The sequence below is a fragment of the Oreochromis aureus genome, linkage group 20, assembly GCF_013358895.1.
Source record: "Oreochromis aureus strain Israel breed Guangdong linkage group 20, ZZ_aureus, whole genome shotgun sequence".
Lineage (NCBI taxonomy): Eukaryota > Metazoa > Chordata > Actinopteri > Cichliformes > Cichlidae > Oreochromis > Oreochromis aureus.
In genome coordinates this window covers 25,320,242-25,424,061 of record NC_052961.1, presented here as the reverse complement: position 1 = coordinate 25,424,061, position 103,820 = coordinate 25,320,242, and the positions used below count along the sequence as shown (strand labels likewise).

Below are 103,820 nucleotides of genomic sequence, written 5' to 3'. Positions count from 1 at the left end.
GGGCAATGGTAAATGGCCTGTATTTGTATAGCGCTTTTCTAGTCCCTAAGGACCCCAAAGCGCTTTACACAACCAGTCATCCACCCATTCACACACACATTCACACACTGGTGATGGCAAGCTACATTGTAGCCACAGCTGCCCTGGGGCGCACTGACAGAGGCAAGGCTGCCGGACACTGGTGCCACCGGGCCCTCTGACCACCACTAGTAGGCAACGGGTGAAGTGTCTTGCCCAATCTCAACCGGAGCGTCATAATGAATACAAGGGAAAATTTAAAAACAAATACATAAATTAAAATAAAACAAACACTGCATTTTTTTTTTATATTTTGATACACAATGGCTAATTGTATTGACACCAGTTACTAAAACATTGTTTTAACGAGTTGTTAAAACATTACACATTAATGTAATTGATTAATCTGTATTACTATAGATATGATTACTGCTGCTGCCATTGGTGCTTGAGCTTGTACTGCACAGGTTCAGGGAGATTTTGGTGGACCTCCTCCACCTGTATGAGCATTATGCACATGTGATGGGATTGGTCATATTTTTACATTTTTCCTTTTACATTTTTTTCTTTATTTAATTATGATTCCTGCCTCCCACGTATTTCTCGGTATCATGTTTTACTGTGAGTTCCTTGTCTCTCTGTTTAGAAGTTATCTTCTGGGTTATTTAAGGTTTTACTTTGATAGTTCGCTGTCTCTTGTGTCTTGTTCTGCGTTGCACTTCCTCCCCTGTGATTGTCTTGATTCAGTTTAGCTGTCTCATTTCCCTCCTGTTCCAAATTCCCGATTACGTGTGTGTATAGGTGGTGCTGTCCTTCCCCTTAGTCTCGTTCTTGGTATCTATGTATTTAGCTCTGTGCCTGCAACATTTTTGCCTGTTGCCTGTAAGAATTCGGATTTCTGATTAATCACATTTAATCCTTTGTTATAAACTTGACTTTTAGACTTCACATTTGGATCTAAATGTAAAGTTTTCTTTGTGTTGTTCAGCCTACCTTAAGTGCTGACTTTGTTTCCTTCTCTCTGTAAAGTGTAACTTGTCTTTTTCCCTCTAAAGGTTTAAAATATTTCTTTCTAGCAGGTCACTGTGAACTGTTTTGTGTGCTAATGGTTAAAAAAAAAATTAAATCTGAAAACTACACATTCAGTCCTTTGATCATTGACATTAATGTTGCAGTAAATCCTCTTCTAGTCTTCTATTTTAAGAAAACACACAATTTAGTACTTCATCTTCCCAAATACAACATCGTGTGTGGTCTGAATATCTACACCTGCACAGGTCATTTCATTCTCTTTGCGATGGGCAGTTAACGCTGAATGAACATTACTGAGCACGCATGCATTGTGGACACCTGCTTGTACATATGTCTCTGTTAGCGCTCTCACTGCATCAGTGTCTCTATTCAAGGTCAATTATGTGAAACGTTTCGTAGCAACAGGCAGACGGAGGTTGTCGTCACTACACCGTTACAAAAAACTTAAAGCAAACCAGCGCCTTCTTTTTGTTTCTGATTTCCAGTCAGAGTTTACTCGAGGCTTCCTCTTCTGCTAGTCATTGCTAATCATGTAGTTGCAAAGTGAGCGCCAGTCCAACTTTAAAGCCTCACGGAAAAGAGAGCCTTAAAAAAGATGAATTTATCAAATGAGACGTGGGCAGTCAAACATGTATCCACCATTCCCGTGTATTAATGTGATTTAATCATTAATTTATGTCTGCTCTACATGCAGCACAAATATAGCCTTGGCCTTGAATGTGGAAGTGGTAGAGATACAGGAGTATACATCATTGAAAGGGTAGCAGGTTACAGGCTGAATGATTGAATGGAAAGTAGAAGTAAAAAGAAGTTTTCAAACCTGTACAGCTGAAAGAGTCAAATGGGGCTTGAGGAAGTAAGAGTGGGCTTAGAGGTGAACAAGTGATTTTAGAGCTGAAAACGGGGAAAATGTGAAACTTTGCTGAGGGCAATACAGCAAGGAAGGCACCCTTATCGAAGGGAAAGAAAACAGGATTAAAATTGCTACAGAGCCAACACACACACACACACACACACACACACACTCTCTCTCTCTGAAGTCGAGATGGAATTATTTATTTGTAAGATTGTTTGTTGAATGTCAGGGGTCGTTGTTCAGTTGTAAATGCACACGTGGATTTTTGCAGGAAAGAATTCCCTCAGCATAAAATATTCAGTTATCACATACATGAGTGTGTCTGCATGTGTGTGCGCACTCAGGTCCGTTTGCAAGCTTTCAAATCAGGCAGCAGGCATGTGTTTTTTAAAGCCTCATGCTTGTTATTACATCCACACTGTAGCACGCTTTTTAACAAGAGGTGTGGCGTTCAGTCAAACCTCTAAGTTTGTTAACCCCGAGATGAGAAAAACTCTATTAGAGAGTTTACTCAAACCCTCCCTGCTGAGCCTGAAGCAGGTGTTGGACACTGGCCGTCGTTGTCTTCCTCATTATCTGTTCATTGTTGAAACTGAACACAAATTAATTCAGTTCAACCTCTTAAGCCCCAACGCCCACAGATACGGGGGCAAAACGCAGGAAATCGGTTAGGAATTGGGGCTTAAGAGGTTAACTCGAAGGCATAAAAGTTAACAGGACTTACTGCCCCACCACGCCTCCAAATGCAGACTTTTTCATGCCGTTTGATAAAACATGTAGGAGCGGCCTGCTGAAAAATTGCATTTGGGAAATTTGAAGAACACAAAAAAACCCAGAGAAAATGTTGTCCAGTAATGCAAATCAACAGGTCACAACTGCATCACAAACTGCTGTGATTTAGTCAAAACCAACCGCGTCACAAGTGAATAGCATCTAATATTGGGGTTTTTCACGAGTCTTGGCTATCTGTTTGTTTTTCCTTTTTAAATCTCATAGTTTCAGTTACATTTTATGTCTCTTAGTCCATCCATTCTTCCATCCATCCAAGGGCCTGATTTCAGCACTGAATTTTTCATACTCAAGAGAGCCCCAAAGTTTAAACTGACTTTATCCCTGTAACTTTAGGACTCATAATTCACCCATTTAAAAACTAGTTTTTTACTATGGAACCAAATGGACATGACTCACTCCTGTAATAGTCAACACATGGTCACTGGTCAAACTCAAATAGATGTATCTGGGGTGAACAAAGGAAAATATGACAGAAATGGAAGAAAAATAATTTGGGGAAATTCACAGAAAGGGGAAATATTACCATTATTGTTAATGGATGGAACAGGCACGCTTTAGTCATGGGGGGTGGTGGATGTGCTATGCCAGTAAATGAAGGTTTAACAGAGACGTATTTGAAAATTAGAATTTGGAAACAATGTTTATAAGGTGAGAGCAAATTTAAAAAGCACCATCAAACAACTGGCAATACTGAAACCGACAACCTATAAGAACCAAAGATGCCATATGTGTTAATTTTAGGTGATAAGGTGGAAAAAAAGTGTTATCATAAAGGTAAGTCAGATTAATGGGAACCAGGATGTAGGAAAAAGGAACAAACAGAGAAGAGAGAAGAGAAAGAAGACTGAGGTCATGTCTGTATTTGTCTATCGCTGTTTTAACAGGTTAAGAATGATAACAGTGATGCATCGAGTTAAAGTGAGAAAAATAAACAGAAAAACATGAACTCTGGAAGGTTGACCAAAGAAGAAGGAGAGAGCAAAGGAAACCAGGCAGATGAAAAAAATAAAGGACAGGAAAGGCTGATTCATACTTCGGGAGAAATTGTGAACCTTTCATGGTATTCACTGGAAACTGTCATTACAGATTCTTCACCACAGCACTTTGTTCGTGTTATGCTGTGCTACAAAAGAAAAATCAGGATTTGATGCCAGAATCACAGGCGGTCAGACACAAGCAAAAGCATGCGGGTATTATAAATCACTCATGATCTGTCATGTTTAAAACAACATGAGGACGTAATTTTTAAACCAATCACTTTGATTTGTGAGCCTAAACAGCAGTAACCATGAAAGCCAGCAGTAAATAGTATCTGTATCCCCACATTTGAGGCCAAGTGTGGCAAGTGGCACCCGAAGGTCTCACTATGTTCAGTGTAGCTTTAGCCTGATGGAAGAAAAGAGGAAAAAGAAATGGAAAAAATGACAGAAGAAAAAAAAAACAAGGAATGAGCTTAACAGGTTGAAAATAAAGATCCAAGAAAAGCATAATGATGGAATACCTGGCTTCAGCCAAAACATCTGCAAAGTTAAATATGCAGAACAGAGAAACACTTTGCACAGGAAAGAGTGAGGGGTGGGGGGTGGAGTCCCTGGTAGGGCTGGGCTGGGGTGGGCTCAGCTCACTGGAGAAGAGAAATCTGTAAGTGATGGAGGAGACACAGGACAGACTTCTGTGTATACGAGCACGAATGTACGTATGATTACACACACTTTCAGGCGGAAGTAGAGAAACATTCCTATATTTTAAAAAAAAAGGTTTTGTTGAAGCTGCTGACTGGACAAGTTCTGGATCTCCAGTTACTGGAGTGTGAAATACCACTGTACTACAACAGATTAGGGTGAGGGTTAAGGTCATCTTACAATGTCATGTACATTTACTGCGCATTTGTCAGTAGGAGACAGGTAGTTACAGTTGGATGATTTCCTTATAAGTGGAGATTTATAGGATGCTACACCCAGAAATCCATGAATGACTCATCTAAAGTTCCAGAAGAGAACTACTTCGTTATAGGTTTTCACACATTAAACTGTCTCTTGTATTCCTCATTAGCTCTGAGCTGTAACATCTGCAAGTTTGTAGTTTACAGTAATTTACACTGCTGTCACGCTACATTTGAGATATTCCACACGCAGTTAAAATTGACCAAAAAGTCCAAAATGCCAAAAATATCCCCGACTACAGTTGCTTTAATTATTTCGTTTCCACCGCTCGGTGAGACGGGGTGAAAGAAGGGTGAGGCAGAGGATGCTGAGTGAGTAGTTTCCAGAGGAGAGCAGCACTGCTCACATCACGGAAAATACTGGCAAAGACAAAGTGGCTTCCCTGATGGGAAGATACCAGGAAAAGAGCCGGTCGGATGAAACAGGGAGGAGAAAGGTTAGTGAAAGGTTGCTGACTGTGAAATTTCTCCAGAACAGGATCAGCTAAACATAGCAGCTAACAGTATGGAACAAGCTGGCAAAGCACGCATAGATAAGGACCTTCAAACTTAAATTGATATTTATTTTGGTTTGCATTGTAGCACTTTTTAATGTTGGGTTTTTCAGGTAACACAGTGCAGGTGGCCATAACTGATTGAGGGCTCAGTAAGAGTAGAAAGGTGCTCTATAAGAACCAGTCCATTTACCATTTACCAAAAAAGAAGATCCAAATGATTTGTCCTTGGCAAGGAGCTGTAAGCATTTGGTAATTTATAGGCTGTCTATACTGAGGAAACAATCAAAGATCATAAAGAGCTACCTTTGTTTTACCACAGAATATTTTCAGTAAAGAGCGCTAACAAAACTGAAGAGAACTAAAGCGAACACAAGCACCCAAAGAACAGCCGTACTGGGAGAAACCAGACTGTAAAAGAACAGCCAAGTTTTGAAGTTAACAGCTGAGATCAAGAAGAAAAGCTGGAGCAAGGCAGCAGATCAGATACCGAACCTAAAACACTGGAGGCACAAGCATGCTGCACCGAATCAGTAAAATGCTCAGATGGAGATTTGGCTTAAAACAGATCATTTGACCTCTGACCTTTGACATTTATATGTTTGAGTTATATAAATTAGGAAAATCATCACTTGTATAGCTTTGATGCTGTAATTATTTGCTCTTATGTGTTAACGTGAAGTACAAAATAGTAAATCACTTAGCAAGTTATTGTATCTTTCTCTAAGAACTTCACATTACAGCGTGATTTCTCCAGCTGGACTTTAAACCACCATAGGCAATAATTACTCAGACATAACCAATTCCATCTGCTTTTATTACAGCTTTTGGATGAATGCTCAGCCCGTGTTTCAAATTTCAGCCACACGGCATGAAGAGCAGGCGCTGGCCAATGTTGATGCTCTCTCTACCTGCTGAATCACACTAGGCTAGGAGAATTTAATCCAAAATCCAGATCTCAAACTGTGAAAAAACAGCCAGCATATCTCCTCTGGAAGAGATTAGTAGGTAAAGATCAAAGAAAATAAAAGAAAGAAAAAAAAAACTTGCCATGCAGGGTAATCAAAGAAAGAATGAAACCAGCAGGGAAGGAAAGGCACGCTTGCATGTTTAAAAAAAAAGGTGCAAGCGAGAAAGAAAGGCGAGAAGTTAAAGAGAACAAAAGAAAGTTGCAACAATTTGAAATGACAGGGGGAGATGAGGACAGAGAGGCTATTGTTAGGACACATGGTGGGAGAATAAGAGAAAATGGGGATTTAAAAAAAATCTCAGCTTAATTGTAACTCTAGCTAAAATGTTTGATGTGAGAAAACTAACGTGCACGTAAGACACATAACTTGTTATCTCTCATTCATTCCTTAAACCTACTTAAATGTTACATTTTGATCATCAAGTCTGAAGAAGTGCGATTCAAAAGTTTCACCAATTAAAAAGAAAAACGATCTTTCTGCACCTTTTGACCACTTCCAGGACTGTGGTGCTGTATTCAGATTGCTCTGTGGAAGTCCCATTATGACCACGCACCGTTGGTATACTCTCGATATTATATCACAATATTTTAAGACATTTTGCTGTAATGACAATAACTGCATTTATGAGGGTAAATAAATGAGGGTTTTTTTTCATCCTTCTTTACAAAGTGTGAATCTACGGAAACAAGGTGCCAGCAATAGCATTAGAGTGCTGTAATTTCCATCCACTGATTGCTCTTTCTGTCTTACGACACATATTGGCAGCTGCTAGCAACTCGTTCTTCGTAGCTTGATTGCACTCATCTGTTTTTTGGGGGGTTTTTTTACCCTAAGTGGTGAAATATGCTTGTTTCTATTTTTAGTGATAACACCTTTCTTCAGATTTATTTTAGATTTTGTAAAGTACGGTGCTTTATTGCAGGTTGTTTAACTAGCTTACTTTTCACTATAGATGCTAAATCCTCATCGGTGGCTGAACGTTGCTCCTGCTCTCGCATGTGTCTGGGCTAATCTGGTTGTTCAGTGAACTAGGGAATGTAAATGCATGGTGTTTCTATCTGCTTCTTAATTTTGACATCATTAGCCATTTCCGGGTCCAGACTCTCTTTCACGTTCCAAAATAAACAAACACTGTGGCATCACTGAGAGTCAAAAACGGTCTTTTTAGTCTCCAATTACAGGATCAGTGTGGCTGTGCTCACAGGTGTTTCAATAAAGTTTAACGTCCAAGAATCTTTGAAAAAGAGGATTTACGAGGTTTAACGGACTTAGAGGTTAGCTCGCTAGTTTTCATCTAAAGATGATGTGCCGGATTCTGACTAAAGTATTTCTAAAAAGCTAAATGGTGTAAAACAAACAGCAACAGTATCTGTAGAATTACTGAAGTTGGGCCGGCTGACATATCAAAATATATGTTTAATGGTGCGTTACCTGGTGGCTACCTACTGAGCTATAGCTGTGGTAATATACAGTAAAGCATTAGCACAGTGAAGATGGAGGATGAGTGTTATTTTTTCCCCTCAATAAAAGTTAATTTAAAGGTTCCCCAATCGGCAGAGAAAATTCAATCACATGGCAGGAAGAGGACGGTGAAAACAGATCAAACTATTCATCCACAACATGAGGTTAGTTGTTAATATGCTGCTGCGTATGAAAAATCTGTAATCCTGAGCTTCATCTCTCAGTTGAAATCCTAATGAGCCTCAGAGTGATTCTTTTCTGCAGTGTTCAGATATTTGATGTTTGGCAAACTGTGAACTGATGTGCTGTAGTTACACCTTAAGGTTTTGAAAAATGGGGTTTGAAGTAGTGTTGCATGGGAATAGTGCTAGTAAAAAGCCAGAGAGCCAATAAAACACAATACAAAGAATTACAACGCATTAAAAAGACAACTGCCTCAATGAACCCAGTAGTACCTTGGACCCAGAAGCAGGGTTGGGATATCATCACTTAACAATCAAAGCAATGAAACTGCGATATGCCTTTTTTATATCACATGAAAATTTATGCTGGTATGATAGCAGACAGGGATACACAAGCTGGCCTTGAGATAATCTCTCCAGCCTGTCCTCAGTCTGCCCTGGGGCCTCCTACTGGAAGGACATCGTCAAAACACCTCATTTAGGAGGCACACAGGAACTATCCCGGTCAGATGCCTGAACTGGCTGTTGAACTACGTCAGTAGCCAGTTGAGGTGGTTCAGGCATCTGACCAGGATGCCTCCTGGCTCCTTTTCATGTGGAGGAGTAGGAGCTCCAGTATCAGCCCCTCCCAAGTGACTGAGCTCTCCACTCTGTCTCTAAGGGAGAATATAAACAGCCTTTGGAGGAAGCTCATTTCCACAGCTTTACAACCTCTCAGAGCTTGTGACCATAGATGAGGGTTGGAGCATAGATCAGCTGGTAAATCAACAGCTTTGCATCTTTCTCGTATGCCATAACAGATCACTACAGCTTTTGCATAGCAGCTAGCAGTGCATCAATCCCTCTGTCAGTCTCCTGCTCCACTCTCTCTTCACTTGTGAACACAGGACTCTGACATATTTAAACGTCTCCACTTGGAAGACCAACTTATCCTATATCCAGAATGGGACTTTTCCAGCTGAGAACCGGAATCAGAACTGGAGGTGCTAACTCTCCTTCCTGCCACTTTACATTCAGTTGCGACCTACCTCAGTGCAAGCTGCAGGTCACCACAGCAGAAACCCTCTGCTGCTCGACTGTGTCTGGCGGAGTCCAACACCCAAAAGTGTCCCAGACGTGCTCTAGAAGACAGGATTGAAGGGGAAATTATCTAAACTTAAATAAGCTGTAGTATTTTTATGACTAGAGTCACATAAGTTTTAGATCACGCCTTATACAGTGGAGTCCTCACACAATTTTTCGTGAGAGAATAGTTATAACGGCATTTGTGGTTTATTCATGCTTTTCTCTGCTAATTAAGCAGTTTCGATGACATAATTGTGGAAGTTAAGCTTTAAAGGAACTCTCACTTTTTAGATACCTCCCACTGTTTGTTATCTCTGAGACTTTGTGTCAGAGTTTAATATCATGCAGTGCCAATTAGTCACAACCCAATTCTTTGTTGCACTTTATTCTCCTTATTTCTTACTTTCTTTCTTTCTGCCATTGCTGCTAAAAGACACTGCAGTCGGGTTATCGAGCTAACGTGATGATCTTGCCATGCTGAGGTAATAAAAAAGTATTATTATGACACTAATTGGAAATTATTCCTTTGGTTAGGGCTCATTAAAAGCGGTAGGCTGCCACACAGGTTCATATAGGAGGTGTTGGTGTTTGGTTGGGTCTGGATCAAATTTTCTGGGCCGTCAAACTCCAAAAGGAAATGGCTGTTATGGGGTCTTGTTAAGCTGTTACAAATCTCTCATCTGGAGTTTAATTTTAGAATTGAAAGCTGCTTTCACCTTTATGTGGTGAGCGTAATATGACACATATGCGCAAGGACACACACACTTCTCTCTCCGTGGCAGGATGCAACCAGCAAAAGGGCGACTTTAAGAGAATTATAGAAGAAGACAGAAAGACCCTTTGGATGTCTTGAAATGAATCATTCTTTTCTCCATTTGCTGAGGTCACATGGCAGAAATGATGGTCTCATGGGTCACAAATGAAGTGGGTGGCTCTGGTTAATAAGCGGCCCAGATCGCTCTGAAATGCGGGATAATGTGGGAGATGGGAATTTATATGAGAAATTTGTAGGACCCTTATCTCCGGCTTCCCTCGTAATTAAACTGAAATTGTTTGGTAGCTTTAGTAAGTCATCATGTTTACAAGAGCAAGAGACTGTATTGTCCAAAATGACCAGTTCAGAATAATTACTTCCTTCCTCAGAGGCTGACACGTTTGATTCATCTTGGGTGTTACTTTGTCATTCGCGGTGAGACATGTGGTTATTTTGTCATCAGCTGACAGTTGTGTTTCACTGGTGACTTCACTGTTGACAAAAGTAAATGGGTGAGCTCACTGCTATTCGTCACAACAACCTCTTTCTGTTATAATTTCATGCATTTGCTCTTTGCTATCTTTCCATCTACCGGCCTTTGGATAAGATAAATATAGTCTGTGAGTGCGTGACAGAGAAAAAGAATATATATATATGAAGAAGGTGAGTGAATGGGTGTGATGGCCATTTCTGATAATCATCATCTAGCTTCTCTTTCATGTTATTCACAATGCTCCACATGGGCTCAGTAACTAATGAATAGCGTTCCCTGATATACGAGGAGTGACATCATTCACTCCTGTTGTGGCTAATTTTAGACTGTGTGAGGGTCTGCTGTTCAGACGGCAGCGTGTTTGTGTTTGAAATTTGATGTTTAAAAGATGTCGGTGTTTGTTTGTCTCCGATGGAAATGTTCTGTTGGAACGTCGCAGTCCTCGCTGGTTTGTATATTTTGTTGTATAGCTGCCTTTTAACTAAATAAACAGTTTCAGTCAAATTCAGTTAAATCAAATATCTGTTCCTTAAAAACTGTCAAACTAAATTTGTGCTTTTGAACCGTCGCCGAAACTTTATGCATGCAGTTAAACTGCAGGCATGACTAAATCTATGGCGCAGGTGAGGACTGTGCTAGAGGTTTAGTTGCTGCAATCTGGTGAATTTTTGTGGGATTTTGCAGGATTCAAAGCCCATCATTAAGACCTGGTCTTAACAGCTACACCTGCATTTTTTTCTCTTTTTCCCTTTCTCTGGCTCTTTTCTTTCTCACTAAGGCTTCTGCAGGTGTGCCAGTTTACGACGGGATTAACGATTTAACAACAGCTCTGTTTTACCCGTCAAATCCTCTGTGCCTGTGAGGAAATCAGGTAGGACCATTAGTATGAATTTAAACAAGGAAGTCATTTTTTTAAACTTCAAATCCTAGTCAAAAATAAATAACTAGTATATAACTAATATGCAGGGCATATAATACCAATATGCTCTGGCTTTTGGCTGATCCCTTTGTGGAGTGATATCAGTGGTGCTGCAGAAATTCTTTAAAAAGACTTTATGTTCCCTCCTAACAAAAGTGGTACTCCTTCTTCTTCTACACGCATGAGCTGTTAACCTTCACATGTGTTATTCAACATTTTCTGGCCTTTGAATATCTTCATCTTCAGCCAGTTATCTGACAGAGCACCAAATTCCTGACCAAAGGCTGCATTTTAATGTTAATCTCTATGGACTTCTTGTTCCCTTGTTATTATCGCATTATCCCTCTTATTATCTTGCTGTGGATTTATATTCTAGTTCTTGTCTGTCTCTCTGTATCAGCATTTCTGTTCACAAAGACTGTGTTCCTCAGACCCTGGCCTTTGTCTGAATGTGTCATTGTGTTCCTATACTTAGGAGAAATGTCTGGGACCTTGGCCGACGTGTCAGTGGGCCTGCATGTGTGTATGTGTGTGCATTTAAACAGAAGTAAATAGTGATGACTCTCGTATGTCTGTGCAGCGGCCTTACATAAGCCTATTTTGCCCCCCGAGAGGATCCTCACCTTCCTCCTCGTCTTCCACACCCGTCTCTTCTCTCTTTTTACTCTTTATCCTACTAACCCACCCACTCATCCCTTTAGCGCACAGACTTCAGCAAAGAGTTTTACCCATGCTTAAGGGTTTTTGGCCGAGACTTTAATCATGTCTGGCACAAGTTCACAGTCTTCACCAGTGGCGATACCCGTCCCCGGTACCTTTGCATCTATTTGTCTCTCCTCTATCGTCTCCCTATTCTCTATCGCTTTCTGTCCCAATCGCTCAGCTGATCCATCTGGCATCCATTCTTCCCCTTTGGGTCACTTTCTTATCCCCTTTGCACACATTCATATTCTCCCATCCTCCCTAAAACCCCATTCAGCCTACCCTTGCCTCTATCTCCTTACACTCCCACCCAGCATTTACTGTACCTTCTTCCTTTCCCTCCAGCGCTCCCATTCAATCCCATCATCCAGCTGCCTTTCTGTTGTTGTTTTTAGTTCATTTGTTTTAAGGATTGTGTGAATCCGAACTCGTGTCTATTCGTTATTTATTTATAGCCTGGCATGTATGTAGCCTTTGTATGTATCCTATTAAAGGATATTCCCTTGATTTTCCATATTTTGTTTCCCCGTCTTTCACTGTCTTCCATGTCTCTTTTGTCTAAATTGTCCAACAAATCACTTTAACTTGTCTGTCCCTAAATTTCAAAGCCAAGCATTAAATATTGTTTTCATTATTGAGGAAAATGCAAAATAAATATTCAATGAAAGGAAAAAAAGGACCAAAAAAAAGTAAAAAGTTAGTTTGTTGCTAAAATGAAGAAAAGCAAAAAAACCTTCACAGCTGAGAGGGTGGAACTAGGTAACACTTTTGTTCAAAATTGATCAGCAATTTCTTTAATAAACCTGACGTGCTAAATCCAAATTGTTGATTTATTTACTTAACATGGTTTTAAAAAATTGTGGCTATGTCCAGTGTAAAGAAATCTGCCAAGTAAAACATGCTACCTGTGTGGTGAAGTCTGTGAATACGGGAGAAGCTGAAAAAATGTTAGTTTAAAAAAACAAAACAAAAAAACAGTCAGATTAGAAAATTTAGATAGAAATCCTGCATGTGAAGAATAGACACCTAATGTACATCTACCTGACTGTTCGAGCTTAAACAATTTAATTTATTTCAATTTCAATTAAATGTAATTTGAATTTTTTTTTAATTTTGTGAACAATGTAATTCAATTTTTAAAGCTTTAACAGATATGCAGAACAATTTAACAAGTCAAGCTTACAGTGAGCCCCAGTCTTGTTAATTTAGTTAAGTTTAGTTAAGCTCGTGTCACTAACTCGTCAGGTTGGGCGTGGCAGTTAGAGAAAATGAAGAGAAAAAATTATACATCCAGTTGTGAATATTAATACACTGAACATAAAAAACAAAAACATTTTAGATGTTTTGGGTGTGTACTCTATTTATTTATTTTATTAAATGAATGAAACCCAAACATTTTTCCACAGACACACATACATCTACACAAACCTTTGTTCCTGTAATAAATCAGCACACAGTGCGGTGAAGCCTCTTAGAGGATGGCAGTTGTATCTGGAGATAAAGCAGGAAAGGCACACAGATACAAAAAAAGAAAAAAAAAGCTATGGATGATAATAGGAGCAGACAGAACAGGGATCAAGGGATGAGAGCCAAGGACAGGAGAGTGAGAGAGAAAGTGAAGGAGAAAGTGGTATGAGAGACGACAGAACAGAGGGAAACATGAAAGACAAGGACAGGACAGAGACAGAGAGGAGACTGAATTAAAAGAGAGGGAAGGGAAAAGGAGAATGTCGCCTAATGTGTGTGTTTGTGTGTGTTTGTGGTGTGTATTTAGACAGTAACCACTTTCTTCTGTTTATTGCTGTTGCACCTCACCTTCCACATCGTGTTCATTTGTCTTCAGGTTCCAGTAGCGGCCTATTTTATAACAATAATAGGAGTCAGTTTCTGTGTGTGTGTGTGTGTGTGTGTGAGTGCAAGTGTATGTGTATATATAGGTATGTTTATCTGTTAGCGTGTGAGACATCTTGGCTGACTGCTCCCAAGGTTTCTACATGTGCGTCTGTTGTGCCATGCAACTTATCAGCATTTAAGCGTCCTTGAGTTAAAAGAAAGAACACACACATATGAACACACATCCAGACAATCGCTCACATTTTTCACTCTTAAAGAACGTGACACACAAAAAAGTAGAGACGACAAGTATGTGTGTGAGGACATTCAGTGACCAAACCCATAAAAACACTGTGTTTTCCAGTGGGGAAACAAACAAAACAAACAGTGGCATAAAATTGCACACACACACACACACACACACACACACACACACACACACACACACACACACACTTGTTTCCCATGGAGTGGATGAGTGTATTTAGTCTGTGAGCGCCAGACTTATCTCTTTGTCCTGTCCTAACAGAGGTATGCTGTGACACTGTGGGCATGGCACACACACACACACACACACACACACACACACACACACACACACACACACACACATACATTAACATACAGAAAAACTTGGGGACTTGGCCTCTGAAAAGGTCAAAGAGGCCTCACACAGGAAGCAGTGATACTGAAGCTAAGAGCAGCACTCCTCAACAAGATCTGGAAACATACACACACATACAGTTTTACCGTATGTGCGTTTCAGAGATCAAGAAAATTTTGTGTCAGAAGTGATGAAGAATTATATGCCTTATAGGTCTTGCACATGTGCTGATTTACCAGTACTGGCTACAACTGTATGATTTCCAAACTTCAAACTTTCACCCTCAGTTTTATTGAAATCTGTTGCTGTATAAAAACTGTCTTTTAACATAAAACAGGGAGGTGTTATAACTTAAATGCATAGAGTCCAATGTGCTTTTGATTTCTCATGCATCTGCACATCTGCACACATAGCAACATCACATACTGACCATTTAACATATTGTAGATGCAAGTAGTGGTATGTAACTCATTAGTCCACCTTCCCATAAGAGTTCAGGTCTTATAATTGCTGCTCCACAGAAGTGTGGTGTGCAGTGGCATGCTCCACCTTACAAAGACCCATTCATCGCCGCTTGCAGCTTTAGTGGTGATTGTGACCAATTTTCACAGAAATTTATGTGCAGGGATTTCATGAATGAGGTTTTTTTTTGGCACCATTAACCCTCTACACATTTGGAAATTGGTGCCACATGGTATAAATTTTCATTGAAAGAAGTGCTGAAACATTTTTATAGATGCAGATGTGTCTTTGCTTAAATTTGCAACCAATCCGGGAAGCCAAGCGGTATGCAACCTTGGGTTCAGTTTATAGAAAAGGTGCGACTGTTGCATACAAAACAGACTTTTCACACCCAAATAGCTAAATTGTCTTGTTTTATCTTGTTTTTTTTATACATGTAGGTGTAGAAATGTTGTACATGGCTGTGGGCCTCACCTTGATTTGTCATTACAATGGAAGAAGAAGGTTACTTACAGTTTGAATACTGGTAACTGTGTTACTGAAACGGTCACTCTGGTGAACTAGAGCTGCAGATTAATGTTATACAACTTGCTACAGGTGCCTATATGCCTATACCATTTTAATAGCTGCATACAGAGCTGTAAACCCAGAGCATCAAAAGAAAGTTTGGATGATATGCTCATATGCTCTTCCTCCCTCTGACTCTCACTTAATATTGAGTTTTGTTGATTTCTATCTCACTCACGATGTCTGAGCAAATCAAGGAGATCAGGAGAGGAAAGCACCTCAAGGATATACGAGGAGAGGGAAGATGTAGCAGGTGAAAAAAGGCCTTAGGAAAGACTGCCTTAAGATCATGTTGCACTGCCAGTCAGGTCAGTGTCCTACTTGGAGGTAGAAGAAAAGAAGAAAGTTAAATTTCAAATAATCACAAATACAGCACAAAATTAAGGTGTGCAAAAGAGGTCTGCAAATACTGCCATGTAGTATTTGTCTCTACAAGACAAATACAATTGTCCATGTGCAAAGAAGTGACAAAATGAAGAATTTTACTCACAGATGTCTCCCTTGATTAAAAAAAGGGTCAGAATAGCATGAACCATGTAAATTAAAAAAAAAAAAAAGCTCCTTCCCGAATATGGACATCATGTGTCTGTAAAACACATTCTGCATCTTTTACTTATTTATCGTTAAGAATAAAAACAGCGTTCAAATGACAAGAACTTTGGGGCCTGTAAAATACATGTATAATTAATGAAAGACTTAAGACAATGGGTCTGGGAAAACAAAAGTTCAAAGAACCAACTTTTCTTCTGAAATTATTAGAACATTATTCGATTTGAAGTCAAAATGCACTAATAAGGATATTGGAAAAGAGATGGTCTAAGGAAGGCAAGTAGTCAGTAGTGGAAGGAAAAAGATGGCGCCAGTGATGGATGGATAGTGAAGGAGTGGTGGAGATAAAGAGGTGTACCGTGATGGAAAGAGCCAACCAGTTAAACAGAGCTGGAAACGCCAGATAACCAAAGCAGAACTCGCTAAGAGAGGACTGATTATATATGTGGGTCAGTTATAGTTGCTACATTTAAAAAAACAAAACAAGTAAAGCTGTTGACTTTACTTGTTGTGGATGTAATTGTAACATAGTGTTACAATTGGACAACAATTGGACAACGATTGTGGAGTAAAGTATATCAAATGAACAGTGATGTCCTGTGTTGGTCTTTATTCTTATGTTCAACCATCCATCAACCCCGACCTCCTCCCTATGTAGGGCTACGTATAATACCATTACCTGTCTTTTTTCCTTTGCCACTGTAATAATTGCATGAATTAAGCTAAACTTAAACTCTGTTGATCCCTGAGAGATTTTCCTGAAGAGGGTAACATGTAAGAAATGAGGTGTTAGACTACACACTGCAGAGAAAACTTGACAGAGTACCAATAAAGAAAAATGAGAAAGCAAGAGGAGAGGAGCTGGTGACTGGGGGGGGGAGGGGTGACGTTTAGATACAGTAGCTACCAATTTCACTGCTTGGACAGGCAGTTTATCTAATTAAAGGGGCCCTGTGCAGTGAACTATGGCGGGAGTGAAGGATGATCAGTCAAGTGTGTTTACCTTTGGACAATTCTGAATTCCTGTCATTACTTAAAGGTCTGGACAAAGGCACAATGAGAGGGTTAGAAAAAAACGAGGCTGGCACATTTGATGTGAATTTTTTTTCTCTTTTTGTGCAGCAGTAATGCATTTTTCTGAAATTGATGAATCTCTCAAGCATTTGTTTTTTTTCCCTTCTCCTTTTTCCATATATCTTTCACCTGTCTGCTCCTCCTGTTTATGGGAGCTCCTCCGTTCATGGGACTGTGCCACCGCATTCCAAAGCCATTCACCTCTAAATATTGTCTCAGCTCTGGCGCTTTGGACCTAATGTGCTCTGGCAGTGTGTATTTTCCCCTAAGCTTCATTGTCATTCAGTCCTGTCCTGGCTCTCGGTTCTGGTACTTGGTTGACCCCCAATCCTGGGAGAATCGCCCAGAACTCTGGAATTCATAAGGGAGCACAGGGAACACTTTGTCCTCTCTTTCAATTCTTATCATCCTTCCATTTTAATTTTTCCCAGCTTCTTCTTCTCTCTCTCTGTTCTGTACACTTCATTTTCATGGCTCACTCTTTCAGAGCTCAGAGAGAGAGAGAGAGAGAGAAATCTGTGGGCTCAAATGTCAAGAAGTCAAGGGTTTCCCAGCCAAGCAATTACACAGACTGCAGGACAACAGTACCACACACAGCAACACACACACATACACATACACAAAGGTTTACATCAACATCAAACAAGCATGCAGTCTAACCAAAAAAAAATACAATTTCCATATGTCTAACCATGCGCATACTTTCCTGTTGGCCACCTGTCACTCATACGGAGGCCTGCAATACTCACACACACACATACAGTGCAGCGGTCAGGTGGTTTTCCCATCAAAGCAGCTGTGTGCTCTCCAGAGCAGTAAAATGATTTTTAGGTCCACTGTTAGCAGGCTTTGATGGGTCTAACACACCAGTGAGTTCTGGTTCATTCTATCTGCCTACAAAGGCTCTGACAGACGGCTGGTCGACTGTTGTTAAGCACTGCAGATGCACCTGCTCGATATGTGTGAGAACACACACACAGACACACACACTCGTCAAGAGCTATTTTATAATGTGCATTTACAGATTACAGGAGAATACCTCAGTGTTCCCAGTGTTTTTTCCTTGCGTTCTTTAAAAATACCCCGGCCTCTTCAGAGAAGACATAAAAAAGGCCATAAAGACTCTGAAAATAAACGGATAGATAGGTTTAAAAGCCACCATATGAAAACAATTGCAGCTGTTGCTGAAATGACTGATTGTTCAAGTCTTCAATGGCAAGAAGACAACTCTTCCGTAAGAAACTGAAGGCCAGTTTACTGTCAGATAAAATTAACATGACACTACCTCTGAATATTTTCCTTTTACTCTGCTGATATGATCGATCCATACTTCTATTGTCATCATCTAGATACATTACTAACTCTTTAATTGACTGTAACTCATGAACCCGGTGATACTATAGTTGCTCATGTAGATCCTCATCAAGTTATTAATTTATTTATTTCAGTTTGTTCAGTGCTTTGCTTCAACGTTCTGCTAAAAGCTGAAATACTAAGATCAGATGGGGAACAGCAGTAATGTTACAGTATTGATAATTGCATTTTAAGCATGTTAGCATGCTAATATTAGCATTTAGCTGTTGTTTGGCTCACATCAATAGCTAAGTGTGTGTGTGTGTGTATATATATATATATGTCTATATATATATATATATATATATATATATATATATATATATATATATATATATATATATATATATATATATATATATAAATTTTTAAAGTATTATAAAGTTTTATATGTGGACAATGAGAAATTACCTTTTTTATGATCAAACGTTGGGGCTTATTCACATGGTGAATGTACCATGGTGATTTATCTAAGTAAAAAAAGAGCTCTAGAAAATATTTTTTAAGTGTGATACAGCCCGCTGACCCATTAATCTAACTTGGTAGTACACCCCTGAGGCACCTGATGCCCATTTTATGATTCACAGTGGAGCACTCTGTATTATCTTTAGCATTTAGCTTATAGCATGATTGAAACTAACTACAGCTTTACAGAGCTGCTAGCATGGCTGTGGTCTCCAATGGCTTTTTAAAACACATTGGTTTTCATAAAGGGACTGCTTAAACTGTCATTAAGTGTCACTATTTTACTGACCTTGTATAGCAAAAACAAAGGTCTGAGGAAACTCCCCCCACACCCCCACTACCGCACAACACCTCAGATATACATAAATATATATATGAGACCCTCTGAGATATCTTTTGGTGAAGTATGGAGCTACAGGAGTGTTTTGGAGAGCAGAATCTATCAGCTCTTCTCATCCTCATGACATGAATCATTAATGAGGTGTGTGTATCTGCCTTCACCTCTGCCTGGTCAGTATTTAGTGTATGTGTGTGTGTGTGTAGGAGGGATACATACATTGGGGTCTTTGAAGTGTAAAGTAACAAGCCTTTTTAACTTTTGGATGTGAAATATTTATTTGGGCAAGAGTGCTGCTTTGGGAGAACAGGGCAGAAAAAGAAGAGAAAAGAGAGACAAACTTAAACAAATAAGCAAAGATCCATTAATGAATTGCATTAAAATAGTTTGTTTATGTTATGTTACGTATGTGGTATATTCTTTCTCATTGCCAGAATTATTTTAAACATTGTGACGGGTTTTAAGAATTTAGACATAAGTCTGTAATTTGTAATTTAGTTTGATCTCCATTCAGATCTACACTGGAATCCACTCATTTGTTCTGTATTTCCCTAAAAATGAATTCTAATTATTCACATTGGGAGATTTTTTTCACTCTTAAGTAGTCTCAGCCTTAAACCTTCAACTTAAATTGAAGGTTTTAGGACTATTTAAAAAAAAAAAATCTTTTTCCTTTCTTCAGTTGTTCTCATGTTCTCAAGTCACTGAATTTGTGTCCTTCATTTAACTTTAATTTGAAGAATTAAAAAGCACTTTTTGTGCTTTTGTCAATTTTTATTTTTTATTTGTTTGAATAAATTGTCACAAGGTGACAGATTCACAATATCATCCATCCAAAGATACACACCTACGTTGTCTTAACTGCTTCTACAATTCAGGGTCACGGGAGCCTGTAGTCTATCTGATCTATGATTGGGCTACAGACACGTTACAGCCTGTACAGGCTGACAGTGCATCACACAACTAATATCAGTACCTTTCAATAAAATCGATTATAAACTTCAGATTCAAGACATGGTTATACAGGCTGGATTAAATAAAAATGAAGAGTATGTATTTATATTTAATTGCAGTTAATCTTGAGATGCTTCTCTAAATGTACATTTCTTTGGGGAATTTCCATTGTCAATGCTGCCCCCACCCCCCCACGTCTTATTGAAAGAGAGTATTAAAAACTAAACCCAGTGATTAGAGGACATGACAAAAGACAGGAGGCTGAGACCTTTATAGAGAGCCATGTGTACTTTCCGGCGCATGTTTATAAATGCATGCGTCTGTGTGTTTGAGCTCACATGAGTCTCAGTGTGCATGTTTGTCTCTGTTCTGCAGGCCAGACGTCAGTATTGACAAAGGGCTGACCTGGGAGGAGACTGACTTCGTTAAAACAGGCCTTGAACAGACAGAGAATAGAGACTGAGGGATAGAGGAAGGGTGGGAGGGAATGGTGCAAGGGCAACCTTTGGTGGGGGGTAAGAGAAAGGGAGGGTAGAAAAGGGAGGGAACGGTGCAAATGAGGGAAACGTGGATTTTCAGCATTTTTGAAAATTTTGTAAAGAGTAAATATTGGCTTGGAGGTGTGTAGCAGTGAAAAATGGGACTGAGGATAGGTTGATAGAGGAGTAAATGAAACAAACAAGTGGAGGCAGAGGGGGGGATTAGGGAGGTAGTAGGAAGAAGTGGGAGAAGGGGAGCTAGAGAGGGGGCAGGTGAAGTCAGCATATGAATGTAAATGGTTAAATAAGGAGGAAGAAGGAGGGCAAAAACAGGGTGGGGTGAATGAGAGCCAAAGGTGAGAAGATTGGGATGGAGAAAGCAATTTTAGATAAAGGCGGGAGAAACCTAAAGAAAACCACAATCTTCTCTGAGTAAAGGTTAGCGGTGACCGAGGAAAGGGTCAAGCACGAGTCTGTGAGTGAGTCTGAGAAGGAGAGAATGAAAGAGTAAGAGACAGAAACACGAAGACACAGGAGAATCTGCTTTACTTTGCACATCTGTTTCTGTATGAAAGAAAAGGCTTGGCGGGGGAGAGAGGGGCTGAAGCTGATATGTGCGCGAGAGTGGGCTGCTGTAGAAGGAATCAATAACTGATAAATAAATTATAAGCCACAAATTTCAAAAGGCACCGGCAAAAACAAATGATCCAAGCAAACAAATGATTTGAGCTAGAAGAGGGAAAAGATGAGCGGGAGGGCAGATCTTCAGTGTGTGTGTGTCTGTTTGTGTGTCTTTTGTTCCAGTGGAAAAAAAATATGGGGGGCTCTGTTGTGGCGGTATTGATGATGTCTGACATCCTATATCAATTAATGTGGAACTCAAAAACATGCAGCTGTTGGTATGATCAAAAGAAAGGAAAGGAAGCAGGGAATTAAACAAGTCCAAAAAGAGGTTAAAAATGCCAGTGAAGGAGAATTTTAGCAGAGAAACCAGACAGCAAGAAAATGCTGCTAATTAATTGTTATTGAGAACAGTAAGTTGCTGTAAAAGCTGATGTCTTTGGTGCAATACTGTATCTTCTCTCTGGCAAATGTACATTTTATGGGTATGTAAATGTTAAACTGCTTGATGTGCTTAAACCTTGGTTGTTCTGTCAGTGTGATGTGATTTCCAGTAAGCCCCAAACAGTGCTAGGCTTTAGCTAGGAACAGTCCAACATGACTGAGACTCCTGTAGTGATTAGTTACGTCTGGCCAGTGTTCATCTTCAGGGTCAGACACTGAATTCATGCTCCATAGGTGAGGACATGCAGATTATTGTAGTAACAATCAAATAACAGCATGACTATTATCCCACTAAACAGCTGGCAGTATTATTATGTACAGCTTTTATTCATAAACAGCATAATGTATAGTACTGTGGTGTTTACATGTGAAGATAATGCTACTGTAGTTTACAGTAGGCACACTGTAAAATCACAGTTAAACGCTGAGAAGTGCAGCTACCAGATCTTTACTGTAACTTAGCAGGGAGAATTGTTACTGTGTATTTGCACTATATTTTCAGTCTTCTGTCTTATGGGTACATTTATTTGTTAAAAATCATTAATTGTGAGCTATTTTTACAGTTTTGATATAGAAAGGAACAATTACCAGGGCAGTTTTCATCCTTTGTTGACAGTACAGGCCATTTGCTGTCTTACTGAACGACACAAACAAGATTTTTTTATTGCAGAACCAAGTGGACTTAAACCTCTGGTGCATGAGGAGAAACACTTACAGTTAGTTAAATCACACAGTCACACAGTTCCTTAAATAAAATTTTCACTTGACTTTTCTATGATCCGTTTTCAAGGGAAACTGCAAACTAACAAGGATGAAAAGACAACAACAAACAAACAAACAAAAACTTGAAATGAAACATGATTAACAAAAATTCCTGCCCAAATGTTTACATCCATATCTTTCTGGCCTCATAAAGCATATGTTGTAAAGATTTTAAAGGAGTGTAATAAGGTGTACTTCCAAAGAAATGAGGTCAGCATCTGCCCCACAGTGACACCGACCTTCAACCCTCATGATGCAAAATATCTTCGCTTATCTAAATTTTCTTCATTTGATCTAATTCAGTATTTTTGAAATGTTGTAATTAGAATATGACTGATTGAATTATGAGGTAAAAGTAATCTTTGACTAGCAGGTTTTAACCCTATTATGCCAAATGTATCATATTTGATACAGGAGTTTGAGTTTTTGAGACTTCTGCATCATCACTGTGACTTGCTTTTCTCTGAAAACCCCAAATAAATTGTACAATCCATTTCTAAGCAATAAACTAAAAAAAGAAACAAAATGCAGGATGTAGCAACGACAAAATTATTATAAACAAAAAAGAAATTCGATCAATTATTTCATGGGTCAGTCTTTACAAGGTTAATTAGTTCGCCCTTCAGTCCAAGTAAATGTTTTTATTAAATGTGATGAACTGAATGTGTTAATGGTGTTGGAGCGATGTGCTTGCCTGAAAACAAACAAGTCTTTGCTGCCAATTAATCTTATAAAGGTAATGATGAAATGCTGTCTTTGGTGGTGGCTGGTGTTTAAGATTTAATGTATAAAATGAACTGTTGTCCAGGCTGCTGCTGTTACACAAACTGGTTTCTGTCTAAGAAGTAGAAACACTTAGTTATACTCAGCGCAGCTGCATTAAAACTGATTACAGCAGAAAGACAAAATCAGCATTAGCTAAACGGGGGCACATCTGTTGATACCACATCATTATAATCTTTAGCATTTGTCAGTTTTCTGTGATTGCATTGCCTCATTATCACATCACACTCTGTTGTGTTTTGTTGTCTAATTTGTTTCATTTTATTCGACAAACCGATTTGCAGATTTGCATTTGAGTACCCACAAAAACACGTGTATACACACTTGTTCCCCCAGTGTGGACTCTCTAAGGACCTGCCATGTGTGTATTACATGTGTGTGATAATGAAAGCTGCTGACTGGCAGTTGTGATTGGCTATGTAAGCAGCCTCTAGAGATGGCTGTCCGAATGGTGCCAGCTAGACGCCAGACAGACTGCACAGCGTGCTCGTGTGTGTGTGTTGTGTGAGGGTGTTTGCATGCAGTTGTGCGTAGATGAATGTACCATCAGCAGGTGTTTATGTGTCTGTGTTAATGAGAGTGTGTATTTGTGTGCATACTTTATGTGTGGGCTTGTGTCTCCAGGTGTAAGTGCGAATGCCCATATTGCCGGTGTCTACATAACTAATACACACGCAGACACACACACACACACACACACACACTGATACCATGCTGCATCCAACTGTCTGGGGCCTGATTATAAATACAGTGAATTAGTCCATGTTTTTTTTGTTAGTGTGTCCCATGAGATGTAGGTTTCCACCCAGGATGTTTTCCCTGTCTTTCTCTTTCCTCTCTGGTTTTTACCTTGATATAAATATTAATATTTAGTCAGGAGTGTGGTTGTTGTATAAGTAAATCATTAACTTTAAGTGTAGACTCAATGGTTAACAAAAAAGAGTATTATTTAGTTTCTCTTCCTCTTCTATATTTATCATTGCGCCCCTGAGATTCTTTCCACTAACAATTTAGCGATTAGACAACACTGACGTGTGCATCTTCCATAAGTGTTAGACAGCGAGGACGGGAGATAACGAAAAATTCCCAAGGGTTTAAGTGATGGTGGTGGCTGATTTGCACAATCATGTTGAGATTTAAAATGAGCCTGGGCTCGTTATTACCAGAATTTCACCAAATATTTTTAAAAGCCTTCTCAGAGAGCGTATTTGGGCTTATTTTAACTTCATCTCATCATCTGAAATCATGACATGAGCCACAACATAACAAGGATCCAGGATTTGATTATTAAGGTGTCACTGTTGAATTGAAAAGCTTTGACCAGTTCTTAATTTTCCGGCCACAAAAGAGCAACAAATTCACAAAAGAGCAGTGCGCTCATGGGTGAGATGTTTAAGATTGTGTGACCCCCGCGAGGGAACTTCAAACTGAAATGAAATCCAAGTTTTAAGTGCACCCGTATCTCCTCTCGCCCTCATCCTTATCACTACTACATCAGGTAAAAACTTTGCAGGATCACTTAGACACACAAACACAAAGATCCGGCTCAACCTTTGAGGATAAGGTGTGCAGAATAACGACGGTGAGAAAAAGACACTGTGGCTCGTTGACAGAGCAAGGGCGACTTTACCTCTGGACTGTGGCAGAGGGAGTGGCATTAAAAGAAAGAGGAGGGTGTGAGTGTGACAGGGAGAGCTTTGCTTTCACGCCTTGCTGAGCAATGAAAGAGTATCTGTCACAGAGAACAAGCCAAAAGACAGAGTGCAAAAGTTAGGCAAAATAAAAGAGACACACAACAGAGGAAGGGAAAGCAGGGGATAGGGGAACAGACAGAGAAAGAGTTGGCTGAAAGCAGCTTCTGTCTTCTGTCCCACCCCCTGACTGTCTTCCCCTCCTCTCTGCCCGGACGGGGAAAAGGAAAAAAGAAAAAGAGTGCAGGGAGAGAAAGACGGAGAGGGAGCTCAGCCACGCTCGCTCTATAGCGCAGGACTCAGGAATTCCAGGACCTTTGGAGTTGTGAGCTCACACACACACACACACTATCACACACATGTGCTGCTTTTCTCGTGGTGATACAAATCGAAACAAGACTGAGAAAAACAGGAAAGGCTGACAGCAACAAAAATTAAAAATTAGCTATTTCCTGTGGACTATCTGACCATGATGGCACCTGCCAAGAGGAACGTGGCTCGGAGGGACTGAGGACTGAAACGGGACACAGCCAGAGGAAGCTGCTGATGAAGGTGAGGTTTTCATTAAATGGCACAATCCCTGAAACTGAAGCATCTCCCTTTGTCCGTTAGACAGAGTCACTGTTTATATGACTACAAGTAAAGCTTTTTACTCTAGAGACTCTGATTTAATGATAATCTGATATAGGTGGGATTGTTGTTTTTATTGTACTGCTATTTTTTATTCATTTTTAAAAATTAATTAATAAGTAATAGCTAAAAGATACTTTAAACTACTGTTAAGTACTGAAGCTGGGGAATGCCCTGTGTAGGTGTTTGTACTGGAACAGATCTGAATGCGTGTCCACTCTGCTGTATTTGTGATTTCATATCTGTGTTAATCATTAGGGTGAGTTCCATGAGTAACACAACAATGCTGCTTGATGGTGCGTGTGTGTGCGTGTGTGTGCGTGTGTGTGTTTGGACATATTGTTTTCAGAGGAAGTGAGAAGGTTTTTTTTGGGCATGTCTTTAATTGAATTTGATCAGTGGGCGATTCATCTGAGCATGAATCAGGAGAGGAAAAGAGTTTTCACGCATGTGGGAGTGTGTGTGTTTTGGATGTTTTATTTCCTGACGGTCCATCAGTGGAAGTGGAGGATTTCGGCTGAATTATTATTGCTTTTGCAGGAAATCTGTCAGCACTGATCAGTAACATTGAAGTTTCTGTTTCAAATTGAGAACATGATAAGGTCTGATAAGGCCTTTGTGCAAAGTTTAAAGCTTTGCGGTGGAATAATAGTGACTGGAAATCACTGCTGCTGCTGGTGCTTTTACACCTGCTGTCCCCTCTGACCTTCATCACACCGTACTCTTCTACTTTTGTCGTCTAATCTCATTGACTTCTACCTTTTTTTTTTTTTTTTTTGCAGTTTTCTACTCAAATCCCACAAATGACAGGCCAATTCCCTGCCACTCTAACTCTCATCCTTTCTTCCACCTCTCTCTTCTTTCTTTATCTTTGTCTTTTTAACTATTCATCTGCCTTCATAACGCTTGTTTTATGTAACTGCAGAGGCCTAATTTTTAGTATTCTTTCTCACTCAGTATCCTTGGTATTTTGCGTGTGAGCGGGTGTATATGTGTTTTCAAGCTCACAGGTGTGCATTTTGTCTGTCATTTTACCTATTCAGTCCTATAATCCGTGGTGTCACGGGTCTTTATAAGCCCTCCACCCCTCATCTTTTACCTGCATGCTAACCCTTCCATTACCATACCATTAAGTCTACACATTACACCTTAATTGACTTTTTCAGTCTTTGTCCAACTAAGAGCTAAGTGATCATTTTTGAACTTGTACACACACTGTTCTTGTGTTTTTGTGATGTCTAAGTCGATAAGCAGTAGTTTAGTTATAGCTTAGCCAACAAGCGCGTCTTGTTTAAACAGAGGCCTCGAGTTGACGCAGGTTGAGTTAAAAAGATGTTTTATGACAGAGAACCTGTTTAGCCGTCTTTGCTTCCGTGAAGGAAAAGAGTTGTATAAAGCCCCCTTCTCTCTCTTATGGGAAGTGGACATTGAACTCAAAGATAGCACCCACTCGCTTACGTAAAAGCGCTTGCCTAATGCGTGAGCCAAAAAAAAGTTTTATCACTTCCATGTTTGCTTGTGCATTATGCAGTTTGGTGCGCGTTAATGTTGGTGTGCTGAGCCGCCAGTGTTGTTCACATGATCGACTCTGGGAAGGTGTGAAAATATGAAACCTCTATGGAGTTAAATAAGTGATGTTGTTTGCAGCTGAGGTAAAGTTTTGCAGATGTCTTCTGCATACTGGTAGTCTAAAGGAAAAATGCTTTACAGAAACTTTGTGTTGCAATACCACAAATGCCCACTGGGGACTGCAAATCGAGGTCACAACTAAGTGTTCGTTGTGGTTGAGGATGATAGTGAATTGTTTTGGGATGTGTTGTGTGGGGGAAGCGAGGGTGCCAGACATTTCAAGCCTCCTTCTCGTCTCTGCCTGAGGTTAGCTATCCCTTTCTTAATATACTAGACTCTGTAAATAAACTGATCAGGTTGCATTGTTGGTAATTCAGGCATGGGAGAAGAATTTGCCGAAGTACTGAAATATTTATGTTTATGATGGACAAAAACTGTTCATTTGGGCAGTGGTTGAAAAGCAGTCACTCAATGCATTAGTCAGAAATCTCTGATTTGCACTCAGTTATTTGTTTATCAGTGTGATAACATATACTATGGTGAAAGCAGATATGGAGTGATACTTTTGTGACTAAGGTCTTTCACTTTAAGGAACATACAGCAGTCTAGTGTTTGTGGTTTACCAGTGTGTAATATAGGTCCAGTGTTGTGGTGAATTAAGTGTTTGAGAAGTACACTGTGCATGCCTACAGGGGTGTTTAAGTGATCATCCAGTGTCAGATATGCTTAAATATTGTGTGTTCTCCTCTTAGAAAAGAAATGTTTTAAACAGTAAAGATCCAACCAGACTGAATAAAAAAGCTAAATGCTCTTTGAAACTAAGTACATGCATGCTGCCTGTCTTCTTATTCAAACATCAAGTCAACCAAAAGAAAAAAAGAAGAAAAGGAGTGTTTGAGTCATCACAATGAACGGCCAAGTCCAATTCAGCTTAGAAAATTATGGATGCGAGGGCTTCCACAGTATCCATTGTGTGTTCAAAGACATTATTGGAGTGCAAAAATAGCTTGTTGAAGTCCAAAGGCAGTTACGCTTTGCTTTGGTGGCTTGTCTTGATATTGAGCAGAAACATTTCCATAGTTGACAAAATCTTAATAAAGTGTTGGACAAAAGAGCTTTCCATTCAAAACAAGGCAAACTGGTTCTGTATTGAATTAGCTAAAGACTGTGATTGGTTATTAAGTTGTTAGCTGAATCTGATGAAACGTTTGTCTGACCAAGACTCAGTGAAGAACCTCTGAAACGCCGTCTCTGCTCACAAACTCAATGTCCTGCTGGAAAATGTAGTTCTCAAACGTCCTCTCTGTCTGCACAGAAAACTGTATATAGAAAACTTACAGACTAAAAACAGATATACTAATAGAGATAAAAGCTTGTAAAATCTTATGGAAAAAAAAAACTTAATAATAATAATCATAATAATAAACTAATAATCGTTTAACATCAGAGTGCACAAAATGTATTTAACCTAGAGTTCAAGGTGGGTTTGCTGATTGTCTGCTGATGAATCGACCACCAAGGTAACTGATGGTTAAGGTGGTTATACACTGATCAATTGCCACACCTTAAAACCCATTAACCCCTATCTCAACCCTTGCTGAACAGAAAAACACATTAACCTTGCTCTTAACCTTGTGCTAAGCTGGAAATATCTACCAGGTCAGCGGAAAGTAGGTAATAAATGTATAAAGCAAAAATATAAGGATTAAGATAAGTTACAATACCTATAGGATATGTCTGTGTAGGCCATTGCTTTCATAGATCCACGGACAGTCAGTGCAGGCCTGTTATTCTATCACGTGTTCTCTTAATGTGTGTGAAGTAAGAAGAAAACTGGACAGAACTGATGAGTCTAGGTGTGTGTGAGAAAGACAGAGAGGCCAGGCAGCAATGTCAGTTCTCCTTTGTTTGAAATATTCAATGAGTGCCTCTGCTCTCTTGAAATATTGACTTTTTTCCCACATAGCCAGAGGGGACAGGCAGGAGAAGAGGTTGGTGTCCCATTCAAATAAAAAGCAAAAGGCTGTTAGCATCAAACTTTTATCAGCTTTTCCTTTTATTATTTATTTTATGTTTTCTTTTTCAAACCTTCTAATTAAACATGTTACCAGCCCTTAATCTGAATGCAGCAGCTAATGAAGGGTGTAATCTGTGCATGTGTGTGAGAAAGTGAGAAAGAGAAAGTCTGTGTTTAGCTCTTAATTCAATTTGCTGTTAGCAAACATGGACATGTATAACATGTGGAACTTTGTGCGTCCTTTTTTGTGTGCATATCAATGTGTGCGGTGTTTCTGTGATGCATTTGTGAAAATTAGCATATTAAAAAATAGATTCTAAGTGTTTCCTCATCTTTCCACATCTGAAAATGGCTCTTTTCTTCTACATCAGCAAACATTTTGTCTGCGACTTACAACACTGCTGAGGAAAGAGCTCAGAATCTCCTTTAACAGAAGGAGCCATTGTAGTATGCTGCAAGTTAGAGTCCTTCAAGTATTTGGTAAACCATATAATATTACATAGTGTGCTTTAGAAATGAATTAGTGTTACAATTATGAGAGTATGAATGCCTATGTACACGACTTATTGTCGGCTGCAAATGTCGTTAAAGTTTAATATCACGGTTTACCCAGTCATATGTGCGTCAAATGAAATATGTGCGTTATAACACATAGACAAGAGATTTGCAAAAAATATGGAAATTGTGCAAAATGATCAAACTCGTGTTTTAAGGGTGTCATTTGATATGTGTGGATAGCCTAGACCTTAACGGATGGCTGGGTAACAAATGGGTTGAGCTTGAGGTCAGCGAGGATAGTTTCCCTAATTCATCACTTTGTTAAAAAGGTAGATAAAGGATGTAGGTACCTGATGTTTTTGAATGAAGCTCAGCCTTTCAAGGTGGAGTGATCCTAAAAGATAAGACATTGTGCACAAACACTCAGCATTTGTTTAACAACTATAAGCTAAAGGAAAAACAGTAGCGCCAATATGAAAGGATCAACTTAGAAAAGTAAAGTAAGTCTAAATAAGGTTAATTAAGATCAGAGTGGAGTTAATTAGGTTTGCCTGCATGCACAGATGTTGCAGATACAGGGTGGTTAATGGGGCCGTGGCTCCATGTCATCAGATAAAAGGAGCTCACTTATACACCCCGATGGCCTAAAGTAAAGGTTAGACTGGGGACAGCACGGTCAACTCACAATCAGTAGACTGCTCAAGACAAAATGATGTATGATCCAGCCATATGTTTTTCTATTGACAGTTATAAGGACTAAGAAGTTAAAAAACAAAGAATTAAAGCTCTTCGGTGCAATAGATTTGTTAAAAATGTGTCCGTAGGTTGATTGAGTCACATATTTTTCACTTAGATTCCACTGGGCTAATGCTAATATGCTGTACTGCTTTCCTCTGTAGGATTGTTATACGTAGTTCTGCAGAGTAATGGACTCTACAGAATTACATTTTATACTAGTCAAATAGTTGAGCATCAGTCATTGCACCATTTTCTCAATGAGCGCTGGAGAAAACCTGCATTAGTCGAACACCATCTGATCCAGTCTGCCTCAAACATTGAATATACAACATTTTAACTGGACAATATAAGCTCGTAATTTATTCTAAACCCCAACATCATTCCCTCTAAACCTTCTTCCAGAGTTACCTTTCCTTCTTACATGGCCTTATCCTCTGATTCCCCTTCTTGTACACACACACACACACAAACACACACACACACACAAACACACACACACACACACACACACACGCTTGCTGTCCCTCCTAATTTCTTCTTTTTCACCACATGCTCCAGCCCATCTATCGGTGTTGCAGAAGAGCCTCTTGTTTGCCAGACTAACCTGTAATTGCTCTCTTGATTTGTGTAGCTGTGTGTACGCATGCATGTGAGAGAGCGTGTGGGTCTGGACTCCAGTCCTGTCCTGTCCTGTCACCTTGAGCAGTCATGCAATTTGGAAGGTGAGGTGGAATTAGTCAGCTTTACACAGGAAGACAGGAAAATAACGAGTTTCTCACCGTCCCTGTCACACATGCATTATCTCTCTCTCACACACACACACACACACACACACATATATACACAAGCACCCTTACAGTTTCAGGAACTCTTTCTCTCTCCATACATACATATACACACACACACACGTTGGAGTGTCCCAGCGGAGTGCTCGAGGGGCTTATGCAGAGGATTTTGCTGTTCTGCAGTGTGCCTGTCAGATAAGGAAAGGAGATGCAGGCGTGCCTTGTGACACAAGACTGAGCGTGAGCAGTACAGCCTCTTCTCTCCTTCCCCTTTCCTCTTTAACCTGTCACTCAACTACCTGCCACACTCTGCTGCCACTGGTGATGATACCACACACAGGAACTGTCTGGCATCTCATTTAGTAAACTCATGAAAAACACACATGCACACACACACACACACACACACACACACACACACACACACACACACACACACACACACACACACACACACACACACACACACACACACGCAGGAGGGGATTCTCCTGAGTTCCCTATTTTATCTGTGTCTGATTGGCTGATTTGGTTGTGGGGAACGACTGCACAGCAATCACTAGACTTCCATATAACCACACCTACATTTTAACATTGTAAACAATCCTAATGACCATATTTGATGGTAAAAGAGAGACATTTAATTTTCAAATGACTATTTTTGGCTTTTTTTAATCTCTTTGTCTTTCCAATGATTATTTCATCATCAGCCTCTTGCTCCTTTGTACTTGCTCTTCTCTTCCATGCATTCTCTCATACACCCATACTGTTTCAGGCTTCTTGTACCCTCTCTCCTATATCTACCCTTCCTTCTTTACCCCTTCTCTCAGTCCCCCTTCTTCTCACCACCTGTAATCCTGCTTACCGCTGTTCTGCAGCTGCTTGGGATTGCAAATACAGTGTCATAAAGACATACCAAGTTTGCATATCTGTTGCAAGGATCTGTTTATGGCAGTGTTTTGGGAGAGGCTAGTTGCCAGTGGTGATGTTGGTACATTAATCCAGTCCATGGATGGCAAGAAATTTTTATTGCAGTGGAACATCTATCACTCATAAACCCTGTAGTGCATGCACTGTCACTATTACATCCCTATATTTCTTTTTATTCTTCATCACTCCTTTCTTGGATTTCCCCAAAATCCTCAGTTCTCGTTCTCCGGCCCAACAATGAGAGGAAGGTTGTTATGCTTTATGAGGATTATAACTGCAGGATTAATCAAGAAATAGTTATTTTTGTTATCTTGAATACAACTTGAAAAGATTAAGGATATTGGTTTTACTACAGATCAGTCTGTCTTGGATCAGTCTATTCTTGGCTTGTTGTTTTTGCATTTTTTAACCAAAAACTATGAAGATATGAAACAGCTGGGAGGCTTGCAGTGAAGGGTAGATGGAGTGCATCTATTCTGTTACTCGGCTCATTCATCTACTTACACACTGGGGACAGTGAGTGACTCTGAAAGATACTGGGCTGACCATTGGGAGCAATTTAGGATTCAGTATGTTCCCCATGGACACTTAGGCATGTATACAGCAGGGACTCTAATTGAACTGCTGGTACTGAGATTAGTGGACAATCTGCTCTACCTGAACTAGAGACGGAATATATTTGCTCTGTAATTAACATTTTTTTTGGATAATATTCAAAAGCAGGATATATTTCTGTGTTTGGTAGACCTGTGCAACCCCCCCACTCCCACCCCACCCTTGTCTCTGTTGGGATTTAGTGCCCAGTCTTTCATTGAACAACTGCAATTACATATACTGTAGGCTCGGTGGGAAGGTCTTGCACGTCTTCTACAGATATCAAAATATATCACAGTTCACCTTTCATAGTCTCAGCTTTCTCAGGTTCTCACAGTTTTCTCCGTGCACAGCAAGACGCACGCTGATCTATTCTGTTTATTCTAGCTTCGTATCTTCTTCATATTCCATGGAAACCCTCCTTTCTACCGATGCCTTGTCCTGTCTCAACTCGTCAACCCACCAACGCCCCCATGTCTACCATCACCACCCTCTTTACCAGCACCATCCCCCCAGCCCAAGCCTCTTGGCAGCTCCTCCAGGCAGGCTAATTGACTCACTCCCAGGAGGGGGGGGGGATCATGCCACATTTCTAATTTGGCTTCCCCTCCTCCAGATAAAAGCTGCATACATCCATTCTTCTAAACCCCCCTCGCTTAAAGCCCTCAGTCTCTATCAATGTACCTTATCTCTTCTCTTCAATTCCCTTTATCTCTAAATTTTTGTATGTATTTGTCCATTTTGCAGTTATGATAGTTTAACTGAAAGACAAAAAATTAAACAAAATAAAAATATATATACTATATATTCTTTTTTTGTTTCATTCTTTTTTCTTTTAGTTAGCTGTCTGATCACTGGCAGCCTAAAATACAGACATTATAGACAACTGAATACATAAAAGGGCACACACACACACACACACACACACACACACACTCATAGAACACAGCACCCCGCCTTTGCTCACCATGGGGTTCACCTTCAGAGAGCCTCCATCTTCACAAACCGCACCTGGGGACTTTGATGGGCGTGTTTCAGTGTGTGAGTGTGTGCATGCACATGTGTGCCTACAAACCAGGCTTTACCCGACTAACAAGCAGACTGATGGAAAACAAAGATGCTTTCTGATTTCCAAAATCTGTAGAAATAATAAAAAAATCTTCAATTTCAACATCAGAGAACATAGCAACATATTAAATGTAGTGCTGTTTATCATACAGTGCATTGGCTGTTCATCCAAAGCTCGTGCTTTCGTTGTGTGTGCATACTCATTGCACAGAGGAGAAGTGCTATGTGACCTGTTTGGTTTAGAGTAAGAGCTGTAGCCGTCAGTGAAATGGTGTTTTCAGATGTACATAAATTTTCTTTCAGGTATTTTAGCTGGATGGTTGGAGTCAGCTTGTGCTGTGGAAAAGCCATTTGACAAGAAGAGAATTGTTACCTACAGTGTAATATGTGGAAAGAGTTTTTTGCCTGCTCTACATATTTTCAGAAGAGTGGAAAATGCATTCCTGGTCCCAAATAACAAGGGAGATTTGGAATGGACTAATACTTTTGTACTTTTTCTCCTGCCATGCTTTTTTCTCTACACCTAAAGTTGCATGAGAGGCATATTTGTCATTTTTTCTCCACATATTTACTATGACATACAAATAATGGACACCAGACAAACATAGTGCACATTCAAGAGTTGTAATGGGCTGAAGCAGAACGTTGTTCTGCCATTCTCCTTCAGCCCAAAAGCAGAATGGGCCAAAGCATTTGTTATGAAATAGTTATTATGTCATAACAAGTATTTTATTATCTTTATGACTTAACAACTATAGTAAAAAAAGAGAGTGGGAACCATTTAACAGTTGTTTTTGTAGTCATTTTGCCCTGTTTCATGTAAGTTGTGAACTTATAAGTGGTAGTTTGTGTCACTAATGACCAAACAAAGAGTTCACTAGAATTTTTAAAGGTCATCTGCTGGTGACAACTGGTACATAGACCCATAAAACCTAATGGTGCACACATACATAGTAGAATCTATGTCACTACTATGTTGCTGTCTAAGGAGCTTGGAAAGAAAAGTGTCTGGACTTCTTTAAGTTGCTTGAAAAACCAAATGTGAACCCGAGCTGTGCAAAGCTATAAGAGGAAGCCAACCAAAATTTTATTGTATTCTTTGCTTTGACGTTACTACCATAAATGCAACTGTATGAGTTGATTGCTGTTCTTTTTATTATTGTGCAAAATAGCCTTTCCTCCAGGTTAACAATAGGGGTGTCACCAGAACCAATACTTACACTACCCTTTCAATGGCCAAATTTTGTTAACGTGACAGTACTTATTTTACTTTGGTGTTGTAGGGAGCGTATGGAGAAAGACAACAATTCTTCCAGAACTGAAGGGGGCAGCATACAGCTACAAGTGTTCTAGTCAATCCTTATATGGAAAAGAAGAAGAATAAAGGCCACAAACATAGGAAAACCCTACAAAGGGAATAGGAAAAACACACATAAAAGATGGCAGCTAGTGCAATCGTTGTGATAGCAAACAACTATCGTGTTTTTCAGACCAAAGGAAGAAATACTTCAATTTAGCGAAGCACATGTAAGTCTGACATCCAAGTCTGTTCAAATAATTCAAACTGAATAAGTTTTAGTTCACAGTAACAGCATCCAAAGTATTATCATTCTTATTTTATCCTGAAATGCATGGAGAATGATCATGATAATTTTGTTTTGGTATCAAATTGGGTTTTGAGAATCGTGCAGTTCTTCTGGTACTGATACCGAGAACTACATTTCTGGTATTTTGACAGCCCTAATTCAGAATGGACTTGTGGACTGCAAGGGTACAGTGTGCTAGTGTTCCTCAGAAACCTCAAATTCAGCCAGTCAGTATTCACAGTAACAAAACAACAATTCGAATGTGCTCGTGCAAAACCCTGTAATAAAGATATAAAATACCATGAAATAAGGAAGCAATTTCTCTTTTACTGCAAGAAAGTGCAGAACCTGAGATATTTCCAGAAGAAATGTTTGTAACAAAAACTATTATTATTTTACTTCCTGGTTGGTTTATTTACTCTGTTTTCTCCTGTGTAATGATCTCACATCATTACTAGGCAGATGTTGATTGGTTTGGTTATGTAAGAATAATGCAAACATGCTGATGGTATCAGGGTTTATGACATCCCTTGACATGTGGGTATGCTGTAAAGCATTATCACCTGCTCATGCTAGAAGGAAAAAATGTTTACGGCTGCTCTGAAGAATTACTTGACCTCTAGACACCTGGCAAATCATCATGTGAAACGGGTGTGAACATCTCCGGAAAGTTTCAGGAAACTGTCAGAATTAGCCCCAAGTTAGAATATAGGAAAGGTGTGGGGGAGTAGCTTTCTCATCCCATTGGACAATCCAATATCCTTTCTGTAGGAAAATACCATTGCCTTCAGGGACACTGATAAGAAGGTTGGACATCTGGTGGAGCTTGCAGGAGGACAGCTCTTTTTTCTCACTTAGAAAGGACAATTAAGGTACTTTAGCAAGGACTTGTAAAGGGATTCTTGGTAAGTCCAGCTTGAGGGAGAGCCCCAGGCAGCCCTGTAACACAGTATTTTATATCCCAATAGGACTTGCATAACCCCTTTACTGACTTAACTTAATTTACAGCTAATATGGTTTAAAATAACTTTGCACCAACAAAATGATACAACCTATAACAGCTGGGTCGTTTGCCAGAAAAAAGCATATACAGATATGCTGAGATGGGCGCTCGTTGTGTGTCTCAGTAAAGCTTTTGTCCTTTTCTATACTTACATAACTTCTGTTGCTGCGGTGGCTAAATGTCATTAAACATCCCACATGAATAATGAATAAATGTACATTTAAATGAGATAGAAATTCACAGTCTGGACAGTCATTAATGTGACCACTAACTATAAAATGGAAGAGAGCTGGCCGGTGCTTTATGTGTGGGCGAGGCAGCTTCAAACAGGAAAGCCTTTCATGCTTCAAATCCCATATGTTTATATACTGCTCACTGCATCCCTCATTAGCCATGATTTAGTGTGTGTGTGTGTATATGTCTGTATGTGTGTGTCTGTGTGTGTCTCTGTGTGTGTGCGCGCATCTTTAATGAGCATCTATATGAATTTTCATGTTGATAAAAGAGGAAGATTCTCTTATTGCATATATGCAATTGCCCAAATAAACTTACCCAAATGCATCTTCAATGCATGTCTTTGTGATATAGCACAGTGTTTTTACTGATTACTGGAACTTACAGGAAAAAGTTTCCCTAGCCTACATGATCATATTTTTTTTTTTATTAAATAAATATTTATTTTTTTAAAATAGATGTTTGGTTTAATCTTTCTTTGAATCACAAATATAGACAAACACAGTCTGGCTACATAAATAGTATATTTCATATCTGTGGTATATGGATTACAGGCCCCTATAAGCAAGCACTTGGTGACAGTGAGAAGGAAAAACTCCCTTTTAACAGGAAGAAACCTCAATCAGAGCCAGGCTCAGTCATCCGCCATGACTGGTTGGGGGTGAGAGGAAAAAGACAAGACAAAAGACAAACTGTGGAAGAGAGCCAGAGATGAATAATAACTAATGATTAAATGCAGAGAGGTCTATAAACACATAATGAGTAAAATAAAGTGAGTGAAGAAGAAACACTTGGCGCATCATAGGAAGCCTCCAGCAGCCTAGACCTATTGCAGCTTTACTAAGGGAGGGTTCAGGATCACCTGATCCAGCCCTGGCTTTATCAGAAAGGAACGTTTTAAGCCTAATCTTAAGAGTGAAGATTGTGTAGGACAATGACCTAACTGTTGGAAAAAAATCTACATGTCTTCTGTTTCACAATTTCTGTTATTCATTTGATTTTTGCACTTTGGGTAATTGTCTTATATTAGCAGTCTCTCGAGGTGGAAGATGAGAGTATGAGCGAGGATAGAACAGTGACAGATTAGTGTGAAACTTGCTGCAGCAGGTTGTCTGCTGCTTGACGTGAAGATGATAAACCACAGTGTAAATGTGATATTCTCAAAGAAAATTCCTTGTTTAGGACAGAACCTTATAGGTGCTTCTTCTCCATGAAAGCCAGGAAAGGTTTTCTTCTCTTCTTTACTGAAAAGACCTTTTCCTAACTTTGTATTTTCTTTATTTCTTGTCTTTTCTCTTCTACTCTCTCATCATTTTTTCTCATCATCTCTTCTCTTACTGTTTCAGTTTCAGCCTTTGTATCCCAAAAAGAAATGGAATGGGAAAGAAGGGAAAGACCGATGAATGATGTAAGGAGGGTAATGGGGCAAATGTTTGCTGATAGGGTCAGAGTAAGAGGTCATAAAAGTGATACCTGCCTGAGGGCAACATAAACACACCAACGTCCATCCTCTTTAACTCTTTTTTTAATCTTTTTTTTTTTTTCATTTTTATCACTTATTTGCCTTTCAGTGAATGCAAAAGTATAGTTCATGTGGTAAACTTAGTTTCATTTTTACTCCAGTTAAAAAACTCTGATTGTGTGTTCTTGTAAATTCCTTTGCGTGTGGTTTTGACAAAAAGCCAGGGACTTATGTAGTGACTGTCGTCCTATGGGGGGTTTAGTCTGTGTGCAGAAAATATAATTGGAAGGGGTTTGTGGGGGAGAGCAAGCAGTGACATGTTGGTTTCACCTACATACCTGGACACACATTCATGCTACAGACAAGTACTTTCAATGGACTCTTATGAATCTATGTGTGTTTAAAGTAGAAAAAAATCTCAGAGTGTGAGAACCCCGTGCTTAACATGTACAGTCAACATGTGTGTGCTTTTTATTAAGAAGTTCAAAGTCTCTGTTTAACTCACATGTAAAGATAATATAACTAAGATAACCAGCATTGCTTTTGAGTAGAACGATTTTGTATTTTTCGTCATGATTGTAATATAATAGTAATAAAATAGTAATAAAATAGTGGTTGTACACATGCGCACTCACTCGCTCACAGACACAGTACCTGTTATTGACATGTGTAATATATGCATAATGTAATATATGCAGTGTGGTTACTTTACAGACAGCGCTAAAACATTGTTCCCTTGTTAAAAGTTTAAATTACTGCTAGCAAACTCCTGAAAAACACTGACCACTTAGCTACCACGATATTAGCAAAAGATTTGGTTGTAAAGTTTTCTCCAATGCACTTGAAATATGATTTTAACCAATTTTAACCACCTCTCATTTTATTGCAAAGGGATGTTGGTACACAGGAGTTTTTCACTTGTACTGTGGATGGAGGTTTGGACTTTGGCTGGGTCATTGCAACACCTCGATCTTTTTTTTCAGCCTTTCTGCTGTGGATTTGCTGCTGTGCTTGGGATCATTGTTCTCTTGAATGACCCAATTTTTGCCAAGCTTTAGCTGTCAGACAGGCGACCTCTTTGACTCTATAATACTTTACTTATACAGAGGAGCTCATGGTTGACTCAATGACTTCAAGGTGCCCAGGTACTGCGGCTACAATACAGCTTCTAATCATCACCTCTCAACTTTTTGCTTGACAGTCAGTGTGAGGTTTTGCTCATTTGTTCAAAGGACATTGTTCCAGAGGTCCTCTGGTTTGTTTGGATGTGACTTTGCAAATATAAGAGGTGCTGCCATATTCTTTTTAGAGACGTGACCCTTTTTCCTGCCAACCCTTTAAAACAACTCATACCTGTTTAGTCTTTTTCTAATTGTGCTGTCCTGAACTTCAATGTGCTGCATGAACTTTAGCTGCTAATTACTCTTTTAATTCCTGTGGAAGCAGCAAAGGTTTACCTAGTTTTTCACACAACTCTATGGAGTCCTGTGAAAACCTTTTTCACATGAGTGTACATTCATGTGAAATCATAGCACCCAGTATTGGATGGACATGGTTTTCCTTTTACAACCCATGGTCTATTGGTTTTCCAAGAGCATATACTCAAACTGTGCCGCTAAACATTCACTTCCACACAGCAGTCCCACAAGATTGATAACATAGTTTGAGAACAGCATATGCATGCGTGTGTGTGTGTGTGTGTGTGTGTGTGTGTGTGTGTGCACGTATGGGCATGTGGGTGTGCACAAGTCCAAGCTATTTGTGTTTTGATAGGGGTGTTTTTTCGACAACCATTCAGCCGATCAACTTCAAGTGAAATGATAGGAAGCCAAGTATGTGGAGTATCTCGTTTGCACTAATTTGAATGAGGGATGATCCCATTAATGGGGTTTTCCCTTAATCTTTGACATCTGTGATGTCACAGGGGTGTGATATCATCTGAAGACTGATGAACTAACAACTCGAATCTTGTTAGTTTGGATCTTATGGCAAAATCAATGAGCAGCAGTAATCAAGCCTGCTATCTGATGTTCTAGTGAAGAAAACACAACCGAGGCCAAGATGATAGGTTTTTTATGATAACAGACAAAAATAAATGGATCAGAAAAAAGAAAAAAGTACAGATCTGCTGAATCCAAGCCCGTATTTAGTTTCTGGCCTTTTGTCCTCCTCTCTGCTCTCCTTTCCATCCTGACATGAAATAGTCATTAGATGTAGTGGTAATTCAGCCCAGCCGTCTTTCCACATTAGCTAATGTGCATCAGATAAGTCAGAAGGGTGTAGGTGTGTGTGTGTGGTGTGTGTTCGTGTATACAGTATTTGGAACCCTGTATATGCAGGTCTGTGTGCGTCAGCATTCAAAGTGTGGTTCTGTCAAGACTACAGCTTTAGCACTTGTGTGTTTCTGCGTCAGACAGTTTGCATGACATGGTTTTCTGTTCTGTGGTTGACAGGTGCTAAATAATAAAAGCACCAAGAACAAGTACGAATAACGGAAAAGGCAAAGAAATACACGAAGAAGAGACACGGAGAGGCAAGAATAGAAAATAGGGATGAGAAGAAAAAAGTGGGAGAAGGCTGGAGATGTTGCTTTTAAATGCAGTTGCATAATCATCATGGCTGCCTTTCATATCCTGCATCCTTTTAAAGCATTTGTCGTTAGAAATAAGTTTTCAAAATACGTAAGATGCAGCTCTTTAAAATGAACAGTAAAGGTAGTATGGACATATGTCACGATCAGCAGCACAGGTCACGAGGAACATCAGAATTACCTGGAAAAACTGCAAAAAGAAATGTTGACAAATGGTGGTGAAGAAGAGTGAGGATCACAGGGATAGTATGCTTCTTGATCAGTTAACCCTTCAACACTGACACCAGTTTTCCAAAGAAATATATGGAAATTAAGCTAATGGAGACAAATGCAGTTCCTCTACTGACCACTGGGGGCCAACAGAACAAGAACTCGTAGACCTTACCTATTCTACTTTGTCTCTTTGAAGTAGACCTTTAATCCATGTTTGTACCTTTGGTGGCTTTTGAATTTGGTTTTCTTTTTTTAATTGCAGTTACCTAACGTATATTATGACTTGGTGGATTGCACCCATACTGTTAATACTAATGGAGCTTGCATCGGCTGACAATTTGGCAGACCCCTCTCTGTTCTGCATGTGGTCACTTCTGGCTGCACAAAAACCCAGAGAGGCTAAAACTAATAAGTGACAATATTGTGGCTACGTCCATCTTTTAAGTACAGCATATGTTGATTTTAATGTTTAATGCTTGCATATGTGAAAGTCCCTTGATGCTCCCTCCAGTAAGATGCATTGTAAAGTTGCACAAAGACATTTAAAGCCTGTTGTATATAGTGTACGTGGTTAAAAAGCAAATCTCTGGCCTGAAAGTCCAAACCTCCCATTCACATTATAATATTCTACTTCTCTGATACTTTCCCTCCCTCCTTATCTCTCCCTACCTAATGAAAGCATTTTTCTTCATTCCTTCTCAGCTGCTGCTGATGAGAGGTGCCAAGCAGCAGCAGCAGCAGAGTTCTTGTAATTATGGATAAGAGAGGAGTTTGTGAGAAGTGGAGGGAAGCCAGCACTGAAGGGCATAACTGATGGTTTGTTGGTATTGTGTGACTTGTGTGTGAAAAAGGTAATTTCCCTCTTTGAAACATGAACTCCTGCCATAGAGACAGGGACAGAGATTAGTGGGTGCAGCTTAAACTGGAAGAGAGACACAAAAGAGAGAGAGGGGGACATCACAAGGTGACATCACCTGTCAGGTTTCTGAGTGTCGCCTCTGTGTCTGTGTCCTTAATTGTGTGTGTACAGTACATTTGAGGGTGTATTTGTATAATAGTCCAGCATGCTGTTGAGTTGAGTATGATTTCAGATAATTGTGATTTCATATTAGTATTTTCGGTGTATATCTAACTCAACCAAAGATACATGTGTATCTGATGAAATGCAACTGCTCTGCTCAGCATTAAGCAGAGGGCACAATGACAGTGTGTCAACAGAAAGTGTCGGTTATCTGCCAGTGTTGCATTTCATGGATTTAAGCAGATCTAAGACAGCTGTACTCTGGGGCCCCTTGGTAACTCTATACGCAACACACACATGATCTCAGAGGCACACACCTGGGCACGGTGAATCCTATCCCAAGGGCAGCTTTGAGTGGGAGAAGGAGGCCAAGACGAAGTACCGGAAGAGTTAAGTGTTACTGAGAAACTTAGAAGCTACCACACTGAAAGGCTACTGTTTATAGTCTCAGCATTGTTGATTACAGATGAATAACGGTGCCAAAGGCGGACACTTTTTCCAGCTTCTTATTAGAATTCACATCAGTAATTTACCCTCTACAGTTAGATGAATAATTTTACAATTTTTTATGATTTTAAGTCAGTTCGCCGATTCACATTTGGCTGATGATGTCAAAACAACTCCTAAATGAATAAAAAACAGCAGCAAGCACGAAACCAAAAAATAAAGCCACATAGCTGCCTTCTTCATGAATGATAGGAGGGTTAGATAAATCAATACATCCTACCCTTTCCAAGGCCATGTAAAAGGAGTTTCTGAAATCATTTTGATTTCTCACAGTTGGCCAGGAAAAACTCTGAGATATGGGATTTACTGGAGGTTGGCAGTGAAGCATTGTGTAGACAGAATGATTGCTATGTATGCATCTGCAATGTGTGTGTGTGTCAGGATGGGTGAGTAGGCTTTGGCCTGAGGCGCAGTTTGGACAATTAAAAGAATTCCTGACTGCATTCTTTCTCCCATGAAAAACTCCCATACGCACCACTACGCAGTATCTCTGTCTCCTCCTCCCTTACACTGTCGCTCATTATGTTCACCTTGCTCTCTTATTCACATAGTTACTCTCTGTCAGTGTTTTCATGCTCTTGTTTCGTACTCTCTTTTATATTTCAATGAAAATAGTAAAATGGCACCATATCACAGTCAGAAATCAGAAAGTCAGAAATATATGCTGAATTTGACTTTATTAAGAACATTTTAAAAAGTTTGACCAAGGGCACATTTGTCACTGTGTAGTATCATTTCTTCTTTTAACAAACCTCTGTAAGTGTTTGGGAACTCAAGAGGCAAGAGGGGCGTACCACGAAGTGAGAATAATGAATTAGTGACGCATGTTGCAGTTACAGTCAAAGTTGTCTCTAAACATTGTTAAATCACCATGGTAACTTATGCCGAACACATTACCTGGTTAGGCCCAGGTTATATAGTTTATTGCTATTGTAGGTTACAGAAGCACATACTGCCCGTTGTATCATCACTTTCTATCTAACATGTGTGGTGAACACGTCAGGAGTGACTCGGGATTTGGGATTCTTGCCCAGGAATACTTTAGCATGCAGACTGGAGCAGGGATTGAACCACCATTCTTCTGATTAACAGATGACCTGCTGTACCTCCTGAGCCACAGCAGCTCCAAAATGCATGGATATCTTTTCATATTTGGTCCTGATCCGCTGCCAAGTCCAATGACAAATGACACTGCTGGGATTGCAGCAAATAGAACACAGATTGCAAAAATAAATAAATAATTCAAATTGCTCAGTTTCACCACAACATTTTCTCTGGTAGTACTTTGTGTTTCATTTAATTTGGGCTTGGAATGAGTTGCAAATTTTTGCATTTTGTATTTACATTTTTGTAATGGAGCTTTAGAATCACTACTTGCTTTACCTTTCTTCCTCTCGTTCTGTCTGACAAAAGGATGGAGGGACAGAAAGAGCAAGAGAGAGTGGTGACAGTACTGTGTAATTCCTTCCACTGTATGTGTGTGTCACTTCATTATGACACCACCACACACAGTGAAGCTTATTACCTCCCTGCTGCTTTCCTCCCCCAGCGTGTTTCTTGCATTCCTCAGCGACTATAGATATTAGCTTGTGTTTACAGCATGTATGCATGAATTTAACATGTGATTTCAGATTATTTCTCAATGAAAGCCCAAGGTGACTTTATCTTTACACAGCATATTCCCAAACTGCTGACGGCAGATACCCCGTGTTGTTGCTGGAATCCATTAATGCTCTACTGCCGTGTGAATATCCCAGCATGCAACACTGGCTGACTTAATGTACCAAACACATGCATCAAATCTGCTTTTGCTGTAACTTCTTCTTTTTCTGCAAGATTTCAGACATGTTGACACTTATGGAAATGAAGTGAGCTGAAGATAAGGGGATTTCTTACCAATCCCATCTGTCATCTTTCTAAGTGGTCTCGAATCCCAGCTTGCAGTGACGGATTATATACTAGTACCTCTGAGAGGATAATGAGCAGGAATGTGACAGAGGCCGTTCACAGGTTTCACTTTTTACTGCTTATATTGAGAAAACTATCATTGGAATTGCTATATTCCCAAGAGTGCCGTGAAAAGATATGTGAACAGCTGTTGGGGTGAATTGTTGAAGTGAGTTGCTGTTGACAGGTTTTACAATCACAATTCTAAAATTTCCCCAGCATTCCTGGTTCTTTGGAAACTAATCTGTAAATCACAAGAGTTCTTCAATTAATTTATTCATAAGCTTTATTTTCTGATATTTATTTACGCTTGTAAAGACATTTAAACCTTACACACTGTACCTTTAATTCATCACCCTCCTGAGTCAGGTCTGACATATTGGAGCTTCTTTGCAGACGACTATACTTCACATATTGTCACTATAGGAAATTAAATGAACCAGAGCTGCTTTGGATTTGTTACAAATCACATCTGCCATCCCTTTTAAGCATTTTCAAATCCAAGGCTGTTCATCCTTACTAAAGCAATTACATTTTTAGGATGTTACTGGTGGTATTTTGACAGTAGTGGATGTACAACATCTTAAAAGTAGCCACCACATTTCAGTGCTGGCTTCTTAACAAGTGCTGCACCTGTTTGGTTTCACTGCCAGAGGAGATTTTGTGGTTTATTAACCAATTAAATGTCATAAAACGTCTTGAAAAGTGTGCATATACTGACATACCGGTAAGGATGCAACACGTGAATGTGATCGTTACATAAGGAGTTCAAAAGGCTGAAGTTATGTTCTTTTATTTATTCATTCATTCATTTATTTATTACAAAGGAACATTTTGAAGATTTTATAATTCATACTCTCCATTTTCTCTGTTGTCACTGTCTGTGGACACTGCAGTAATGAATACACCACAAATACCGCCCAGTATGCAGTATTTATTTCACTCTCACTTCTTGGTCAAATATAAAACAGGATATTTTTATTCAGTGTGAATCAGTTGCATTTGCAGTTGATGAGATACAATCGGTGGATGTGTTCAGTGTGTTTCAGACTCATTTCTCCAAAACAGCCACAAGTACGGTGGACCTTCAGTTAGCCTACCTCACTGTGATATTCTTCCAAAGGAATATTAAAAGTGAGGGCAGCAAAGGAAAAGCCTCAATCCACCCCTTCATGTTTCAATTAGCCTTCTTGATCATGTTTACAGAAAATGTGAAATCAAAGGGAAACATTTTCCTCTGACAGAGGTTTCCTGCTAGTCTCAGGATTTAAACTGCTTACTCAGAAATTGAAACTGCACCGCTAACCTTTTGACCCATTCCTTTCCTTTACTCTCCATCTCCTTCCCATATATTATTAAGCTCACATGATGCTTTTCAGAAAATGAGTAAAACTTGTGATACTGCTGTTTCACGTTTTGCTCCAGAGTCAAAGTGAATTATTTTGGAGTCTCTCCTCACCGTTGTCTGATCCACCCAAAATCAGGAGCATAAGCCACAGCGAGGCTTAGCTGGCAGACCGAGATGGTTAATTGGCTAATTAACTCCATGAAGCCCCAATCAAAGAGCCAATTAACATGGGACACATGCAGTTTGGCATGGCCAATTAGTGCCAGTGTTCCTAATGAACTCGTTAAGTATGAAACTGTTCAGTGTGTTAATTAATTAGGCAGGGTGAATGAGGGGAGGAGTGAGGACCGAGTACTCACACATTTGATTTCTTAAGTATCTCCCTGTGAAGCAGATACTGCTGAAGCTTCTGTGTATGCATGTGCAGCTTTTAGGTTTGTGTGTACACAGTACAATGTGCAGATTATATTACAAAATATATGTTTTACTGCTCAGATGTGAGTCTTAAGAGCCACATTCACTGAGGGAAATTAGGACTACTCGTAGTTTTTTTGTAAGCTTATCTTAGTGTTTTCATCTGAACTGTAATTATATGACAGTTGAATTCTTAGTCAGCATTGAGAATGATCTAAATATATTTTCATAACACTTTTAGTGTTGTCATTTGAAAAGTTAAATTATGTTTTTGTATGGCTCACTGAATGATACGCAGTGAGGTGTGGCTCCCTTCAAGCTAGAGCAAGAGCTGCACCAATTTTTCAGTAGGTGCTTATTTGAAGAAGATTCGCCAAATGGGGGTATTGCTATGTTTGCAACAGGGAAGTGAACTGAAGTTTGTAAGTATGAAGCCTTTAAGTGTCACTGTGCATGCATGATTGCAGTAATCAGGGATGACTCAGCCGCACTGGAGTAAAAACAAGACAGCAACTTTCTGACGACTAGGAAAAATTGGTCATTGCCTGGTGGTTGCATTTAATTTTTTGCTGTTGGAGACCAGTTACCACTAGAAAGTATAGTTGCAGCGACAAACTGCTCGGTCAGATGAACTGAACTGTAATGGTCAATGAACAGAGTGACAAAAATTTAACTTTTTCGACAAATAAACCCACAATATCAAATTATAAAACTGAAATTAAATTAAATTAAGAGACACAAAGTTTTGTAAGTGTGCAGTAAAAACTATTTAATGGTCCAGTAGAGGGGATCAGATGGAGGTTACTGCTCTGTGAATCTCTTTGTGAACTACTTATGTTAAAATCTGAGAGAAAAATGTGTAATTCTGCTCTGCTCTGACCTCTTTGTGTGTTTCTTAGCTCATTAGTTTAAAGATGACGTGGCTGACATAATTATTCAGCCATACCAGGTTATGCAGGGGTTTCTTATTTCAGTGCTTGGCACTCAGTGTTTGGAATAAACACTGCACTGGCATTACTGTCACTGGGGCACACACACACACAAAAAGGGTTTGCAAAGTACAGCGGTATTTTTAACACAAAGAATAAAATGAGTTCACGCTGTGGAGTTTCAGTCGCAGGTGTCATCTGTCAGCCAATCCCGGCCAGTCGTTTCATTCAAAAGAAAGCAAAAGTGCTTTTTTAACTTAACCATATAAAACCAGCAGCACACTTTCAGACCACTGCAGTAGTTGTTTATCAACGTATCACAAGTGCACTGCAAGTGTTTTTGATACTGTGAGATTTTCACTTGCCAACAACAAAGGCAATAAACTCTCAAACACAGCAGTAAAGCATGAACTGGGAATAGATTATATTACCTTATATAGCAGCTGGTGAAATAAAGTAGGAATCCAGACATTCACAATATACAGTAAAATGTCACAGACTGTTACCTTAACTGATGTAGTTATGTGGTGCTCCAAGTGGGACTCTGATATTTGGCAGCCTGAGAGCGCCACAATTGAAGAGGAGTGAGATGTGTAGTCAGGAGGGCAGAAAGTGGAGAAATAAAATGATTTATGAGCCGGCACTATTATTCTTTCCCTGGTTATTCCTCGGAGTCTCCCGTCTTTCCTTTTGCCAGCTGTTTTCTCTTTCTCAAAGTTTTTCTACTGTTTTTGTCATCCAGTCCTCTCCTCTCATTCCTTCATGCTGTCGTCAGAGCCCACCTCTGTTTATAGAGCGTGTGTTGTTTGGCTAACCTAATTAACTATGTGTGGCCTTTAGCCACACATACTCTCTGGTGAGCATAGATAGTAGTTCCATTATATCACCCGTCAGCCACTGTAAAACGGGCATGGGAAATTAAATTACAGATAAGAGGAAAAATCTGTTTTTATGACAAGTTTCCATGCAGAGGAAATAATCATTCATAATAAGGATTGTCTTTATGTAATGCTATCTGGCCTTCATTTCGAGGAATTGATTAATTGCACCAGTTTGCTGTAAGTTTGGGGACTAACAGGTTGTTTCAGATTTAAAGATTTTTTAAACTTTTGCCTCTGTAGTCTTTTCAGAGATAACAACAGACTGACATAAAGTAAGACTTCAGATTAACTTTTAAAGTGATATTTATATCCATTCAGATCAGAAAATAACAGAGTTAACTGGAAGATCTTGTGTCCATATGGATTCAGTTTAGTCTCTTATGAAGTAAAAGGAGCATAAAAGCAGTGCGGCCTGTGTTTCACCTCTACAGTCTTTTGTTATTCAAGATGGATATTTTAACTAAATGACTTCTAAGCTCTGAAAACCTTCTATCTTTAACAAATCTTTGTTGCAGGTGTGGTGTGTTTATCTGGCTTTGGACAGAGCGCAGATCCAAGTGGTTGTCAGTTTCCGCAGATCTTATGGTGTCTGATGCATTCTCCATCTGAGGGAGTGAGCGGATCCGCTGGCCAGAAGCTGCACGCAGGGAAATCCGTGGCAATATGAAAGGCAGAAATAATTAACCACAGTGGATACGGGCTGCATTTGCAGTTAGTTTAATTTATACTTATTTCATTTCATTTTATTGTATGAACTCTTTTAGTGGAAAAGACAGGAAAGGGAGAAGATAAAAAAAGTCACCGACGATGGAAAGTTGATCTTTTGGGGCGGAGGAGAAGCAGGCAGAGGAAGATTAAGAGGGAGTGCAAGAAGAAGGAAAAAATGAGAATGACAAGGAGGGAAAAAAATGAAATGATTTGTGAAGAAGAGGAAGACGCAGAGATTCAGGACATTTTAGAGGACACGTAAGAGATTCAAGAAAAAGGAAAAGGGGAGTCAAACCTACTCTGATCTTCTCTAGATGGCATCATGCTCTTGTGGTAGTGGACCGCTGCCAGACTCTGCATGTGTCTGTGTGTGGCTTTCCTACCCACTGTACAACTTATTCACAACTTTGCTCCTTCATTTTTTCCTCTAACCATTATTGGACAAGTCCTGACCACATATTTACAGTTTTGAAAGGCACCACCTATTTTACAATCTTTCCTTAAACACAATGGTGGAGAAGCAATTTGCTGCCGAATGGCTGTGCTGACCAACGTGCTCGCTATAAGCTCGCTGCGGTGGCCTTGACACGTGGGACATCACTCATGGGGCATCTCTTTTTATGAATTAGTCTTAGATTTAGAATAAGCCCACCATGTGATGGTTTTGCTAAAGTTACACTCGTGAGATGGGGTGGGGAAAACATGAACATGATAGCGTGCTTGAAAACTTTCTGGTTTATTGGATACTCAATGAGCCAAACCGCTTATATTGGCTAACAGACCAAATTTAAACTGTTTTACATCTTTAAAAGTGGAAATAAAGACTAAAGCCACTGAAAAACATTTACAAATGAGACAGACCTTAGCAAGCAAGCTAATCACACAATCGCACAGCGCTGCATTACATGAAAAAGTTTGCGGTAAAAGAAAGAATGTATATGTTGGCTCATTATTTCTATCTTGAATATTCACAATTTTTCTTTCAAGGGTTTTGGCCAAGCCTTGGTAAACCACAGGCAATGTTCTTTCAATATCCTAAAACACTCAGCATACGCTAGGGTTATGTGAGGTTGCATGCAACACACACACAGAGTGAACACACACTGTCATAACATCGTCTAAAAGCCTGAGTGGAAAATTGAAATTTACCACTTCTGGGCTCGTGCCAGTTATCTATCATGTGGAAAAATCTGAAAACGGAAATTAATGTAACATATTGTGCATCGCATTTCATCCTCTGTAAGCTTACCTACGTCAAGCGGCTTTGAGATCGTAACCCCCTAGTTACTGGTTGTCAGCACAGAGTCTTTTAGGAACCTGTGTTGAATATTATATGTTACATTAAATATTTTCTTTGGGGAAGTTTATCCTAATCACTTTAATTTAAATCACTCCTAAAATTCATCACATCAGATTGTGGTTTTGGAGAGAACAGAAGCTCGGAATATGATAAATGGTCAAAGCACAGATGCCAAAGGGGAAAGTGAGTGTAGTGTAGAAAATACTGAAGCAAACAGAGGAGCGTGCTGCAAGAAAGAAAGCAGGACAGAGAAAATATCAGAGGGAGAATCCCACTAATGATGAACAGATGTTTGAGATGACACACACACACACACAGCTCACTCCTGCTGCAATCACACTAGAGAAACCATTTGGTGGAGAACATGGCACAGCGAAAATTATTGCATTGAACTTGAGATCTTGTTGCATTTGAAGACAAGGAAGAGGTCTGCAACCGCCTGCAGTCAGTTGCCAATTTTTGTGCATCAACACTGCATTAAAGCAGCAATAAAACTGAGTCAGTCTGCTGTCAGTCTGATGCCAGTGTGCAACTGAATGGGGTCTATTAACATGGCAATTACATGCAATCTGTGATATATAAATGATAATTACAAATCTGTAAGTATCAAAATTAACTATGTACAGCCAGAGCCCAACTGGAGACTCGTAGCTTTGAAAGAGAAATTCATAAGTATCTCCACAAAAGTGACAAAGTTGCTGCAGGATGGCAATTAAACTGCAAAAATGACAACTGCTCGTCAACCATCCTCTTATAAAGCAAAATAACCTGAATACAGTATAGTTGGCAATCAGCTGAGTTGAGTCCCCTTTTGCAAAAAGAAACATATCAGATGAGTTGCAGACTTATTTTGATTGCAATGTTTTGGTAACCTGTGTTCAGAAATTAGACAGCAATATTTGCAAACCGTTTGAGTCAGACTGTGATTATTTGTACTCCTACCAGATGACCTGTGCATCTGGGAATGCAAGGCGTGCTTCACGCTCAACCTCTGGCAACCAACTTGCCAAAGGGTCCACACTATCAAGCCAAAAGTGTGTCAAATGAGGCCTCAGACTAGGAGCATCCTCATTGGATTTCCAATATCGAGACCGTCATCACGGTGCTCTGCTGAGGTGTTTGACGAAGAACATCAAGAGGATAGGATCTGCACTGTGGTGCTGCCAGTGTATCATTTTGAGCTGGCTTAGTTTATTTTTATTTAATGCAATTTTTGCTCACCTCCTGGACCACTCATCAGATTTGTCTCTCTGCAACTTCATCCATGCTGTAAAAGTAAAAATGGATTTCAGGCATCACAGTTATGACACAGCTGGAGTGCAAGGGACTTCCACTGAGAGATCCAGAAATAGTAGCAACACTGAAAATGGTCCAGAGGTGGATAAAAGTCTATCCCCATAATGTAAATAATGAACCATCTGTAACCTTAAGACCTGTCCACATGTCCATCAGAATTTTTAAAAAACATAACTTTGTCTATTTTTAAAGGTAGACACTTTTTTAAGGAAACTGAAAACTGAGCTTGCAGAAAAACAGCTTGAAGCATGAAGCTATTCGGAAACTGTGTTGACTTTGTTCATGTGTAGACACGAAGAAACTGAAGCTTTTGAACTCAGTGAAGTGACCACCAAACCTTCGCTTCCTGATTGGGTCTTAGGTCACACCACTCTGTAGCAAAGTAAACAGCCTTCTGCTTCTTGTTTGCACTGGCTCGGTGTCAGCCAGTCTTACATGATTAATGATTTGAAATTGATTTTTGATCTCGTTTGTAGGTTTGAAAATTATTTCTGAAACTGCGTTGCATGATAGAGATCATTTTTCTTCAAACATGTGGTTTTAAAAAGTGTGCCAGTGTGGATGTAGCCACTATCTTTACTAGAACGTACAAGCAAAGCTCAAGTTTCAAAATGATCTTGACAGTAAAAACAACCCATCTCCCGTACACGCAGACACACATTCCTCTTTATCCACGTCATCTCCTCTATCTCTTATGTGTTTAATTCAGATTGTGTGCATCGTATTGGAAGAGAGATATAGCCAACAAATTGTAGCCAACATGGCAACTCATATTTAAGCAAAAGCACATGAGGCGAAGATGTACTGTTATGTTTTTTATGGGAGCGGGTGTGCTGCGGTCGCAGGAGGGAGGCTGCAGGCTGTGTATTTAATGTGCTCGGGAGTAGTCGCTTCAGCCAAGTTGGCTGCAGCGTGTTGGTGAAAATGGCTTTGTGGTTTCATTTATAAAGAAAAGGGGATAACGTACCATGTGAGGCACTGCTGGAAGGTCTCGTGTCGTGTCCAGGTGTCCTTACTTGTGTTTCCTCCCAAATAAAACATTTTTTTTTTTGTAAAATGATTTCACTGAAATCTTTAAAAACTGCTAACATCTGGGTGTTCCATAAATGATCCACTCAACAAAATTCAGCGAGAGCTGCACACAAAACTCAACTTTGATAGAATACTGACACTATGAAAGGATGGCACTAAATCAGAGACAGATGGCCTCCAGAGACCCTGCAGCTGCTGGATGAAGCAAAGTCTCTGTATAGGTTCTGAAGGAGTGTCTTCCAAGTTTTATGTTTACTTCCAACCTGACTGAACTGATTATTTCAAAAGAAATGTGAAATTCGTCTGTTTAAAAGCTAAAATAAAGGACTGTGTGTGTTTGTCTGATGTTTATTACATGTGACCCATCCTGACAGTGACAGTAAAGCTGTTTGCTGACTTGAAGAGTCAGTGTGTCCTGTCCCAGTGTGGTCGTAACACCACATTGAGACCAGACCTGGATTTTGATTGGTTTCTGCCATTTTTTCCCCCTCTGGTCTGCAGATTTTTGCATTTCCATTTCATTTATATTTGCCATACAGATTCACGTTTAAATCCAAGATTTTGACTGACTTAAAAAAAAACACTCACGTTCAATGCACGTGTTTATATTGACTTCACTCACTTGGTGAGAAACGCAAGAGGGAAATAGAAATAGTCAAAACAAGATCGTGCAGCAGATTAGGCAGGGTTTAATGTTGCCGTCCTGGCATGTTTGTGGAAAATTATGAAGTAATACAGCTCTTAAATCTTATGATTGACTGCTGCGTTCTGTGCGATAATTGAGAAGGTTTATGCTGTTCTTGCCACTAACACTTATATTCAGGATGCCAACTCTAAATCATGCCACATCCACTTTATTTCTAGCATTGATTCTTAAAGGTCATCTGGTGTCATTACTTTACTATTAAGATGTGTTTCTTGTGTTGAAAAGATGTCAGGGAAAGTGAATTAAACAGTGAGGATTAGTCTGTAGTCTGAACCAGTGGACTTCTAGTTATGAAAACTTAATATGACATGTGTAAAGGTAGGACCTTTGAAATCAAACACATAATTGGCGAAACTTTATGCTTACCTATTTCTGCAGCAAGATGACTCTACAGAGGATTAACCATTTTGCTGGAAGAAATATTAATTTTATGGGATTTGAGCATTGCCTCCCTCTGTACCTTTCTCCTCTCCTCCTTCCCTGCTCCAAGTTTAAACAGCTTTGTTTTTTTTTTCTCCTTGACACGTTGGCTCTGAAAAGAGGGGAGGAGTAGCAGGAGGGACAAAAAGAAGGGGAGGAAAGAGAAGATTTTAAGCCAAAACAGAGAGAAATGACAGTTTGTTTGGTCAGGACAGCCTATTACTTAGAACACACTAATCTTCCTCCACTTGGCTGGCTACCTGGAACCTCAAACAGGAGACATGGAGGGAGCCTGGAGACAGATGCTGTGGTGTAGAAATAATTTCATTATATACTTGTATATTTAACCCACTTTAGCACCATAAATAGAATAAACTAGCAGCTTCTGCTTGAAATAGAAAGAGCAAGGGTATTTCCATAAATGTTATTCTTAAAATAGCTGAGACACATGAATGAGGCAGGAAATATTTGACTTATTTTATAATCAAAGGAACACAAAGATGACAAGATAACAGACACGAGCAGAAGCACCATGTTTGTAACTTTTCTGAACTCAGAGTTGCTATGTGATGCTTCAGTAAAGCCTCCTGTTAGCCAGCTGTGACCGGACAGCTTGAAGTGATATGCTTGTCCAAAGCAGAACACGTTTTTCTATCTTTATCTAAGTTTGGCATAAGATGAAAATGAAAGTTGGTGAAGACTTTTTTCCCAGAGTACATGGATTCCAGATTTTATTCTTGGTGCATTTAGACGTTTCTCAGTGGGTGAGCATGTGGTTCTTTTTTGGGGGGGAGCGGGTATGTTAATGACAGCTGTTACCCCTGCAATAATGACGTGATTTCCTGTCCCCCCGGTAACCCAAAATCACACCTCATGTCCTCTACTGCTGTACAGTGTGTCTGTGTGTTTGTCAAACTGGTTGACAGACTTCTATTTGCCCTGCTTCGTGTCTGGAATAAATATGGACTCAATAGTTCCTTTAACAGCCTTGCCACTCAGCTGCACGATGATAAAAATCTTTTGTTCTCTGTTCAGGATCTGTAGAAGGTCTTAAAATTTGAGAGGCATTCAAATCCTAAACATGTGGAAAATTTTCTGCAAATTCTCATTATGACTTTGTAAATTCTTGGTTGTGTGAGAAGTTGTCATTGCCAGTCAACAGAATAAAAAGATGGTGTGCTGAACATAATAAAGAAGAAAAGGTTACTTACTTTGTTTACTTTATTTCTCCACAATCAGACATCAAGTGTGTCCACCCCGTTCTATTCCTAGCGTGCCAAATGCTAGCAGCACACAAAGTGTTCTTTGGTGTTTAAGCAGCTGCAGTGAGTGGGATTCAAAAACCAAAAGCTTCTGCTATAAAAGAGCAAGTGTCTGCTTAAGGGAGCAGAGGGATAACAATTTGTGAATCAAAGTCATGCATGAGACTGCAGTTTGCATATATAACCTTTATTTTTGGTCACTCTTTGTATTGGTTTATGATTGGGTTTCGGCAAAGACATCATGCTGCACTCTAAAGGAACATCAATACCAAGTGGCACAAGTGAGGTTGAGACATGGATTTAAAAATCACTGCAAATACTTTAATTCTGCTGCTGCCAGATGTTATTAGTACCAATTATTTGCTGAAGATCTTCTCTTATGAAATAGCACAAAGAGCATGAGGGGAGTTTTTGAAGGTTTAGGGATGAATTAAAGCATGATCCTGTTGGCTTACTGTAGACTTGCTGATGGAGTTTCTGTAGAGTAGAAAAGAACTGTATCATCTGCATACATTAAAGAGCAGCTAAAAAATGAGGCAGAGCGTTGTGTTCACTGTTGCAAAAGAACGTTTCTTGGGATGGTAACAGTGTTTTCACATTTTGATTTTTAAAACTTCTGCTTGTAATTAGTGTTTTCATGCTGACGATATGTAGTAGTCCAGGCTGCTGACAAAGCTTTTTGATAAGCCTTAATGTATTTTTCCCACTATAATTGCCTCGTGTGGAGTCATATTGACCATCACAAATAGTATGTATCAGCTCTTTAGGGTCTCAAACTGACATTCCTAAGCAAAGCATTAAGTGTGACTGTGACTGCTATATATATTTCTTTCAGGTGTCTCTCACGAGTGTGATGGGAAGAAAGGGCCTTCATTGGTGCCCATATTTAATGCACTACTAGATACTTTGTGTGTCAGATTGTAGCCCCTAACATCTATGTATGAGGTTAGCAATATAACTGCCTCTATGCAGCTTCTCTTGTGCTGCCAGGGAAGCTTTCTGGCAGTGCAATGTTTGCTAAGTACATTTTTGGATTTGAAGTTATTTATTTTAATAGATGCATGTTTTCCTTTGCAGACGTTAACTGCTGTCTTCCTGAATTAGAACTCGGCCATCAGAGAAACCCAGTATTACTGCTGCGTGTTTTTCTGTAACCATTCTGACCTGCAGTAAGATGGTAATTAACTGCCTTGAAATGTTCACATGATATTACTTACAGTACCCTGAAATAAAATAGCCTAAACTGAAATGTTTTAGGTTTTGAAGATTAAGAGCTCTGCTGTATAAGTGAAGTTTGTATCCAACATCACAGAAATATATCCTTCGATTGCCTGCAGCATAAACTGCGCCTTGGCTGTGCATTTGAACAGACAGTTGCCTGTGTTAATGGGTGGCAGTCTGGTGCAAGATCATGCCCTTGTCAGTGCATTAGTGGTCGACCTACAGAGTTGTGTTCGCTCTAGGATGGATATCACCAAGGAAACTCGTGTGTCATGGTGGCAGGACATGTTTCCGCCTTCAGCAGTGAAAAGCACTGCAGTGCAGGAGAGGTGGACCTTTTAAAATGTAACACAACAGGTGCACAAGTCTGCAGCAAGTCTCTCCTTTTTTAATTTATTTACATACTTTCTTAATTTTTCAATTTGATGAATGATCATCACCGTGTATTTGTCTTTATATTTCCAGATACATTATGGGTGGTCTTAATAATAATTGTATAACTATTACATTTCATTTACCCTTCCACTCATCCATTCCTGCATGTCCTACCCACTCCTTTATTCATTCAACACACTTTTTCTCTCCCCCTCTAACTATCCTCAATTACTGGTTGATGGTGGGGATTTCTCTTCCCTGCCAGACACAGACAGCTGTCAGTGCACCTGAGAAATAAGTGTATATGCGTGTTTTTGTCTGTTTCTTTTGTGAGCAGCTGTTTTGACCGTCTAATTTACAGAAAAGTGAAATTTTAATTACGAAAAGCTGAAGCCCTACGATGTCACCCCACGATGTCAAGTTTTGTGAAAGTTTGTTCACAGTGTATCGTGTGTAAGGTATTGAAAACGGGTTGTAATGCATTTGTATATTTTTTTTTTGGGGGACATTTGTAAAATATTTTGTGAAAGTGTATTGAGTATAACAGCATGTAGCATGTAGCATGCATAATCATGAAATTGGGAAATTGAATTATGAATAAAAAACTCACTCAGCTACTCAGAATGTGGTTAATTATAATACTTACTACTATAATACTGCTCTCAGTTTATGATTGAATAGGGTCAATTACATGCATCCTGTTTCTAATAATGTGGCAAATAACTGTGATAAATCAGGAAAAAATCGCAAATCTGTTGCAGTCCACAAGAAAGAGAAATCTGCGTAGACTACTTTTATTCAGAATTCAGGCAAAACCTCATAGATTTAAAACAAAAATCCAGAAATTTCCCCACCAATGGAAACAGACTTAACATAAAAATGATGCAGGTGCTCAGCAACCTTTCTTTTACGTAGAAATAATCAGAATAAACCAGTTTCAGTGCAGAGTAACTTTGACAGTTTGTCTGTGACCGATTGCATTTAGTCTGAATCACACTGTAATATTTTGGAAACAAGTTGCCAAGTGACCTGTGCATTCATGATTAAACACCAAGATGGTGTTGGAACCAGCTGGTTGCCCGTCTACTCGAATCAATTTGCAGAATGCAGATAAATATGATTCAATCACTGGATGAGTCTGTCCAGTTATTGAGGTTTTTGTCCTATTTTTACTGTAGTGTGACTGAATAAATACTTTTTATTACAAGTTATATTCACCCATTGACAAAGGCATTCATGCAGTACTTTGTTCCACATATACATATTAAATTGAGCACCTTTGTCAGCTGGTGCCATTAAATCTGTTCATTGCTAAGCTTGTTAGTTTTTCCCTGGGGCGGGGCAAATGTGCACACTGTCACACTAATAACTGCACATTCTAGTGTTTCCACATCCCCTCAAGAACGTGTGTCTTTTCATACGGCTGTGTTTATGTGAGTGTGTGATAAATCCTTGAAGATGCTGAGAGTGGCCTGTCTGAGTGGATCAGTGCCCATCTGGATCAGGAATCATTTCACTGGATCTGCTCACTGCTACCACGGCTCAGGTCCTAATGAGGCAGCACAGCAGTACTGCAGTAGTATCTGCGTGCCGCATTTCTTTCAGCCTGTATGTCAGCAAAACTGTCTCTGCAATCCAAGTCCCTCTAAGTCTCAATGTTTCAACGACAGCTTGTCAATTGGAAAACTTTTGTAATAAAAAGACATGTCTGTGGGACGATATTACAGATTCCAGATCTGCTGCAACCACTGGTGCATTTAATGCATCACTACAGTTAACTGAGAAAATATTCTTCATTTTAATGAGAAACTGCTGGCCTACTTGCTTTTAATCATAATATATACATGTAACATCCACTAACATATTTGGCACTATGTGAAATGTGCGCTAAAAGCAGAATTTGCCGATCTTATCTGCCGCACTGACTCATCAGAAGCAACACTTGCTGTACTAGAAAAAGTCTGCATCTCCATTTTTATCACAGAGATTCACATCAGACTCAAGGAACAGGTTGAGTTCAATCATACATGTGTATGAGATGTATATGAATGGACCATGCGACAGAAACAAGATATGAGAAACATGTTCAAAATATTAAAGACAGAATTTCAAAGTTTCTGTGTAAATAAAAATAACTTGTGTCATCATTTTATGGCATGCAGACACTGATACATGTGCGGGCTTCTAAAAAATGCGCGTTTGACTGTCTGCGTGCGGGCTGAAGTTTAAAGGCTGTTTTTAAGTAGGTGATTTCCCTGTTTTTTGTCTTTTATCCAATCTTCACTGTGATCTGTAGAATTTTCCTCTGAAATAGCAACAGTGCACCAACAGCACCGCTTTGATTAAAGTGGAGCTCAGAATTACAGGGCCCTTTGTGGAACATCTGGCTCAGAAGCACCCTGTGCCTGTAAATATGACACTGTTCTGTAACATTCGTCTGTATTTAATAAAAAAACTACTACCTTTAGTCCGATTTTGTGCACCGATGCCTTAGTGAGTATGCTGATTCATCGTAATACAGTATTTTAACTGTTAGAGTGACAATCCAATAACAGAGCGCACAACCCAAAACTTATAATTACATTAAAAAAACAATACATCAACTAAGACATGTCCCCTCAGTGCAGAATAGCAACTGTCACAATCAAAGTTGAGTGAAAATGATTTTAATATATTTCTTTATGTTTTTGTCCAAAGCTAGCTGAACTAGACCTTCATTATCTCCCGATTAGTCATTGAGATTTAATAGTTGTGGGAACTAGTGCAGAAATGTGCATTCCACTGAGAAGTAGTTGAGGTGCTGTCAAGCTGTGTATGTGTGTGTAAATGTATATTTGTGTGAAAAAGACAAAGCCTTGGTCATGCAAGGTGCTGTAATCCACTCGGTGACCTCCAGAGCCTGCTCGCTATGTGAATGTGTGTGTGTGAAAATGTGTCACCAGAGCCCTGCTTATGTTTGATGGTGGTCTTATCCACCCGATGACCCTCTGAACCAGATGGTGTGTGACTGCATGCCTGTGAGAGTGTGTGTGTGTGTGTGTGTGTCTCCCACCTCTGAGCCTTCTGGCATTCCAGTCAGTCCCCACACCCACCAATCCTCCAACGCCACACACCCCAGTCCACTTCCCGCCCTCCTTCATCCTTTCAGTTGGGTGTGATCACATCAAAGCAAAAAAAGGGAGGATTACAGGTTTGTGCCCCAAAGGAAGCTAGCATCTCTCTAACTGTAACTCTCTCTCTCTCGTTCTCGCTCTCTTTCTCTCTCTCTTTCATTCCTGCCACTTTCCCAGTGGGGCCCCTGTAATCCCTACGGTGTCAGAAGGTCAGGGGACCGTGTCATGGATAACCCACTGGGTCACATATAATACAGCTAATGCTATATAGATAGTTAGCTAACATGAACATAAAGACAGGTCCAAATGACTACATTTTTTTATTATCCCTTTTCCCCCTAGGCGCTATTGTTCATTTTTTTTCTTTATCATCTTTGTTTTATTTCAACTCGCAGCAAAAACCATAATTCCCGGCAAGAATGGGAGTTTTCTGCTGTTCAGTGTTTCTGAACAGAAGACAAATGGTTCAACTCCTGCTTTTAAGCATAAATTCACACATACGCAAACACACACATGCACATAGATAAGATTGGTATGGCGATACAACTGGCAGAATGGACTCGACAGTTGTAATGACGCTAATAGTGCACTTAGTCCTGGCATTTGTTTTATGTTGGGTCAGTGTGCGACACGCACAAAGCCTTCAAAACACAAAGAGAAAAAGCAAAGCTCTTGGTTGGGATCAGTGCTATTTTATGCTCTACTTTTGCAGCCGTGGCATCTCGGCCCTCATATTTATGCATCTGTTGAGCAAATGTTTATGATGCGACGCCGCTAGCAGGTGTCACTCTAGTGTCAGATCAGTTTTCAGGGTACGGTTGGTCCACTGTGGATGTAGGCCAATTGAAACTATTGTTTCCTGTTGCTCTTGAAGAGTCTATTGGACCGTGCATCTGCCCTCGAGGATTTTCAAAACATTCCACGTCAGGGTGCAGCAGCAGTGTAATGCACTTGTGCATATTCGTCTCAGTTTCCAGATAAATTGAAAGAGTTGTTTAGGAGAATGGATGTATGGTCACTGGACGCAGTGAATGCCAAAAAGTGCGGGGTGTTTTATCCTGGGTTCCTCACCCATCTTCATCTATAAGTAGGAAAGGCGCCTCTGCTGAAACAATTCTCCAGTCTCGATTTCAGATAAACACTCGACCATCTGTTAACCGGTCATGTAGCCTTATTTCAACTCTGTGTGACAATTTAGTGACAATTCACCAGATGCATTAAGATTTTTCAAAAGACATGTCCAGATGACTGAACTAAAATGAGTTACTTGCCAGTGCTTGCCTTCTCTTTTGAGAAACAGGAAGCTGCTCAAACTGGACACAGCTATAAGATGCCCTGTAAAGCCCAGGGCCAGTGAAGTTTACTCCTGCATTAAAACATGTATGAATTTTATTGTTAAGATTGTTGAAATTACCACAAAGATTCAATATTTGGTCAATATTTTCCTTCCAACAGCAACCCACTGCTTCCCTCAGCACTCATGCTAATGGGCGCACCTTTTAAAGTCAGTATAGCATCATGAACTTCAATGAAGTGTAGAAGCACTGGCAGATTTTCTTTGTTTCTGGCTGGTTTCTTTACAGTTTCCTTCAGAAATCCTTCCTCAGAAATGCTTCATCGCTACATTAATATTAGTAGTGTGGATGCCTGATGCCATTAAATAATCTGGCTACCTTGGAGAATTATTCTGGGGTTTGGCCTTAAGGACAAGAAGCCAAACTCTAGCCTGACTGTGCTTTTTTTCAAGCACCAGAAGTTGTAGGTAGCAGAGCTTTAGGCAGCTTCTGTTGTTCCACATCAGTATTAATGCTGTTCTCACAGCTGAGTAACGTTTTTCCATAAAGAAACTACATCTACAAACTACAATCTTCTACAATATAAAGGTGATATACATGCAGGCTTAAGCAATTTCTTCTTCTTTTTTCAGGACTGATGTAATTCAAAGTGTTAGCTTTTGGTGGTCACGGTTTATCATGTCGTCCATCATAAATACGGTGCTTTATATAACACAGAGACATGGCAAAGTTAATTAATCGTCCTAAGAAAGCAGGATTCTGTGGATCCATTTTTGTAATCTTAGAAAAAGATAAATATTTTTGTGTCATAAAATATGCACTGAGCATATTTCAAAAACACTGTAAATGCTTCTGATTCATCAAATTAACAAATCTTTCATGAAGGCGAGGATTAGAAATAATGTGTCATCAGGACTTTTTCTGCAACTGTATCTCTATGAATAACTATGTATGAAAGGAACATCTGTCAAAGTATAATTAATTATTTCATTATAGTCAAATTAGAAATCATGCCCACATAACGTGCACTACTTAAATGGTCTTAAATACGTACAATAGCCTAATTAAGTCTTAGGCTCTCCAGTCTGATTACACAACATAAAACTAACACAATCAAATCCCACCCTCAGCTTATGAAACTCAATCCAGTTAACATACTTTAGCTCAGCAAATCCTTTTTTTCTAACAAACTATTGAATCCAAATTACTGCCTGTATCTATATTTCACTGCGAGTAATAAGCATAGTGTCATGAAGAAGCATTTTTTAATTATTTATGATTTCATAGTTTGTCACACTTGTTTCAGATCATCAAACAAAATTTACTATTAGACAATGATAACCTGAGTAAATACGAAACACTTTTTAGATGATTATGTTTGTTAAGTGTAAAACCTGCACAGCCAGAACTGCAGTCGAGCATTTGAGGTAACTGGTAAGGAGTTCATGTTTGGATCTATTATTGCGAGTTATAGAAGGTCCCGAAGAAGCAAAGCAGCCCAGACCATCACACTAACACCACCCTGCTATGATGTTCCTTATATGAAATGCTGTGTTTTACACCAGATGTAACTGGACTCAAACCTTCTAAAAAGTTCAACTTTTGCCTTGTCAGCCCACAGAATATTTTCCTAAAAGTCTTGGGGATTATCAAATGCGACATGAGCCTTTGTGTTGTTTTTGGTCAGCAGTGTTTTTTCTCCTTTGAGCCATCTCTTTCTTATCACTGAATCATGTAGACTACACTAACTGAGGCAAGTGAGGCCTGCAGTTCTTTAGATGTTGCTCTTGGTGCCACTGTTCACAATTTAAAAGCTGCATTTAATCTGGTTATCTTTGCCTAATAGTAAAGCTTCTTTGATCTGGAACGTTTAAGTGTGACAAATATGCAAAAAAACGTAGATCTCCGAATGGGGCAAATACTTGTTCACAGCACTGCAGAGCACAATGAAGACCCCTGCGTGGGAGACACTTGTCTGGTGGTGATCCCGGGCAATCTGAAAATCATTTCAGTTCAGTGACTTGCAATAAAACAAAGATTCACTAAGACGCTATTAGGAAACTGAGCCCTCATCTTCAATAGCTCACAAGCTTCAGCTGGGACAAAAGCCTTTGTTGGGACACAGAGCTCACTGCACAGCCTGTAGAGACATCAGACTAGTTTATGACAGACGGGTCAGCAGGGGGCGGGCAGTGGGCTGAAAACATACATATAGCTTTAATTGTACTCATGGCAGTGTGCATGAAAGTGTGTAAAGCGCTGAAGATAAGTGTGTATTGTTTGTAAAACTGCAAGCAATCAGGGAGACAAGACACACACACATACTTCAGTGAACCCCTAATGTGAGACCCATGACCTGGTGAAAGGTGTGTGAGAGAGTGTATGAGTGTGTGTGGGTCAGGGTTGCCAGGCACAGTATGCCACCTGCGACTGGAATGAAGACTAAAGGAGTGGGACAACAGAGAAGAAGATGCACAACACAATGTGACTGTGAGTGCTACACTTTCAGTAGACAGGCCCTACAGAGTGCTTCACATTTTATGAGTGAAATATCTTACTGCTGGGCCAAAAAAACACCTCCTACATAAGAAGTTTAAAAATAAATAAATAAATAAATGGCACCCTCTGCGACTGTCCTGCCCACCTAGTTAGCAAATCATCAGTTTGGACTGTCTCGGTAAAATCTTCTCTAGTTAAAACTTTTTATGTATTTATCTATTTATCTATTTATTTCCATTAGCTCAGCTCTAAAGTGTAGCTACTCTTACTGAGATCAACTTTAACAGGAGTCAATTAAATTACAATTGAATTCCAAACTTGAAGTTCTAGTGACTTCTTGAAGGAAACGTTTGATGCAGATAGAAGTCATATACTGTAATCAGTCAGTGTGCACTGTATTTCCAGCTAGCCAGTAGTAACGTGAAGTCTTGTATGAGGCTGTGAAAGCGCTGTCATTTGCTTAATACAGTAAAAAGCCTTTGGAAATGCCCAAACTCCAACAAAGCTCTGGTCCTGCCTCGGAGTATTTGGGATGCACTGACCATTCTGTTTGAATGGACGGAAGAAAACATCGTCCTGGAGGAGTTGTTGCAGTTGAATGGATGCTTTTGTACTTTTTTTCCCTGTGAAAATGTATCAAAGGAATACATTGTAGCTTACCATATAGAGACTGACCCCAGAGAGAGAGAGAGAGAGAGAAGACAAGGCTTCTGAGCCCACCATCACATCAAAGACTGTCACTAAAGATTTTATGCAAAATGTACATGTTTGGTCCATCTGTAAGCCTAAAACACGAGTAAGCTGTTTGAAAAAAAGCAGCATATTTATGAATTTGTGAGTTCAAAAGCCTGGGCATCATGAATGGTTGACCAAAGCTTCAACTCCGATATGTGTCTGAATGATGTAAACCCTCATGTGCTATAAATGTGTGCCAATTACCCTCTTACCAGCTTCAGCGTACGTGTTCTCCGCATCAGCCTGAGTCATTCTCACATATCTGGAAATCTCTGTTTCTCTGTGTGTTTATAGTGACTTTAACTGATCTCTTATCTAAATGCATCAGTAAACCAAGCCATGAGTCATTCACAGTAAGTGTCAAGTCACGTCTCACAGCACATATAACCCTGTTTCAAGGCTCACCTGAGCTGTCACATAATCTCCATGTTTATGTGCATGTAACAACACCAGGAACGCACCAAACCAAACAGTTTTTGACAGAATGTCAGAAAATGCAATGTAACGCAAAAGGAATGTGAAAAGAAAAAAACCCGACTGGTTTATTGGGATAACAGCTGGTAGCACGAATTCTTCAGGCTCATACCATTAGACCAGCGGCTCTGAAACTGTGGGCTGGGCCACACTGGTGTTGCAGAGAGCCATTCAGGTTGGGTGTCGATGACAAGCCAAAAAAATGGTAAAATTCAGTTGAATAAGCATGTACTTTTGTATGAAAACTGGTTTAGCCAACTGTATTTAAGCAAAATTTAACATCAGTTCAATTTCTTTATTTGGTGCTTTGGTAAATTCTCAGGTTGGTGGCGAGGCTTTTGGCTTCTGAAGCGTTGCATGTCAGAAAAACTCTGAGAACAGCTGCATTAGAACAGCTGTAGAATAAGTGGAAGCAGTTTAACCTGAAACAGTGGAAAAAATGTTGAATGTGGTAATGATGGACTCTGAAAAAGAAAAAGTTTCAGCCAGGTCCCATCACAGATATACAGTAGCATATCCACTCACACTACAGACAGCTCAGTGTGTGTCTCTGCCCCCTTTTACGCCCCTCCTTTAACCTCCCACCTTTTCTTCAACCCCTCCCTCTCTCTCTCTCTCTCTCTCGCTTTCTCTCTATCTCTCTCTCCCTCTCTTGAATTAAGTCCATTATTCCAGCCCGCTCTGCCTCTGAGCAAGTCTACTCTGCTCAGCTGCTGCGAAAACTCTGTGTATGTGTGAACTCCTTGCATGCATGTGTTAAGAAGAGTTTTATGTGTGTGCACAGGCTTGTGTGTTTTTGTAAGTAGAGCTGAAGTGCAGCCGTTCATCAGTGGAGCTGACTGCAGACAGGGGGAATACTCAGATCTCGCTTTGCTGCTTTTTAACTTCACTTACTTACTTTTTGGACTTTTTGAAGACTCACTGGACATATTTTGCACCAAAGTGGAACTCTGCTGTTATTCTCTTTCTGTTTATGCACCATTCCCATAACTGGAAATAAATGATTTTTTTCAATTTTTTAATCAGATTCCTTAAAAGAATTTTTCAGGTATCTCCACCTGCTTAGCTAATCTCAGCTCTCACTTTCTGGACTGGTCAGTAACTGTTTTTTCATTATTCCATAACTTGTCTTATCTTTCTTGCTTAAATCAGATATGAAAAATCTTGGGAATGGGTGTTTTGGAAGCATGCGACAAAAACTGAAAAGGTTTGTGTTCAGTGCTTTCTGCATATAAATAGAGGAAAGACTATGAGAAGGTAAAATGAAACAGAACAGTGTGGTAACAATGGATACTGTCTGCGCTGCCAGAGGCATGTTGGGCTCAGGTGGATGCTGATCCCGACCTGGAATGTTCTGAACTCTTGTGGAATTTGGTTCCCCTGGAAACGGATAGGCAGGTAAGTTAATTTGGACTCTGTTCCTGTAAGAGCACCATTTAAGTCTGTAAAGTCAATAAAATGTTTAGTTCAGTTTAGTGGAAGACACTTCCAACCACAAACTGACTTAACTTGGAGATGAAGTAATAATGAAATCATGACTCCTGCTGTGCCGTTAAGTTCCCGGTTCCCTGAGCCTGCTGTGCCTGTGACATGACCACGTGCAGCACTACTAATCCCGCACCACTTCAAACTAAAATATCTCTCTAAAAGTCATGCTGATGCCATGTGGGATTTCTCTCAGAGTGTTTACTTGAAATCTGCTCTGTTGTTTCATTTGAGAGAGTCAACTGAGTTGTCTTTCCCCTGGGAACAGTTTGGAGCAGATCCAGTCAGGAGACCAGAGGCTGCTCTGTAAGGTCTCGCCTTACTGCTGCTTCAGGGCTTAACACAGCCAAATGGATAGCTACCAGGGACTAGCAGGCTGCCCTCGCCTTAGTGACTCCTTCATTATCTCTTATTTCAGAGTTTCTTCCATGAGATGAGAGATTTAAGCTGCATGACCACAAGGCAATTTTCCCACAGTAATTAAGCAGATTTCTTTCTTCAGTAGTATCACTCCAATCACCTCTTCCCATCCCGGCAATACAGGCAGAGCTGGTGAAAGACTGAAAAGCTATCCATCCTCACGAACGAGACCGAGTATGAGCATGAGCATAATTAGTGTAGACAGCAAACACCCAATTAGCAAGTTTTAGTGACTCCAGTTTCAATATTTATTTTTCCCTTCACACTCTGAATAATAAGAATAGTCAAACTGAATAAATGCTAGCCATGGGGTTTGTAGACTGGGAAGTTTTCCATTTATGTTGCTGGGCCAGATGGCTCAGGACCAGCATCCAGCGGACTGCTACAGCGTCTCCAGCTCCTTCATTCACTTACACTCTTTCAAAGGGACCAGAGGACTCTGCTTCAGACTGTTTCGCTTTTCTTTCTCAATATGTTTCAGCTTAAATCCCATAAAGACCGGTGCTCACTTTTGGCTTAAAGCTAGGGCTTACTTTGTTTCTGTTGAGTGTGTGTGTGTGTGTGTGTGTGTGTGTGTGTGTGTGTGTGTGTGTGTGTGTGTGTGTGTGTGTGTGTGTGTGTGTGTGTGTGTGTGTGTGCTTCACTTTGCTTCACTTTGCTTCTATAACTAGCATTGCCCAAAGACTTAAAACACTTCAAATAAGAGTGAACTTCCGAGATGCTTATTAAATTCTTTTGTAGCCTTCATATGACTCAGGCTTGCGCCCTTTTTTTCCTATGTACTTTAAATGTTTTTCAAATCAACTTTTAGTTTTAATTTTTTTACATTTATTGGCCATTTATATCATAATTATAGCAGAAAACCATCATTTCAATTTACTGCTTTCTCACTATAGGTGGTCTGTCTTTATGAATGTTTATTTTTATAGTTATCAAGGGAAATGAAGCGCTGCGCACCTCGTTGTTCTTCCCAGAAAAAGCAAAACGCTGTCATGCTTCAAACCAAAGCGCTGTCACAGCTGTATTCATGGTTAAAGTCGCAGTTTTGCATGACTCTTGTAGAATTTGTTTGTTAAAGTTTGCAGCATTTACATTAGGCAATGCCTCCCTGCATCACCTGCCCCGTTCACATATCTAAGACTTTCTGCTTCGTTGCTTCTTTTCATTCTTGGAAATGGGGCAAAAATTAGCGAGCCAAAGTTTTTCAGTCAGAACTGAATCAAAACACAACTGTGCTTTAAAAAGTATTCTTTACATGCTCACTATACTATGTTACTATATATCATAGAGATGCATTCGGTCCCTGGATGGGTTCACTCTAACCATCACAGTTACACCCTGTCACCGTTTCCTTACTAGTGACTTAGCTGTCACTAGTTAATATTTATCCTTTAAATCCGAAAAAAATAACGTGACAAAGACTATTAGTGCTTTGCGTTCTGACACGTATTATGATCACTTCATCAATACATGAGTCAAATTTATTGCAAAACAATTTCTGAATTTGATTAAAACAGCAGTAAATAACCAGAAGGAAAACAGCTGGTGGCATAACATTTGTGCTTCCAGCTTCAATTCTTTTCAGATGTGTTTTATTACGGTCAAAATGACATGTTTTAATGAGAATGCAGTTAACTCTTTTATGTGGTCATATGATTTCAAAACTATAGACTTTATAGTATTTCTGGAAAAACATCTTGGTTTCTGTGAAACAGACTTATCTGTTCACCTTACCAGCCCTCTTTTTAACCTTCTTCTCGCTCTTTGCGTCCATCCTCACTCTTCTCCGCTTCTGCTTCTTCACTCTTCTCTCTTGCTTTCCTTCTCTTCCTCTGATTTATTTCCACTATTTCACAATTCAGCAATACACACAATTATAAATAGCCATAGATTAAAGGAGCTGCATTCTCAATGATAATGGGAGAGAAGCAGATCTTTCTCTGGACTGACTTTTAATAAATGCTTCTGTATGCCAACATATATTTTCCATATATGTTTTAGCTTTCCTGCAGTCAGTGTTCCACAGAAAACCAATCAAATTAGACAGTATAGATGGGAGGGGACTCATCACTCTGGTACCCTAGATTGATGATAAGAAAGTATCTGTTTTACACTGAGCCAAGTTTTTTCTTAAACCTGACCGAGTTGGGGAGCTAAACCTCAAAAAACAAAGTTAAAAATCATAAAATAAGATGGAACTATGAAAAAATACATGGAACTCCAACGCTGTTCTCCTGGCTTATTCCTCATTCATATGTAAAACACATTTTGTAAGAGACAGAGAATTCAAGTGAGAGCTTTGAATTACATACGTTTAAAAAAAAAAATCTTACTGTATTCTCTTTCACCCCATCGCTCGTCCCATCTGTCTCCCCCTTAGCAAATTAACTGGTGCAAAAGCCACCAGTTACCTGCTGTTACAGCTATTTTGCTCTGTAAAGCTCAGAGTCCTCCCTCCCCTCCTCACCCTTTCCACTTATTCTTCCTCATCATCCATCCATCCCTCCCGCTTTTCATTTCTCAGTTGCAGGGAGGCTTAGACTTATTGCTCACAGGCCAGGGAAACTTTTTTCCCCTCGGGGAGAAACAATTGGCTCCTTTCTCTCCATCACCTCCTGCCTCACTTGTTTTCTTCTCCATTCCTCCCTCCCTACCTCTGCTGCATTCTCCTTTTTTGTAAGACTGCATGCATGCAGGCTGGCTGCAGGGTTGAAGTGCAGAAATGTCTATATCCTGTTGTTTTGTTCACTCCTTTCCACGTTCTCTCTTTTGTTGTCTTTCCCTGCCTTTTCAATTCTCCCCTCCCCTTTCTCCCTCCTTTTAGACTTCTAATTCTCCTTTCTTCTCCCTTTCATTCACATTGCCTTACTGCTTCATCCACAATTCATCTTTCAACTCTTTTCACACATCTTCCTTTCTCTGCTTTCCTTTTAACCTCATTTATTCTTTTGCTGTACCTTCTGCTCCTGTTGTGATTCCCCTCTCTTAACCGGCCTCTCAACAACTTCTTGTCTTCTGTCTCTACATAACTTTGTCATCTCTTCATTCTTCCCTCTGTAATGTTTTTATTTGTCTTTGCTTCCTCTTCACCTACCTGTCTCTTCATCTATCTGACCCTCATTGTTTTTCCCTCTGGCTCGGCTTCGCTCTTGATCTCCACCGTGACCTGTGGCAGTGGTGGTCTACAGGTAAAACTGCAGATATCCATTTATTCATTACTGCATACAATACAGTAAAGTTGCACTCTAACCTCGCTCTGAAAAAGCTGTTTCACCCTGGAGGCGGGCCTCTTTGTCTGCCCATCTCAATTTAGTCTGGTTTTGACAGGACAGCCTGCTTCCCACCTCCCCCCCACCCAGAATCTCTCTCTCTCTCTCTGTCTTTCTCTTTACTTTTAATCCATTCCCTCTTGGCATGCTGCTGCTCCATGTCTATTGAAGCTGAACTGAATGCAAGTGTCAGCGGCCCCAATGGCTTTTTTTTTTTATTAAGATCCATTATGGAACATGCAAGGACTTTGTGTTTGCCTCTGCATGTGCATGCGTGTGTGTGTGTGTGTGTGTGTGTGTGTGTGTGTGTGTGTGTGTGTGTGTGTGTGTGTGTGCTGAGAAGGGCTAGTTTTTTAGATGGGGATATATTCTCCTACATCCTTGTATATGACTACATACAAACGTGTGTGTGTGTGTGTTTGCCTGCTCACAGGGCTGTGATGTGATCTGATGAAGATGTGCGAGGAACAATAATAGACTCTTCAACTCATGAAGCCAGAGTTACAGGATGCACACAAACACTGCAACACACAGCTCGGGGTGTCTCGGAGGAACAATGGGACCAGTCGTTCCTTTTATAGCAGCCAACAGGAGTGTGAGGGTTTCACTGCTCCTCTTGTCGCTTCCAGGGAGTGTGACGTGAATTGCGCGCGTGTGCGTGCTCGCCTCTGTTCTTGTGTCACGTAGCTGCAGCTGATGAGAGTTCTGACGTCCTTCCCCTTGAAATACTGCAGCATCTTTGCAGTTCAGTGCAGAAACTTGAGCGTGCATAAACATGCAGCCTTGTGCTTCGGCCTTTCTGTTTCACAGACATCAGCACAGTTTAGTGCTCTTGTGATCACTTCTTTAATGCTAGCTGGGAAACTTTGCACTCAGCGAACATCTGTGAAATCACCCAAGACCTCTTCAATTCGAAAACAGCGAGTTAAGGTAGCGGATAGCAAGCTGTGTTGGGATCTAGCCTTGCATGTGTGCTTTTGTCCATTCACAAATGTGCGTGTGTTTAGATGCTGGAGGGTATGTGAGAGTTTATGTTCCTGTTAAGCTCTATCTTGTTGTGTTGTGGCCTGGGAGCCATGAGCTTATGAGAGCTCTCCTGTCTCTATGCTTCAATAGCTCCATTATTCATAAAACTCTGTGCCAACAGCGCAGACGGGTCTGTGTGTGTATAGTGTATGTGTGTTTTCTCATCTCATGTATATTGTGCTTTAAAGTGATTCTTTAGCTTTCGGTGATAACCAGTAATTTGAAATTAATAAGAAAGCTGTTCCAGCTTAGAGCAAAGTGAGTATTTGAAAGCTTGGCATGCTATAAATATGGCTGAGATGATGTTGGTGATGACAGGCCTCACTCTGTTCACACAGTCATCCTCGCGGAACCTAGACACAAGTCAGCCATCTGAGTTACTCCATTTCTCATCGCTTTAACACCAAAACATTAATTATAAACAAAGCAAATAGAGAGGACAGTGTTCAGTCATGGCAGATCATCTGAGGTCAGTGGCATCCTGCTACAACTAATCGCTGACAAATCTCAGACAGATTCTGATATTAAACTTCCGCCTGCATCTGCAAGCCACTTTACAACCCCAAATCAGCACATATGTGTCTGACAATCAGTAACATGTCTGTTGTTGCCGATGCCTCCTCTGTTCTTCCTGCCTTATTGTTTCTGTAGAAAGGTGAGGAGGGCTGTGTACAGAGCCATGCTGCCAAATCTAAATTACTCCAGGGAGAAATACTTCTGCTTCTTCTTTTTCTTAGTTGCTCTGACTTATATCTTTTTCTCTCTTGGATCATCTTTTGTAGTTATTAGTGGAAAACAAATGTTGTATTCATTTATAGTGCATTACAAAGTCAGCTGATTTGGCTCTAGTTGAAACCATATGGCTAGCAATAGACTGCAGTTTAAATATATCCACAAATCTTTTTTGGCCTTACCCCCCATTTAAAGTATCCCAAGCAGAGAAAGACACTGTTATTTTACGTCTAATATTGCCCCAGTCAAGACAGGAAGATCTAGTCTGCAGTAAAGAGCAGATTATTATTGAACAGCTGATTTTATTGCCAAGACACAAGAGGGGTTTTTATAGAGGGTGACAGATGAAGGGAAGTGATAGAGGTAATTGTTAGAAGGAGGAAAATAAGTAAAGATTGAAAATGAAAAGAGGGGAAAAGCCAACTGTCTGCCTGTTACTGAGTGCCAACTGTGAGGTGCAATATAATAAAGGAGACTGTTTCTACTGAAAGGCTTTATTGTTCCTGCTGCCTGCAGAGTCCAAAGTACTGAAAGAGAGGTGTGTGTTCACTGCGCACTTTTTTTTCCTTTTCTTTTGCAGCACAACATTCATATAGATGTAGGATTACAAGCCACTGACCTCCCTCATGCTTTGGCATTGACAGTGCCGTGAGATGTTATTGGGGAATTTTCTGAAACAATAGCAAGTCTGTCAGATTAATTTCCGCAAATCCAATACAACAGGAGACCGAGAAAAAAAAAACATTATAGAAGCCATGTGTAAACTAGATTGGGGAAAAGCAACACTGTAAATCTCTGAATAAATTGTAATTTCATTTATCTATTACTGTGTAAGTCAATATTGATACCAGAAGCCAACAGTCGCTCACTTTGTGAGGCTGGATTCGCTCACAAGTGACACTGTTTTAAGAACTGATGTGCCCATCCATTCATCCATCTTCATCACTGTCGGCTCATTAGTCCCTCACAATGAAGAGATCTCATTCAGTGACACTGTCTGCCAGTGTGGAGGGAGTGAGGAAGAGTGTGAGCAAGCAAGCGAGTGTGTGAGTGCTGGGTGCGTATACGTGTGTGTGAGCTGGCAGTGCCACAGACATGGAGAGTTTGTGCTTGGCTTGGCAGTGTGCAAAGCATATCTCTATCTCACACACACAGTCTTCATCACACAAGGTCAGAAATTGTGTGTGTGTGTGTGTGTGTGTGTGCTTTGGATACTGTCCCTGAGTCTTGCTGTAATGTGAAGAGATTATAGTGTTGCCATAATGGAGGCTGGCATTAACATAGCCTGGCAGGAGCATCAATCTGAGTCTGACTAAAAATACCTCAGACAGCAGTGTGTGTGTGTGTGTGTGTGTTTGTGCATGGGGGCATCCCTGGCATAAGCACACGTGTGCTAGCAGTGCACATTTCTAAATGTGTTACTTCTCTGTCTTTATTTTCAGGTCTGTGTGTCCATGCTTAATGTTTATGGCCCATCTTTGATGTGAGAGGTCAGCTTGATCATCCTTCAGAGGCCCAAAGAAAAAGGACGTTACGCTGATTATTGAGACTTAAAAAGAAGACTGGAAGAAAAAAAGATAGAAGCCAACGCTTTTTTAAGGATCCTTCCAATAAATCCTTAAAAGGCCGGTTCCTGCTTCTGTCACACAGATTCTGAAGACTGAATCAGAACCAGGACACAACTATAGCTTCTATTAATAAATTAAAACTTAAATAAATAATTTCACAGGCTCTGCTTTTGAAAGAAAGGAGTTTGCTTTACGTTTGCCAAGATGATGACTATGATGATGATGGTGGTGGCCATGATGGTCACCTGCAGCTCTCTGTTCCTGCTGGGGCTGGCCGCTGCCCATGCATCCTCCAGCACCGTGACCCGCACCTCCTCTTCAGCTTCTTCTTCTTCTTCCTCCTCCTCTTCATCATCCACCTCACCGCGCATGAAGTTATCATATAAAGGTAAGAACAAAAGCTTTGAGGATAAAAGTTCTGGTTCTTTCTAAAAAAAAGGCAATTTCTCTCTTCCACTGCCCGTAATAGTTAGAAAAGTATCTACACAAACCACACGCACACACACACACACACCACTTTCTCTGTTTCATGTAATATTCAGCTTTATCCTTTTGAAAGTATATGCAGCTGAACAGTAGCCAACTGTAATTTGTGGTTGCTGTGATTCACAGCCATAGACGCACACACACACACACACAACTTAAACACGCAGTAGCACGGTTTTGTGTTTCATCTTGGGTATTGTATGTTAGAAGAAGGCAGCTCAATGCCCAACACAGCCACATAAACCAAGCTGGTAATTACAGCCTGAATGAACTGGCCAAGGCCATGAAGCTGACTGCAGGCCGTTTGCACAGCTGAGACATGTACCCGCCTGAATTTTGACTGAAGGTAACTTGAAGCATTTATTATGAGAAGACTTAAGACTATTCTAGTTTTATTTGAAACACAAATGACAAATGAGTGTGAACAGCGAGAGTTTCTTGGTTCCTAATTAGGCTGTAGGCGGTTATTAAAATACTACTTTGACATAAACGTAGAGTCCTATAAACAATTTTTAGCCACTTTAGCAATGAAGCTAAACTGCTGATGCCTTTCTGTGTATTTGCTAATGTTGCTGCTGTTAGGAATTTAGCTAACATAAACATAATACCTTAAACATTACAAACAAGAGTGCTCTTTCTGTACAGCTGATCCATCCAAGAGTATATCAACGTATTACATTTGATGTTGTTAGTTAGTCATGTAGCATTAAATGGCATTTTTGACAGCTGCTTTTTATTGAGTAAAAAGCATTATTACTTGTTTAAAGGATGAAGTAACCATTACTTAACTCAACTACTTAAAGTAGATTTGGGCTGTCAAATAATATTTTCTTGACAGATATTCTGTACCAGCACTGAAGAAAGGGGCAGTAAAAGATTAAACACTAATATAGTTGGATCTTAAAGTAAAAGTAACTACATTTAGCAGAAGGCAGGTATCAAACGCATGTTTTTAACACACTATGTCCTCAAGCCCAGGGTTATTGCCACCACAGTATGGTGGGACTGAATAAAAGTCCCTGATGTCATGCTGGCGGCTATTGGGTGGCGTCAAAGACTTAATTAAAGTTATAAATTCACATTAGAACAATGGCAGACTAATAAAAGACATTTTAATGTCGAAGTGAAGAGGGCTTTGGTCTTGTTTTCTTAAGCTCCCAGTTTGAGCTGGGCACGTAGGGGAGGATGTAGTCCCTTTATTTCTTAGTTTCCTCAAGCCAAGAACACAGTTTTTTAATTCTTTTTTTTCCATCAGGCTTGGGGTGACTATTATAGTTTAAATTTACAAATACAAGCTAAATTTTCCTGGGCACTGTTCCTCTAGAACTTTTTCTTGCCAGTTTGGAAATGGCAAAGACATTCAGTTTTTCCACTGAAACTAATATAGTGTCATTACTGTCAGAGGATTTCATCCTGCTTGTTTCACAAGTCACTGGCCTTAGGACACAGCTCAGAAATATACTGAAATACACAAGATGTTGAGGGTTTTTTTTTTTAGCAGCGTGACTTGTGGAAGTCCTGTAGCCAACTAAGTGATGTGGATCTGAAGATGCTGAGCTTGGAGCGCAAAGATTTTATGATTCCTTACTTACTTGCACACTAACACAAATGCATAGGCGTGTTCTCCCATACTTAATATCTTTATCTTTAAGTTATGTGGAAATGATCGACTCATATCAGTGTTTGACTGAGGTCCACCCTGTAAATCTACATTTTCAGAGTTGCAGCAGTTCCACGGAGTGCGACGGTTTGAGCTGGAGCGTTCCTGCTGCTTTAGCGCCCTGCTGTTGGATGAAGAGAGGGGTCGACTGTTTGTGGGAGCCAAGAACTTCCTGCTGTCTCTGTCGTTGGACAACATCGCCAAACAAGAACACAAGGTTGGCCAGAAACAACCCCCAAAACCAAACTTGTATAGCTGTAAAATATGTGGGAGTGTGAGCGGTCTGTAGATCAATACTAAGTTACTGCTGTTGAGATTTCAACATTTTCCACTCTGTGTTTTAACAGTTATGAGTAGATTTAATTTTAGATTCTCATGTGCACAAGGCTTTTTAAAAAGTTATCCATAAAATAAAGAACTGTTTTATAAACACAGCATTTTCCCTGGTAATACACAAACCATTACCAGAAGAGATAAATCTGAACAACTCCAAATACATTTGTCATGAAAATATTTTGTGACTTTTTGTTAACTATCTTAGGTGATTATATTGGCAGCAGATGAAAGTGAGTCATTCTTACAACCACTGCAAAATTGTTTACTTTCTAAGAATCATTTATTATTTTGACTCACAAAGTTAGTCACCTGTGGTTTGTATTCTTGCATTCCTGAAGGAAATATTCAGAAGTGTGGAAACATTTTTACAAACACACCCTTTAGAAAATAACATCCTTGCACATATGAGTCTACTCAAGTGTCTGACCTGAGGGGAAAAAAGAAGTGTTGTAGCCATAGAGGAAGGTAGAAAATCAAAGAGCTGGACGGAGATAAGAAAAAACCATTTATGCAAAAGAGGTTATGATTCATATCAAAAAGACACGCTTTTTGAAGCCTTTGCCTTTGGAGTATAATCTTGAGTATACATGTTAGAGTGCAGAATACAGTACACACACTGGCAAAAGAACTGAAATGTATAGACAATATAGTTACACAAAAAATAGCCCTAAAGAAACATCTGTCCACAGCTGCTTGGAGTAAATTGCAAGTTTCCATCTGTCAGATATGAAACCTCTGTTGGTTTTAGGTACATGAGGGAGTTTGATTTATGAGCTGGGTGTGCAGATTCACTGTAGCTCTCCCTGTTTTGTTCTTTTTCAATGTTGCTGAGTGGCTGCTGGATAAAAAAGGTTAGAAAGAAGGGGATGGATCAGAGGGGAAGTAGAAGGAAGAGAGAGAGGAAGTATGAGGTGAACAAAAGTATGGAGAGACTGGCATGAAGGGCAGTAAAAACTGCTGTCTGATATAAAGCACAGAGCTTAGTTTACTGGCACTGTTCATACACTTGATGGTTTAAGTCCTGATATTATGAGGAAATGCATCTCTGCTACACTTTAAATAATCTAATTTAGCCAAATTAAAAATCCAGAATAAATTTACAGGATGAACTGATCTTTGTCTGCCTGTTTCAGATCTATTGGCCTGCCCCTGTTGACTGGAGGGAGGAATGTAACTGGGCTGGCAAGGACATCACTGTAAGTGATCACACCACACGTCACCTCAGCCATGTGATTTCATGTTTTCATTTTTACCAGAGAAATAAAAACGGATGTAGGTACTGTGATATCACCCAGTTATTTCTAAAGTCCTGTTTTCAAGCCTTCCAATTAATGTTTTTGCTGTCACCAGATTGGTTGAAAAAAGGAAGGGCGGGTCTGACTGTGAAACCACACACTCATTCGCTAATGATTTGTGATTGACAGGTAGTTAGCCAATAAGCTTGTAGTTTCATTCTACAGATAATCCATAATTCTGAAGCACAGTATGACACAAAACAAGTGACCGGGAACATAAACAAGGCAGGAAAATGTTTACAGAGGTAAAGACAGAGAGCTGTTTTCAGATAGGCTTCAATGGGACTGGAAGCCCTTTTGCAACCACAGCTATCAGCATCCAGAGGCCTTTAGATAGAACGATAGAACGTTTTTAAGAACACCACGTATTGGCTTTATTTGCCCGACCCCACAGCTACGCCTGTGTTTTATCTTGTCTGTGATCTCTACTTTGATTTATAAGTTTACAGCTGATACAGTTCAGATATGGCACCTGAAAGTTTTTAGAAGTGTGTTGTCATCATCCTGTTCAATAATACACACTGACTAACACACTTATTATTACTCAAGGAATATTTAACTACAACCTGTTAGCTAAATTGAGTTTTTATGAGACATAATGCATCAACATCCACTTTAACCATGTCCCATTTTACATACAGTTCAATAAGCATTGCTACTGAGCTCCAAGTGCAGAATGTAAGCGTCCACTCCTACCCAGCCTAACACAATGCTACCTTTTAATCCACTCGAGTCATGGGAGTCATCACAAGACAGAAACACCACATTTAAACAGATAACATGTAATAATAGGTGCAGCACTCCTACTTTTGGACCTGCCATGTGGTGAGATTACTTCCTCCAAATTTGTTTCTTTGAGCCCTATTTGAATGATATCCACACAGTCTGATGTAGAGCTTACACTCAGTGTTTACACACACTGTCTAACCAGACAGCTTTGGGCTCAATGCAAACATTTCATTTTTTAAATGTCACTTAAATATTAAACTTGGCATTGCACTGGGTTAGGGGATCAGAGAAACTCAGTTGGAAACACAGTTCCTGCTGAAGATCTTTGATATATTCACCATGAGAGCAACTCCCTGGGTTCTTCCTCACTGGAAGAATATGTGCAGCAGAAAATAACAGTTGCATACCTTTCCTGTAACGATATGATGCAATGCAGTGAGGTCACAGAAATCTAAATATTGACCTGTTGCATGTAAAAATGTGGCAGGTTACATTAGGTTGAACTGGATGTTTATTATCTATATGAGGATGGACGGACTGAGTGAGGTTAATAAAGAGCATCTTGACATGACATGCAGCAGGAACAATAAGATGCAGATTAACAGGAAATGAAACAAAACTCTGATTGTTAAAGTGTTTCTATTTGGATGATTTTATCTGATTCTGATTCAGTTCTGAGATGACTGCATGCACAAAGTCTCCATGACTGAACTCATGACCTGCTGCAGTGCTCACAGCAGAGTTTTACGCCCCCCTCTTAGTTCCCTTGACTTATTATTTAAGTGCCAAAAAAAGATTTTCTATGTAATGTTCTGCATGTGGATGTAGTGTGGGCAGGGGAGGCTTGACTTCACTGACCAACATGTAGAGGCCACCAAGAACCTATAGACCACCCAAGATCGCATTGCATACAATTAGATAACTGTACAGGTCGGTGTGCGTGTAGGTACTTCATGGCTTTAACCGTTTAAAACAGTAACGTCACACCTCTTTATGCAAATATACCATAAATGTGTCTATTTATACTGTATATATACTCATATGTTTGACAGTGTCTATGTGTACATTTATCCCTGTATGTGTAAGTTTCCAGTGTGTATGTGTGTGTGTGTCTAATGTCTGTGAATGTGTCTTTATGTGTGTGTAAAACAAACCCGTCATCAGTGTGATTATACAGCTGTAGCAGACAGACAACGGGCTCCATTCATACAAAAATCCAGGCTCTAATTTCACCTGACCAGGAGTCTGTGTGTGTGTGTGTGTGTGTGTGTGTGTCTGTCTGTCTGTGCATGAGTGTGTTCAGTTACATGTCCTGTTTGAAAGTACGAGTAACTGTGGAGACTGTGAGTGATGAAGAGAATTAATGTAATGGTTCTAGATGAAGACGATAATGAGATATTGTGGGAGAAAGAAAGTGATAAGAAAAAAGTTCAAAGACAATGACAAATTTTGCATTAAAGTAGTTTTTAATCACATTTCCATCCTTTGAAATGTTATTTTTATCCTTTGTTAAGCGCTACCTTTCGTCTTATTTCACTTGACTTTACTTATCTGCGTGAAAACTCACCCAAACCTCCACCACACACTATTGACCCTAATTACAGAGAAGTGTGTTTTCTATAGGAAGAGGTCAAAAGCTCTCCCTGCCACTTGATCTCTTCCCTCCACTCATCTTCCATGTTTGGTCCTTTCTTCATATTCCCTGTCCTCATCTAATATTGTTATTTACAACCCTCCAGTCCTTCAAACAGTAAAACCACCTTGCATGTGCCAGTGCACTAAGACAAACACAGACACATGCAGATAAACAGAATTAGAGCGGGGCAGTAAACAGTTGACAGTTTACCCAGACACTTGGTCTGACTCAGCACTCTGAGGCGTCACTGCGAGACCGGAGTCATATTCAGAACCGCAGAAGTGATAGATTGTGTGTTTATGCTGTCATTTCAGTACCCACTTGGTAACTTTCAGTGCCTTCCAAGACCCATTAATAAATCACTGGATAGGAATTAATAATAAAAATCCCTTTCTTTATTTCATAAGTATATCATTCAAAAGAATTTCTTACGCGGAAGATGCATTAATCACAATTGTAAATCAAAATTGATTTTTTTAAAGGTATCCGAGAAGCTGAATGTTACACAATGAGTTCTGGGATATTATGAATTAGATTATGAATGAAGTCCAATAGCTCAATGGGAAGAATTAATTTAAAAAGGAGAATTCTTCCAAATACTCATGTTAGTCTTTCTGGAAGACACAAACTGAATTGTACTACTGAGAGAAAAAGCTCAGTGACCACCAAATATGTCTGAAACCACCAAAGAACATTTTCTTTTCCAGCATTGTGCAGACGATCAGTGTGCAGGAATTCACACACAAACAATGGTGAAAAGAATTGGAAACAAATGGAAAGAAGGCTCCCTCTTATGTATATCACTTAGAGAGTAAGATTCCAGAAATCAGTCAATTTTTAGGAGAAATGTGGCACGCCAGTATCCCCCGCTACTGCATTGTCCCGTTTAACAGAGATGATCAAAGGCATTCCTATGTTATTACACTGTAATATGTTGTGTATCTAATGAACATCACCATTCCGGTCAAGTCAAACCCTCTCTGCCATTAACTTTATTAAAGCTTCCTGCATCTCTTGGACTCTTTGCTTTTACACACATTCAAACAGTTTGTTCTGGTTCTAACCAAACTGAAAATACAAGCTTCCAGCAGCTTTTACAACAGCCTAGTTGTTTTTTTAAAGTTAAGTGACCTCCAGAAACCATGTCATGTCTTAGATGGAGTGCATCTAGGCACCCTGGTAACTTAGCAAGTGGAACGAGGTAGCCAAATAGCTTTGGTGCCTCAGCCTAACCAAACAACAAGTGAAAGCAAAACATAAAAATGGTCTCACAGTCAACACTCTAGTCTCAGTGGAAAGTCAGTGATGTTTCTACTTCCACACTCTTCCTGATCTCTCTGATCTTATTATGGACTTTCTTTGTATTTCAAAGAAACTATCCTGTATATATTTAAGCAATCCTTACATGAAGTGTTTCAGATGTCGAGGACAAATGACAAAATTTGATTTAGTTCAAGGACATGCTGGTAGATTTGATAATATGCACCTGACAAACACAAAAATATCCACTGAACCAGAACACGTTACACTTCACATAAAATGCTCAAAGAAGCATAGTTTATATGATAACAACCGATATGGAGCCAAATACCATAAACAGAGCATAGATAGTGGATAAAATACAACATTAATGCTGTAGATCAAGTTAATCATCTACAGAAGGAACAAAGAGGAAAAAGAGAAAAAGACATCTACAGCAGAACAATGCAGCATTGTAAAACGTGAAGGCAAGACTCAGAGCTCAAGCTGCTGTGAGGTCACAGCCCTCATTTTGCTCACTGTTTCAACTAATGAGTCAGTGGCATGTCAAAGGTTGTTCAGTGAACCCTTTAACCCCCTCCCTCTCACACACACACACACCCAAACCCTTCTGTCACACACGTATGCACACACACACACACACACCGATCAGACAATGAGAAAAAGTGATTGCTGTCATCGTTTCACCTTAGTCTTTTTGTATCTTTTCAGGGTCGCTCATGCATCTTTACCCTACCCTCCTGATCTCTCTCCTTTGTCACATCAAAGACTTTTCTCTGTCAGCCTCCTGCTCTGCCGAGTGCCTCACCTTTCTCTGCCCCCTGAGACACACACACATATATATAACCTTCAGTGGTTTAGAACAAAGGCTTGCCATTCAGCCTTTAAAACCTACCAGGGGATTAGAGATGGAGTTGTTGTGTGAATACACAAGTTTACTTGTTGTAGCGTATACACGCACACATAAAGGTGTTTAACCAATCGATTGGCTGACTAAACTGTTGCCGTGCACAGGAGACCTGGAAAAAAGCAGGCCAAACAATTCACTTTCTATGAACGCTTACACAGAAACTGAATATTCTGCATATTTACTCCAAAAATTATTAATTTGTCTTTTAATTGTCCAAATGCTCCAGGCTCCGAGCTGTTTGCATTGTGACTGTCTGCTGTTGACAGTGGGATTCATGTCTTTCCAAACCTTTAGATCCACCAATACTCACAACAATCGACAGACAGATGTTACAGTGACCTTTCTGGGGAGAAGTAGACAAGCGCAAAATGGAAAGATAAAAGCTTAGATGTGTGCTACAGTGTGTGAATATATAAGAAATAAACATTATACTGATGACATGTTGTTTTGAACACAATATAAATCTGTGAGTGAGATACTCATGATAATGGCAATAATTATAGTATCCACAGCAGCCCACATTTAGTATCATCACTTTATGGGCTAGTCTCCTCAAAGCGTGGTGTTTGAAGACAGGAAGAAAAATGTACCATCCATTATCTTAGTATACAGTAAATCTTTTTTTTCCAGCACTCTCTCGAGATCCATCTCAGTGTAACCTGATTCTGAGATGAACAGATGTGTCTATGAATCAATAACATGCTCGCTTGACAAGGCAAGGAGGTAAAGGAAAGAAGCCAGGATAATGGAAATAAGAAGACAGAGAACAAAGATTAAAACGGTTTGAAAAGATACATGTCTGGCAAAAATAAAATGGACAATGAAAAATAAGTTTATCTTATTTCTTTATGTAACTATTCTGCATTCTTCTCTATAAATGTATAAATATAAGTCAAAGAAACTTGACAGAAAGGTTATTATAGAGATAGGTGATATTTTAGCAGTTTAGGAAACATGGTTAACGTATGTCTGGATATTCATTTGACCATTTGATTAACCAGGACACACATGATGTCAAACCTGTGAGTAGGAGGTGGATCTGGGGACATCATAGACTAAATGGCAGACAGGTATTTACTGTATTTAAAGGTAAACACTACCACTGTGTCAGGCTTGGAAAAAAGGGGCAGTGTATTTCATGCAAGAATTGTGTTTCAGTAGTGTACCTAACACTCTGATTCAGAATTTGTAGAGTGCCAATCACCAAACATTTTCCTTCCTAAAGCTTCCTAAAGATCATCCTTTAAGTTAATAATATATGTGTGTGTGTCTTTCAGTCTGACTGTGTGAACTACGTGAAGATTGTACACCACTATAACCGCACCCACTTATACGCCTGTGGAACGGGTGCTTTCCACCCCACCTGTGCCTTTGTCGAGGTGGGACACAGGATGGAGGTGAGGAATGTACAAAACACAACCTACACGACACACACTATGCAACAGTGTAACAAGAAAGTCTAAAAATATTATACAATGTCTTTATTTGTTCCCATCTGCTGAAAATAAGATGTTTCAAACACAGAAACTCCAATCCTCTGCCAACCAATTTAGTCTCTATTCAGTGTACCTGTTGACAGACCCTTAAAATATGGTCTTAAGTGTATAAAGAAATTGGCATTTACATCTAGTTTACAACAAATCTCAAAAATAAAATTAAACTGCCAATTTACAGAAGGACTATGCAAATGTAATCACACTGTAAAATCCCTTCCCTCCTGTGTCCATCAGGACCACGTGTTCAGGATTGACCCCTCTAAAGTGGAGGACGGGAAAGGAAAGAGTCCGTATGATCCTCGACATAACGCTGCGTCTGTGCTCGTCGGTAACTGAACCCATGCAAACTAATATGAGATGACTGAATAAGAATGTTCATTGACTGTGTCTTGAAATTGTGCTGATTTGACATACTACAAATATATTATCCAAACAGTCATTGACTAATTCTGTCTCCTAGGTGATGAGCTGTATGCAGGCGTGGCCACAGATTTAATGGGAAGGGACTTCACCATCTTCAGAAGCCTGGGGAAACGCCCCTCTATCCGCACTGAACAGCATGATTCAAGATGGCTTAATGGTGCATTTTTGTCTTTATTTATCAGATTATGTGTTGAGATAACTTACATGAAGAATGACACTGTGTTGATAGGACAGGCCATTTTTGCCTGATTTTTTCTTTGATTTTCTCTACCAGAACCAAAGTTTGTTGGGTCCTTCTGGGTCCCTGAAAGTGAGAACCCAGATGACGATAAGGTCTTCTTCTTCTTCCGGGAGACAGCAGTTGAGGCTCAAGGGTTGGGAAAATCCACCTACTCCAGAATCGGACAGCTGTGCAGGGTAAAGTCCAGCAGCAAGTCCAGCTGGATTGTTGACAAATATAAATAAAATATCCTGTTAAATTTATCTTGGCTATTTTTTCTCCAATCAGAATGATATGGGCGGTCAGCGAAGCCTGGTGAACAAGTGGACAACATTTCTGAAGACCCGTCTGATCTGCTCGGTACCAGGAGCTGATGGCAGCGACACGTACTTCGATGAGCTGCGTAAGTACAGCTGGGCAAACTGTCAGTAGTACAAGTACTGTACTGTGTGAACTATTTTAAGATGAAAATTGTGCTGAGTAAAAGTATGATGCAACATAAATGAAGTAAACAAAGCCTTCACTCAACATCCTCCTCCTGTTAGATTGTTTGCCACTTTCACCAAAAGAATTTGGTCAACGTTTTGTTTTTCCTGTCACCACTTCTAAGATATTTTGCATTATAATCTGGTAGTCTCACTTTTCAGTAGACAGAGAACAGAAAAGCAAAAAAAAAAAAAAGTGCTGATTTTCCATCTTGGATTTTTATCCAGAAGGACATTCTGTGGGCAAATGGAGAAAAGGTCCTGGAAAGCATAATAAAAAAATAAAAAAAGATTTCTGACCTCAATTGTAGATTACCATTCAGTCTAACATTCCTGCAGACTTGGAGCAAGCATGAGTGACAGATTAATTGGTAATAGATTCTGGCCTGATCAGAAGCCAGTGTTTTTGCTGTGGGTTTAGAGAAAGTTAGAGGCTCGTCTCTGGTAACTCTTCATATGACAAAAACCTAAATGTGTTTTCAGGAGATAAAATCCAGAAGTGAGACTAAATTTATAAAGCATATCAAATGACAAAGAAGCCACAATTTTCCTGTAAACCTATATGGATTCTTCAACTAACATCTGGAGCCATTTCCACTGAGAAGTTATGCTTTTCATTATATATATAAATGTATGTGTATATTTTTTTAAAGCCTTTTCTAAAGACTGTCATGTACACCTTGCACACCAAGCACACACTCCCAGTTTTGTGGTCTGTTTAAGCTCCAGAACTTTCCATATCTTCCTCTGACATGACAGTGCCACTGTTGCCCTGCATTGCTGCCTGGTCTTTCAACCCCTATCCTTTGGCTCCAGGATGATATTTATGAGTTTGGAGCATAGATGCCAATTTCTAACCACATTTTGCCGTTGTAATAAAATAAATGTCTGGTGAAATATAGTGTGACTCTATGAGGGATCCTTGGACTTAGAGGACAAGTGTAAATCATGTTTGTTCCTCTGGACAAAATGACCCTTTTTTGAACCCATCCTCAGAGCAGTGTCCAGTATTGACCCATACCCATAAGAAGTTATAAAATGCAAGTCAAGCTGATGAGTATCTCAAGAGCAATGTTACGCACATTTTTTGCCTTTTAAAGAAACACTAAGAAGCTATCTGTGAATACAAAATGGACATAGCTGTGATGTGTGGTAGTTTGGCACTCCTCATCTTGCTTTTTTTTTTTAAACTGGCATAGTATAAGGCCTGTTCATAATAAATTTAGTATTTACCCGCAGTACAGAAACTAGTTGTGGATTTTATTCCATCAGAGAATAGACTAACACTGAGTCTGTTGTGAAGATCAGGAAAGCTCAGTTTTGATCAGAGACCTGACATTCAAACATGATTTACAGTCGACATTCAGAACTTTTCTGTTGTAATTTTTAAAATCAGCAATAGTGCCTTAAAATATAATCAATAAAGCATTTAAGACCCTTTTTATGGGGTTTTCACTTTTAAAATGAGTCAGCTAGGTTTAATAAAAAGACACGCAGAGACTGGATTTTCAACGTGTTTATGAGGTTAATGTCAGGCCAGTTATTTAGCTAACTATACCTGAGATGACCAGAGATTTCTTTCAAATAAAAAACAAGTTGCTTTTGGTTTGTTTAAGTCTATCTGGAATTAAGGATTTACTATTACCAAAATGATAAATTACTTATAGGTATTAATAAAATTATTACTGAAATATATATTTAAAAGAATGAGCTATTTGTTGTTATGCAACGTCTCCCCAAACCTGCAGTCATGTGGTTTGCTGAGCAGCTGCACGAGTTTCGGCTCTCAAGATGTTTCTTATAGAGCTTTCTAGTCCGTATCTGTGGGCTATAATATGATCTGTCTTTGTGCTTATCTCATGACATAGTGAAAGGAAAAGTAAGTGGTTTAGGCTAAAGTCTAAATTACCTTTTGGCCACATCTGTCCATCAAATTTAGTCATGAACTCTTGTCTTGACCTTGGTTTTTTCCAAATATATCCATGTAAAAATAAATAACTGTTCATCTGAAGTTTTTGTTCTATTAAAATATGTGCACCATGTTATGTCTTCAGAAGTTAAATGAAGCAGGAATTTCATTGAAGTACATTTTGTGGATCAAGACTTAGAAATATGCTCTTGTTTATTATGGAGATCTCAAGCTTGAGAAGTGAAACAAAAACTTAATGAAACTCAGTTTGTTTAAAAGATTTTTATAAGCTGCATGAACCTGCGGTGGATTTTGTTCCGTGTCATGACCCTCAGTTATCAGTAACATGTCTCGTTAAAGTACTTAGACATGGCCAAAGGGTTTTGTTTATCTTTCACTCAACCTTTGACTGCTAGTCTACTGCCACCTGACCAGTGTGTGCGTGTGCATGTCCGTCCACCCTTAGGCGATGTTTTCCTGCTGCAGACGAGGGACAGAAAGAACCCTCTGGTTTACACCGTCTTCTCTACTTCCAGGTCAGAATCTGTTTATATTACGTGTGTGTGTGTTTGTGCATGTCTGTGTGTGAGGAGAGACATTTGTGTGTATTTTGTGTGTTTTTGTTGCATCTAACCCAACTCCCTCTGTCCACCAGCAGCAGTGTATTTAAAGGCTCAGCTGTGTGTCTCTACACCATGAATGATATCCGGAGGGCCTTCCTGGGGCCATTTGCTCACAAAGAGGGGCCCAACTACCAGTGGGTCCCCTTCCAGGGAAAAGTGCCCTATCCCCGCCCCGGAATGGTATGTCAGTAATCATAAAAGCACATCAGCGTCACAGTATCTAGAGTTTCCAGCAGTGCAATGTTGGCTGATCAAGTAAATGTGCACATATTTGCATGATTGTGGGAAACCTTTACTTGCTACTTTTCAGATGGAAGTGTGTATTTTTGATTACGTTAATGTTTACTTATTACTTTGCAGTTAAAATCTGATTTTAAGTACAAAACATATATGCATCCTATAATATTTAACACATTGCCATAGATATAATGACCCAATAAATTAATAATGTTAGACCATCACATACAGTGGAATATTCTTTAGTATGTCTTCAGTGTCGAATTGGTTGCCTCAAACTAAAAATCAAAACAAAACAAAAAAGTTGTAAAAAATGGCCTCATAGTCACATTGAGGCAGTATTCACTATTAAATATTGTTTTCTTCCAACCCCCCCTTTCCTTTCAATCAATATGTGCTCATTATGGGCCTTTACATTCAGCTAAGCACACAAGTGTAGCATCAGCAGGATTTGTTATGCAGAGCTTCAGCTGTTACTGCTGCTGGAGAACAATCCCTATTGTATGAATGCAGAATACTAATTGTATTTGGCCTACAGAAAACCCTCCCTCACGCCATCATTACCTCGCTGGATTGTAAAATTAGCAGAACAAATCAGATTTTAAGAACGCGATCATGCTTACAAGTACATTTATGCAAAAAGTGCACATACTGCAGATTCTGATTTAAAATGCATAACCCACAAAAAAAACCCCAGTGTGACTCAATATAGTGCAAATTAGTATAAAGAAAAACATTAAATTGTTTGAGAATAGACGCTGCATGATGCTAAATTGAGTTTTCAGCATTTAGAAAATCCAGGACTGGAATTTTAATTAAAGAGAGTGGCTGGACTCTGACCTGGTGTAAATCTCTTTTAAGTCCTTGAGACCCATCACACCATAATCACCTCTCTGCGGCCTGCTGAACTGTGCTTTGTGTACTTCAGGTCAGCTAAAGTGCTGAGAAGTTTGGCATTTAATTTCAGTTTACATCCAGAAAGACAAAACAAGTTTACTCATCAAATATCAGTCATTGTGCAATGGCCGAGTCCAAACATAGTAAATAGGAGAGCACTGACTCAGAGTCAGCTGTTTTTTGCTTTACAGCAGCCGCATGCATGCACGTTCACACATTCAGGTCCTGAGAGAAAATGTGTACTCACAGTAGTTTCACAGTAATAGTAGTTTTTTAAAATCCTCTTTTTATTTGTATCCCCACTGATGTTCAGCAAAGTGCCCTGACCTCAATGTAAACGTTTTTAGTTCCCAAAATACTAATTTGATTTTTCCTGCCCTTCTTTAGTGCCCCAGCAAGACATTCGGCAGCTTTGAGTCAACAAAGGGTTTCCCAGATGATGTGATTCAGTTCGCGCGTCACCACCCTCTAATGTACAACCCGGTCTACCCTATGAACCGAAGGCCCATCTTCATCAGGACCAATGTGGACTACAGCTTTACACAGATCGCTGTGGACAGAGTCAATGCTGCTGACGGACAGTACGACGTCATGTTTATTGGCACAGGTGAATGAGCAGTGTTCATTTCTAACTCCAGGGTTAAACAGGAAAATGATGAAATTAGTTATTAAGCGGTTATGTGTGTGTAATTTCAGATAAAGGGACAGTACTAAAGGTGATCAGTGTCCCCAAGGAGAGCTGGAACAACATGGAGGAACTTTTACTGGAGGAGTTGGAGGTTTTCAAAGTAAGAATACTGTGCTAACAACAATACATGAAAGTACATTTATTTAGTACCTTTAGTCATTATGGCATGTTGTATTCTTACAACCATTAAATCTCAATGAAGTGTTGAAATTAATGGATCATTCAAACTTGCATGCCTTTTATTTACTGTACTGTACTCCCTGGACATGACCTAAAGAGGAAAACAAAGGATAGTTTGAAAGAACATTATATACATATGCATGTGTACATCCATTGTATATTGTATTATTGCAGTATATTTACCTTACGATATAAAGCACCTTGAAGTTTTGATTTGGTGCTATATAAATAAAATCTAGCTACATACCAATAATTTTGGTCAAAACTACAAAGTATGTTATTTAGTTTGGTACATCTCTTCTCCTTCTCAGGACGCCTCGTCTATCATCAACATGCAGATCTCCTCAAAACGGGTATGTTTGTTTAATTCTTTAAAGCCCTGAAATTATGTTTTTAAGAGTATATCAAACAGTGAAGCACTGTATTATCTTTAGTCTATTAATTCCTCTTCACAGTGGAAATGGTTGACGTATCTAGACTTCGAAATTAATCGACCTGTTTATCTGCACAGCAATATATTTATATGCCCCAAAAGAGCAATATAGTATGTGAGGCTGTACTAAATCAGAATGGTGATGATGGATAATGTACAATATAACCAAAGAGAGCCAACATAAATTGCCATAATGGACACATGGATGGTATTTCTGGCACATAAGCTTTTGAGCTGTTTCAGAATAAAGCATGTTTTAAATGCTTCTCTTTACTTGCTTTGTTTTCGCAGCAACAGCTGTATGTCGGCTCTGACACAGGCCTTGCCCAGATTCCACTTCACCGCTGCAGTGTATACGGGAAGGCTTGCGCTGAGTGTTGCCTGGCCAGAGACCCGTATTGTGCCTGGGATGGAACTTCCTGTACTCGCTACCTGCCAAACACAAAGAGGTCTTTGACATTAACATGGCCTATAACAGATTATCTTTACTTAAAAGAAAAAAGTGAATTTGCAAATACTGTCGTGCAATAAAACATTCCTTTTCTTAAACTAAAATGTCAAACTTGTTACAGACGTTTTCGCCGCCAGGATGTAAGAAATGGAGACCCGAACACTCTTTGCTCAGGAGGTACAATTATTTCACCATTTCCATATCTACAACAATGGTTTTTGTGCCTTGTAGGCATGTTAGGAAAACTGGTGTTAATCCTATTTGTTGAGACTTAACTATGCAAGCTGTAGTAGCTGCATTCGGCTTCATAGACACAATTATATTGAAGTATTAAAAACAGAGCCTTGGTCTGATCCTTCTTGGACTCATTGAGAAGCTTGCCATCTGACATTTTACAGTCCTTATGCCAAATAATGTAAAATATCCCCCGCTTTCACCCCTGGTGACCTCTGTCCGCTCAGACCACAATACCAGCATTTTGTTGCTATCTGTCTTGCTGCCACAAAACTGAATCAGGCTAATCGCTCAAACTGAAGGAGCTCCTGAGTAATGCGATTACATCATGTGGCATGCAAGCTGTGTTGTGTAAAACTAATGAAGGTCAGAGTAATTGTCTGTGATGAGATCGGCACTACCCCAAAGTACCATAAAATGCTGATCAGGAGTCTGTTTGGCAGTTTGTAGACCATTGTTTCACCAGTAATCTGTGTAATCCTCTCCCCACCTCTGGCCTTGATGTAGGCTGACTTTTAAGTCCTTGAGTACTTTTGTGCAATTTTATGGCTGTGGTTAAGATTCAGGTCATATCACTAATTTTAGAAAACGATATGTCTGCCTGTCTGTTCCTCCACCCCTTTAAGTACATGCAGGTATTCATGTAGGATGTTGTGACTATGAAGGTGTTTTGTTTATATCCCTATATTTCATGTTGACCCTCTTGTGATTCATAATTTTCTTGCAATTTGAATGCATCAATGCATTCGCTCAGAAGACTGAATAACATCAGCTTTTTTAATTTAGAGATCAGGGAAGATGCCTCAGACAGTCTCATTCTACCAGGTTTCTTTTCTTCCCTGTTTTGTATCATATAACTCTTTATACTCTTTTTTTCTAGTAACATTTTTGGATTTACCATCCTATCCTTCCAGTTTCCTCGGTCTTGTTCTAACCTGGACCTGTTTTGTTATTAGCGAGCACATGTGCTGCTCTACATTGACTCATTTTGTGTTTGTCTCTGCTGCCCCCTGCAGATCATCATAAGCATCGTATTGCAGAGAAGAAGCTGTATGCTGTAGAGGGAAGTAGCACTTTCTTAGAGTGCGTCCCCAAATCCCTTCAGGCCAGAGTCACCTGGACCTTCCAGAAACATCCACAGAATCGACGGGAAGAGGTGAGAGGAATGGTTGACACTGGCCAGAGATGATGACCGAGAACTCATTAAAGTATACTGTGGCATTTATAGGTCATGAAAATGTTTTGTGTGTGTTTGCATCATCAGATCAGATCAGAAATCAAATTCTTTCATTTATAATTACTTTAGCAAACAGCAGCTTTGCAGCTGTAGAGCTATAGAGCTTGGACTTGGCAAAATAGTGCTGAAAAGTCTTGTTTCTCTCCATGATTTAAGTCACATTTTTCTTGCTTCCAGGTACGTCTAGATGATCGCATACTCCAGACAGACAGAGGTCTTCTGATTCGCCGTGTCCTGAAAAGAGATATTGGCATCTACCAGTGCCATGCAATGGAGCATGGCTTCACCCAAACTTTACTAGGCATCACCTTAGAACTTGTACCTTCCACACCTTCATTTGTCTCCAATCTACCCTCCGATGCCCCTGTTCGATTAGATCCCCGCAGCGGAGGCGGACCCCCAATGACCAATCAAAAGCTTTGGTACCGGGACTTCATGCAGCTGGTGGACCATCCGAACCTAAACACGGTTGACCAGATTTGCGAGCAGGTTTGGGCACGCAGGAACACCGGTGATGACCAGGTGGGTAAGGACATCACACCTCTGCGTCCTGCTGTCCGCCCACCTAATAAGAAATGGAAGCATCTTCAGGAGATAAGGAAGGGGAGAAACCGTCGGACCCACGATGGGAAACCAAACCCGCGTGCGCCACGCAGTGCAGGGGAGTAACGATGTGGAGAAAGAAACGGAGGGAGAAAAGAATGACTGAAACAAGAAGAAAGCAGGAGAACGACAGAGACTGAGAAACCAAGAACTCCTGGAGGTGTTCACGCATACAGATAGACCCACATACGCACACACTTACACACACGGACACACACAGCACCTCCTCTATTGTGTATATTTATCTATGGATGCCCCCACTATATAGTAGTCCAATCCCTGAGTCCTCATCCCACTGGCCAGTCCCTGCATGTGCTGCCTTACTGCTCTAACTGATTCTGCACGATCCCTTTATAGTTCCACTAGATTAGTGAGTTTACTAGCAGATACATGGGAGTAAACACACCTTTATGTGTGAGCAATAAACTCACTTACCTGTCATGGGTTCATAGCAAAGGATTTCCACAGCTCAAAAAATCCAATTACACAATGTGTGTAGCTAGTGCGTTACAGTGTGCACACTGTTTTAAAGGACTGAACCACAGAAACAAATGTAAGCCCAAAAGTTTTGGATTAACTCCTAACCGCTTTTCTGCCCTGAAGATTTCATGCCAGCGTAGCAAAAGTGTGGGCTCTTGTTTTATGCACAATGGGACGCGAACGGAACTGGAACATACAAAAAAGTAACTGGAAACACATTACTATTTAAGTTCATTTGCACAGGCGAATAAAGAAAAATTAACATTTGAAACTTCCTGTGGTGTACACAGAAAGTGCACTCATATTAATGTCACTTTTCCATGTTTTGTGCATATTACATAAAGCAGTCACAAAAGAAAGAGCTGGCATCCTGTGGATTCATCACAGCGAAAAACTGGTTATGTTATATTTTGCTGTTTTTAAAAAAATCTTTTGCAGTTTCCTCGGGCAATTTGAGGCATGTCACAGCAAACTAAATGAAACAATGCAAAGCAGATGGTCATAGTTAGAGAGCAGGCATATTTGGCCTGATGTGATTACATATATTGTTTTACATACTGGCTTGAACCACTGTAGAAAGAGTAGAGGAAAATCTACTTGAATTCCATGAAATGACAAAAAGATGTTTACATTACAAAGACACAGGTGGAGCACAAAGAAATCAGTTTGAAAGCAAATAATGACCTAAATAAGTATGTCTAAAACTAACCTGGTATCTGTTATGTGTAAAAATACTAGAAAGACAGTAGGAAGAGCTCTGACATAATCCAAAACCTCACTCCGAAGATTAAAAATTTGCTGATTTCAACGTTTTGTGCATAAACATTAAGACAAAATGATGGTGGTTTGGTTTGGGCGAGGAGCATTAATATGGCAAGCAGGACGAAGAGGAAGAGGAAAGATGTTAGTGGACTCCAAGTATGACAACCTGTGTTTCTGGGCTACGTTGCGGTATATATATTAGCATGATATTTATGAGTGAGTCTATGATTTTTTTTTCTTTTTTTTTGGTATTCGAAGCGGTACTTCTTTTGTTTTACACTGTTCTTGCATATATTGTTTGTTTTTAAATAGTTATGCAAAGATTTAAATTAAGCGAGTCACAGATTTTTCATCCAGCACGGTAATAAAAACCACAAAGCATTTTCACTGCAACAGAAAAGAAAAACAACTCTGACTTCATACACTGTTCTAATCACTTCTCGGTTTGGTGATACGGTCATTAGTATCACTGATTTCTGCTGCTTAATGATGTCATCCCTACATAATGGACAATTAGTACTATAAGGTCTTCCTTCTCATGTCTTAGTCTAATCTCTCGCTGTATACTGTCTGTATAGAAGTCTTTGTTTGTTGGTTGTCTGTGCTAACATTGTGTGTGTAGCCCTGCCCCTAGTGTCCATTGTGTGTACAGGCTTAGGTGAAGCCTACCTGTGGTACCATACTTTAATATATCATAGTCTATCCACATGAAAGAAAGTGAAACTGGCTGGCCTTGTAAAATAAAACATGCTTTTTATTTGCGTTCAGTCTGTTTTTCATGATGAATATGTGGTCTGTTTATGTTTCATGGCATAAACTAGACCTGTGAGTGGACTTTTGATGTTTGGATTCATTGTTGCTGTTATTTATATACCTTCTTTATAGAGATGTAATTAACTCGTTAAACTGAACTGAACCGACTGACGCCTGTAAAAGGGACACTCTGCATTTTGACACCACGTCCAGGTAGAGAGGGGTTACTGCATTAAAATAAGTAAACTGATTTTCATTGCAGGAGCATGCTGTTAGTCTCTGCATGTGCCAACGCCTGCTTTTTAATCACAGAACTACTTAAGTTGTGCTAATATTACCTCTATAGGGGTTTTCCTTCTTACAAAACTGCATTTTTTTTAACACTAGTAGTGATGTCAAACTGCCTGAGTATTCCTTTTAACCCAGCTGTTGTTTTGTGCTTGAAATTGCATGACCAATGTTAGTGGCTAATGCATTTGACAATGGTGTGGTGGCAAGAAAGAGACGGAGAGAAAGAAAGCACAATGTTGAATATTATTATTATTATTCGTATGTATTTATGTGCAAAGATAAGCTGATATGTTGTGGTGGATTTTTATTTTTCCTATACATGTAGATTTACATCTGTGTTGTTCGTGTTTTGCTTAAAATTACTCATCCCCAACAATTTTGTACATTACAGCCAATGGAGAAGCTCTTCCTGAAAGACAGTGTCCACTTAGAGTCTTTGATGTTCACACAGTCCTCCAATCAAATGGTCCTGTTGGATTCCATGTCATGTGACGCACCCCTGTTCAACAGCTCACAAGGAGAAGCTTGTATGTGTGTGTTTCTGTGTGTATGTGTGTGTGTGTGAGGGTGGGTGAATTGTGTGCTTCTGTTTTATGCTTGTGTGTGTCCGTGTGTGAGTCTCGGGGGGGAAAGCAAAGCTCTGTATATAATGGCAAAAGAACAGCTGTGTGTAGAGTGGTCTGTAGATGAAAGTTCAGAGGTCGAAGGCCAAAGTTAATGTGGTGCACTGTAATACTCCCAGGTCTTTGTGAAATGTTTTGTCAAGTTTTTTTTCATTAACACAATAAAAATATGCAGTTACTTCCAGATTTGCTTGTAATCACTCCTGTTCAACTATCAGAATAAACTGATTTCATCAGGTTACATAAATATGAAAAAACAGGAAGTTAGCTGCACATAAAATAGTAGCTAAATGCACTTCGAACTACAAAAACATTAAATTACAGGTTCTCAGTACCTCAGAATGATGGTCCAATAAAAATGATGACAATTTTAAAGAACAGAAAAAAGGAAACAACTAAATTTCAAACACTGATTTTTAGTCTCCTTGCAGGTTAAAGAAGTATAAATATTACATTTTCAAGTGATTTATATTTAGATCAATCTTTTATTAAATTTAGTTTATTTCAACTTTTAATTTACCAGGACTGGAGTGTCATCTGTGTTTTGACCACATGGTGGCAGTGTAAGAACAATCATTTTTGTTCTAGTCGCTATGACTACACTGCTGTAGAGCTGAGAATCCACATGCAGGGCTGGACATTGGAAAGGCTGAATGGTGATGTTTTATATAGTAAAACTGATAGATGTGTAACATTAACACTGTTAATCATTCCTAGAAATCGGAAGCAGAAACGCACCATTTGGATTTCCAGCTGCCAAAAAGTGAACTATAGCACTCAATAAAAACACACCAACAACAAGTTGCTAATTGTTGTCTTACTAATATTAAGCCCACTGACTGGCCTGTTACTGCTGATGAAAACTGTTACTTGTTCAGATAATCAGTGGCGTTAGTGCAAACAAACACAAATACACATTTAGCACAGGCATGTAGAGTAGAGATAGCAGCAGACAGCTGCTTTGGATGGTTGACCTCTCTTTTTGTTCCTCTCCCTATTTAACTGTTTAACAGCATCTACATCTTTGCCATGAAGACCCACATTCATCCTAAGATCGTCACGGCAGGCCGCTTAGCAATGGGAACAGGGACGCACATGCACACTGGGACTTACAACACAGCACACACAAAGAAACGAGCAAGACCACGACCATTCCTTTACACATGAAAAACATTCACATATGTTCAAGTTTTCAGACGCTTACACACACAAATGGAGTATGCGGTCACCAGTCATAAACACATAGGAAGCCAAATTGGGTCCATATTACTCAAACTGGCAACCCATTAGTTCCCCAGTGCTTTCAATGAGCTGCATTATTCTGCAAGTGTTAAAATGGGTCTGCAGTGCTCTGTGGAGTTATAATTGAGGTATACTGATTTTACTGGTTACCATTTACCACTCTGTTCCTATTTATGTGTTCCCTGACTCGTATGTTGAGTCAGGGTTGAGATTAAAGAGTGAGGATATTTTGAAAGAAAAGAAGTCAATTGTTGGTTCACTAATGAAGCAACATGGGTTTAATGATAAGAACTTGGATTAAACATACACACAGTTACTTGTCCTGTTAAACAGAGGAACCATTGTAGGGTGCAGTGGTCAGTACTAAATTATGTAAGATGTAAAATTACGTGCATGTGTATGTACACTGTATGTTTCTAACTGTACCGATCTGTATGTATCTGTCTCAATCATTGGCTCTGGGTCGTTCTCTAGTTAACAAAAGGTATAAGCCAATGACCTGTTAACACGTAGTAGACAACTTTTTGCTAAAATTTGTTACCAGCAGCCTATTAAAAATGTCATCATTTGTTCTCATTTAGTTAAATCCACAAACAATGTCAAAGATAGGACAGTTTAAGTGACATAAAACAGTATTTTTACAGCAACAACATGATTCCCAAAGAGCTATTAGGTGAAAGCTTAGCATATCATAGCATGCTGTGGAGTGTGTCTTTAAACGTTTTGAGGAAACTGGTCTTCTGATGAGGCTTCAGTGAACAGCAGTTGAAGCTACTGAAAGGCCAGATGGATCTCGCAGGTCTTTTGTCAGGTCTTTGCTAGATTATTTCTTAAGTACAAGTACTTCATCACTCTACTTAACTAAAATGTTCAGGTATTTGTACTTTACTTGAGTATTTATTTTTGGACAGCTTTTTACCTTCACTCCTTATATTTTTAAACAAATATCTGTACTTTCTACTACTTCAAAACAGGCTTTTGGTTTAAAACAGTTGATTCAAGTTGTTTTTTCATGTCATTGTGGGCCTTCATATATCAAACCAGTCTGAGCCTGAGTAACACATGAAAGGCAGTGCTATTCATGTTTTAATCACCAGGGGATGTCGCATTTAAGGAGGTCAAAGATTCAAAATCAAGTGACACAGTAAGGGGTTAAAGTGTTTTTATGTTTTTTAGCAGAACACTGTGATGAGTGCAGATGTTCATCAATTGCAGTTGCCATACTTCAGGATCTAGCTAGCACTACATAATTGGAGTGAGAAGCATAAAGGGAGTAATGTTTTAAGTAGCAGGCAATTTCAAATGCAGCGTTTCTATCAGCTTAACAAACATCAGCAAACACAAACTTTGCGTGCAGTTTGTCGCACAGTGTGTTGCTAGCTAAAGGTCCAGCTGCTGTTTTTCACAGGGAAAGAAAAAAAGAGAGCAAACTTCACTTCAAGATGGAGAAAGATAAGAAAGACGGGATAGATCATATTTATAAGGCAAGGACTGCTCAGTGCTATATGAAAAACTGGAAATTTAAACCTTCAACTAACTCCTCAAGCCAGTACGAGCGATATTAGAGTTACCCCACATGCTGAATCCCACGTTAACCCCTTCCCTGCTCATTTTCTGTTTAAAGGCAAAGTCACCCTCTACCGTTTTGGCAACAGAAAATAGATGATTTTTTTAAAAAGTTTTCTTCTTTTTTTCTGCTGATGATCTATTTAACTGATTCAAGCTGAGTAACTTTATTGCAATTAAAATTTAAAGATGTAAAGTTTGTATTCTGATTTTTTAATATGAATTTATTATTACATTAACATAGCACAAGGTTCAGGTAGCTTTGCACAAAAATAGCTGGTAGAAACATCAAGTTTAATTCATTGCAAAAGTCAAAACCAGCACAGGTTTTTGGAGCCACAGGCAGACAGTGAGAAGGGAACCAGGTTTAGAAGTTTTATTACACAAGAGAAGGTGTTGCAGCCAAAGGCAGACAGGTGAACATCCATAAGTGAGTTGTTCTTTCCCAGAGAGAAGGATTGTTTTCTTTGGGCACACCAGAGGGAATCTAAGACAGATGGAGAAAAACAATGAATGAAGACAATTTTCTAAAACTACTCTAGTTACTGCAGTGAGTAAAAAGCTTTAATGAAAACTTTAATGTAAAAGCAATTAGTTAGCATTATGTCCAGATGCATAGAGTAGAAGTGCGAGTTTTTAATCGCTTTAGGTAAAATGTACTGCCTTTGTGTGGTTAAGAGACTGAAAATAAACACTGTGCACCTTTCTCTGTTTATCTGGTTCGCTACAAACAATTCCTTCAATTTGGAAAACTGTGGTCACATTACTGAAGCTTTCCCTTAGATTTTATAACTAAACTGCCCACTTTAAAATTTTTGTTTTATATTGAAAACTGTGATTATTTATTCTTAGACACCACAATGGGTACTAATTGACAATTAGGTTGCTGTTAAAAGTCACATTTTAATGTGTACTTAATTGATTTAAGGTGTGTAAATGTGAAAAGGATTGAATATTTTTTGCAAACAACATATTCCACTAATAATTTTTGCAAGGCAATGTAAACATGACTGTTTGATCAGCGGCTGAGCCCTCCCAAAAGGTTTGATCCTAGAGGTTTGCCCCTGCTCTGTACGCAGACACAGGATATCAAGACTTTTTTTTTTCCAAAAAAGTGAGCTGATAGATTTGCAGAGATTTTTAGTGATAAATCAGTCAATAATGAACACAACTTGTGTTCATACAGCTGTGCACAAAATACCACAGATCACATTTGTGTAGCTTGTTTTTCTTCTTCTTGTATTATATATTAATTTATTATTATATTAAAATAGCAGAAGAAAAGGGTTAGTAGAATTGTCCTTTAGTTTCTTACTTTGAGTACGTTTCAGAGCCTTTACTTTTTCACTTGTACTCGAGTAAATAAGTTTAATCAGTACTTCGGCTTTTACTGGAGTATTTTTAAATGCAAGTATCTGTACTACTTAAATACAGAATTTCTGTACTTTTGCCACCTCTGCTTAAGTACTCCAGATTACACAAGTACTGAACTGAAAAAAAGTGGCAACAGGTTTTATGGAGTGATTAATCCACATTTGAAATTTTTGGTTCAAGTCATCATCAGGATGTACTGAGGAGGTCAGGAGAAGGTACAATGGTGACTGTCTACAGCCATTCATAAAACGTGGTGGAGGCACTGTGGCTCTGCGGTTCCGGGCTGCATTTCAGCCAGTGGTGTTGGAGATCTTGTCAAAATTGAAGAAAAGTGCCGTCAGATTTTGATCCACCATGCAACACGGTGCATACCATCTGGATACTGTTTGATTGGAAACAGCTTCATATTTTATCATGGCAATGCTCCCAAATGCACTGCCAATGCAGTAAAAGCATACCTAGATGCAAAAAACACACAATTGAACACTATCAGTCATGGATTGGACCTCAACATTATTGAAGCAGTGTGGGATCAGCTCAACAGAGAACAGAACAAAAGGAGGAAAGATCCAAAGAAGAGCTTTAAATGTCCTTTGAGACGCCTGAAAAATGATTCCTGAAGACTACTTAAAGAAATTACAAGAAACCTATACAGCAAATATTAACTTTCAAGCTTGTTAGAGCTATCCAAGCTCTGTTTTTTACTCATATACTATTATTCCATTTATACTTTCATGTTTCAATAAATCGCTGCACCTGTTTCCCATTTTCCCAGAAAAATATAAAAGAAGGGGTGACTCAGTACTTTTACAAAGAACTGTATTTTCATATATAGCTATACAGAGTGCATCATGATGGAAAGAATGGAAGCTGGCACACAGTGACCTCTGCAGGAAACATGATATCACTGAGACTCCTACACACATGCAAACTAATGCCCTCTATATTCACTATGTTTTCATTCAATTTGTCACACCAATAAATAAGTATAGAGAAGGCGTTCCCATGTCATTCCATACTAAAAAGAGCTGAATCCTGTACATTAGTGATCTCATAACATATTTTAAATAATAATAAAAAACAATATTTTGATCTAAAAGTAAGGCAGCGGATATAAGACACAACTCTGTAGTGTTAATGGAGAAATATTTAAATATATTGGAAAATTTTTGGACTTGCAACAGTGTAGCAAATGGATATATCCATGGCAGCTTGTATTGAGAGAGCAGAGAGTACACAAAGACACTGCACTTCAGTACTGGGAAACATCCAGAGACACAAAATTTCAGAAACTTCCCACCTTGCAAAAAATTACGTTTTCTTTTAAGCTTATCAACTTTGCTTCCTTAGATCCTCCACTCTGTTATCAGTTTCAGAGTTGGGGGGTGGGGGTGGGGGTGGGGGTCTGGAGCTGTCTTAGGGCAAGAGGCAGGGTAAACTCTGGAAGGGTCACCAGTCTGTCGCCATTCATACTCTCACTCACGGACAATTAAAAATCAGCAATTAACCTAACCCCACTCACTGCATGTCTTCAGACTGTGGGTGAAAGCTAGAGTACCTGGAGAAAGACCCCAGCCTGGTAGCAGACTTGAACTAAGAACCTTCGTGCTGTGAGGAATCAGTGCTTATCACTGCACCACCGTGCTGCCCAACTTTACGGTCTTCAGAAGTATAATGTTAAGATAATCTTTATTAATACATTAACATTATTATGATCATGTGATCACTGTGTCTGGTTCTGTTGAAGGCTTTAATATAGTGTAAAGTAATTGCAGCAGTAAAATCATGTTGTATCTACTAAAATTTTTATATTAAAAAACATCAAACTGAGTTTAGAATATTGAGTACCTCATTAATTGTAAACCTGGATAACCTTTTACTTTAAGCCTTTCATACTTTCACAAACAAGAGAGAGACACAAAGTTGTGTGCTACTTAATAAAATCTCTTTTTGTCATTACAGGATGACACCTATGCAAAACTGAAAAAAACTTTTCAACTTTGAAATCTTAAATATTATGACAATACATTCTGATGAATCTGATGACAACTTACATTCTTCAAATATAATACTATGCTTAGGATGTGTGCTGCCGAGATTCCTCCATTAAAATTTTTATTTGTAAATTTGAAAAAACAAATTACTTTTAGAAAAAATATCTAATAAATTGAGTTAATATAAACATAACTCTTTGGAAATCTGAGGATAAACAGAACTTCAACTTCAAGGATTACAGATAAAGTAAACAAAAACAAAAAGCAAACAGTATGCTCACAAGCCACTTTGTTAGGTACACATGTTCAGCTGGTTGTTAACACAGATCATCAGTTAGTCACATGGCAGCAACTCAACGCATCTGGTTATGTAAATATGTCCAAGATAATCTGCTGAAGTTCAGAGCTAAATCTGGCAGATAGTGCCAGACGGTCAGATCTGAGTATTTCAGCTTTTAATGAAAATGGTCAGAGAAAGACTTGTTACAGCCAAGATATGCAGCAGAGCATCTTTGAACACACAACACATGGAAACTTGAAGCAGATGAGCTGCAGCAGCAGAAGACCGCACCAGGTGCCATGCCTGTCAGCTAAGGACAGGAAACTGAGGCTACAGTTCACACAAGCTCACTAAAATTATGCAACATAAGTCTGATGATGTTAAGTTCGGCTGTGACATTCAGATGGTAGGGTCAAAATTTGGTGTAAATAACATGAAATCATGGATCCATCCTATCTTCTATCAGTGACTCAGGCTAGTGAAGATGAGAGCTTTAGGTGGATCCGTTGGAGGATGTGCCTCTAATGCTTGATTTGCGTGTTCAGGTAGTTCATTATTCTTTGGGTGAAACCCTGAAGTCAAGCTATCCTTGTCATGAAGGCTGAACACATGCTGCACTGGAAGACTGGTAGTCTTCACAGCTGCAGGCGTTTACGAAGGGGTAAATAAATAGCAGGGCTTCCACTTGGTCTGGTTCCTCTGCTTGGCTCAATCAAGGCCTCCCACAAGACAGTGCTGGGAAATGATGGTTAGGCTGGAACATCCCTAAAAGAAAACTGCTGAAAGACGGTGTCAGACTTAACAGAAGAAGCCAGAGCAGTAAGTGACAAAACTCAGCTAGCCTGACAGGAGTTTGACCTTTTAGTGGTTTGGATGCAAGCTCCTATAACGAGTTCACACCACCAAAGGTTGTTTGGCCTCTTCCAACCTGTGCCTCTACGCTTTTAATGCTAACGTAATGGGTTATTGGGTCTATGGCAGAGATTATCCCTTAACACGGGAAAATCTCTCTCTTAGTAACTCAACAAGACACAGCCACAATTCCTGCGCAGAGAAGAGACAAAGGTAAGGCAACAACAAACCGGAGCATACAGCAGTACTGACAATGAAGCCAACACCACTGTTGCCAGTTCAACAATCAGGCATCAACTGAGGGGTTTTCCTGCATCTGAAATAGCAGGCAGTCAGTCGGAGGATTGCCACAGGTGAGTTCATTATCCCAAGCAAAGGTGAGAAATGAAGGAAATAAATAAATAAACGCACACACACAGAGGGAAAGAAGAGAGAGCATGACAAGAGGAGTTACGTAGAAATGAATGAGTTGCACAGAAGACTGAAGGACCATGTTACCTAGCTACCTGAAATACGTTGTGAAGAAATATTACAGCATAGGGCAGCCCTGGTGGTGTCCAGCATCACACAGTTAAACAGTCTGACATTTTACCAGCAATGCAAACCAAACTCTTGCTCCCATTGTACAGTGATTGACTGGCCTGTAACAGTGGGCCTGATATTCCAAGCTTCCTAAGCATTCCTCAAAAAACACCCACAGGGACGCTTTCATTTGCATTTCCAAGTCCACAACCAAGACCTCCTCCCACACACAGACACACACACGCACAAACACACACACAGTAAAACTCACTGACAAGTATAATGATTAATGAGCCTAATTAAAAGTAATTACCTTGGTGATTAGCCTTAACAAGTTAAAAAGTCTGTTGGCACAACCGAGACATGGTTCCCACTAAATAACCATAGTCACTCTTTCAAACGCACACACACCGACTTCGAGCCAGTGCCAGATTTGCGGTGATGGAAACCTACCACCCTGACAACACAAACAAACAGCAAATTGTTTCTACAGAAAACAAGTGGCTCAGACACGAGACAGAACGACATGACACAAAAGCAAAGACAAGAAAAATCGCCCTTTTGAAAAGGATTGATTCTATTACAAGATTAAGATTGAGATCTATTAAGATTGATTCTATTTAAGATTAAGATTACAGAAAATGCTTCCAAATGCTTGTTTGACCTGAAATGCTGACAGTTGGCCAAAAGTACGGGCTACTCTGCTTGGACATAATTATACATCATGTTTTGACCTAGAACCAGTCAGAGCATGTCTTTTCATTTTGAAGAATACTGTACTCCGAAAACACAAATGTAATCTAATACTGGGAGTGTGTTACTTAGTGTTTGCAGCATGTATTGTGTGTAAGTTGAGAGCAGACCATGAAAACCAGGCTATTTCTAAGCTCTGTTAAAAAAAGTATATGGACTCATGCATATGTCCTGCCAAAATCAAATATCCCATGAGCAAAATCAGGTTATTTAATCATCTATGCTAGTGAAGGGTTAGCTGTGTCCCTGAAACACACCTCATTTGACCAACTATTTCCTTTATAAAGGGAAAATGGGGGTTAAGTGAAAAGTTCATACCGCGTGCCTTACTGGTGAAATAGGTGGTTTGCCGGTACTTTCCAAAATGACACACAACTATATATTTTCCAAAGAAAAAGACCTCTATAATTAAGAAGACTACTTGGTTATAGATGTTAAAGAGGTCCATATCTAGATAGAGGGGAGACCAAATTAAAAATGATATCTCCATAGTCAGACTCTCTTGGATGCGGGATTCTTTCATCCCAATGTTACTCTAAGATAGGAAAACCCTCATTTCCATTTCCAAACTAGGTGTCAAATCTCTTTTCACTGATGCTTGCTATGTTCTGTGCTGGGGTCCTGCTGATGCTCCACTGCATATGGACAAAACAAAACTTATTCTGACTACATTGATTCTGACTGAAATGATGTTTGTGTAAATCTATTACATTCCACGTGTTTGATCGTAGACCAAAGTGTTGGATCAGTTACAGTTTTGAACTGAAGGTGGTGCTAGAGGAAGTTTTGCTCATGACAATGAGAGAACTTGAAAACGTGTACCAGATTTTATAGCTATTCACTCATCAGGCCTCACAATAAGAGAAGACATTAAGGGATCAGTAAAACACACACACACACACACACACAAAGAAAAGAAAAACAACTTTCAGTCATTTACAGGGTATAGCTGAAATAAGCTACCAAGGCCACTAAAATGCAGTAGGTAGCACAAGAGTAAAAAGGAGGGAAAAAAAGAAGACAATCAAAATATTCTTTGAAATCAAACTTGACAATAACACATCACAGAACAGAAACAGTAACAGTGTATTAGTGTATGTATCTAAATATGGAATGATATGTTCCAGAAAACCATATAACATAAAAATAGCAATAAGTCAACAACTAGCATGCACTGACACATGACACAAAGCTGGACACAAATCTCTGGATGACAAATATCTCTACAAGTACTTATAGGAAGCAACATTTCCTGTTGATCAAGGTGTGACTGTCCCTACAGGAAGGAAGCAGCTGAATGACCGCTGCGTTCTGTACAAGACACTTCCCTTGACAGACGCA

At 39.5% G+C, this 103,820-nt stretch overlaps 1 protein-coding gene across 2 annotated transcripts; it reads left to right on the top strand.

Moving 5' to 3' along the window:
* Positions 1-24,747: 24,747 nt before the first annotated feature.
* sema3b (sema domain, immunoglobulin domain (Ig), short basic domain, secreted, (semaphorin) 3B) lies at positions 24,748-94,082 on the top strand. 2 transcript variants are annotated; one of them, XM_039604604.1, is made up of 19 exons: positions 64,745-65,107; positions 65,212-65,457; positions 72,434-72,947; positions 74,765-74,922; positions 76,175-76,237; positions 82,149-82,268; positions 82,602-82,695; positions 82,828-82,947; positions 83,065-83,207; positions 83,299-83,413; positions 85,871-85,940; positions 86,063-86,207; positions 87,549-87,768; positions 87,858-87,949; positions 88,341-88,382; positions 88,754-88,911; positions 89,035-89,090; positions 90,164-90,303; positions 90,562-94,082. In XM_039604604.1, exons 3-19 carry the CDS (start codon positions 72,764-72,766, stop codon positions 91,051-91,053), a joined length of 2,412 nt encoding a protein of 803 aa, XP_039460538.1. In that variant the 5' UTR covers positions 64,745-65,107; positions 65,212-65,457; positions 72,434-72,763; the 3' UTR covers positions 91,054-94,082. The 2 variants fall into 2 exon arrangements, with proteins under 2 accessions (XP_031601235.1, XP_039460538.1); XM_031745375.2 differs by lacking the exons at positions 64,745-65,107; positions 65,212-65,457 and adding an exon at positions 24,748-25,211.
* Positions 94,083-103,820: the final 9,738 nt, after the last annotated feature.

Coding starts and splice junctions, on each gene's coding strand:
- sema3b (XM_031745375.2), top strand. CDS start 72,764: ATGATGACTATGATGATGATGGTGGTGGCCATGATGGTCACCTGCAGC. Junction 85,941..86,062: donor ACCGTCTTCTCTACTTCCAG/GTCAGAATCTGT, acceptor GTCCACCAGCAG/CAGTGTATTTAAAGGCTCAG. Junction 88,912..89,034: donor TACCTGCCAAACACAAAGAG/GTCTTTGACATT, acceptor AACTTGTTACAG/ACGTTTTCGCCGCCAGGATG.